Source organism: Antennarius striatus, chromosome 4 (genome assembly GCF_040054535.1).
Source record: "Antennarius striatus isolate MH-2024 chromosome 4, ASM4005453v1, whole genome shotgun sequence".
NCBI lineage: Eukaryota > Metazoa > Chordata > Actinopteri > Lophiiformes > Antennariidae > Antennarius > Antennarius striatus.
The window spans coordinates 6,019,761-6,163,939 of record NC_090779.1 but is presented as its reverse complement, the minus strand read 5'-3'; the positions used below and the strand labels follow the sequence as shown (position 1 = coordinate 6,163,939).

The 144,179-nt window shown below is 41.7% G+C and overlaps 5 protein-coding genes and 1 pseudogene across 12 annotated transcripts in view; 1 reads left to right on the top strand and 5 right to left on the bottom strand.

Moving 5' to 3' along the window:
• The window catches only part of LOC137594171 (transcriptional enhancer factor TEF-1-like), a 37,269-nt gene extending 20,749 nt beyond the window's left edge, over window positions 1-16,520 (bottom strand). The window contains exons 1-2 of one of the 2 annotated variants that reach the window (XM_068313476.1): window positions 16,284-16,520; window positions 2,074-2,557 (exon numbers count right to left, since the gene is read on the bottom strand). In XM_068313476.1, coding sequence (XP_068169577.1) covers window positions 2,074-2,278 — 205 coding nt within the window. In that variant the 5' untranslated portion in view covers window positions 2,279-2,557; window positions 16,284-16,520. Of the gene's footprint in view, window positions 1-2,073; window positions 2,558-16,062; window positions 16,251-16,283 lie in introns of those variants that run through there. The other variant, XM_068313477.1, reaches the window with a different exon arrangement.
• A 9,628-nt stretch (window positions 16,521-26,148) lies between these two features.
• parvaa (parvin, alpha a) lies at window positions 26,149-46,238 on the bottom strand. Its single transcript, XM_068313443.1, has 13 exons — window positions 45,975-46,238; window positions 40,871-40,960; window positions 39,366-39,436; window positions 38,999-39,101; window positions 38,716-38,856; window positions 34,398-34,513; window positions 34,192-34,250; window positions 32,930-32,949; window positions 32,761-32,822; window positions 30,208-30,276; window positions 29,930-30,031; window positions 27,590-27,662; window positions 26,149-27,007 (listed from the first exon to the last, which is right to left on the bottom strand). The coding sequence occupies exons 1-13, from the start codon at window positions 46,108-46,110 to the stop codon at window positions 26,931-26,933; spliced, it is 1,119 nt and encodes a 372-aa protein (XP_068169544.1). The 5' UTR covers window positions 46,111-46,238; the 3' UTR covers window positions 26,149-26,930.
• A 4,801-nt stretch (window positions 46,239-51,039) lies between these two features.
• On the bottom strand, window positions 51,040-99,292 carry LOC137594591 (F-actin-monooxygenase mical2b-like). 6 transcript variants are annotated; one of them, XM_068314188.1, is made up of 37 exons: window positions 99,116-99,292; window positions 85,671-86,057; window positions 83,975-84,182; window positions 83,263-83,379; window positions 82,676-82,777; window positions 82,180-82,335; window positions 81,918-82,018; window positions 77,768-78,025; window positions 77,564-77,679; window positions 77,290-77,416; window positions 76,525-76,615; window positions 74,092-74,239; window positions 73,595-73,794; window positions 72,289-72,383; window positions 72,038-72,106; window positions 71,795-71,923; window positions 71,107-71,292; window positions 70,734-70,976; window positions 70,543-70,659; window positions 68,994-69,371; window positions 68,265-68,366; window positions 68,073-68,165; window positions 66,663-66,849; window positions 66,497-66,570; window positions 65,591-65,666; window positions 60,813-60,974; window positions 60,270-60,320; window positions 59,311-59,426; window positions 58,515-58,733; window positions 58,134-58,309; window positions 57,591-57,967; window positions 56,155-56,237; window positions 55,959-56,048; window positions 53,836-53,935; window positions 53,261-53,369; window positions 52,213-52,286; window positions 51,040-52,120 (listed from the first exon to the last, which is right to left on the bottom strand). In XM_068314188.1, the coding sequence occupies exons 2-37, from the start codon at window positions 85,932-85,934 to the stop codon at window positions 51,921-51,923; spliced, it is 5,394 nt and encodes a 1,797-aa protein (XP_068170289.1). In that variant the 5' UTR covers window positions 85,935-86,057; window positions 99,116-99,292; the 3' UTR covers window positions 51,040-51,920. The 6 variants fall into 6 exon arrangements, with proteins under 6 accessions (XP_068170289.1, XP_068170288.1, XP_068170291.1 ...); XM_068314187.1 differs by having other exon boundaries at window positions 99,122-99,292; XM_068314190.1 differs by having other exon boundaries at window positions 56,167-56,237; window positions 99,122-99,292.
• Window positions 99,293-103,457: 4,165 nt separating this feature from the next.
• LOC137593875 (probable ATP-dependent RNA helicase DDX4) lies at window positions 103,458-110,361 on the bottom strand. Its single transcript, XM_068312950.1, has 21 exons — window positions 110,334-110,361; window positions 109,677-109,707; window positions 109,472-109,520; window positions 109,272-109,316; window positions 108,439-108,501; window positions 108,140-108,184; window positions 108,035-108,061; window positions 107,829-107,876; window positions 107,617-107,652; window positions 107,499-107,534; window positions 107,374-107,412; window positions 107,151-107,293; window positions 106,251-106,403; window positions 106,023-106,177; window positions 105,738-105,867; window positions 105,501-105,667; window positions 105,276-105,421; window positions 105,077-105,176; window positions 104,610-104,880; window positions 104,363-104,467; window positions 103,458-104,270 (listed from the first exon to the last, which is right to left on the bottom strand). The coding sequence occupies exons 2-21, from the start codon at window positions 109,695-109,697 to the stop codon at window positions 104,184-104,186; spliced, it is 1,866 nt and encodes a 621-aa protein (XP_068169051.1). The 5' UTR covers window positions 109,698-109,707; window positions 110,334-110,361; the 3' UTR covers window positions 103,458-104,183.
• A 14,764-nt stretch (window positions 110,362-125,125) lies between these two features.
• LOC137593397 (vacuolar protein sorting-associated protein 4A-like) lies at window positions 125,126-131,803 on the top strand (annotated as a pseudogene).
• Window positions 131,804-137,072: 5,269 nt separating this feature from the next.
• Window positions 137,073-144,179, bottom strand: part of cetp (cholesteryl ester transfer protein, plasma) — a 9,666-nt gene continuing 2,559 nt past the window's right edge. Inside the window, exons 5-17 of one of the 2 annotated variants that reach the window (XM_068314232.1) lie at window positions 144,152-144,179; window positions 143,974-144,043; window positions 143,778-143,838; window positions 142,702-142,793; window positions 142,354-142,453; window positions 141,101-141,180; window positions 140,807-140,857; window positions 140,559-140,711; window positions 139,793-139,860; window positions 139,639-139,679; window positions 139,262-139,336; window positions 138,699-138,784; window positions 137,073-138,611 (exon numbers count right to left, since the gene is read on the bottom strand). The exon at window positions 144,152-144,179 is cut by the window's right edge and continues 60 nt beyond it. In XM_068314232.1, the coding sequence (XP_068170333.1) occupies window positions 138,534-138,611; window positions 138,699-138,784; window positions 139,262-139,336; window positions 139,639-139,679; window positions 139,793-139,860; window positions 140,559-140,711; window positions 140,807-140,857; window positions 141,101-141,180; window positions 142,354-142,453; window positions 142,702-142,793; window positions 143,778-143,838; window positions 143,974-144,043; window positions 144,152-144,179 (983 nt within the window). In that variant the 3' untranslated portion in view covers window positions 137,073-138,533. Of the gene's footprint in view, window positions 138,612-138,698; window positions 138,785-139,261; window positions 139,337-139,636; window positions 139,680-139,792; window positions 139,861-140,558; window positions 140,712-140,806; window positions 140,858-141,100; window positions 141,181-142,353; window positions 142,454-142,701; window positions 142,794-143,777; window positions 143,839-143,973; window positions 144,044-144,151 lie in introns of both variants that reach the window. The other variant, XM_068314233.1, reaches the window with a different exon arrangement.

The following is a 144,179-nucleotide window of genomic DNA, read 5'->3' as shown; positions in this document are numbered from 1 at the left end:
AAGCATATTCACCTCACCCATTCATTTTGCCTCTAATTTTTTTTTTTTTTTTTTTGCTCAAGGAAACGGAAAAGTCACCATTAATGACACTTGGGTTTGGTTTGAATAGTGAAGAAAATGGACTTTGGTGTAACCTTAAGGTTGTGTGCACACAGCGCATCGCTTTTAATGAGAAAATCTGAATTCTGCTTTCTTCTTCTAAAAGCCTGAAAGGGTGTGCCATGAAAATACAGTAAATGTGTCGGTGTGTGCATCGAGACTAAATCAAACTCATAAAAAAGAAAACTAGGTATGTGTTTCATGATTCTGTTTGATACCGCCGTTTCAGCGATCTACCTCCTCGTCTCGACGACAAAACTGCTCATCCACCCTCGCCATTTTGCATTTTAGCAGTCAGTCTGACTCGATGAAGTCGCAGCGAAAACTGAGTCAACAACTTCAAAGTCAACAAGGTAAACAACACTGAACATGCAGAGAACAGAGTGAGACTGATTGATTGGAGACAGATCAATGATGGAGCTTTAACGCTGCTTTAATAGGGTTGTTAGTGCATTTATGTGGCTGCGCCTGTCTATTATTGTCGGCCTAAAATAACAGAAATCCATCCATCCATCCATCTTCTTGTATACAAGGTGACCATAACCATTTCATCTACAGACAATTTTTCATTTTGCGGGTCACGGGGGTTGCTATAGTCTATCCAGGTGACTATGGTGAGAAGCGGGGTACAATCCGGACCTTCATAGAGCTAACAGAAATGTATTTTCTATTTTCTAATCAACAGAACACAATGAGAAGGCCTTTTCATTTTAGGAGGTACTTAAAAAGGTGAATTAAGCGTTTTTTCTTTTCACAGATAGATCTTAAAATATTGCGTGGAACTGAGGAATATTTGTTCGAGTTGAGCGACAATCCGTGTGGTTTCGTTGCTACAAGCAAACCACAATATAATTTAAACCTCCACCAAAGGCTTCATGTTTTTTACTTAACTCCATTTTTAAAAAAATTTTCCGTCGGAATTAATATGAATCTATTTTTAACAAATGCTTCTGGAGCAGTGGGGTCTGGTTTAGGCACGTTAAAAAAAAAAGTAGGATTGTTCAGTTTTGATAAGGATGTGCACATGACTGATCGTAGTCCCCACTGTTATAAAAACATCGATTAGTGCGGCTTTAAATAGATTGATTTCTGTGTAAGAACTTCCCTGACATGCGCCGAGTCTTAACCTCAACCTAATCGAAAACCATTAGCATAAACTGGGGGCCTGAAAGAAAGGCCACCTGGTGTCGGCGCCTGACCTCCCCAACACTGTGGATTAGTGGAAGACGCTCGACGTCAACGGACGGATGGAATCTTCATCTGTCCACATACTTTTGGCCGTGTGGTGCACATTGAAATCCATCAAGGACAGGAGCCAAGACTTCATTACAAGTACACAAAAAAAAAAAAAAACACACAAAATAAAACAAAACCAATATCTTCAATTTCATGTTATGCCCGGAAGCCTAAACTCAAGTAGTTCCATAAAGAGTTCTCTCTGCATATGGAGGGGAAAAAAGAAAGAGAGTGAAAGAGGGAGGGAGGGGGGCACAGCTGGTGGCAGCCAGAGTACCATCTGTTCATCACTCTATTAGTTCACACACACACACACACACACACACACACACACACAAAGACACACACCTTCTCTCAACCATGCTCATTCTTAGACACACACACACACAACTCACACACACCTTTATTTCCTCTCTCTTACAGATCGTCTTCCTTTCCTGCGGTCCTGAGAGACGGCCCTCACACCGTCATCTATCCGGTCACTCAGTGTGAACGCTTCATAGATATGTACATAGATATGTAATGTGCTTTGTCGCATCTCTTGAGTCATCATATATAAGAAAATGCGGGTATGTGATGAAATGTAGTCAAACTGTTTCTGGTATTTAAGTCATATGTTGAGGGAGAATGTGACATTTTGATTAAGATTAAAGTAAAAAACATAAAAAACAAAAACAAAACACTTTTATATTCAGATTATTTTTGACGTCTAGGTACAGAGTTGACTTCTTCACTTACCGTACATCTTTCCCTCATCTGACAGTATGATCTTCCTCCTTCCACACGGCGGGTAGATGGCCAGGGCTTCCTGGAAGCTCTGCTCGATGTCCGGGCTCCAGACCCCCTCAGGGTCCCCATCCATGGTCTTATCTCCTCCTGAGTCACTCAGCCTGTCCATGTCCTCCCCTGCGCTCTCACTGCCGCTCCAGCTACTGCGCTCCATACTGGCAGCCGATGCAACCTAACCTGAAGTGTACTCAGTGCCAATTCCAATATTCTGATGCTTAACTAAGTGACGTGAGTCAAAGCTAAAGGCGAGTTTGAGTTGATACCCAGTGGAAATAATCAACCTTCCAGTGGGCACAGCCAGATGTACGCAGCTACTAATGCTATGTGCTGTTTTAACAATGGTTGTTCCAAATGACAATTACAATAAATGGAAGGTAGAATGTCGACAGCTCAGCAAACTGATCCCAAAATCCAATATGAGACAGCAGGGAGCCTAAAAAAAAAAGAAAACAGACACAAAAAGTACCGGATTAGTCGTTTTTAAAGTTCTGTAAATCGACCTTCAGCTCACATGAGTCTAGTTCATACACACGTTCATGATTGTGAGATTGCTTGAGCCGTCAGAGGATTTTACTGGGTCCGCTTTATGTCAGGCTGAGGCATATTTGGTTAGAAATACTGCGGCCCCCAAAGATCTTCATGTAAGGCCGTTTGAGCGGGGAGCAGACCTAATGTTGGTCAATCCAGTTTTCCCTTTACAGGTGCTGCTACCTGATGTTCAGGTTGAGTTTTACTCACCTGATCAACACAACACGGAATCTCATTACAGGAAACAAGGTGAATATAATGGAAATGAGACACTCTGTTCTGATTAGGACGGATGAAAAGTTTGTTTGTTTGTTTTTTTAATCAAGAAAATAGTTTTAGTGCAGTTTTAACTTCTGACAACCACATGCAGGCCCGAATTTACAGTTTTTGGATGGAATTATTGCTTCTTTTCATGTAGGAAATTGCCCGTTTTGTCAAACAATTGTGGTAACAAAATCCACATGCACGAGTGGAGCAAGTGAAGGGAGGACAGAATGGAAAGAGACTGCGACTACACACAGCTACTGCAGGTTTAGGAAGGAAAAATGAGAAACTGAAGGGGCTTTGCCAGCTGCCTACGATTCTTCTGAAATCCCCCACGGTAAACAGCAGGGTTGGCGCAGTGTACAGCACACTCACAGAACCAACATATGCACACACACACACACACACACACACACACACACACACACACACACACACACACACACACACACACACACAAATGCAGTGCCAGCTCCTTGGGCGAACACATGTCATTTTGTCGAGTCTTGTACTGTTCACACTTCCCATGCTCAGCCTGCACCAGCTTGTAAAAGTGCATGTCAGTGTGTGTGTGTGTGTGTGTGTGTGTGTGTGTGTGTGTGTGTGTGTGTGTGTGTGTGTGTGTGTGTGTGTGTGTGTGTGTGTGTGTGTGTGTGTGTGTGTGTGTGTGTTGTTTGCCTGGCTAATTTGAACACAATTACACTTCACATTGTGCATGCACACACACATGCAACAGAAGCATGCAAAATTTAAAAAAACAAAACAAAAACAGCAGGCAACATTCTGGACACCTATTAACCCCGCTCAGCACTTTTTTTTTAACACCTGAGGGAATTTGTGGTGAAACCTCCGCCGGGCTCAGAATGTCTGCTTTGTGTAATGAATAAGATCCGTTGGTTTTTATTCAAGTTTGTCGTCTGCTTTTCTCTTCAGGCTTATTCTATTCACCCTCATTTCCGTTTCCTCTCCAACCTCCCCGCCTTGCTTTCTTCCCCTCTTTCCTCCTGCCCTCCCCCCCCACCCTGACAGTTTTCCATCCAAACAAAGATTCATTCATCCAGTAGCCGCTACGGTTGAGTACCAGCAGCAAAATTAGTTTCCTCCTTTGTGTGTGTGTGTGTGTGTGTGTGTGTGTGTGTGTGTGTGTGTGTGTGTGTGTTACTAAAGGGAATTGTCACCTGTGAGGACAGGTAACACAAGTCACCTTTAGACTTTAGATCCCAGTTAAAACTTTTCATGAGACTTTTTACAGTGGAAATCTTTTTTTTTTAAAGCCACTCCTGCAAACAAATCTTTGCTGTGCACACACTCGGTGACTTTACCAATCAACATTTCAGTAAATCACGGTTAGACGTGCTGTTTCCCCCGGGCCATCCGTGGTTAAATGAAGGCGACATCAGAGGAGCGCTGAACTGCTGACTGTCTGTAAGTCCAACCTGGATGATTCCACCAAAAACTTCACACACACAGAGCTTTAAAGCTCAACTAATTAATATTTCATACACACAATGGATCAAATGGTTGACAAGTTTAGACCAATCTTGTGAGATACAGTTGAAGACAACTAGCACCTTTCAAATATCAGGTCTGAATAGAATCATCATGTTTTCACCCCTGGAAACGTCTCATTAATCTTATTTACGGTCAGGATAAAGGGCTCTGACTAAACCTACACAACGTCCAGCCAGCCCGACTGAATTCACAACTAGCTGCCAATGGAGTGGCTCACGAAGCTGGCAGACGACCAGAGTTTCTGTAGATGTTGGTGGAAAGCAAAACTTTTACCGGGAGAGAAACTTGGCCCACAAGACACTAGCATTCTGCTAAAGAGTTCTGATTGGTCTGTGGAGGATTTAACAGGACGCACTTCCTGGAAGTCTCCCAATATTTAAAGTGAATTTGTTTTTAGACCGCTTAATGTAAATGGTTAATATAATAACAGAGATATTCCATAAAGTAAAATGACTTGTGGAGCATGATGCCACAGCTATCAAAGCTGCAAAAAATAAAAATAAAAAAGGAAGTTTTTTCATACCTGGAAGTTTTGAGAGTGAGCGCTCTGTATGTTTGAACTTCTCTGGTATATTCTAAGCTTCAATGCGAGACAAGTGTTCAAAAAATTAATTAATGTGCACTTCTTACACTTCAAACTGTCACTTCATCACATTAATCGGAGTTCAGGTCGCTATATGGCGCTACATATACTCGCACCTTCACTCAGCTATAGTCAGAGAATCACAAAATGTCTTTCAGTACAAAAGCAGTCCAGCACAGTCGTACCCACAGAAACCCACACCAAAAAAGTAAGGTGATTAAAGTCTGAACTTACCGGCTTAAAGATGTGCTGTGACACAAATGAAGAAAATTTCTTCTTTATACGATAAGCATGAATGCGTTTTACCTCGGAGGCATTCACTAAAACGTTTGACCTTTCTAAAAACCTATGCTCATACAATGACAATGAGCCACCTACATTTAGATTGAATTGCTTTAAATTCTCACAGCCACATTTGATCTGTATTGTACCCACAACACTCAAAAGTGCTATTTTTCAACATCATGCAATGGCCTTCAAAAACCCCATTCAGTCAGAGTAGCTGATGGTACAATACTTTCCTGCTCTGCATGTGGGTGCTATGAAACATCAACCAAGTGTTGGATGTCATTGTGTTTATAATTGCATGTAGTTTAAAAAAAAAAAAAATTAAATAAAAAAAAATGGAGTTGAACTTTAAATACCGCTGCCATGTTAAAGCTCCATGAACCTCTGCATGGTATGAGGGGGGGGGGACTGACCCGGAGCTCTGATGGCTTCATTGTTCAGCCGTGCAGCCAACAGCTGAACAACATAAAGCATCAACACCCGGAACATTTAGCACAGAGCGTTTAGCAGACAGTCTGATGTTTCATCTGAACAGAACAGAATGAACATTTCTTTTAATGTTGGACTAGAAACACATCGCCAGCTGAACGCTAATGTTGGGTTCAAATAGGTTGAAATAAATACAGTAACTTGGAAACGAGAAAATGTAAGTGTGTGTTCACAAAGCCAGCACCGACAAACATGTTAGCAAGTCGATAATGTATTTATTGTGATATTCTGTAATATTCCAATTCGTTTAACATTTTTTTTACCTTTACAGTGTAGCTCAGCTTCTGAAATATTATCTGATATGGACAAAACTTCACGATGAGACAAGTGAGGTGGAGCAGAAACTAAAATTGGATTCACATCCTATACAGGTGGAGCTACAGGCACCACTATGACACCCTGTAAGTGATTGATCCGTTCAAAAATACTTTTTAGCAGTTTAGAGCCCGAGAAGAGAAGAGAAGAGAAGAGAAGAGAAGAGAAGAGAAGAGAAGAGAAGAGAAGAGAAGAGAAGAGAAGAGAAGAGAAGAGAAGAGAAGAGAAGAGAAGAGAAGAGAAGGGAACGGAACAGAACAGAACAGAACAGAACAGAACGTAAACACATTTCAGGGTTAACAGAATGACAGTGAGGCTCAGGATGGAATGAGGAGGGGGGGGGACGCAGTAGCAGATGGATGCTGGAGAGGGACATTAGTCACAGAACAATCACTCCTGACTGGGCGAGTCCTCTGCACCCCCGGTAGCCCTCTTCTCCTCTCTGTGGGACCGTGTCAGGCCCGGTCCACTCCAGCCAGGACAGCAGGCTTCGTGCAGTCAGCGCCAGCCCCCTGGAGAACACACGGGGCGTCCAGCCACAGGCCTGCAGCTGCCTTGGACCCTCATGCTCTCCCTCTGTGTCGCCTTTCTTCTCGCTCTTACAGCACTCGCTGGCTTCCACCACACGCCAGCTACATGCATGCGTTTACGATCAGGCAATGTGCACGGCCCTCCACTTCCTTCTTCTCACAGACAGACAGGGGGGGGGGGGCTGTCATGCAATGTAACGGAACTGATGTGTGAGTCCGTGCGTTACCAGAGTGACCAGTTTCTTTTAGTCTTTCTTCTACTGGACCTCTTAACAGCATCTGTTTTAACTACTTCCAATATGTGCCAACACACATGCCTGCCCGCATACACACACACACACACACACACACACACACAGACACACACACACACACACACACACACACACACACACACACACACACACACACTAGGTTTTACAGGATTTTCTCATAACCCTCAAAGCAAACATTGTTCTACTTTACAGTGTATGTCCATGTTTTAATGGTCCCTAAGGTCTCAGATAATATCATTCAGGTGATATTTCTTGTTTCATATTTTTAAGCCTGACGCTCATATTTTTACTCGGTTGCAAATGTGACTAAAACATTCGATATCCGAGCGGATTCAGGGATGCTTCATTTATCTTGCCACTTTAACAGCCTCTACAGCGGAGACATCATTTTCAAGGTGAGACCATTCAAGTCCGCCTCATGTATTCACTCAGAATGTATTTAAGAGTATGATTTGAGCCGAAGCTGATGTGTTCTCATCCCTCAGGTCACTGTGGGAACAAATAGGATATGCATACAATCAATCTCTCCTCTCTATTTTTGTACACAACGTTGGTGTAGTGGCATCATGATGAATAATTGTTTGGTTATGTTAATAATTTGGATTCTGACAACTAAATTAGTTATCATGTATTCCATTAGATGTAAAGGATAACAACTAATAGGATAAACTATGCAAAAAAACAACAACAGTAATCTTGTCATTTCAGTTTGTATCTCGGTCGTGTGACACGTGACAGACTCATAGATGGATGGATTGACAGATGGACATGCAGACAGATGTAACAGTAGTCCAATGAAGACAGACATCCAAATTATCCAAAACACTGGCCGGAAAAAAAAAAATCCATCAGGATGAGTTTAACCAGAGAATAGCCTCTATTCCTTTGAGGATATCTGCTATGAAGAAATGCATGATCATCATCATCATCAGATACCTTTAAGTCATCTTTCCTGATAAAGAATGTATCAAAAAACCGAAACGGTAAAGTAATATTTAAAGAAATAACTATTTATAATGGTTATTTTTTACGTAAAGGTTGGTGAAAAACAAAACTGACTACAGGGAGACAAATGGACAGATGGACGGACATCTAAATCCTGCCTTCATTTTTATGTAGGTGGGGTTAAAATGGTGCAACATACTTCTCCAACTTATTTGTACTGAATCTACATACAATAATAGTTATTAGGTAGGTTTTAAATGGTGTGTCCAGCAGTATCCACAAACGTACATGCATCTTTTGTGTTGGCATCAACGTGTCCACAAGAGGGCAGTGAGGAGTAAACACTCTTAAGAAACGACCCCGGGGAGATGGAAGCTGACATAATGTCGCTAGTAAATTAGTGCACTCAGCTATGATCTGTGAGGCTTCCGATTACATCGAAACATGACGACATGACCAACTCGTTCACTTTTCTTCTCTTCGATGTGTTGATGCAAAATTATTGCGCGTTACTTAAATTGTAACTACATTTCCCCCAAACACTTCCGTTGCTCCCGCTCCATCTCGTTCACCTTCTCTGCATCTCGAAAGGTGATACAGAGGACAGAAAAAACATGTGATTATTATCCATATTTAAATTAATAAAAAAAAAACATAATCTCTAGCACCGAGCTGGAGAACATCGTGTAACTCAATCGGAAAATCAGCGGCATCCACTTAGGATTTTTGATGGGCTTTAAACCAGGTCTAAATAGCAAGGACAGGACACTGGTCCACACATCCTGGACCACCTGCTCAGGTGTCACAGTGTTAGAGGTATCTACTGACGATCACTCAATACTCCCCAAGCGGCAACAGGAGTGCAAGGTCCGTCGTAAATATGAGTAAACAAGTAGAAGTGAAGAAAATGTTTTCTCATGATTTCACACAACCATGTGTTGGTTTTTACCAGCTGGCCTTCCTCTGAATTGGCCTCCAGTCGGTCCCGTACGTTAACCGAGAAGCTGGTGGATTTAACATGAAGAACCGCATCAGATACCGAGAAATGAAAAACAATCAACAGGAAGTGTGGATCTGCCTTCACTCGTAATGGACAGAAGGTGGGTTTTGTTCACTAGTTTGGGGATTAAGTGATCATCAATATGATCAATCAGATTACACAAATACATCTCATGCAGATCAAAGGCAGACATTCACGAGTTCATGACTCTGTTACTGCTGATCTTGTTTTTATCACAGATACACACTCGCTCTTTTTAGTTAATCTCTTCTTCTCCTTTCTGCTTTTCCCTTCAGGGGTCACCACAGCCAATCAGTTGCCTCCATCTAACCTTGTCTTCTGTATCCTCTTAACCACAATAAACCCATTACCAGTGAGTTAAAATGGCACGGAATTGAAAAAAACAACTAACTACTAACAAACCACCTCTGAAATGTGGAGTTTCTCTGATTTATTCTGGGTTGGATCAGAAGACTTCACTCTTCAAAGCAGCGAACGACATCCCCTGGAGGCATTTCCACACACATCCTTCACGTCAGTGACATACTGTACATGTCAAAACAGGGTCGTGACTTAGTGTGTGGAGGGAGCTGCAGTTGATCGGCTTTCCTTCATGATCTCCATTTTCAATATAGTAATTACGGTCATCAATAACGTTAATCAGCGTCGGTACCAGTAGTAGTTGCATCAGCCTTACTATTGTCGGCTTTCGGCCAAGAACAGGACACATGGTACAAGATCGGCCACGCGTTAACTTTGTTTATCTGTGGGTCCGCATGTAAACAATCAGCAAACTAGATGACAGTCAGAAATCCAACAGGCAAATCAAAAAAAAATCTCACGTACTCCTTCAACTATCAGTTGATCCCTCTCTGATCACTTCTCTAAATCCGTTATGTATCTCACGCAACACGTAACAGACTCTGCCTTGGCTCTAGCTACACTCACCTCCACAACAACAACAAGTCTTTTGTGACACGTAACCCTCTTGGCAGAGGTAAACAGCAAAGACAGCAAGCCTAACTGATTAAGCTGAGTGAAAAAGTGGAAAAGACCCTTTCATTACACACTTATGAAACAGAGGAGCTGAGAGAAAGAAAGACAGGCCTTATGAGTGGCAACGAGGCTGTGATTCACAGCATGTCCTCCTCATTATTTCCCCAATCTCTTGTCACAGGGGCATTGGCATTTATGCACACACACAGTAATTGGTCACAGATTGCACACTGATATAGTACGGCGCTTATTTCAGCCTGCAAATATGACGGTAAAAGGTTTAGCTAGCAGCTCGTCTCTCTGTTCTTATGCTGAGTCAGACCGGCCCATTATCTGGCCTCTTCCTGGGGGGGGTGAGTGTGTGTGGGGAGGGTGGGGCGGGTGTTCACTGTCACATGTAGACTGTCACATCAAAACACACACACACACATACACACACACACACACACACACACACACACACACACACACACACACACACACACACACACACACACACACACACACAGGAGGCAATATCCTCCACCAGTAGAGAGAGGACTGGGGAGGTTGCAGCAATACCAACACCATTTAATAAGTGTGAGCTCGGGAACATTGTGCCAAGAGAGAAACCACAAGTGTGTGCGTATGCTTGTGCGTGCATGTGTGTGTGCGTGTGTGTGTGTGTGTGTGTGTGTGTACGTATGAATCTCATTTCACACATAGTAAAGGAACAATGTATGGTATGGTTGTGAAAAGAGTACAGAGAACTTTATCAATATCTCCACCAAGATTACTTCCTCTACAGTTAACAGACATTCTGCTCTGGTCTCGTGCACAGCCTGCTCATGGTGAGGCTGTTGCACGTTCATTGTGCATCGCCCTTCTGTATGAAAGTCCCACTGCTGTTCCACCTCCAACCCAGTACAAGAGGCTGTACCAGTGAAGTACCGGTGTGTAGAAGACATGACAGGACTCGGTGTTTGGATACAAGATAAATGCTGTTAGCTTGGATGCAGACCCCACACCCCACCCACCCCTCTATAGGATGCACAGACAAGGGTCACTATAAATGCACTTGTTGGCGGGGGCGTAAAAACTGTTTAAAAAAAATAGCAGTAGAACAGATGGATAGATGACAATATTTTATCATTCCCAATCCCTTCTTCTGTCCCTTATTTCTTTCCTCTCTCCACGGTTGTCGTGGCAATGCTAGTATGAAATATCCCAACATACTAAATCACAGCCAAGCCCATCACCAGAAGGCACTCAGACCACAGCCTCTGAAGCCTGAATCAGAAAATAGTTTTCAGATTTGGATCCAAATGCAAGAATTTCCTAGTTTGAGCGTTCTCATTCCGAGTGAAGAACTATATTTTTTGACGATATAGCAGTGTCGTTCCACTGTTGATTGGTTGTTACAGTGTACACAAAGACTCTCAGACAGGTGTCTCTGTCGTGATGCTCGGTGTATGAAAGACCATAGATCCAAATGGAAGAGGAAGACACGGTTATTAATAGCAACTAAAGAACAAAACAAATTAGCTTTCGTAACGTTTGAATCAAAATCATAGGCTCGGACATTATATATCACACTCTTCACAGAGTGAGGGAGCGCTATCAGAAGACTAGTGAACAGAATATATGATATATCAGAAGACTAGTGAACAGACAGCAGTGAGTAATCCCTGTCAGGCCTGCTGAAGACTGCGACAGTGAGCTCAAAAGCAAAGAAACATCATCCCGCTGAGAGTCTCAGAGATCAGTCAGAGCTGTTGTCCCGCTTGGCAGCGTCTCGTCCCTTCAGCTGAAAAGCAAGCAACAAGTTGAGATCCATACTTCCAGCTCATTTCCTGCTGAGGTCAGGAAACACGAGGGTGATTCAGACTTCCTGTGAACGGTGAGCTGCTCTCATCCATTCATCTGCTCTGTTTGCTAAAATCCTGAATGACTGAGATCTTCCAGGATCAGATGAAATATTTCACTTTAATAGTGAATATAGAGAATCGTAGTTAATATACTGTACATTCAAGGCAGGGCTTTGATAGGAAAATGGAATAGTACGTGACACCTTCCTCACACACATTAATTCCAGGGTGGCTCAGCTGCCATCCATCGGTTCGGTGTCTCGTCCAAGGAGACTCTAGACTGCATGCTTGAGCCATAGGTGGGGCAAAAACATTTAAAATGTATTGTTATGAACTACATAATGATGATCCTGTTTATTGGATTTATTTATTTTTGTCTAGAGATTTTACAATAAATTCACTGGATTTTACCATTTCCTACGTTCTTATTAAAGATGTGATTTAACAATGACACCACACAGAACTTGTGCTAAATCAGATAATAATTATCACTGAAAACAAAAGAAGAGTTGTCATTTTCTCATTTTCAATGGTGATAAAATCTGGAATGATAACACCCCACTGAATGATCCGGAATTACCATGGTGATACAACTGTGATGTAATTCCAGATTAATTCACCACTGAACAATAGAATGTCATCATGGCGATATTACATCACCGTGGTGATGTAATGATATCTTAACTTCTATGAAAACACTTAAGTTAATGCTACTAAAAACAAACATTTTTATGTTTAAATTGTTAATACATTTTGAAAGTCCAAAATTGGAAAATTGAATTGAATTTAATTAAAAAACTTGAAAGATCTGAACACCAGCTTTGATTAGGAAATAAACCAAAATAAACAAACAAACAAAAACAACCCTCATCAGCCTCCTTTGCCTCTAATAACCCTAACTAGTAATAAATTCCTCGCCTGCCAAACCATTCTGATGCTAGTGGACTGTGAGGTGTGTGACGACCAGAGTGCTAATACATTATGAAACATGTAGAGATGTCCATGCATTGGTGTGAACATGAGAGACAGACGGACAGGCTGACAGACAGACAGACGGACAGGCAGACAGACAGGCTGGCAGACGGACGGACGAGGAGGAGCGACGTGGAGCCCAGACAAGCCGGCACAGGCTCCTCACCCCCCCCCCCCGCTCACCGACACACACCACCACCACCACCCCACCGCACCCAGGAGGACGCCTATTGTTCCCCCCATCCCCTAAACAAAGCCCACTCACCCCCCACCCACCAACACCTCACCGCCCCAAAACCCACCCTTCTTTCCCCCACCCCACCTACCCCCGTTTGCCCCCTGCCCACTCAGCATTGTTGCTCCAATAAACTGGCTCCACCACCTAAATTTCATTACACCCCAGCTCAGGCGCCCCCTTCTTTGACACTCTAAGCTTGTTTCCCATTGAAGAACACAGAGATCTGGTTCAGACTGAGTCGTATTGAGGTTTTCTGACAACCCGGTTCACAACCTGCAGGATGTATGTCTGAAGAAAATGGCCGATACAGTATGAGACGCGTGGAAAAGAAGGTGGATGGAAACGGGAGTGAATTCATTAGAACGGAATCCTTTTAAGAAACGCTCACATTCTCAAACTTTACACTTCAGCGAGTCCGACACACCGCATCATTTCTGGATTACATTTATCACCTGTTGATTCACAGAGAAACTGACAACTGGGACCCGGCAAAGCTCTGAATCTAATCTGCAAAAAAAAAAAAAAAAACAATCTTTGAATAAAAATAAAAAGTGGGTCTACATCTGGACGTGATAAGACATCATTTCATGCCAGGAAGATTATTCCTTTTAATCCTGACTCCAGAAAAAAAAAATCTGTGTGCCGGATTTTGTCCTCCCGTCTACAAATGAGAGGACAGCTGAACCGAGGAGGAGGAAGAGGAGGAGGATGGCTGTAAATGCTCCTTCGCTCGCGACTCCACCATATTGTTCCCGTATTGGTGAAGTGCATGAACACACACACAGACACACACACACACACACACACATACACACACAGACGTGTGCACGTACACAGCCGTTGTGACAAAAGCACACAGAGGCCATATGGTGCGTCCTCGTCCGCCGACGCCTGTTGCTGCTGCAACAATGGGCCTGGACAGCAAGAGGCAAACACACACATGTGTACACACACACACACTCACACGCACACACACACACACACACACAAGCACACACACACACACACACACACACACACACAAACACACACACACACCAAATGGTCGTTAGTCAGTCGGTCTGCGTTGCTTAGGCCCAGAACAAACGTCTGGATTTGCATTCTGCGCCTCCCTCCCTCCTTCCTTCCCTCCCTCCATCCTCCTCTTCCTCACCCCCCCCCCCCCCCACACACACACACACATGCAGACACAAACACGCAACACACACAATTCCCTGCTCTCTACAGGTGCATGAAGCTCTCAAAACAGATGTCAACGGACTGGAGAGGAGAGGCGGGGGGGGGGGTGAAGGGGGTGTGGGGGTGAGGTTGGGGGTGGGGGACTATGGGAGGCTGTTTGCCCAGGGAGTCCGACAAAGCTTTTGTACACTTGCAGGCCTAGACATAGCAAAGGACAAACACACACACACGCACGCACGCACGCACACACACACACACACACACACACACACACACACACACACACACACACATCTCAGATTTATTTTGAAATGATACCAATGAGTATAAAAGAATAATTACATTCCTACTAGCAAATAAAGATTCATCCTGGTTGAAGTTGGAATCAAAAAAATTTAAATAAATTCTAATTCATTTGTCAAAATCAATCATGTTTGATGCCATCACTGGCATAGAGCAGCTTTTACAACTCATTCATCAATACCTAGAGGTACAGCCACAAATAAATGATCACAAATTTACAAATTTAAAATAGAGAAGTCAGTTTTTAAATGAAAAATGAAATTGAATTTTTAAAAAAATTTAAGATTAAAACACTTTAAATTGCTTTAAGGAAGGTTCTTTTTTTTTGCTACATTGTTTTTGTGACGTCTCCGTTTCACACGCTGATTATTATCCAAGAGGTGAAATCAGTGAGTTCACCAATAGACAACTAATCAGTATCTATACTGATTATTGATTTGTTTCACTCACTGTACAGAAGTCCCTCAGTCTAAAAATAGCTCCTTGAATGATTGCAATAGAGACATTATAGATATATCAGATTAAAACAGTTTAAACTGAGTTTTGGACTATTTATCGAACAAATCCACACATTTATGACATTTAATAGAGAAAAAAAATAATATTATGATGATTATTTGCAGAAATAGTCTGTTGATTAAAATATTTCACGGTGAGTCATAAACTGGATATAACTGTAATTATTTTTGTGGGTGTTCAGCATCTTCCCAGTGACAAAATAAAAAGCTCCATTACAGGACTTCAATCAACCACATCCAGTCTGGGGTGGGCCAGAACCCCCTCCTCTCCCCTGACAGGTGGGTTACTGGAACAGAACTAATGCAGCTCCTGTGTTTGGTGCTGCAGGCTCTCATTTTCTCCAATAATTTCATTGTGGTTTGGCCTGCAGCACCACAGATCTTTGGCTATAAAGGAAAACAACAGCCCTTTAATCGATATATAAAAGGAAGCACCGACATAACTTTAAGCTCGTACATCTGGGCCTGATGATGCTGTGAAATAAAAAATTCTCACCCAACTGGTCAGAATTAATAATAAACCAAATGCTATTTAAATGATAATAATTACACTTTGGTAAAACAATAAATAAACATGACTCAGTCCTCACATCAAATGAGTCAACAAACTGAATGTAACATTTAGTAAATGATGACTCAGCCTGGAAAAGGTGAGGGGGGGGGGGGGGGCTGTAACCCTTCAGATCAGAGGTGTTCCTCCACGGAAGGGATGGAGGTGTGAACAGATCCAAAAAAAGCAGGTTGTGGGATGTTTTTTTGTTCCCCCCCCCCCTCTCTCTCATTGAACCTATGATCCACTGCGCTCACTGGGTCAGTGTGTGTTCCCAGTCTGTGGCCTGTTCCCGTGACTGGGGCCTGCCTGTGGAGGAAGAGAGAAAACCCCCCCGCCGATGCAACAAGTCCCCCCATTCACTCCCAGCTTTGTTAAGCGGAGTCTCTGCGCGCTCCGGCGGAAATATGTTCATCCTCTGCGCGTTCAGAGGAGGTCAGACACCGAACCGAACTCTACCGGGGGGACACACAACTGTGTGTGTGTGTTTTAGCATTAGAGAGGGAGAAATATCATAGAAGCGGGTTTGTGTTTTTAGTGTCGGGGGGGGGTGGAAAGGGAGATGGAAGTGTAATGAGAGCGACATCCCTTCGCGTTAAAGCTCACCCAGCAAAGCGCCACCCAGCTTGTTCGACTTGTTTCACCTCCAGACGGGTGTTGATTGTTCCTTTATCGGTCGTGTTGTTGCTGAAATCCATGTAATTTCAGCTTCACTGATCACTTCAGGGTCTCAGAAACAAGCGAAAACGTCCAGGGGGGGGGGGGGCATTGAGACGCTCAGGCTTACAGGCTGAAGGAGGGGGGGGAACCCCTCCTTGGGAACTTACCTCGATTCATGCGCTTCTTTATGGAATAATTCCTAACACTTTTCCCCGGATCGGAGTCGCTACAGCATCGGGAAGCACTCCGCCAAGTCCAGAGCCCCCCTCTCCGTTTCGGTTCTAATGAAGGATCGAAGCGCGCTGAGTGCGTAAAATGCGCAGCGTCTCTCCAAGGATGCGAAATATGCGCGGAATGGGAGCAGGAATGAAATGAACGCAGTGGACTGAGTTGAACGGGGCGGGGTGAGAGGGACTGGCGTCACCCTGGATGGAGGAGATAGAGTGAGTGAGAGATGGGAGGAAGGGTGGAAGAGAGAGAGGGAGAGAGAGGGAGAGAGAGAGGGAGAGAGAGGGGGGAAGGGGCCGGACTGTATGGGCTGCGTTCAACAACAAAAGAAAAGAGTGGAGCGGCCAAACTCTATTGAATGAAGGAGCAGAATGGGTCGAGATAAAAAAACAGTCTGCTCTGCATGGCCGAGCAGCTGGCAACAAATGTCCCCTGGAACACAATGACATCATTGGGCAGTTTAAAGTTTGAAAATGGGATTCAGAAGAAAGTGAAAGTAAACGGGAGACTACAAAGCAAAGCATTCAAATTTCTTTTGTAACAATTAATCTGTGGATTTTAAATGAGAAAAAGGGGAAATGACAGGTTGAGTTGTAGAGAAACTGAACAATAACTGCATTATAACCACCGACTGATTACGTACAACCTCCATCAGGAGCAGTACACCAATACTGTGGTTATAGGTAGATAAAATATATAAATACTGTGTAACCGATCAAGTCTTCTGATTTAATCAATAATAATTAATAACTTCAGCAGCGACACGAGAAGAATGTCTCAGGAGAGGGTTTGGTTTGGTTTGGTTTAGTTTAGTTTAGTTTAAGGAGAAAATGCAATTTAATAAAACACATGATTACACATGGTTAAAAAAGCCAGAATTAGCCAAAAGGCTAGTTTTCATCTCTAGTCCCCTGGCCATGATGTATAAAAAGCAGTAAAAGCAGTATAATAGAAGAATTAGTAAAATACATCTACAATATAGTAAAAATATACATATTCAAACACTTACTGTACTATTAAAAGAGAACCACACATATCACAACATAACATTTGATCACAATGGTCGCCCTGCGTCTCCAACAACACTGAACATTTTATTCCCAGGAAGCTGCCGATCCCGTCAGGGTGCAGCTGGAGGGCGGCCGGGCCCCGGAGCGTACCTGGTCCCCAGGTTGGTGCTGAGAGGACGACACCATCCAAACTTGTGGACATGTTGGATAATCCCTGTCACCCCTGTGAACAGCTGCAGAGGCCCCCCTCAGTGACAGACTCATTCCGCTCTGCTGTCCCACTGAAAGACATGAAATCCTTCCTGTCCACCTCCTTTAAGCTCCACAACGTGTCACCATCACAGATTTCATTCGCTGTTCCCTCCTTTTTGTCAGCTGGTGAATCCAAATACCAGCATCATGTCCAGGATGTCTGTTTTTGGTTGAGGTCGCATATCTGATGATTTTATTTCTGCTGCCGTTGCTGCAGTTACACAGAATCTCACACCCTATTATATCCAGTATTTAAGGGTGTGTACGGACGTAATGGTCTCTTTACCTTTTCAATGGTCCAATCACGTGTTGGTGAGCATTTTCCTCGAGGTATTGGTGTCCCAGCGAGTTTGAAACTTGTTGCTGAGATTTTAGAATAAACACATGTTTAAAAAAAAATTCAAATCTGATGAGATTAAATGAATAAATATTGTTGTTGTTGTTTTAAAAATATATCTATTTTCAGTTGAAATAAAGGATTAGCGAGTAATTCATGTTCTACTGCACATGTTTGGCATTAGACGAGCGCAGCGGTTTGGCAGCGTGTTGCGTGTCTGTAACGTTCTGTCCCTCCTGACATTAGCTAGTAGATCTCACAGTGACGATGTGACAGATTTATGGACTGAATTCATTCACAGCTCCAGTTGAAAATCAAGATGAAAAGCTGGAACAAAAATGCTGGAACAAAACAAGAAACTGACAGGACAACAAGCCCACTTTATTGAAACCAGGGGTATTCAAACAAAACTCCAACGGATCCTCTCGCTATGTTTGAGTATGAGTAAGGATCTTATTCGAGGATGCATTGGAAGTGTAGACTGGGGCTTGAACCAATCACCTCCAGTTCAGGCGACAGCACCCCCGCCTTCTATTGGTTATGAGAAGGAAAGTAGGCAGAAATAATGTCGCTTGTGAGCGATGTGATCACCCTCACTGTTGGCGACTGACGCTGGACGTTTCCTCTCCGGCTAATCCACCGTCCTAACTTTAAATAAAAGGCCCCCGTACGGCCCTGGAGGACCCCTGTGGCTCCTGGGGACCACACTTCCAGCAGCCGCTGTCCGAACCAGAACGTCTTTTGTCTCTCTCGCTGGTCTTTGAATGCAGCAGGCAGCCGCCTGGACTCATAAAGGAGTTGTTGTTTACTACTAAGCTCTGCCTATCTCAGGTTTCATCCCCTCAGGCTCTAGCTGGGCTGTCACCTCCCCAGAGGGAGGGGCTGTGACATAAAACAAACACAGATATGCCAGGGTCACAGACTGGAACACCTACCGCAACCCGACACCGCAGCCAAGAGCAGCCGGCCAGAGCACGCTAGCATTCCACGCTGCAGCGTGCCGCCGTCGGTGTTCGTTAGCAGAATTCTCACAGATGCGTACAAACATACTCACACACAGCTGACTCATGTGGACTGTACACGTCTGCGTCACGTCGTTGCAGAGGTGTGTGTGTGTGTGTGTGTGTGTCGGCGTCAAAGCCCAGCAAACACAGGACAGGATAGGAAAACATTCAGCTGGGCGACCTTAAGGTCAACAGTCGGACTTTAAATCTGACCTCACCTGGTTTCCTCATGTTTTATTAACGCGCTGAGACTGAACAAATGCTTCCCTCATAAGGAGTGGGGGGGGGTCACATTTATTATTTAGAAATGCATTAAATAGGTATGCGTTTGTGTGAGATTTGTGTACACACCGGCTCGGTTTGTGTTTTCACTGTTCCGATGTTATATGTCTGAAGGAACGCCAGAACATCCAAACAGAGCTGACTGTCGATCTTTCAGGCGCTAAAAATAATGTTTTGGAAAGTTGAGCTCCGCTTTGCTTGAGCTCAAACCTTTTGTGTAAAATTGACTTAATGTTTTTGATTATTTCATGTTAGAAATGAGTGAGTGGAGCGTCACAGCCTTGATGAATGTAAGAAAAAAACAAACCCGTCTCCTGTGGTAGAGTCATTTCAACAGTAACAGTCCGGAGTCTCCAAATGGGCTTGATCAGATGATAAATGACATTTAATCAGTCGCGTGTGGACATGGGACTTCATCCCAACAACATTCATAAAACTAGACTCGTGACCACCGAGCAAATTTGCGCTGCAGCAGGAAAAAAAAAATCATTACACGTTTTCAAAAATGTGCATTTTTAGGCCCTTAAAAAAAAAAATACTGCCACCAAAAGTTTAGCTTTTCACGGTACAGCAGTTACTTTGCAAATCAGATGTAGGCAGAGATGGAAATCGGTTGGAATGGTTTCACTCATTCAATGTCATACTGACGACGCTGGAGTATCAGATGGTTTAAATTTTATCAATCAAAAGTTCATTCAATCATCTTAGCTTTTCTACCTTAACTTATAAATTGCATACAAAAGTACAACAGCCTTAGTCGTTCTCTTTGTTTAACCTGTGGGTTAATTGAAATCCATGCAGCGGCACAAGCCAGCCGGACAGAGGGGGGGTGGGGTGGGGGGTTTAATCTGGAAAAAGCTCAACAAGTGGAAAGAAGACAGAATGAAAAGAGCATCAATAATAAACTAGTCCAGAGAGATCAGGACCGTCTGTTTGTGACTTCGGAGGATTTTCTTCTGCTCCTTCTTCTGCCTTTCTGTTGAGAACTCCACACAACAGATCAATACGTTTGAATTTATTTCCAAATGTCTCGGCTGTTGTTTGAGGGCATGCATCGAAGCCCCTAGTGGCCATCAGAAAAACACACACTTGTGGATGAAAAGAGGAAGATAATATGTGACTGCCAGCTGTTCATCTGCGTCATGAGGTTAGATATTAAAGTTAGTTTGATTGGAACCTCTGTTTTATACATCAAATGTCTTCAAGCTTTACGTTGAACCTCCATTCTTCCAGTGTGAAGCGAGAGCGGCTCCTCTGTGATGTGTTGAGGCTCTTCTTCTTAGGCTTTGAGAGCTCTTAGACAGCTGCTTTGTCAACTAGTGCCTCTTCTGAGAGATGCTCACAGAGGAAATCTTATTTTTTTGTTGACATGGAAACCATCGAATCAAATTAAATTATGTTGTCTGTCTTTTGTGTGTGGCACTGGCGTCGTGCCCGGAGTTTCCCCCGCCTCACACCCTATGCCAGCTGGGATAGGCTCCAGCTCCCTGTGACCCGCTACGGCGGATACTTTTTATTCACAATTTATCACCTTCCACTATCATAATGATTTGGACATAAGCTAGAAAGGAGTCAGAAAGTGTGGGTTCCCTAATCCGTTAAAACCTGATGTGTTTCACAAGCAGTCATCACATTGATATCACCAATTAGAAGGCTTTCCTCCAGCAAATTGATTACTTTATAGATTACTAAGGTGATACCACGGCTGCACTACTCTGTGTCTGGTTGACATGGCACGATGGTGGTGTGTGTTTCGCGGCCCTATCTGAAAAATCTTTGGCATCATAATACCAGGCATATCAGAGGCAGAGTAAGTCAGGTCATGGAGCGCCTCACCGTCTTAGAACTCATAATCTAATTACTTTCCCTCTCTCCAGAGCGCAACTCTTCAAAAAAATGTTATTGAGACTCATTCTAAATCCTATGAGTCATCCTGTGAACACACACACACGCACACACACACCCAAACAAGTGACCTAACATAACAAATGAGGATCACCTCTGTAGGAACTATTACTGTAATGGAAAGCAGGAGCAGGTGATGAAGCTCAGATTCAGGGATTTAAAAAACATAAAGGAATCCATACCAGAATAATGTTTAAAGCTTTACATTCCTCCACGTGATCGAGAGGGGGTTAAAAGTAGACTTCAACCAAGAATCCACCGTGTCTCCTCTGGTGCAGAAGAAAACGTTGTGGAAATGTGATTCATTAATACAGCTCAACAAAGTTATTCAAATGAGAACTGAACTTTGACCTTTATGCTTTGGTAATTCTGCAACTCATCAATGAATGGATCTCCGTTTGAAAGAAAATAAGTAATTAAAGTAATACTTGAGTGCATAAATTAATCAAACCTTCACCAGATGGAATTTATTCTATTGTGAGATGAACCTCAGCAAAAAGCAGCCTGAAGCGTTCAATAGTGTCGTGGTTAATGTTTTCACGCACTTCACAGAAACCTTGGGCTTTGTGTCTGCCGCTCACATACTGTAGCCTCACACTGCAGCTTGTTTGCTTAGGGTTTAATTAAACTTTCTGTACAGTATGTGTGTGGTTTGGGGTTTTTTTTTTTTGTGTTTTTTTTTTTTCTGAACAAGATATCTAATATAAAGAACAGAATGAGTGCATTTAACGCATGAAGATCCAAGTTTCAGATGTTAATGTCTGGGTTATATGTGGTTTAAATATGATTTCAGTGGCAAAGCAGCTCCATTTTTTTTTCTTATTCACGTTTTGTCATTTTCTTATTCCGTTAGTCCCAGGGATGAAATTATGTGACAGTATAAAATATCAATTTGAACCCTGAAAGTACTGGATTTCAATCTGGACCTGTTTCTACCCAGATTTTTCTTAACCCTACCTGGTTACTGGTTGGTTTCACTTTGCAAGGCCAATGGAAAACAGTGTTTATAGCATCACGATGGTGAGTGTTCTGCTGAGGTGTGAACAGAGTGACCCATGGGTGTTTTTTTGATGAAATCCTGAAGCCAGTTCTCACGTCATTCATCCGTCACCATCATCTCATGTTGCTTCAGGATCGGCTCTAAGTCAACAAGATCTCTGTTTGATTCCTGGAAGATGAAGACATCCCAGCGCTGACGAGGGCTGCATACTGTCAGTGTCACTGCAGAACGTGTCTGGGACGGTCTGTGTCAGGCAACCATTACCAACCCCATCATCTCAACGCAAAAATGCCTCATGTGAAATATATAATTAAACAATTTTGTGAAGAAAATTTAAATTCTTCACAAAATTGATCAATTCTATTTATCAATGAATTGGTTAATTCGTTTGTTCACCTCCTGAAATACCTGTCTCTGGAGCCTATATCAGCTGGCTGCAGGCAGGAGGCGGGGAACACCCTGGACAAGTAGCCAGTTCATCCCAGGGTCACACACAGGTCACGCACAGGGTCATTCACACACACATTAACACCTATGGACAATTCAGCACATCTAATTCCCCTCAGTTATATGTTTTGGGGGTGGTGGTGTTGGAGCCTGAGGACATTCAGAAAACCCAGGTGCAAACCCAACAAAACTCTACTTATACAAATATATTTAATATGACATTCATTTATTTATAAGTACATTTATAATTTTTCTATTTTTCTACTTTTTTTTTAAAATCATTTCCATTTTGTGTGCTAGTTTCCAGGTGCCCTCCTCCCTGCTCTCTTCTGTGTATCTTTGTGCTCCACAGAGCAGCTTTAAGGACAATGAACGGATACAAGCAAAATAATATTGGATGCTCAATTTCTGCCAGGATGGGCTCCATTCTAGATATGACCCTGCAAAAGGACAAGTAGCTACAGAAAACGGATAAAGATCTCTTGTCTGCTCTCTAAACAGTATGCAAACACAGACTGGCAACACGATTTTGCAGCACATTGCTGTGGCAACATTGCAGTCACATCAGCCTGTTAATTTCTGCAGGGTTCATCTTTGATCGTAGCTTCTTTCTAACACCTTACTGGCCTTGTACAGTGGTTTTTTTTTTGTTTTTTTTACTTGAATACAATACATTAACAATGCAGCTTTGACACACGCCAATAAAAAAGCGGCAGACGGAGTGCTCCGATGGAACACCGGGCTTCAGGTACGCCGAGCGTCCTCTCCTTTTGTGTTTTTAAATGCTCCCTTTAATAGATGGGGTGAGCAGACCGGCACTCCTTTTGAATTTTTGACATTTATTTCACACTTACATAGAGAGCGCCATTGCAGACATGAAAGATAGTGGTTACAAGATGGAAGTTTAAGGGCTCAATTTCCATGATCGGCATTGATCACGCTTCTCGAAAGAATGAATGAAGCAGTCAAGGAGGTCAGCAGCACCTTCCCTCCTCTGCTGCCTCTCAGGGTGGTGTGGATCTGAGTCTGCTTCATCTTTCGAGTCTTTATGCGCATCATGATCAGGCGTCTGAAACGGAGATCAGAGTAAATTATCCTGAAGGACTACAGCTGAAGGACATGGAATATAAACCTGAAGTTGACATAACCATCTTTCACACAGTTGAGTTATTGACTGATTTGGTTTGGACTCGTATCTCTGATATTGTCCTTTGTTTGGTTGTACGGTATGTTTCCATTCGTTAGATTACATGATGTGGTCTCTGGAACATGGGTAAGTCTCCATCTCTGATTTGAGAACTTGAAAATGCTAAGAGAAGAATGTCTTTGCTGGAGGGAGTGAGGACACCAGTGCTTAAGTCTTCCTTTAACAAGCTTCCTTTCAGGCCTGTAAAGAAAGGAATAAAAACACAATACATGCGCCCGGGCGATAGCATATTCTACGTGATGTATCCATGATGATGTGACTTTATTAAAATCTGTGTCACGTTATAACCAAAGATGGACTCTGAACGCGTGTTATCTCAGCTCCATATGGGTATCAGTGCCACGTCTCCGTCCCTCTTTTATAGTTTTGACAGTTTTTGATCACTCGGATCTGTCTAAATGCAAGTAAATAAACAAATAATGATATAAAAATATTAACTCTGATGACTTAAGCAGTAAATTAAGTAGCAGGAATTAGGTTCACGAAGTATTATCAGGTGATCCATATATCCGTCACCAGTACTCTGTCTCAGACCAGCTTTGATAATATAGATAATTTTCACGTGAAGCCACAGTCTATTGGTTGGACCCTTATGACACAGTGTGTTCCCACTGCTTCACATTAACGCTAAGGAGACCACAAACACACATGAATTTATAATGTGATGTGCAGTAAGAGTCGAAATCCTCCTCAGTTCAAGAGATGTTCTCTTTCGGTTTCAAACATGTAGTCAGGAAATGGAGACATGTCAGCGTTTAAACGCGTACCACTGATACACCTCTGAACGATGGAGCGATCCGGCTTCACTTTACAACATTTACCTAAATGGCAGGCCAGCAAAGCCTCACCGGGCTCTATGGCCTTCTCTCTGATGACACCTTATACAATAGCATCACATTATATTGATCCTCGCCAGGAAAAACAGGACTCCGGATAGCCTTGATTCATGAACCCGAACTGATTAGCGATTTAGAGTTTAAAATAAGATTTAAAATAAGACGTGAGTGTTTGTCACACTTGTTGCTTTACATGTAAATTCCTTACTACCAAGAAAACATCTTTTATCTGTGAATTAATGAAATGATGTTGGATGGCGGGTCATCAGCACGTCTGTCTGGATTGATTTATTCAGGTGTTTGTGAGGATTTGAATATCCACTCACCAAAGGAAAGGAGGATAATGTCTGATATGGTGAGTTAGTGTTCTGTGGTTGGGCGTCGTCTTTAAAACTAACACAACATCCTGTCTGACTAACAATAACCAGTTCCAACTTGATGTCATGTGTTAAAAATACATGAACACAGAAAGCGACGATCATCACGTGCATTACGTGTGTTAACATTAGAGCTGTGGTGGATGTGCTGCATTTAACTCTATATGTTAAGATGTTGCTGCCTCCAGCTGCACATTTCCTCCACAGATAAGAGAGCGGTATCATCTTCTCATCCATCTCCAGACCATAAAGTCTGAGTGTATTTACCTAAACTGTAGTCTGTTGCTAAAAGGTACATTCATCTCTGAATCTCGGTGTGTTCAGCTAAAACATGACATAATGATACTCTGTAATCACATTTACTCTCTCACTCTTATTACAGTGAAACTTTTTAGACATCCATAACGCATGAACGCTCCGTTTCTCCATTACTGTGGTGTCTTCAATCAGAGGAATGCGACCGTGTCCTCATGCGCCCCACGCATTCGGCGACAATGTAACAGTAATGCAATAACAAAAATGTAACGAGGTAATAACTAAAGCAGCTCAATCGTTCCCCGAGCGAGCGGAGAGGAAATGATCGTAACATGGTTTCACATCCCTCAGGATCTGCTGCAGCTGACGTGAAGTCATCTGAGAGGGCCATCATCGGCCGATCCTGTTACTCGTACCGAATGTTACGCAGCGCTTCAAGCATCCAGCCGATAAAACACATACTGTAAATGAAGCCATGGATCTTTTCTTTCTTCACGTGTCAAAACGCGGTTTTGAGCATATTGTGTTTATGAATTATCTACAGGAGACTCAATCCGAAGCTTATACAACGTCCTTTCCTTGAAAGGTGTCAGCCGAGGAAACTAATATACTGTATATTTAATAACACATATACAATATACTGTATAATTAACAACGTATCCGCATCGACACTTCTAACTACCCTTTGTTTTCAAAAACCAGTGCAGAAAGCGTAACAGAAGCAGCTTTTCCAGGACTTTTCGATTTCCTCCAACCTGTGCTAGATCACTGCCAAAACCTCTTACAGTCACCTTTGTAAAGCTTCAACAAAACACTTTGGTTCGTGGTGCGTCGTTCTAAGTGGAAACAATTTCTTTTTTGGCTTCCTTCGAGAGAAACAAATACAGCCACATTCTTAGATCGAAGGATTTATTAAGTGTAACACATCTGAAACATAAATAAATGCATTGGAGTGAATGCGTTTGCTTCTGGAAGCAGAGACGATAACTGCACGTGTAATTTTGAAAGGAGAATAAAATAACAGAAGGTCAAAGTTTCGTCACACAGAAGGCAAACGTGACACAAATGACAAAACGCAGAGCAATTGTATCATGTAGATGTACCTCAATCAACAATAAAAACCAAAACATAAGACATCAGAGAGCCAATGGCTTCAGCCGAAAACTTTTACTTTGGTCAAATAGTTCCAACCTTCCTCCAAACATGCAAAGGGAAGCACATGCTTCCCAGCATGAGCATTGGGAGCTGATAGTATTTTAAATACAGGCACTTATGAATGAGAGGATAATGCAAGAGCGGAAAGCGTATCAAAATGTACAATAAATACATTGTTTTCTTCTCTGAATAAAAAGATAAGAAATGTTCATCTAAAATTCTCACCTCATGATCTTGATGCAGGGTAACGAAAACATTACAGATATGCTGCTGTGGCTTAACTAAACCATAATGTTGGTTATCTTTTTTTTTTAAATTCAATAGACAGTAATAATAAAAAAAACAAGAATTTTTTTGCACATAAGCAGACTGTATACATAGGAATTTAAAAAAAACTATTGTTTTGTGTGGTTTATGTTATCCATCAGGGACAGGCTGCGACATGAAACAGAAGCAAAGCATGCTGTGAAGCTCCAACGTGTGGTCCGTGGTGTGAAGGGATCCGTCTTCCGGTGCTTCTCAGTCTACGTTCCGGTAGCGGGTGAAGAGGTTGTAGAGGACGCGGAGAGTCGACTTAAGGTCACAGTTCACAATGTCTGGAAAACAGTAATTATTACATGAAGTATCATGTTATGTGAGCCATGTTCACGCATCTCTACAGTGTTCAGCAGACGAACAAAAGACAGGTTTTGAGTGGATCAATTCAATGAAACGTTGTTGAACGGTAGCCCTTGGAACAGGGAGGATTGATTTTTCCTAGATTTGATGATTAGACTGTGAGACAGATTCTGATCAAGGCCCAGATTAGGAAATCTTCTTTCCAGCGCTCCGTTTGTGATTATTAGGCTGAAGACAGATCTTGATCTGATCGCTGTTTCAACACTGACTTTGGCAGGAAGGAAGCTTTGATCATTCTGCCGTTTTCCTTCAGTGAACAAATAAAAGCAGCTTGAATTTGTTCAAATGTTAATCATAGGACCGGAGAAACGGTAGGAGGCAGGTTATGTCAGTGATCGTAATCAACTAACTAAAACTAAAACCTGGAGCGACTTGGTGAGAACCTGGAATGACGGCGTTGTGTTTGTGCATCTCTTTGTAACACTGTACTTGGAAAATAAAGTTTTATGAGTTTAGAACAATGCAGTCTTTATTTATGGGCTACAAAGTGTGTGTCCTACCCTCCGGTCGGGGCTTTGGTCGCTCCAGTCCTCCATCTTGCATCAGCTCAAAGGAGAAGGACACGTTGTGAACCTGCAGAGAAAGTGACGAGGACTTGACAAGGCAGCACAGGGAAGCATACTGTACATGTTCACCACTGTGTGCACAATCGCACGCCACACACAGCCCAATCTAAACTTTACACATTCAGACAGAGGTTGGCAAAGTCACACAAATCATGCAACTCCACACACACAGCTCCTCTCTGATAGGAAACCGGTCTGTTAAATCCCTCAAAACCCTCCGGGTGGATTCAATCGTGCTACCGCAGCTTCCTGTGTCGGCCAGCACAACAAGGCTCGTTTCTGTAAGACCATAAGCTTTCAGCAGCTGCACAAACACTCTGATCCCTCATTTATTAATGGACACATCAGCAGCGTCGCTCTAACAACTCCACCTCGAAGAACATCACACCACCTCTGATGTTTAACTGAGGCGCCTGAGTAAAACCTGGACGCGGCGACTACGAGTAGAAAGAGAGTAGAAGGAAGACGGTAATTATTACATTATTTTGTGCGGCTGGAAGAGGAACAAGCATGGAGATGGAGGTTATCAGGTTTTCCTGGGAACTGACAATTATAGTGGACATGATGAATGGTGTCAAAATGCAGGCCTGACGTTTATTCAAAACATGGTCTCTGGGTCTTTGTGGGCCGGCATTAAAAAAGAACCCAGCTGTGTTTGGATGAGCAGACACACGGGTCTGTGGACAGACGTCCAAACTAGGCTGACCTGTGAGCAACAAACCTGCAACAGACCAAGACCGATCAAAGGAGAGACGGAAAGATCTGAGACATTCTCTATAATGTGTCCGTTATATACAAATACAGTATTTTCCGCACTATAAGGCGCACCTAAAAGCCTTTAGTTTCCTCAAAAACCGACGGTGCGCCTTATAATCCAGTGCACCTTATATATGAAAAAGGTTTAAAACAGGCCATTTGTTGAAGGTGCGTCTTATAGTCCAGTGAGCCTTATAGTGCAGAAAATACTGTACATGTGAGTGTGTGTTGGACCTGAGTGTGTACCGAATTGATGTGACATTGTTATAGTTACTAGGGTTTTTGTCCGTAACAGTAAAAAAAAAAGGGTTGTTATATCTGCTTTGTGTCCCGATGCCGCCTGATCTTTTTCTTCATGTTGTGATGTCATGAATACGTGAACACACCTGACACCCGCTGCCCTCTCACAGCTCGGTGGTCTATCCTAGCAGGCTGCTTCAGATTAGGAAAATTTATCACTGGATTATTTGAACAACCATGGAGGTATCATTGTCGACGGTTCGTGTCACACTCCACCCCCCACTCCCCACCCCCCCTCGCTGACGCTGTGGTGATGAACTCCAACTTTTATGTGTTAAGTGTGACCGTAGGCATGTATGAATAAGCCTCAAGTACAGATCTACTGAGCAGGAGTGCTTTCCTCATGCCTTGTGCTACTTTTCACAACCCATCCTTCAATAGGCCCCTAGGCCCTACAAACACACACACCCACACGCATAAAGACACCCCCTTCACACACACACACACACACCCACACTCAGTAATAGAGCTGAGCCCCTAAGCCACTCCAGTGTTTCCCTGTGCAAAAGGAGATTACAGATGCTCTGGGGCTGGTGCCTGTTCTCTGGGCCAGGAGCTTGGCAGGGCTCACTGGCCTGGACCCAAACAAAAGGCTACTGTGGTGTCTCTGCAGATTGCCTGTTCGGAATACCGTAGTACTCAGAAGCCAAAGACAAGGAGGGATGGCTCTGCGCTGGTGGGGCTCTGGGGAAAAGTGTGGCATTTATCGAGCTATTGAGGAGTCCTGGCTCCGACTGCATGAGGTTCCTCAGAATCAGAGCGTCGATTTATGAGTATTACTTGCAAAAGTCCAGATGACTGCTTGTCTAGCTGCCCTTGACAATTGTGGATAATTCTTGCTGGTTCCATCAATCAGACCAGGAGCATTCAGATACCTGCCACTCACATCTTCATCAGAATAAAACTGCAGTTTAGAACCAGAAGGATTACTTGTTAACTTGTAATCCTTGTCCACGCTCCAAAGAGCAGGAGTCACTCTGGGAAACAATACACAAGTAAACATGAGCCGCAAATGCTTGTTTGCCTATTTTTAATAAGACGGTGCAGATGCTTTTGGGATATATTTTGTTAAATTTGAGAAAGACCACAGTTGTTGTCCACCATGAAGATGCAACCACGCTGTTAAGACAACTGTAAGAGTAAAAATACATGACAACGACCTAAATAGGTCAGATCAGATAGATGGATATATAGAATATGGAAAAACAAATACTCTACCTTCTGGTCAAAATTATCTGGTGTGAGGAAAAAGTTGTAGAGAGGGACAAAGTATCCCTCCAGTAGTCCCATCAGCAATACCAGATAGACGCCGTCTGCAAACTGAGACAGCAGAACCGTCAGTTAACACCTGAAAATCAGGGACTAAAGATATTAAAGTTCCTTTACTTTGATGATTTGGGATTATCGGTGAACAAAAAAAACTAAAGTACACCCTTTAAGTTTAAGTTGAAATACAGGATAGTATAAATAACAGTAAATGTGTAGGTGTGACTTACCTGTGTGTCCAATTCCGACACTTCCAGGTTGAGCTTGTTCAAGTGTTTGTTGACAAATGTGATCAAAGTCTGAGAGAACAGAACGGACAACGTCATAAACGTTCAGCCCCTTACATAAGAAACAGACTTCCACTCAGACGCTCAAACGCCTAAAACAAGTAAGCAAAGGATTAAATAGGACTTGAATTAAGTTGCTTGTTTTTTTCGATCCATTTCAAGTTTCCAATTTTACGATGACAACAAAGGCACTCAGTGTATTTCTACTCTATTATAATCAAGGCTTTCTGGCAAAAGTAGGCAGTTCACACCCAAAACACAAAGCGATCATTTTTGTATTTGTATAGGTTAATCTCAATGAATTAGAATGTTGTGGAAAAGTTCATTTAGATCAGTATCTCCATTGTTAAAGTAAAACACTTTATATAAAAACATTACACACGGAGGGAAATAATTCCAACCTTGATTTCTTTTTACGTGGATCATTATGGTTTACAATAATGGAAAACAAAATTCCGTATCTGAAATTGCTCAAAATTGAAAACATTCCTATCAACTAATTTACTCTGAACACCTGTAAAGGCGAGTTTTCACGAGGTCTTGTTCAGTTAGTTACACAATCACGGAGATGTCTGACCTGACAGTTGCCCAGGTAGAGCCTGCATGAAACTGCATGATGTCTGAATAAAGTTCAGCAAACTGGTCTGTGTCTGGAGAGAAAAGATTTCAAACCCAATTCAAGATGTTGGAAGAGCTTCAAAAGGAGTGAAGCTGGAGTCACCAAACACAGACGTGTCCAGGAGACGGACTACAAGTGTCTCATTCCTGGTGTCAGGTCACTCCTGAACCAGAGGCGACATCGGGAGAGTCTCACTCAGGAGAAGACTGGACCATTGCTCAGAGGTCTGAAGTCCTCTTTCCAGATGGAAGTACATTTTCATTTCCTATGGAGGTCCAGGTTCCAGAGTCTGGTAGAGGAGGGTAGAGACAGAGAGCCCAGTCTGCGTGAAGTCCAGTGTGACGTGATGGTTTGGCTCCAAAGTTAGCACAGCATACAGCATATACGCTCCTGTGTGCTGACCAGCTTTAACACGACGCTGATTTCCTTTTCCAGCAGGACTTGGTATCTGCCCTCCCTCCCAAAACTACCCCTGAACTGTTTTTTTGACCTGGGTGTTAGTGTGATTTATCAGCTACCTCAGCTGACTTGAACCCTGATGAGAATCTGTGAGGTGTCGTCAAGAAGAAGATGAGAGATCTAACAACACAGGTGAGATGGAGCAGCCTGGGCTTCCATGACACCTCAGCAGAGCCACAGCAGGATCGCCTCCAGGCCACGTCCACACAATAACTCATGCTGCAGGAGACCAGACCAGGTACTGAGAACGTAAATGAAAATCATCTTCAGATGTCTGACATTTGGGGCGACAGTAGGGCAGACCAATAAGTCTTGTGCTGGGGACCGGGGGGTCGTCAGTTCAAAACCCGTGTCGGACAAAAATTTCAAGAGTGTGAACGGGAAGTGGGAGGTGTCAGTTCACCTCCCGTTGTGTGGGTTCATAAATGTTCAAATTACCATTAGTAATAAAATAAATTGTTTGTCACTCTATCGCAGAATTTGTTATTTGCATGTCGCTCCTGGAACGCATTAACCGCGAGTAACAAGGGCGCACTGTATACGCATGTGACTGACCATCAGCGCGTGCTAGGGTGGATTAACAATTTCCTGCGGAATTAATTAAGTTGATTACGTTAAATTACATTTTTGGGTTAAAAATTTTCTGAGAAACTGAATTTAGGGTTCAATCTTTGTACAGTATAAGATTCACATTTAGAATAAAATTAATGAAATAAATGAACTTTTCCATGGTACTGTAATTTAAAAAGACACATCTGCACATTTAGCTTCTTAGATTTCAAATGTAGAACTATGTTAAATATAAAAAAAACTAGACGAGTCTTCTTGTGATTATGAATCTGTGAAATGTGGAGTTGTGAGTTTTGCGTATCCTTGCTTTGAACCAAACATAAGTTGCCAATTTAATTCGATTACATTTGAATTTAGCTCCAACACTCACAGGAACTCAATCGAAGCCACCTCGATGTACGACCACTTTAAACTTTTGTTTCAGGTGACAACTATTTTATCACATCAGACGACTTCTTGACCCTTCAAAATGATCATTCCATACAAAATTTTAGAGGATTTCTTTCTATCAAGTCCCAGATTTGTTCTGGGGAAGAGATGAACAAACATTCTGGGGACAAGACTGACCGTGACTCAAAGCAATGTTTACTCAAACTACTGTTGCATTATATAAAGCTAAAGTTTTGGGGTTTTTATTTATAAAGCTATTTTTCCTCAACGTTGGAGTAACTGCACTGCAAAATTATGCAAAACAAAATTTATAATACGGACTGGAGTAAAAAGCCCTCTGGGGTTCTGAATACACAAAGCCTGGATTTGCATGTATTTGGATATTATCATCCATTTCCCAGTCGAACCTCCATGATGGCAGCTGATTGGTTGAGATGCTGCTGCAAAAACTTCCATACCTTTTTGACCACATTCAGTTTATCTGGAGCGTGGTCGAACAGGGTGTCGAAAGCATCGCGCTCTGGGAAGAAAAAAAAAAAATCTAAATTAAATGACAGTCAAAAAAAAAAAAAAAAAAAAAGAGTAGGATTTTTAAGGAAGAAAATATTTCTGTGAGCAGGAGCATACCATGTCTGCCAGAGAACGCCCTAGAAGAGGTTGGGGATAAAGGGAACATGTTAAAACCAAGACAATGATGTTTCCGCTTATTGACAATTTCACACTTTGAGTATTAATAAAACACAAGAGAAAATTAGAGACAAGCGAATCCGGTTCAATCACAGAGGAATGTAGAGAATAGAGGGATTAAAATGATAATGCAATGCTCCTTGCTTGGGGTATCATCATTTGATTAACAATAAACACACATACACCTCGGGTATTCAAATAACCTGGGCATCACACACTGCAGCACAATGCAATCACGTCGACAGCACATCACCACTGCTGGGTATTGATACAATGAATGAAGATGTGCTTCTCTCTACATGCAGCTATTCTATGGGAATGGAGGGCCTCTGCTCTGTTATTACAATGTTAACACTTTGGAGGATGTTGCTGTTGGACAGGGTCAGGTGCTGCTGGGTAGGTAGAGCTGCAGTGAGCGTCTCGGAGGAGGAGATATCTCAGTGGGCACACACACACACACACACACACTCACACAGCAGTGCTCTCACACATGTTCACGGTCTAATCTGTGATGGCAAAAGGAAGCGGGTCTGGGCATTGGTCCTGGTGGTGTGGTAATAACCGTATTTCCAATGAGACCGCACGAGTGTTTGTGAACCTGATTGTGTGCTTGTGTGCTGGCGTGCTGTTATCTCCCTAACCGCCGCCGTCAGGCTGCAGGAGAGCCTCACAGGAGGAGAAAAAGATAGTGTGTGTGTGTGTCTAATATTTCAAGGTGCCATCGCATATCTTGTTAAAGTACGATAGTTGTCTCCTCACCATAGCACAATTTTTAGAACACAGTGTGCCACACAGGTGTGTTAGAACTGAAAGAGGAGATATGGAGTTGTTGGATTCAGGCTCCAGAGCAGTTGTGGGCTTTAAGCACAAGTCGTGTAAAAAAGATCCCAAACACCTCTATAGTATTGATCCAATAGCGTCAGATGCATCGAATGTCAAAATTATTCAAATCCAAAAGGGAATTCTTTAAGATTTGCAAAGATTTGTACTGTTTTATCTGCTTTTAAGTGCAATTCTGTTGTCTTTTTAAGGCTACGTGACATGCTTTTGAGTGTAAAGAAGAATTTCCCATTGACTCATAAAGGAACTTCTTTCATTCTTTATTTCTTCCCCAACTTCACTGAATTCTGTGTATTTTATTCCGTGTAACTTGATTTCTACACTATGATCGCTGCAGACTTACGGTACTAGAACACACTTACTCTGTGTTACCAGTGATTTCCTCCTGGATCTGTCTGGACTGAAGGATGCCCTCTCTTTTCTGAAAGACAAATAGAAGACAGTCTGGAAAACTGGAAATACAACAGAGAAAAGAATGTCTGCTGCAAGACGAAGTAGGAAAAGTCTACGATGAACTGAGAGCAGCGGAGACGCCACCCTACATGCATTAGCACAATGCTACACCTACCTGGACAACCACCACCTGAATCGAAACGTGGTCTGGCAATCTGATTGGCGCTCTGAAGTGTTGTGATAGCGCCACCAGCAGGTGCAGGATGGCAACAATACTCTTAGCATGAACCGCTAGTGTGAGGGGGGGGGGGGACAAAAACAAAAACAAAAATTATGGAACATATAACATACATGATAACTTGTATGTGGCCTGAACATGACAATCAGCATTGGTACAATCAACATGAACCTTTTGACTTACATTAGGGTTAGAAATCAATTTATCATAAAATAATAATGATAAATACGGTCTTATTCCCCTAAACTGTGCTTCTTTATGTTCTGGATATTTCTCTACACTTTCATATGAGGTATATATTTTAAACAGTATTTGCATTAATTTTACTCATTAATCAAAAACTTAATGCAATGACATTTGATTATCTTTGATGTACGAGTTTCTTAGAGTTAAGGACAACAATGGCATGATCTTTAGTTTATGTTTAAACATTTAAAACTTAAAGGAAAAAAATGACACAATTCATTATTTATTCAACCTGAAAATCAAAGCACCGGCTGATTTTCCTGTGACAGATATAAGACCTTTCTCATGAAAACCATAGTTATAACTTTGGATCAAACTACTGATAAAAATTTCTTTAAAAAAATTCTAAAAGAGAAATTCTTTCATTTTATGGTTTTGTTCACAGAAATCTTTTTTTTTAAACAAAAAAGACAAATATGATGAAGCAGTATTTAATGGCAAATATTAATGACGTATGTTGTCTGACTTGCTTAGAATTCAGTAAAAGTCAACATGTGTAGTTTTACATAAATTGTTATGGCTTTATTCTCTAAACCCCAAATGTAGTGAATCCACCAGATAGATAGATAGATAGATAGCTTTGAAGCAAGACTTTGTCCTGAGAAACTTTTCTGTTGAACCGTCACACTAACGTTGTGCTGTGATACTGATACTGTGCCGCATCTTTAATCTAGCAAACAAATAGAATTTACCTTTGGATACACAAAACAATTCAGATGAATTAAGCGACTAAAAAAAGCCATGGCCCAAAACCCCATGGCGATGGCAAATGACAGACAGCAAGCTAAAAGCATTCATAAACCTATTAGCTCCTCATTACGCAAGGAGGTCCACGCTTGTAGGGATTCAGGAGATGTGATGAAAAGACAGGCAAAGAAAAGAGAACTGATCAAAAACAGAAAAAACAAAAAACAGAGTCCTAGTCATTTACATTCCATGTTATTCATCATGCTCTTTAGCATGTAAGAAGTAATCTACTGGGAAACAGCTCTCAAGGCCAAACTTTTACCAGAAGTCAACTTAAAAATGTTACACGATGAATTTAAAATGTATTTATTCGTTCGATGCATTCATCGAGAGGTCCTTCGTATTCTTTATCCTCCGACTGTTTTCTCTCAGCTCCATCCTCACCAAATCGCTCTTAAGACATTTTTCTGCTCTCAACCTCAATTAAATCTCAAATAAATTGTATCTAACAATAATAAATGAGTTTTTAATACTAAGGGTGGTCTATATCTAATCATTCACAATATTCCCGGTGCAATTATCAATGTCATATAAAAAGATCATATTGTGGTACCCTGACTTGACTTTTTGGCGTTTTATGTACGCTTATTCTTATGCTTACGCTTCAGCACTGCATATGATTCTGGGGACAACGCAACACTAAGAAAATAACGGTGGTGGAGAACAAGCATGGCTGAAGGACGCTCAGAGGATACTGAACAAAACACAGGACTATGCAAACAATGCAAAAAGACTGTATTGGCAAAAAGATGAACTACATCGAATTTTCCTTTCACCACTTCAGACAGAACCATCGGATCCAGTACGAGGTGTGTTAGAGAGGAGTGTTCAGCAGTTAACGCTACCCACAGCCAACACAACGCATGCTGGTTCAAAACAACATCGGACATACTCTAGAAGCAAACGCTGGAAAGACATCGCTGAAGCGGTCACTACTTGTTTGGCAAAAAAAAATGATGCCATTGCAAGCAGTGAAGAAATCTATCTTCAGACAGTAACAGTATTTTCCGCACGATAAGACACACCTAAAAGCCTGTAATTTTCTCATAAACCTACAAGTGTGCCTTATAATCCGATGCGCCTTATATACAGTATAATGAAATATATTACAAAATAATCGATTCATTAAAGGTTTAAAGGTGCGCCTTATAATCCAGTGCGCCTTATAGTGTGGAAAATACTGTAGTTAAAAAGGCTGAACCCCAAATATGACATCCCATCAAGGATTTTTTTTTTCCAGACAACATTTCCGCAGTTTTTTTTTGTGTGTTTTTTTTTTGCAATGTACAGTATTTGATAGGTATAGATCGTTTCCGAAATCTGGAGAAAATTTCATGTCAGTATCATCTTTAGAAATATATTTTCTGAGAAAACTGGTGACGTGTTCAGTATCCGCTGTAAGCACAAAGCAGTGTGCTTGGAGCCTGGTAGTAATTACCATTACTCCATGTGTCAGATAAACGAGCGCCATCAAAGGAGACTCTATTGACATGCATGGCTACATGCGCTGTTGTCTTCTATATGAAAGCCTTCAGCTCAATAGAGCACTAATCAGTCTAATGGCAGCACAAGTGTGTTCAGGCATAATCCTCCAGGTTGAGGCTTGAAACAGCCCGGCTGTACCTGGTATTCTTAATCCATGGGAGAAAGATGAAAGTCATCCAGCTGTAGCTGCTGGATTCCTCATGAGAAGACACTAAAAGTTACTTCATGAAAACATCTTTTACCTTTTTCATTTGCACGTGTGTCTGTCAGTGTGTTTACTTCATAAGGTTGTAAGCAGGATTCTATTCAAAAGCACCTAAAGGGTTTTCCACAAAACCTGATGGAGTGTGGGCACAGAAAGAAAAAAAAAAAAACCTTTAACAGTTTTGTGCAGGTCCAGGTAAAGAAACAGATGGGACACAACCCGGTTAGGCTCAATAGACACAAAGGTTCCAGTTACATATTCTACTGGCTAAATAACAGAATGTATTCATCACAGAACATCGCAAAAATGTCATGAACTCAGAGAAATTCAACTCCTGCATATCAAGTGAGCCCTCATGTAGTACTAGATAGAAGTTATAGTAGAAACTAGATACATACTGTAGCACTAGGAGTTCTAGTTTGGAGATTGAAGTCTGAAACGAAGCATCATGTAATATAATAGAACTGAACTGAATGTGAATCATCTTCAAGGAACTTTATAACATCCCAGTGAATTGATTTACAAAAAAACTTTGGATCATGAAATATAGTTGCGACAAAAAAAACAAAAAAAACCCCACATTTTTTATTAAAATATCCTCAAAATACCGTAACTTACAGACGTATACGTGCAATTTGCAGCAGAAAAATCAACTAGCTGTTGCTCTCTGGTGGACAAACTATGTACTGGTGACTTTTTAAATATCCTAGGATGTACACATTTGGTATCTATCTACAAATATTGTATCAATCAATTGACAAATGCCTTCCACTGAATGTTAACCCGCTCTGATGACGACTCTGTTTGAAGGGAATTTTAAGACTTTCACGTGCTCGAGGACACAAAGGAGGCATTGAGCTGATGCTCTGTCACAGATCCATGATGTGGGTGTAAAACTCCACTGATACCTACGACTCAGCTGCTGTAGTGATGGTTGTTCTGGTGTTTGTAGTCCTTGTGCATGATCAAATAATTAGATTTAATGTGCACTACATGTAGACGTCAAATCGTCACGGCCACCTAGTGTAGCGGATGTGCAATTACACTTTAGTACTGCAATAAAGGAAATGGTAGTTTGGCTCTCCAGGTTCCACAAGTTGATCGTCTCCAGGCAACATCCATACAGCAATTCATGCTAAAGGAAACCAGACCATGTATTGAGTGCATACATGACATTTCTGTATTTTTTTTTCTGCTTGGTCTTATGAAATATTCTAAAATATATTGTGATGCTAGATTTTTGATTTTCTACAAATTGTGATTCATAGTTATTAAAATTAAAGCCAAAAACTCTCGCAGGCGTGGAATCAGGATCCATATGTTTAACTAATGACTGAATCGGTTATGTAGAAGTGCCTTGTTTTGTGGTCAACGAACAATCGCGCCCACTCTACTCTGTGTACTGTAATCTGAAAGACATTCAAACTTTCAGCAGACTGAGGGGTCACTGGGGGTGAAAACAACGAAACAACACATAACCGAAGCTCAGAGCGTCTTCTGAGGACAGAAGTAAGAAGAGATCATCAAAAAACAAAAAAAAACAAAAACGGAAATATGACACACTATCCTTACAGTCAACATTCCAGCGAATGCTCCTGGTGGAGAGTTTGAGCGAATCGTTGATGCGTTCCAAAACCGTCTGCAGCTTCTGCTTCTGGGCGATCTCTGACTGGGTCACCTCGGCCACGTTGAGCTTCTCACCCTCTAGTTTCTCTGAAGACAAAGACAGAGACACAGATTAATACTCCAAAAGATGTACAATGTTACAGTCAGAAATGAAACTGACCCCACTTATTAGAGGAAGAGTACAACTTTAGTTTCCAGAGGCATTCACTTCACATGTTCGGATTTTTACCAAATAGTTTCTGCAAGACTTGGCCATCATACAGATCTTCAGCCAGGTCCTTCACAATGATCCTCTCTCCCACCAGAACATCATTTATCCAGTCGATCAGCACCTACACAGGCAGGATAAAAATATTTCTACATTATTTATCTCTACATGTCCTTTATGTGACGTTTTTAACAAAGTTAATAGTCTGCATGTTAGACTTCAGTGATTGCTCCTGCAGCCGATGCAGATGCTCCCCAGCACTACCAGGTTAGCTAAATGGTGTCGCATATCTGATGTGTGATTCTTATTTATGGCTTCTGTCACTAGTTATGAACAGATACATACCAAAGTTGTAATTTGATCAAGGAGTGAATAATTTAAACGTTACCTTCATGAGCTCCTGCAGTTTGCGGTCATTCTTGGAGTTGGGGTCCACCATGGTGCGCACTTCATTCTCCTCTAACAGAGCAGAAACATACCAGGGAACATTTTATTTTATTGTGAAGTAAAACAGGAACACCAACCCAAACAAGGCAGTCAGAGACTGCAACATCCCGCGACACCCCTGAATTTAAAATTTCCCCCTGACCACACATTTTTGTCCCTCTGGCTTCCTGAAAATGTTGCTTTTTGTTTTGTGATTACTTCTCATCAGGTTTCAGAAATGTCAACCTAAAAAGGCATAAAAGTGGAAAATTTGACCTTGACCTAGTTTTTCAAGGTCAAAGTTGTGATCTTATTTTTTTTTTATCCCCTTGCCTCCCTGAATATAACGCCTTTTGTTTCGTCTTTCTATCTTATCTGGTTCCTGAGATATGTGCAAAAAAAATAAATGTACAAAAGTTGAAATCTGACCTTGACCTAGTTTTCTCAAGGTCAAGGTCACCAAGGTCATTCTTATCCCCTTTGCTGCCAAGGGATTTAATCGGACAGGGTTTGTTTGGTTTTTTATCATCATGTTTGTTTGTCTGTTAATACATCATATTTTTAAACAGTTTTAAATAATTCGAATTTGTATTCCATTCAACACAGAACGCAGCTTTTAATGAATGCAGCCACAATAAATCATTCACAACCCTCCCAAAAATAAATAAATAAATAAACACATCATACAAAACTCCCAGGATGCCAACTTTGACAGACTTACTCCAGTCCCAAAAGTTTTTTTTCTGTGGGGGTGTATGTTTATGTAAAGGCTCCATGTCTGACCTCCAGACGATCACCAGTGTTCACCCAAAAGCAAAAAAAGTTGGTTTTGGTCGCTCCAAACCATCCAGATGAGACACACATGTTGTTCTCTGGACCCATGAAACCAAACCAGCAGTTTGTCTGGAGGAGGAAGAATGGAGCTGAAGCTGTAAAGAACATTCTACCTACAGTAAAGCACGCCGGTCTCTGTGATGCTCTGGAGCTGCTATGTTTCCTTAGACATTAGAGACAGTGCTGGGTGTAGAGGATCGAACGGATTTCATCAAGTATCAGGAAAATCTAGAAAAGAGTGTCTCTCCATCTGTGAGGAAGATCAAGCTTTGACATCACTGGACATTCCTATAATAGACGATGATTGCAAAAAATGTCTAAAATCCATCAAACTTCGGTTTCAGGATAAGTCCGGGATCGTTCTAGAAGCCAGTCAGTTGGTTGCCTTGAATCCAAAGAAAATCCCTAGTATGACTTCAAGAAGATGGTTGCAGCACGTAAACCATGAACATTCTAGAACTGGGGTTGTTCGTCTTTCAGGAATGGGATAAGAGTCCCCAGCAGTGATGCAAGAATCTGACATCAGGCTAATATATGTTAGCAGCAGGTTAACAACAGTTCTGTGTGTGTGTGTGTGTGTGTATGTGTGTGTGTGTGATTCTAACAGGGATTGTGTGAGAACCAGCTATTTACCCAGCATGGTGTCCTCAGGGTCCAGCTCATAGTGGGACGGGCTGAGAGGAAGGTTGATGGCATTGATCCCTTCTTCCTGAAGCTCAGACACTACAAGAACGAGAAACATGACGTCACAGGAAGTTAAGACAGACTGTTAGGGCTGGACATGGAATGAGAAACATTCAGGAACGCATCAACGCGTGAGCACTGGGCCAACAAACGACTAATAACGACTAAAAACGACTAAATACTAAATTAGTAATCTGAAAACATGTTTCAAAAATACGTGTAAGTTCTACATTTTATAGTACTATTATTTTATTTTTAAAAACATTGGGTGATTTTTTTTTTAAACCAGCTAGGCATTTTAAGCTTTTTGGGGACAACTTGTGATGACTGAAGATTTACTGCAGCAGAACAGTAATAAAATAAAGAAAGATTTTTAGAACGGCCCAAAAAAATACAAAAAACAAATTATTCAACAAAATTTGACTTCATTTATTTGTCAGCTACTCACAAGCAGCTAGATGTACCTGTAAAAACTCTTCCTTTGCGTTACATTAATGACGATCAATCGGAAAACTGACGCCCGAAAAGCAGGTGAGCCGAGGTGAAGCCAGAATAACCACTTGTTGTTTTCTTTGGGAGTTTGGACGGCTCCCTAAATGTTCCCTGATTTGACAAACAGCCATTAGCAGACCCTCCGGCGAGAGCGGCGTGACGTCAGGCAAACACAGACTGGTTCGCTTCCTGCTTCTCAGCGGGCTTTAGAGAAACCCAGCATGCCTTTCTTCTCAGTGTGTCAGATACCTGAGGAGTCCAGATCACTGCTAATCTGGGTGTGTGTGTGTGTGTGTGTGTGTGTGTGTGTGTGTGTGTGTGTGTGTACTGAAAGCATGGAGTGAACATCCTGTGCATTTCTCTGCCTCCACTGGAACAACATCCCTCCAATCAACACTACATAAAGTGCTTGCATGTTGTTATAGTACATCTGCACACACACACACACACACACACACACACACACACACACACACACACACACACACACACACACGCACACGGAAGTGTGACAATATTCTTATGTAGTGATGCACGCCTCACCTTTTTTGTTTCTGTAAATTACCACCCACTCCCCCATCATACCCACTGTGTTCACTACACTTGGGGTGTTGGGAAGGAATCTTGTGTGTAACAATCAAACAAAAACACATTAAATATACATGACCATTGAAGATTCCCCTCTATCCACGATAAAGAACAAACTGAAGACACTACTTGATGTTAACTTAATGATGTGACTTAATGTGAAGAGTTGGTGGTCAAACAAAGAAGACATTGGTGTGAATTAGTGTGTGACCTGCGGCACCTGAAACTCCCTTTTGCACAAGTTAACTGATGCGAAAAGTGACGGCCCTGAATTATATCTATGACTCTAATAATCTTCAGTTTTATTGAATTGTAACCACATGGTCTTCCTCAGTTGTCTGAAGGTGTGCTTTAAAGATCCTTTCACTGCCTTCTCTGAGAACCTCTTCAGCCACCTGTGCCACAGAAATCAGGTTGGGGAGGAAACAGCCGTCCCACGCCGGGGACACCCAACAAGACCAATCGCGTTTGCTCTGATCCAGTCGAACATCACAGTTCTCTCTCCATGCTCTTGTCAAAGATGCTCCAATCCTTCCACTTGAACACTTCCTGATTCCAACACATTAACTTTGAGGACAGAATGTTTCACTCGCTGCCTGATTTATCCAACCTGCTGACAGGTAGCATTGTCACAAGATAATCACCGTTATTCACTTCGGCTCGTCAGTGGCGACGATATCCGGTTGGTGGACTGAGCAGCCCCAACAGATATCAGCAAATTTTAAAGGACGAATGGCATGTGGTTGAAAGAACCACAGATACAGGTGAGTCACAGTTGTAGAGCATGAGTCTTGACGGACCAATCATGAATAGACACACTGGACTCGGCTCTAAGGCAAAGATGGTTGTTGGACAAGAGAAACGTGTCCAGCTGTTCATGAGCTGCCCACTCGTGTCGCACTGACATCAACAAAACACACACCCCACATAAGAGAGTGACTCAAATCATATCAAGTTATACTGAGACACTTCAGGACAGCTGCTTGGATACCGTTACTGGGATGGATTTTTATTTTATTTTATTTTTTTGCAGTAGAATATATGAGCAAAGAGAGAGTTGAGAAAACTTTTAAATACTATCAGCGGCAGGCAAAATAGCTGCTATTACAAATACCAATTAACACAGTCTGATGCAATTATCACATGTGCTATTTAAGGATGAGCAACGAGAGCAGAAGCCGCGTGTTGCTCGCTAGTGGAAGCAATAAAGTGTGTAGATCAAAACGCAACGAGAAGAAGAGCTTGAACACCGATGTGTCAAACCAGTCAGCTCGGTTTGTGGTTTGTTTTTTTTGTTGCATGAGCGGTAAAAACCATTTGCCCCCCTCTTTTACCACCACCGACATGCTGTATATGTTCAGCACAGATTTGATTTGTTGTCAGGTCTAAGAGAGGCGTCTTGGGCTTCCTCACCTCCTCCCCTCCTCCCCACCTGGGCCAGCGTCATAAAACCAGAATACGTTTCTCTCCATTCGGTTCAATGAGGACAACGATAAAAAAAAAAGAAAAAAAAAGACCAAGTGGACAGCGACGCGTCTCCTGATGATGCTACGCGTCGAATAATCATGCTGATGTTTTTTTGTCCTACCTGGAGGGCAGAGCGCTCCACAGCCCATGTCTGTCTGTCTCCGTGCCCCAGTCTTGAGCATCCTCTCCTGGCTAGCAGGACCAGCTCTCTCCCCTGCGGCTCAGCCTCTCTAATAAAACTCCCCACCACAATATATATATATATATTTTTATATATATTGTATTTTAGGGATAAAACCACGCTAACCTTGCTTTACGCGTTCTGTTACATACACTTGGTGTCCGTCTATAAGCACTCCACACGCTAATACTCTCAAACCTTCTGACCTTCTCATTTCAGAGCATCTCATCCACATCTTACAGCTCTTATTCTCCTCGTCCCCCCCCCCGTTCTCCTTCTCCTCTTCTTCATCCTGTCGTTACTCTTGCTCAAAACCCCTCTCCCCGGCACACGCAGTGACTCCCATAAACGTCACAAGGACTTAAATTTAATCAATGATCCACACAAGAACGACCTGCCCACATTTTCCATTAAATCATGGAACACACTGCACCCGGTGTGTGTCTGCAGTGAATGCCAGCCAGCATGAATATAATGTGATTGCATGCATGTCCTGTGGACAAAGGCAACATAAAATTGGGCTCAGCTGTGCAACGCTATCCCGACTGACACAAACTAATCATCCAATTGAGGGAGACCTTTTTCATTCAATAATAAAAGCTGGCCTTCAACGATCAATGTCGCGCTCTCTGAAGCCTGGTGTGTTTCCAGAGCAACCCTTCATCAATACACGTCAAGTACTTGACAAGAACTTTTAGGGTACTTTTGTAGACAGAATTGTGTTTACAAGTCTTTAGAAGGCTGCTGTCCCTTATCCAGAGGAGAGAAGTAGCAAAATACACAGATTCTAGATGCAGTATCTGCATTTCACTCCAGTATTAACTTCTTACTTTTAACATTTTAAAATAATCTCCTTACTTTGTACTCCTTCCATTTTTTTCCAAACAGGCTCATCTCTTGAGCAGATTATTTTTATTTTGCTTCATTGCATGTTTTACGTCAAGCAGCTCACTGAACGTTTCAAAAGAAAGTTAAAAACTCATCCCTTCACTTTAAAATGTAATATTTGTACCCTTTAAAGCAGGTGTGGGAAAACTACGGCCCCAGGGCCACATACGGCTGACTTGTTTAAACTATATAAATAATTTTATGAAATAAATGCAGTTGTAAAATAAGTTTCACAGTAAGCCTTGCATATATATGTTTTGTTACCTGTTAATGGTCAAAATCTTTTACATTAGTACATCATTTGCATTACAAATAAACACTCAATCCTTCTGCTCCTCGGCTGACCTGCCTGTCAAATTTAAGAACTTGGCGTGGCCCACCAGTCAAAAACTATACATGTAGTAGTACCTTGAGATACTAGTTTAATTCATTCTGAGACTGAGCTCTTAACTCAAACACCTCCTATCTCCAAAAAATTTTCCCCATTTAAAATAAAATAATTTTAATCTGTTACAGCCTTGTAAAACAATGTCCCATGATTTAAGGAAGGTAGACATACTGTGTGTCCTAAATTATGAAGCATATTTTTTATCAACCAATAGACATGCAGACTCTTCCTGTGAATAATTACAGTATTTTCCGCACTATAAGGCGCACCTAAAAGCCTCTAATCTCAAAAACCGACAGTGTGCCTTATAATCCAGTGCGCCTTATATATGAAAGGTTTTAGAATATATGACTTTCACTGAAGGTGCGCCTTATAGTCCAGTGCGTCTTACAGTGCGGAAAACACTGACATCATGTATGCTACATAAGCAATGACAAAGTATGAAAAGAAAGGCAAAAAATCAAGAGAACATACGAGAGGCATCTTTACTCCGCAGACAACATGTGGGAAAGTACGAGATACAGTCTCAGCGGATGTCTCCATAAGGGCCAGACCAACACAGTAACTGTACTTGAGTACAGAGTGTGTTCCCTTTGACCACCCGTGCCTGACCTCTGACCCCGCTGTGGGACTCCACCTCAGTGGTGAGGGCCAGTCTGGGCTGAGTGTGGCTGGGGGGGGGGGGGGGGGGCTGTGTTTACTCGCCTCATTCCTCACTCGTTACAGTAGAAGCGGATTGAACTCCTTACATGGAAGCGGACGCAGCCCGCGGCCATGAAAACACACACACACACACACACACACACACACACACACACACACACGCACACACACACACACACACACACACACACACACACACACACACACACACACACACACACACACAGTACGTGTGTGTGAAAGCTGCGGTCAGGTCTTCAAACATGACTTTAGAACAGTGTTACTGTTGGGATCCATCACTCAACTGACTGTCTGTCGGTAATCCGGTTACGCACCGCTATAATCCAATCAACCGATCATCCAGACCTCAACCAGCCGCTGTTTACCTTCTTTAGCCTTTTTCCTTCTCGCCAAAGTTCCACCAAGTTTTCCCAGGAAAGAGTCATCTTTCTTCCTGGAGGACGGGGATTTGGGAGTCGGAGATTTGGGAGAGGACGGAGACTTCTGAGGCGAAGAGGCCATCGTTTAATCCGGGACAGACTACCAATCCGACCGAGTTGACGCGGAGATAAAATTCTGTTGGGAACTAAAATAAAAAAAAATAAAAAAATCACCGTCCCCTCCCTAAAGCGGAAGCGGAATTCCAGACATTCCCCCCCCACCGAATCTGGCTGGATTGAGTGGCCCCTCCTCCTGGGAGGAGGGCCGGAGAGGCAGCGGGAAGCCGGAGCTCCACACGCCGGGTTCAAGCAGCTGACCGCCGGGCGGCAGAGCGGAGAGGCTCCGGTACAGACTGGGACCAAAGGCTCGGTTACTCCACCGGCTGTGTCTGGATTTGAATAGCAGAATCATGATATAACCATTAAATATTACCAATAAAACATGTTCTTTTTGTTATGTCCTCCATAAAACACATTATTAATATGTTGTAAATAAATGACCTTTATATTCAAATGTAGATAATGTAGCCGCAAGAGGACACAAGCCAGTGTCTTATTGTGCCGGTCCCAAGCCCAGATGAATACAGAGGGTTGCGTCAGGAAGGGCATCCGGCGTAAAACTTTTGCCAAATCAAAGATGCGAATCAAACCTATGACTTCCATACCGGATCGGTCGAGGCCCGGGTTAACAACGACCGCCATCGGCGCTGTTGACCTACAGGGTGCCAGTGAAAATTGGACTACTGTTGGTCGAAGAAGGAGAGGAGGAAAGTGTGTTCATAGGAAGAAAAGAGGAACACCAAGAGTATAGGACTGAGAGTAGGGACATTGAATATTGGAACTATGACAGGAAAAGGTAGAGAGTTGGTTGACATGATGCAGAGGAGGAAGGTAGACATACTGTGTGTCCAGGAGACCAGATGGAAAGGTAGCAAGGCTAGAAGTTTAGGAGCAGGGTTCAAGTTGTTCTATTATGGTGTAGATAGGAAGAGAAATGGAGTAGGAGTTATCTTGAAGGAGGAGTTTGTTAGGAATGTCCTGGAGGTAAAAAGAGTGTCAGATAGATTGATGAGTCTGAAGTTAGACACAGGTAGACTACATCTTGTGTAGGCGGTGTAACCTGAAGGAGATCAGTGACTGCAAAGTAGTGTTAGGTGAGAGTGTAGCCAAACAGCATAGGATGGCGGTGTGTAGGATGACTCTGGTGGTGAGGAAGATGAAGAGGACAAAGACAGAGCAGAGGACGAAAGGGTGGAAGCTAAAAAAGGAAGAGTGTTGCATGACTTTTAGGAAGGAGTTAAGACAGGCTCTGGGTGGTCAGGAGGTGCTTCCAGATGACTAGAAAACTACAGCTAATGTGATCAGGGAGACAGGTAGGAGAGTACTTGGTGTGTCATCTGGAAGGGATGTAGATAAGGAGACTTGGTGGTGGAATGAGGAGGTACAGGAGTGTATACAGAGAAAGAGGTTAGCGAAGAAGAAGTGGGACACTGAGAGGACTGAGGAGAGTAGACAGGAGTACAGGGAGATGCAGCGTAAGGTGAAGGTAGAGGTGGCAAAAGCCAAGCAAGGGGCTTATGATGACTTGTATGCTAGGTTGGACAGTAAGGAGGGAGAGACTGTCTCTCTGTCTGGCAAGACAGAGAGACAGAGATGGGAAGGACGTGCAGCAGGTTAGGGTGATTAAGGGTAGAGATGGAAGTCTATTAACAGGTACCAGTAGTCTGATGGGAAGATGGGAAGGGTACTTTGAAGAGTTGATGAATGAGGAAAATGAGAGAGACCAAAGACTAGAAGAGGTGACTGTTGTGGACCAGGATGTAGCAAAGATTAGTCAGGATGAAGTGAGGAGGGCACTGAAGAGGATGAAGAGTAGAAAGGCAGTCGGTACTGATGATATACCTGTGGAGGTTTGGAAGTGTCTAGGAGAGGTGGCAGTAGAGTTTCTGACTGGGTTGTTCAACAGGATCTTAGATAGTGAGAAGATGCCTGAGGAATGGAGGAGAAGTGTGCTGGTGCCCATTTTTAAGAACTAGGGAGATGTGCAGAGTTGTGGCAACTACAGAGGAATAAAGCTGATGAGCCATACAATGAAGTTATGGGAGAGAGTAGTGGAAGCTAGACTAAGGGCAGAAGTGAGCATTTGTGAGCAGCAGTATGGTTTCATGCCAAAAAAGAGTACTACAGATGCAGTATTTGCTTTGAGGATGTTGATAGAGAAGTACAGAGAAGGCCAGAGGGAGCTGCATTGTGTTTTTGTAGATCTGGAGAAAGCTTATGACAGGGTGCCCAGAGAGGAACTGTGGTATTGTATGAGGAAGTCTGGAGTGGCAGAGAAGTATGTTAGAGTGGTGCAGGACATGTATGAGGACTGTAAGACAGTGGTGAGGTGTGCTGTAGGTGTGACAGAGGAGTTCAAGGTGGAGGTGGGACTGCATCAGGGATCAGCTCTGAGCCCCTTCTTGTTGCTATGGTGATGGACAGGCTGACAGACGAGGTTAGACAGGAATCTCCATGGACTATGATGTTTGCAGATGACATTGTGATCTGTAGTGAGAGCAGGGAACAGGTGGAGGAGAAGCTAGAGAGGTGGAGGTTTGTCCTGGAAAGGAGAGGAATGAAGGTTAGCCGCAGTAAGACAGAGTACATGTGTGTGAATGAGAGGGACCCAAGTGGAAGAGTGAGGTTACAGGGAGAAGAGATCAAGAAGGTGGAGGATTTTAAGTACTTAGGGTCAACAGTCCGGAGCAATTGAGAGTGTGGAAAAGAGGTGAAGAAGCGTGTACAGGCAGGATGGAACGGGTGGAGGAAAGTGTCAGGTGTGATGTGTGATAGAAGAGTTTCAGCTAAAATGAAAGGAAAGGTGTACAAAACTGTGGTGAGCCCAGCGATGTTGTTTGGTCTAGAGACAGTGTCACTGAGGAAAAGACAGGAGACAGAGCTGGAGGTAGCAGAGATGAAGATGCTGAGGTTCTGTCTGTCCTGGTCTAGAGTGACCAGGATGGATAGGATCAGGAATGAGTACATCAGAGGGACAGCACATGTTAGAGGTTTTGGAGATAAAGTCTGAGAGGCCAGACTGAGATGGTTTGGACATGTCCAGAGGAGAGATAGTGAATATATTGGTAGAAGGAAGCTACCAGGTAGGAGGCCTAGAGGAAGACCAAAGAGGAGGTTTATGGATGTAGTGAAAGAGGACATGAAGGTAGTTGGTGTGAGAGAAGAGGATACAGAGGACAGGGTTAGATGGAGGCAACTGATTCGCTGTGGCGACCCCTGAAGGGAAAAGCCGAAAGGAAAAGAAGATCACCATAAAACACAAAGCAGCAGCACAGATAGAATTCAAGTCACAAACATTACAACTGTACAGAAAAAATGTTTGATTGTTGCTCTGTTATAATATAAATTCTTTTAATTTGTCAGGTTATGAAACCCATAAAACTCCATCAATCAAGGATCAAATTATCCAAGCGAATAAAGAAAAATAACATAACATTGTCAGAGTTATAATGGGCTTAACTACTACATTGTGGGAAATGTAGTTTCTAGTGAAAACACACTTTTGACATTTATTTTTAGACTCTGTGAACATTTATGCTCTCGAGGGCCACATTTGGCCTCCGGGCCTTGAGTTTGACACATGTGAGTTAGTGTGTTATTTATAACATAATTATATGAATTCTATGTTGATAAATTTTCATTTGACCTCATTTTGAAGTGCTGTTTAACCACGTCAGCAAAAATGTCAGCTTGATATTTAATGTTCATCAAACCTGCTGCACTTAAACCATAAGCAAAGGCTATAAAAAAATGTCATGGTGGCAGGGTTAGAAGGTTGTCAGGGTTTTTCTTGACTCAATAACAAAACACTTAAGAAAGGATCCCATCACAATGTATTTTGGCTGAATGAAGGAACACGGAAACCACAATACAGATTTAGCCTACTGGTGTATAGCTGTCAGTATCTGTGCAGGTCCTCAATACTGTCCTGAGTTTGCACAGTAAAGGACACACACACACACACACACACACACACACACACACACACACACACACACACACACACATATATATATATATATATATAAAACATTTTATTTATTTTTTGAGAAATGGATTCTTTCCTCATATGGGTAATAGTTCTGGAGCATCCGGACAATGTGGCTCACACATTTCACACATTATTATTGAAGCCACTAATTGCTGCTGGCCTCAGATCGATCCCAGTTTGCCTTTAGTCCAGGTGCATCACTGAAACGACTTGATTCCATTGTGTTGGAATTGGTGCTGTCTCTATAGTGTTTATATTGTCTACAGTGTAACAGTATAGCGGCCAGTCCTCATGGTTAAGACACTGAAATTGTCTTTAACTTTCCAACCACTCTGTTGGTTTGCTTGTGAAGCCAGGTTAATGAGGTTAGCATGCAGACTAATGATCTAAAGAAGTTGAAACAAAATCATTCTTGACTTAATAGACTACTGGAAAGTAACATTAGGGGTGACAGATGCCGTAGGCTCTGGGTCTGGCCCCCCTACAGGCTACACTTGAAACTAGGAAGATGTTTGAAAGGTAAAAACGTCAATACCAATAGGTATTGATTTATTCATATGAGATCTGAATGCAGAATGGTATTTTTTTGTATTGTTTTACTGAAGAGTTTTCTATTATAATAATAGACAAAGTTTTAAATGAGCTTTTATTGAATATCTTTTTTCTATTTAAGAACATGAAGCGTCTTAAAAACTAGAACACAAACAGGTTTATAACTTTTTTTTTTCATGAAGACATAACTTATTCTGAATTTACTCTATTAACTCACAACATAGGCAAACAATTACATATAAAGTCCAGACAATTCTGGTTTTCCTATCCTGGGATAAATTTTTTAAAAAATCATGTAAACACTTTACTCATCTTCTCATGAGGAATGAAAAACCACCAAAACAAAACAATCACAGTTCATCTGACAGTAGTGGAAAATCCACTCTCAGTTAAAGCAGCAGAAAACAGTTTTCTTTGCATCAAACCTTTCAGGCATGTCAGATCTCTGACCCCAGTGAGTGATGGCACGGCAAACGTTGTGACATCACCATCGCAGATTGAGTCTTGATTTATATTACATGCAGAGGTACATCTTTAGAGCTGATGATGGCACTTGGAATTCTCTCTGTCCTGTCTGTGTTTTTTATGTTACAAGTACAAGTAGAACAATAACAGTATTAAAATACGCACAAGAGAGGTAACACACACACACACACAGACACACAGTTGTACAGTGAATTCAATAAAGAATGTTTTCGGATTTATGACGCAAAACAAATCACACTGCGCAAAATATTAAAACTGCATGCTGAATGGTTCCATGTGCTCTCCAGTGTTACAACGATCAGAAGTCTATCACAACAGGTCCACCTACAAGGCAAGCACCCACATAAAGAGGATGCTGATCGGGCAGTTACATTATCTGAGTGGTCGAACATAAAGAACATTCAGTTTGAGGTCGGTGTCAGCCTGGACCATGACAGATTACACGTCTGACAGGGAGGTCAAATAACCTTAATGGCAGAGATGTTAATGGCTGTGAAGGAAATAATTAGCTCAGGCTCCATTTCCATTCCTCCTGACTCTCTGAGCTCAGCATACCAGCAGTGAGACGCGAGGCCTCGCTTAAGAGAGAAGACACGCAGTACGCATCCCTCACATACAAATCTTAGTACATTTGCAGTTTTATTAGTCGACACCAGACACAAGCTGTTCTGTAAAATCTCACCGTGGTTAAATAAGTCAGTGTCAGGCAGAGCCTTTCAGTGCTTTTCTACTCTTTATTATCCATCCCACTCTACAACTCCGAGGTGCTCAGTATTTTGTCGCGTCTCCAGCTGCTTCTGCTGTTAGCTGTCCTGCATCTGGGCCCAGTGAAACGCGTAACCCCCTGAAAGCGCAAGACTCTCCAGATCTCGGTCCTCAGCTCGCTCCCTCAGCCTCTGCTCCTCCAGCACCGACACCAAGGTGTCCCGTTTCTCCACCGTCCTCATGAGCTGTGCCAGGATCTCCTGTTCCCTCTGCAGCTCAGAGGCACTCTTCTTTGTGTCTGGAGTGAGACGGAGGAGAGAAAAGTCTGAGGAGATTATGTACTCTTATGTACTCTTATATAAGATTTTTTTTTTTGTATTGTACCTTTACCTTCTATTGCCATTCTGCGCCGTAGCTCTTGCTGCAGTCGGCTTTGGGTGTCCTCCAGTTCAAGTTCCTGAGCGCTAAGAGGAAGGACAAATTTCAACAACAGTCATTGGTGGGAACTAGGAAGTACAACAATGTGTTTCCTGTCCAGAGGAAACATCGGTTTGAGTGGCGAACGCTGCTTGATGACGTACAACGTCGATGCAAAGCCGACTCAGTTTGTGTTTTCTCCTGACATCTGATGAATCTACACACTCATTCCCGTTGTAGACACAAATCTTTGTTCCTTCTATTGTAAAGGTCAGAGTAAAATTGTATTGCACTGAACAGATGGCACGATCAACTATGTAGTCATGTTGTGTAAAAATTCGTACCATAAATGGAGTAAAGTAAATTTCCTTATCTCAAACATGACTCTTGTTATTCTTAAGTTTAAAGAGACATTGTCAGCTCACACTTTGGAGATGGTTCTCTCCAAGCACAAGAAAACCTATAGCATAAAGTGATGAGTCGACTGCATGGAAGACAAATGTACCGTACCCACCAGGTGGGCCTCCTGCTAACTATCACTTTATTTTATTTTATACTCTTTGTACTTTAGTATATGTCCTGTTAGTGTTGTATATGTCTGTTAATGTCTTGTGGTATGTCCTGTCCTGTGTTGTCAGTGTTTCTTTTTTCTCCTGGTGTTTATCTAGTATTTATTTATTACGTATGTCTGAGCAGTGGATATGTGCAATTTCTTCCGGGATTAATGAAGTATGTATCTATGTATCTATGATCAAATACAGCACGGTGTCTTCAAAAACTGGTTATGTTAACAACAGCTTGTAACAGAAGCCTTACAAATATGGCAAAACATAAATCCTTGTTTAATGTCACACTTGAACATAATGGTGTGATTGCAAACAAACAAACAAACAAAAAAATAAAAGCAACTGTAGGCATTTTGCTCTCAGAGGGAAACAACATGGGCTGTCTGGTGCAAAGAAGCCTGATGTTAAATGATCTCTTTTGTTTCATCAATATCTCATCTCATGCAGTCACTTACAAGATCATGAGCTCAGACTCATAACGGGCCAATTTGTTCTTCTCTAGAACGAGTTTAAACCAGGACTGGTAGAGCTGGGCCTCGTCGCTGTCATCCGTCAGAGACGATTCTGGTGGGAGGAAAAGTGAGAAAGTAAAGAGAAGCAAATGTAAAGGTAGGAGAGACATGAGGATGAATGTGAGAAGAAATGAGAATTTGATGAAAAGCAGTTATAAGAAGACAAACATCAGCACACACGGACCATGTGCTTTACTTTAACACTACAAAACCTAGCTATTCACTGGAATACAAACACGGCACTGAAGATGAACAATGAAGTCTCGCTGTCCATTGAGAGTACAGCCATTAACACTATGCAGAGGCTTTTAACCAAAGCAGGCATGCGAGGCAATTCTTTTTCTGCATGTTCTGAGAAGCATGCGAGCAGCAATACAAAAGAAAGAAGGTCTTTTAATAGAGGAATTCCTCTGAGCTGTCTTACACTGAAGCATGTGGTTGCAGTAATGACATCACACTTAAGGACCTAAGGTATGTATGCTGTACAATATGTGTCTCATTGTTGTTCAATACTGTACCTGTCTCGGTTTCTCCTCTAATGATCTTTTCTATGGCCACCCCTCTCTCTTCAACATCTTTCTGTTTCTCTGCAACCTCTTCCAGTTGTCTCTGGATGGCCTGGTGAGAGACATCACATAACACAAGATCAAATTAGATAATCCGTCCATTTTATTTATAAATTTATAGCATTCATAATAATTCTGCATGTGTTTGCTAATCGAAGGTTCCGCTGAAAAATCTACATTTCCAGAAAGTCCTTCTAGATAATCCGCAGGAAAGAACGTCAATAGGTTTTTGTTGGCAATGATTTCCACAAAAAGTAGTTCCACATAGTCACGGTAACAAAGACTTTAGCTTTGGAAAATGTTTTTGGATGTTATTGTGCAAAACTGAGTCCTTCAAACAATATTCTATTCACTGGTAAGTGTGCTGGTGTCAAAAAGATGAACCATAAATATTTCAAATCCCAGACAACTAAAACTATTCATATTTTTATACTCTGCTATTCTATTATATTCAATAAATATTTGGGAATTGTAGTCTAGAGACAAATGTCACTTATCTTAACTATGCTTATTTTAGTATTACAGTATTACCAAAACCAGCTAACCTGGCTCTCACTCTCTAACTTTGCTGAATACTTTTCTTTTACTTCCCGATTTCCTGTCCCTCTAAAAATTCCTTACTTCATTGAGTTCATTTAAGTCCAGAAAAAACATTTTTTTTGTTTATTTGTGGTATAATCTGTACAAAACCAAAGTAAAATGGACATTTTAACACTAAGGATTGAAAGCAGCTCAGTCCGAGATGGTTGAAAAACAGATGGTTCACTGAAAATCTTGCTTCTTAGGCCCCGTTAACATAACACCATTCTTACTGTGTTTTATGAAATTGTATTGTCCCCTTTCAAATAAACTAAACTGAAACCTGACAATTCTTTTCTGTACATTTTGTAAATTACAGATCGGCAGAAACGACTGAAAATGCTGTAGTATTCACATTGGGGCATTAGTTGGTGTACTGATGGAAAAATTACAGACTTTATCGTTTCTTCTTTATTAACCACTCACATATAACAAAACGTTTATATAAGCCTACTTCACTGTTCAACAAAAGACTGCAAGCAACAGAGAGCCGAGCACACCGCGCTGGTTTGCCGGTGTCTCCCCTGCAGTAGAACGTTAACTTGTGTCTGCCTGTGTCTTTGTGTGTGTCTGACTGTTTCTTACAGGATGTTTGGAGAATAACTCATGTTATTACACTCTCAAAATAAACATCACAGATTACGATCACAACGGTGGCGCAGCGAATCTACATTGGAAGAGCGTAAATGAGTTTAAAGAGTATTCACTGGAAAGATTCTTCTGATTTTTGCTATTGCCTTATCCATTTAGGAGACGCAACCTCAGCAGACAGGAAGTGAACCATCCGAACGGCGGCTGCTCTCAAGACGTCTTTATCAAAAAAGAATCTTTGTTACTGTTTGCTCTGTCATGTCTGTGCAGATATGAGACTGACATCAATCTTTTTTTTTGTTTTAGAATTTTGATTGTACATTGTTCATTTTACAACCTGATATCTCTGAAAAGATTATTTTTTTTACGGAGCTTGTGTTGCTTAAATAAAGTAATAGATCATCCTCAAAAGAGCCCAGTTTAAACTGTGTCTTTCCTTTTTGATAGGATGATATCCATCTTTTTGTCTCACCACAGACACTACAAAGAAGATATATCTGCAGATTGTAATTTTTATATGCAGTAAAGTGGATGAATTTATTTATGTTCTTTGAATGAGCGTCACTAAGAATAAACTGTTTAAAGACTAAACCTAAATTTATCAAAAACAAAGAATTATAACTTTCCTTTTAAACCCATGATTCAAACACTGGATTTCACAGTTTCAGCAGCACTTTGTTGTTAGTTAAATATTATTATTAGTGTTATATTATTAATGTTATATTATTAAAAGTGTTAAAATATGTCATTACCACCTGTAGCACTGCTCTCAGATGGATTGTGGGCATTTTATGTTTTCTTTGAGGCTAAACTGAGGCATGCTTTCAAACAAGACCTTGGAAAACTGTGCCTCACAAAATGTTTGATTTAAAATAAATAGTGAAGGCCACCTGAGAAAAGATTACCTGAGCTCTGTGGAGCCTCCTCAGCAGCTCTCGTTTAGCTTGCTGAGCCACCATCTTCTCCTGTTTCCTCCTCTCTCTCTCCGGATGACGCTACGACAGGAAGTATGACTCATTTTAAAAAAAACCCATAATAAACACATGCAAGAACCATAGAGCTATCATTTCCCTGCATTCTTCTGGGGGGTTTTTTCTGCACCTCTGTATGAACCTTCTGATTGAATGTAAGGTCTTCATCGTCGTCACCAGAAGAGGACTCTTCCAGATTCTGTTGAGATGATGCTGAAATAAAAAAAGCAAAAACAAGTTACAAGTGCTTTTGAAAAAAAGCTGATTATGACAGGACTGCAAGTCGGTAAGTACATTAAACAAATACTATTATTATCCACACAGTACGAATTCAGAACTGGTAAAAAAAAAACTGAAATGATGTCAGATCTGACACTTTAATGATTCATAAACTAAAGGTTAGAAGGTTCGCAGGTTTTGTTGGGTGGAAGAACAAACCATTTTCAGAAGCAGCAGACAACAGCTTTCTAGCATGATAAACTGACCTTATTGGTCTTCATCTCACTTGAATATAGAAATAAATTAACGTGGTTCCAGCTTGTTGCACTACCCTGAATGGCTGGAGTGTAAAAAGATGCAAGTCAAAAGCCTGAACATGGAGGGAGGAGAAGAAGAGGACATTATAGTGGTTTGCACAATAAGTGGGTCTTGATTTCTGGCAGCAGGCAGTTGATTCCAGCAGAAAAAGATGGTAAACCATCTGCCCACTGTTCATAGTGCCAGGCTTCAGAAAAACACATAGGGAGTGCTTGTTAGTGCGTGTGAGCATGTGTTAGTCATAGACTGTACAGAATATAATAGACACCCATTGTGACATTACCCACTGGTTCATTGGCATGTTTTGTGCAATATTTAAACATAACGAGACAATAAACTAACTAAAACCTGTCTACTACAGAAGCAAGAACTTCTGAAAAAAGCTGGTATTTCGTCCAGGTTTGTTAAATACTCTTATGTACAAACTTATATGTTTCAGGGTGTTAACGCTTTCTAAAAAAGAAACTGATTAAGACAAGACTGCACGCCAGTCAGAACACTGAACTGTTATGCAGTCGTTAACCAGCCATAGGCAGTGCATTCGATTTTCATTCACATCTACAACTTTACAAGTATTTCATTACTGCATTTCCAGTTTGTTGCTCTGTCTCCAAGTAGCCACTTAATGAAAGCTGTACACACAAACACAGAAAGGTCTGCCGCAAATGGTCGATCCATCAAATCCTCCTTACTTCCATCCGTCCATAATATGGGATGTTTAATGTTAGAATTCATACAGCCATAACTGAGGACTCATGGCAGAGTCAATAGATTCAACAACAAGGACGGTGATGTATCTCATAAAGACGACGTAGAGGTGGTCTGTCTATTTTTGCTGTCATGACAACCAAACATTCCCAGTGGTATGGCTCATTTAATCTTTTTCTTTTTTTATATATCTGAAAGCTCTCCAACAATGAGCATAAATAGAAATCAAACAGATTATTGACAAGAGACTATTTACCATAGAGTGTAAATGGACTTAAGGATGATCACAAGCCCAAAAAGGTTGGGAAACATTGCACTAACCTTTGTTTCTGAGGTTGGTGAGCATCGTCCTGATTTCCTTCTGCAGCTCCTGGTCCTTCACTGCGATCTCTGGATCTTCCTTCTTTCTCAGCCTCAGGGATGAGAACAAGTTGACCTTCCTTCGGGGTAACGAAGCCATGTCATCAGAGAACACCCCTCCAGAGTCTCTGTGGCTCTTTAGGGAGACCTCTTGCAACAAAGAAGGCAGGTCTCGCCCGGCCCCCCACGGATCAGGCCCTCCAGCTGCCCATCGATCTTGATGCTTGCTGACCTTTCTCACATCTCTGGATTGCTCTTGACCCACTGTGGCGAAGTTGGAGTTAAAACTGAACCCTGACAAGGGCCTCGGTTTGTTGGGACCGTCACATGCTGTCCTCCTGGCGATTACAAATCATGGTGTCAAAAAATGTGAGTTCACTCAATTTGAATACATTTCAGAAAAGCTAAACAACAGTAGCAGTTTAAGAAAAGACTTTTAGAGAAAAATCTTTGCTTAAAGCAGCTTTAATGTGGTGTTTAAAATAAAAAGTAATTCATGCAAACATTGTGACTGGAGCGCTGGAGCGGCTGGACGGATCGGTCACACTAAACGTCCTCCTGAAAGCGTTGACTATAAGCTGGAAGGCTGAGGGGGCTGAGGCCGAGGGTTGGCTCTGGGATGGTTCCTCATCTTGGCGCGAGTCTGTCTGAGGCTTATCTGCTTCTGTCTCTGCTTGTACCTGATAAAACATCAGAGGACAGGAAATATGTAGTCAACATAATGTGGAATTAACGCCTCTTATCTTGCTCACATCACTCTCATTGGACTATTGCATTATACTGCAGAAAGCACGAGAATTGAGAGATAAAGAGCAGGGAAAAAAAATGTTCATGCGCAGGCTTATTCTCCTCCAGAACAACTGGTATTAAGGTTCTAACAAACACCTGGTCTTCCTGTTGATGTGTGTTGTTGGCGTTACTTGGAGTTTCCTCTGTGACAAGCATGTCCCAGTTTAGAAGCTTCTCTTTATCAGGTAGAGATATCATCAAGCGTTTCTTCGGGTTAGAAGACTTGCACGTTGTTTTCAAGAACGTTTCACTCTTTTCACATTCCCCTGAGGGATTCTGGGTATCTGCTGATGTATTGGCATTGCATTCTGAGGTCTGTGACAACAAGAATCACGTCAGTGAACAAAGTTGGGTTATCAAAAATGCCTTTGCTCTTTCAGCTAGAGAATGTAGCTCTTCCTGTCATTATATAACTGCAAGTAAAAAAAATAACAGTCTAGGTGCACTGCAGTATACAGTATATACATGAACAAAGTTGTTGGTACCCGTCTTTCAATAAGAGAAAACCCCACAATGGTCACTGAAACAACTTGAAACTCATAAAAGTAATAAAAATGTACTGAACATTAACCAGATTGCAGACCCGGACAAAACCAATAGTACCTTTAAGTTTATATTTTCTTGCACAATCTTTTCAGACATCGGTTTCTGTAACTGTCCGTGAGGCTTCTGCACCTGTCAACAAGTATTTTGGCCCCCTCCTCAAGAAGAAACCACCTCAGGAAGTGCTAAATTTTTCTCTAAACCATTCTTGAATGTTTTTATCTGTGTATTTAAGGTTAATATCAAGTTGGTACCAACCATTCTGTCCATGTGTGATCGTGGTGTGTGTGTGTGTGTGTGTGCGTGTGTGTGTGTGGCATAAATCTAAATTAAACTTCATTTAACACACGTTTGGTGTTTCTCCTGAGGAGTTCTCCTCCGAGTCTCCTTCAGGGACAGTCTCTGGTCTGTCTTTGTCCAGCGGTATGCTCTTCTGGAATTTTTTGACGAAGAGAAGAGGGAAAGCTGTTCAAGGGCAGAAAACACATCGTTAGCTGCTTGTTTGACAGGAACAGGCTCCTGTGGAATCAGATGTCTGTTTGTTCATTAGTTATTCACAACCTTAAGGACAGATTAAAGACAGATCCCATAAAACGTTGTGGGTGGTCTTCTTGGTCTCCCGACACAAATTTAAATTATGTCTGTGAGCAAAGACAGAGTTTCATCTGTGAATCACTGGAACTCGACAAAAACTAACAGCAACCCGTTCAATCAAGTTCGTCTCGAGCGTTGTGTGTTTCCAGAGAACAATACTGACCTCTAGGCTTCTACTGGCTGCATTACAGCCATGTGGGTATCTGTGCTCGCAATGGACAATTCTAATTACCCCCCCCCCAGGGGTTAATTGACTTACAATATAACATGACTTTATTTATTTTAATGTTAACAAATACAACCATATGTTAATTTTTTTAAGTAAACTGATTAAAGAATAAATGCAAATGTAAATCTGAGGCATCCAAAGTGAATTAAATATGATTTTTGAAACATTTGAGGACAGGACCGGTCTGTCTAAAATAAAGCAATTTGTAGAGACCGTGAAAGTCATCAGGGAGTGACTGAAGTCAATTTCAGTTTCACCACAACAGTAAATGAATTGGCAATTAATCCTGTAGGATGGTGCATCATGAAGGGAAGAGCTTCATTGACATTTGAAGATGTTATGTAACCGACAACAGTGGAAAATAGTTTTTTTAGACTTAACATCAATGTGAATAGTGGCAAATTTAAATTTCATCTTCACTTTAACCTGCATTTACGTAATTACGAGTGAAACCAACAGCAAACCGACAAATCTGAGGTACTCACTCGCTCTGATCTTGCGTTTCCACCGATGGTTCGGTTTGGTGCTGCAGTGATCTGCAGAGATTAGAGACAAAGACCAAAAACAACATGAGACAAGGAGGACAAAATGACCAGTCTGGTAGACATGAGGGCAACTCAAGTTTCTTCATTCAAGAAAAATGTTTGTGAAACAACACCACACTCTGCAAAATAGTACATAAAAATACAAGAAATAGACACAGGACATCAGTAGGACATGCAAATATTAGCTCACGTGCTAAGACGCTCAAAATGTTTGACAAGCGTAATACTTACTTTGTACTTAGGAAAGAAGCAACTGAGCAGAAATAAAAATTCAGGCAAGTATGAGAGAAAACTATGTATTAGTAAAATATCTGTAGGGTTGAAGAATTAGAGTTTAGCTACTTTAAAATTCTCCCTCAGGGAATACCAAATAAAAAGTGGACATTTGTTCTGCACAGCAAAGAATAACTTCCTCTAGGTCACTCATGTTAAAGCTGTGCTCCATTGGACCCGTGCACACAGAACCGTGGGAGCCACACTGACCTTTGGTGCTGTCCAGACTTTGGCCATTGACCCCAATCGTTTCTTGTGCTGTAGGACGGACTACACAGGAAGCACCGTGAGCCTCAGCAGTCATCTCAGTGTCCTCATGAACTCGTTTTTGACCTTTATCCAGCTGCTCTGACATCAAGCTGGACTCCCTGCCTGCAAACAGAAACAGTATGAGGGCATTAAGTTTTAACTGGAATTAACACAGAGCCACACGGCAGCAAAAACATGACTAGCATGTAAATTGTTTCATGCATAACGCCTCACGGAGAGTTTACAACAGTTTAGCACTTCTTACGTTGGTTATCTAAAAAAAAAAATCCAAAAAAAAATCAGTGTAACATGACAACGAATGCTGTCAGGTAGAAACATATATATTAGGGAGCAAACGATCGCTAATAAAACGTTCATAAATCTGATGATAAGTTTCTCTGATTGCGCCTAAGGTGTTAACAAGTTTTAACTTCACAGAAGAATTAGTTGCAACACAAGCATGGATAAAAAAAAAACATGAATGTTGGTAACAGTACTCACAGAGTAATGAAGTCAACATAGTACAGAGTGTTTCCAGAGGGGATTCCACTTGGTCACAGCAAAGATATGAAAGCCTCGCAATACAACCTTTATTTGCAATGACAGCAGTTGGCTAATCCTTTTTTTTTTTTTTTTTTTAATTTCATATGTGTTCATTTGTACCATTTAATACACTCAGTTTGATTTGGCTAAATAAGAGACGACTTGACCAAATGATAGACAGATATCACAGTGAGAGGAAAGGACAGAGGGAAAAACCCACAGACAGAACCCACAAGGAGGCTGAGGAGGGATTCACTTCACTTCTGTTCAGGTTGATTTCCATGTTGTTCAATCAGGTTCAGTTTCAATATATATATATATATGTATTTTTTTCTTTTTTGGATTACATCTAAGATTTGCATGTAGCCTGATTTTTATCAAGTCTTTCCTTTTGTAGTACAGGCTTCTATAGAGGTGCTGTTTGATCCCACTGCCGCGCGGCTCCTTCACCTCTGAAGCAAACCTGAATACTAGTTCAGCTGCTCATCCACTGTTACAGAGCACATGTTATTTGATGAGTTAACAAAGCTGTGAACAGTATCTGTGTTGGTGACGTGATTCAACATGGGGGGGGGGGTGGGGTGGTAAAAAGATTTGACTTCACAGGCTGTTTGATGATGTTATTTTTCTATGGAAGTGCTGTGGGATTAGTTTGGATCAATTGATTGGAATTATTCGACTGATTGTCAACAAACCACAAAGCAAATTATTTATGTAATCAAACTGATTTATTTTCCAACATATTTACAGCTTATAAATATAATAAATTAAGCAGTTTTACAGTAATCAATATGGAAAACAAATAAAGCTTGAAGGCTGCTTTTTTTTTTTGGCAGTGTGCAAAAAGCTGCTACAGGGCTGCTGATCTCCTGAGCAAAGTCTAGGGACATGAGAGAGAAGTGGAGAGGGGCTCTGAGGGGGGGGGGCCTCCTTCTGAAACAGAGGGAACCAGACAGAGCAGACACATGGATATGTTTGTTTCTGACATATAAAGAAGGGAGGATGCTGCTGCTGACGATACACGAGAGAGAAAAGGCATTCAGGTGGATGTTAGAGAGTTTAGGGAGCACAGCATGACGGTTAGTCTGAATTATGGACTGTAGCACCAAACTGAGAAACAGAAGAACCATTTAAAAGGTGCTAAGTGTGATCAATGTAGCATTTCCTCTGTGTCATTATGTTTTTGGTTCGCCACTACATGTCTGATCCAGAAAAATGTTTGCCTAAAAATAAAAAAAATAAAAAATTAAAAGTATGTCCTACCACATCTGTCCACATCTGCTATCAGAAGCCAAAGACGAATACAATTTATCGTAACTTCAGTATGCATGAGAAAACTGTTTTGGTAATAATCTGGCAATGATACCTGATGAAATACACCATTATATTTCAGTGCACTACATCATGACATAGGCCTCTGATGTTTGTGTTTACATGTACCTGTGCTCACTTTTTTTTTTTTTTTGTGTCTTTGATTTTGTTATTTTTGGACGATGATGTGTCAAAACAGAAGAACATGATTTACAACACTGCCACCTAGCAGTGGGGGGGTTTAAACGCAGCACACAGTGAATCACTGCCAAAAGTCTTTATTCAACTATTAATTAAAAATCGACAGCATTTTTATGTTATGATGTCACAACACAGAACGTAAAAGTCAAGTATGTCAATAATTTATTCTAGCATTTGTGCAAATATTGCACCATAGCCGTCTTGTCATGGACTTGCAAACAAAAGAATGAAAAACACGAGCAGTACGTGTTAATATGAAGGAACTGGTTGTAGTCTTGTATTTAATGTGAAATTCTACACAATGTATCTTGATGCTACACGTAACACCTTTACCAACTCCAACAATGGAACTCATGCAGGCTTCTTGTTGTTGATTGGTTAATATGAGTTAGAATCAAGGGGCGGGGCTACAGAGGCAGCCAATGCAAAAGCAACACTGCAAGACCTAATGACCGAAGTCGGCCTTTTGTCACCTTCCCTGGTGGCAGGAATCAGCCAATCAGAGGATGCAGCATTGGAAACTTGAAACAGACTGAACAAAATGAAGTGAACAAATTGGGGAAAAAATGGGTTTGGGAAAATAAAATGAATGAGATGTGGAGGGGAAAAAATGGAAAGAAAAAGTGCTCAGAATTAGAAGTCAGCATACTGATGGCAAGAAAATAGTTCAAGAAGACCTTCCTAAAAACAAGTCGGTGCTCCAACAAAACTACACACCTCTAATTCTGCTCAATGAAAGAAAATGATTACAACTTAAATCTACTGTGTGGATCATTTAGAAGCTGGAATACATAACAATAACAGTTATCAAAAATTACAAAAAAATTTTTAGCAAAAATGCATATTGAAAATAAATTTAAATATTGACAATGAACCATGAATAGAATTTTGTCAATCCTATTGTATCAAATATGTGCATCACTGATAAATAAAATAAAAAAACAGTCTGAAATGGTTATAAATAAGGCCCATTGTTTTTGGTTTTTCTAATTTTTAATAATAAAATAGTTTGTAAATACTAAGTACAGTAAATAAATAATTCAGTCTCAACGGAATTTAAAATCCATTTCGCAGTCCAATACAATCAAGTGAGAAAAACTTCAGTTTGACTTGGTAATTACATTTAGTTTGGTATTACAATTTTTCCACTTGAATTTCATTGATTAGTAAACCTTCAAATGAAATAAAGACAGCTGCTGTTTAATAGCATGATGACGTTGGTTACGACCAGAAATAATGAGCCCTACGTGTATAAAGTGAAATCAGTGAATCATATTATCCAAAATAAATATCCAAGTGACAGTACGTAACATAAAATAAAATGTGTGGAATAATGCTAAAAAAAACCCAATACTGTTTTGGCATTTCCATTGCATATCTCTGTGGTGCAGATTGTGCTATAAAGAATCAGTGCAACATCAAAAACCATGAGAATTACAGTGACGTGATTCATTTTGCTCATTGACAAGAAACAACAGTTCACAGGTAACTCTCAGGGTTAGAGTAGACGTGCATGTTCCAGGCTGCTCTCCTCTGAACGTCCTCTAGTCTCACCACCACTGTCAGACACTTGATGACGTGTCTGCAGGGGGGAGTAACTGTCTCATGATGTGACGATGTGATTGGCTGTTCTGAAACAGACAGTTTCAGCAGCCTGGAACAAGCCAGTGTGAGTCACAGATGCTTATAACAGGGTTCATAACACTGACAGTCAACACCAGTACCTCTTATAAAACAGCATTCATTCATGCATCGTCCTTTCACTCAGTGCAGCAGGTACTGCATAATACTTCAATACACAGTAAATACACTTCAAAGAACAGTTTGACCCAAAATTAATATTCAGTCATTTTCTACAAAATCCTATGATGATGGGGAAAAAAATGGGTGAAATGTCAGATTGGGTGAGATTAGCTTCAAGATTGCAGCTTAAAACAATTTAAAAAATTGTCTTTACTGACACCATATGAACTGTATGGAGTCATTGCTCTGATTTCATTTTTTAAAAGTTTTTAAAAAAACACTTCCTCGTGTTCTTTAGTTGAAGATGCTGCAAGCTTCTTTTTCTGTGAAGCTCTAGAAATGTTTTATGGACTAAGAAAATCCATGTGATTGTCCATCAGCATGATGGTGAGTAGATTATGACTGAAGTTTAGTTTCTGATAACCTGTTGTTTTAAGGTGGCCTTTTATTTTTCTGTGTTCATATAAAATAAAAATAAAAAACAACAAGTATCAAAACTAATCAAGCTAATCAAAGAATGCATATTTACAACAATGGTTTATCTTGTTTCTTGAAACACCTTCCACTGGATGTATTGAAATACTAAATAAAATTTGGCTTCAAACCCTGATTCAAATATTTTGTGCAGTAAAGTAGCAAAAAAATCCAAACCATCAGGTCAACTGGGCCTTCCAAACCCTTTTCCTACAGCTGCTGCTGGCCCAGTGGGGGCTCCTGGTAGATCTGTCCCAGCACCTCATACATCATGCAGAGCAGAGGTAAGCTCAGACTCAGCAGCTCATACAGGAACACATAGTCGTGTGAGTGGTTCCTGACGTGGGACCCCACAGCTGTGAAAGACTCACACACACTGTCAAACAGTCGTCCAGGCAACACACACACAGCCCTGCTGGCATGCCTCGGCCAGCTCAGGCCTCGTCTAATCAAGGAAACCAGAGTACCTGGGTGTTGAGTCGGGGCGCTGCCCATTGCTGAGTAGCTTCCACTGTCCGCCGACGAGGGTGGGACACAGTCCTCCTGCACGTGAGAAAAACAATGAAATACAGCGAGTGTCAATCGATTAGAAGTATTTAATAGAGTTACACACAACCAGTGTGACAAACAAACAAAAAAGTTATTAAAGTTGATTATGTTCGTTACATACCAAAGGAAAAGTTACATTTTCTAAATTAAAATGAATAAGTTAACTCCTTAAATGTCAAATGACTACAGAAGAAGAAAAAAAACCATAAGTACCAAAAGCCACCACTTGAGTGATTGATTTTGTTTAGAAAGTATCACGAGGAAATGAAAAGTGATGCGATGGATGGGAGAGAATTCATTCCTCCATTTGTTTCCACTCTGCACTTTTCTAGGAAGAATTTGTTTTGTGGGATTAGCCTATGACAAATGTTTTACTGCTGGATTTCTTTGATAAATATTCAGATTTGGGTATAAATCCATTCAGTAAAATGTTCTTTCTTTCAAGGACAACTGACCGTAAAGCCCAGAGGGACGCTAAAGGTTCAGTATGTGACAGTATGTTATTACTGTGCCGGTTTAGCACCTGGCTCTGCTGGGAGCGATATCCTGTCACTGTACATCAGATGGTCCATTAATATAATCCAGTGTGTTAGTCCATGACGGACATATGGCTCCAATCACAAACCCTCTGGGACATCACACTATATGGTGATTAGAGAAGCTCCAACATGTGGTCAGCTATACCAGATAAGTCATGGACTTGTGCATTGGGCAGGGAGTCATTTATGTGGATCTTGTTTCTGGGATGCACTGATTTTTTTTTTTTTTCATTGAAATTCCACTTTCTTTATCTACGTGTGTGTTGTAGCTGCAGTTTCCCTCACCATTCTCCTTTTGAACCTCCCCGTGTGAGAGCTGGACTGGCGCTGGGCAGAATGCATCTTACAGTAGAACTTGGCTGTAAAAGAAGCAAACAAATCCAGGATAAAGAAGAGAGTAAGTCAGATTTCAGGGCATGTTATGAACACACTCGGGGTGAATGTAACGTACCCTCCTGTGAGTCGAAGGTGTGCCCCCCCAGACGGAGGGTGCAGTTACAGACGTCACAGCGGAAACACTCGCGGTGGAAGAAGTAGCCCTCGGTGCTCAGTCTCTCCATCACGTACACCCGTTTACCACAGAAGTGGCAGATGTCACTGCCCCCCAGACCGGGAGGGAAGTTCTTACGTGTCACACACTGAAAGAAAAGGGGAGCAGGACAAAGTTACGCAGATATCACCAGCTGCATTTGAGCTACTGCTGTCAGATATCCCTTCAAAAAAAACAAAAAAAAAACACTACAAGGATTTTATCGTGACCTCCAGTTTGACCCGAGTCCCTGAAATGTGAATAAAAGTCACGTCACCTGGAGACTCAAAAAAAACAAAAAAAAAACATGACCAAGACCAAAAAAAATGTTTAAAAAGCATCATTAAACGCACAATCACGACTTGTTTTGTACATGGCTCAGCAAGTTTTCCCCCCACGTCCTGTCTCTATGCTAAGCTATGCTAACTGAGTCTACGTTAACTTTACAAACACGAGTCGAGTTCCTCGAGATGAAGCACAAGCACAGCTCCCATCATGCCTCGCTAGTGGTGTGTTTAGTTATCTGGGCTGAAAATAGCTGTGACGTTTTTAAAAAAACGAAGTTTTGATATTGTGCTAAAAAAACAAACAAGTAACAACAGTAACAACAAGAACAAGAACCAATGCAGTCACAGACTGCAACATCCCGCGACACCCCTGACTTGAAAATTTTACCCTGACCTACTTGCATTATGTCAAAGATCAAAGATAGTGCTTTTCATGGGTCAAAGCAGTAGCTTTGATCTATGGTCTTACTCACACTGGCCTTCTCCCTAGTCTTTCTATCTTATCCAGTTCCTGAGTGTACAAAAGTTGAAATTTTGCCTTGAACTAGTATTCTCAAGGTCAAGGTCATCATCTCATTTTCATCCCCTTTGCCGCCCGAGTAATCTGCTTTTAGTTTCGTCTTTCTATCTGCAACGGTTGCTAAGATATTTGGTGGACTAACTAATGGGCAGACGGACGAACACATGAACACCGACAATTACATCACCGCTTTGAAGCAGGATGTAATAATAACAACAAATATCCATAAATATGTCAGTTTAGAATAGTTATAATTACAGGTTATGTCCACACATTCCCACTCTTGTAATTCATTATAACTCAAGTCCGTTAAATCCACACGTTAAAGTAAGACACTCAGGCTTTGACTATGTCAGCAGGTGTGGCGATGCTTCACAAAGTTCTGCACCTCAAAGCCTGCAGCTGATCTACACGCAGTTATGACGCCTCTTTGGTGCTGCTAATGTCGCATTATAAGACGTGCAAGAGGAAGAGCATCCAGTTCAGCGTTAAGAGCAGTCTCTGTAGCATCCACATGCACCTTACCTTCGTGGCATTGGGTCTGTGGTCTGTCTCATACATGATGGCCAGTACCTGAGCTTTAGCGTCTATGGCTGATGATACTTTACCAACTGTTCGCTAATGTTACAACCAAAGGAGAGCAGGAGCAGATGGAGTGGAAAATCAGGAAAAGATCAGTTTAAGGACGTGTATTCACGCTGAGGTCTCAACTTGTACCTCTTTACTGTAACTGGAAACTCCAGTTGGACAACTCTCAGAGCCATCACGTGACTTTACAGTGATTCTTCTGGGGGTGTCAAGAGAGCAGCTCCCATTGCACTAAATGACACCAAAATGGACATGACTTGTAAAATGAGGCACATTTGAATGAAAAACATTTTTCCTATGACTTGTAAAGGTCAAACGGAGTCATAGTCACAGTCTGCCGACAGAACAGAATTTGATCATAATTTTACCTTCAAATGAAGTTTAAAATTTTTTTAAAAAAATTAATTCAAACATGACTTCTTCAAGTTTTAGGGTGAAGATTAGTTTCTTAAAACTTGTTCTGGGTTTTTGTTCTTTAAAAAGTTGATTTTAATGAAGCCAATTCTCCAAGCTGTCTGGCTCTTAAGTAGTACTTCTTCACCAGGTAAATTCAGACTTCTTATGCTAAAATACATGGCTGATCATCAGTCATTAGAATGTTTTATAGGATTATGCAAAAACAACCGATTAGAGTTCCACACACTCTGTGGAAGGTCGACGCCTGGGCCAGGAAACCACCCAGTTTAGAAAATGTGAATTTCTCCACATTGACAAACCTGCCTTTCAGACAGCCCTGATGTGTGACAGGAGGTAACAGAGGACTGGAGGGTGGTCTTTAGGTAGGAATGAGGAAACTCTTCCCTTTATCATCTAATTTCTCATCATCAAAAGTCTCCTGTGCTGCTTGTGGCCCCTCACCTCTTTTTCTTGCATCTTTTCAGAGTTTTTCTTGTGCGGTAAAGATGTTGGATGAGAAAATGAACTGTTGTATCCATTTGTACGACTGGTTTCAGAGAGGGACGAGGGGCTCTCGACATAACAGGTTGAAGAGAGGTCAGAAGATGTTTTCTTGTTACATGTGGAGGAATCAGCCTGACGAGATGAGCTCTGATGTGTTTGTTCAGAGTCGGCGTGAGAGGAGGGAGAGGAGGAGTCCTTGTCCTTGTGACCGGGAGAGAAACCAGCCTGGGCGGTGGGGTCAGGGACAGGGTGGACCGCAGGGTAGATGGGGGAGCTCTTAGATACAGAGACAGGAGGAGGAGGAGGGGATGAAGAAGAGGAGGTTGGCAGCTTCAGCTACAGAAGGAAAGGGAAACAGAAATGAAATGCTGGATGGAAGGAGGAAAGTAAAAGTCCAGCTTTAGTGAAAGTCAACAGAAACGGAAGGAGGGAGAAATGAGGAAACAAACCCAAAAGAGAACTTATTCTGGGATGCGTGGGAGGCCTTTTCATTAGGTTACAGTACCGTATATGTGACTTTAGTCTGTACCTCCTAAGCAAGCATTATAAAGACATTATAAAAAAGAAACGTTGTTGAATTCCTTAGAATAGATCAATAACAGTTTCATTATATTTATTTGGATGATCTAGTTGGTTTATTCTATTTCCATGCTGTTAAGGGAGGGATCGACTGCTGGGTAGACTACACTGACGTTAACAAGACAGAGAGTGGAGTTTATTTCTATTAATGTAAATGACATGAAAAAACCATTCTATGAGAGGGTTTGGTTAACAGGCAGCATTATTATTATTTTAAAACACTTATTTCATAAAATCTATTATGTAGATTAAACAAGTTTGTCAGGCCGGATTACAAAGCCCAACGGGCCATACATGGCCCGCGGGCCATAGTTTTTCTATTCTTGATCTGGTGTCAATATGAAATAAATCAGCAGCTCTGACTTCATCTGATTCTAACCTCTGTCACATTGAACTGTTTTGAAAAATTAAAATAATGTATGCTGACCTGTAACAAATAATTAAACCTTTTCAGAGTTTATAAGTTTATTGGAAGTGTTTTCTCCTAACTTTAACGGTTGCTTATCCAGTGACGTGCAGTAGTAGGCTTTCACATAAATTGGACATTCACACAGGATTCAGACGACACACAGTGATGAGTTTTGAACGCACTTCATAGAACAAAAATCTCCAAATGATAACAAGCTGACGATGAAAACAACTTCCACTTCCTGTGAAATGTAACTACTGATTTAACTTTTAAATTTGGTAGTGCTAAAATCAGAAAACTAATTTCAAATATATTATTTTTTGGTATCATAATTTTTAAAGGTTCACAAATTCATTAAAGTGACAAAAACAATATTTCAAATTGCTCAAATTTTAAAAAAAAGAGAGAGAAGCCTGCGCAACGTTAAGCTCCAGAATTAAATAGTCATAAAAAATAAATATTAAAGGACTAATAATTCCGAACATGCAGAAATCTAACATGACTGGTGCCACACACAACCTGAGACTGAGGAGGAGAAAGAGGAGCAGGAGGTTTGTTGGACCCAGGAAACATGGAGGAGAGGAGGACGGCTCTGTCCTTAATGCTCTTGTGAGAAAACTCCCTAGCAGACATTCTCTGCACGGACAGAGAGCATTGGTCAACAAACGAGTTGAGAAAAAGATGTGATGAAAGACAGACGTGACATTCACCTGCTGCGTGGACTCCCCCGACCTCTGAGAGGAGCGATCAACCTCAGCAGCAGAGAACAGAGAGGTGGATTCTGGGTAGTAACGGTCAGTAGCTGGAGGGCTCGGCGAACGACTCGTCGAGAGCGAGGGTGAAGGAGAGCGACTGTAACGGCTCGGAGGGAGAGAGGATTTGTGGGAATCGGGGACGCTGGTTTGCTGGGTGAGAGCACTGGGATTCTCCAGCAGGCGAAGATAGATGGAAGGCTGGGGGCAGGAAGTACCAGCAGCAGGAAGAAGGCATTCACACTTTTATTCACACAGATGGAGGGACAAACATACAGGAAGATCGAAAAAAATCAAGAGCTGAGAAACGTTCAGAGGGAGGAAACCATACCTGCCACTTTGGGCGAGGGGGAGGAAGGGGAGGAGAAGGGGGGACATCCTTGGGTTTGGCAAAACGGGGGTTTTCTTTCTCATTCTCCTCCTCTTCCTCCTCTTCCTCCTCCTCTGAGAAAGGAAGTGGTGTGGTGGAGGAAGATGGAGGTGAGGAGGAGAAGGGGTCTGGAGGTTCCTGATCAGACTGATGGAAGGAGGAGAGGAAACGGGACAGGACAGAAGGATGGGAAACGATCAGCGGGTAGTTTTCACAAAGGCTCCTTTTTTTTTCTGACTCAAACCTTTAATCCCAAACAAATTCAACATTATTCGACAGTTCCCTGTTCTTATAAAACATTATTATTATTCCAGGTGCTCCACAGATCTGCAGAAGTTTTCTTTCACGCCAAACAGGAAACAAGCTGCAGCTTGACGTGCTGAGCTGGTGTGACGTTGAAACTACATCTAGAGCAGCCTTAACCAACTAACTTCATTATAGAATTTTTGTTTTTTTTTAAACATATATTTCTATAAATAAAGAGAGTGGTTTTCAACAAATTCCTAAAGTTTAAATGTTAATTTCCATTTGTATCGCTTCCACGATAAAGCCAGCAGGTAATCAGGCCTAACAGAAGAAACTTGCATGATTCCACATTAAAAATACATTTCAGACGTGTGTCTGTCCTCAACCCCCCCCCCCCTCTCACCTTGCTGTGCGACCCCCCCGTTGAAGAGTTCTCCTCAAACTTAGCCAGCAGCTGAGTCGCCATGGAGCGCACCTTGCTCTCCTGCAGCTCCCCGTCATCACCAACAGGAGGCGCACTGTGACAAGACAACTGATGCCGAGTCAGGGGGAGGAGAGAGGGAGAGCAGCAAATCAAGAGTTAAATTCACATTCAAATCGGGTCTTTGTTGAGCATCTCACACGTTACGCATCCGGGTGAACCGACCTCTGTGAGGTAGTGGTTGCCCTTTCGCCGTCGCTTGTTGACTGAATCCTCCTCCAGTTTTTTGTCATCCTGCAACAGCAGATGCTGTAATTAAAAACTATCCCGTTGAATTAAATGTGTGTCGGTGCTGAAAGATTTATGATTCAATGCCTGTAAATGAATACTGTAGTGTTGCTGGTGGGGACTGAATGAGTCCTTGTGGAGCGTGGGGGTACAGAGTGTAAAATAAAAGCATCTGATGCACAGTTTACCCTGGGGATCCTCTTTCTGGGCTGTGGAACAGTCACAGGTTTGAGGCTGGTTTTAACTGAATAATCCTCACTGTTCTCATCTGCTTCTCTTGAGCCTGTCAAACAAAACAGCCCAGTTAAATGTACATTGAACCGGTTTGTGTTCATTCACAGTAAAGGCAGTTGAATGGGATCCAGACTGACTGAAATGACAGTTACCCCGGGGTAGGGTGGCAGAAAAAGACGCTGCTACAACACCGACTGAAGCCCTGATCATAGATCCCGACCTGCACACCCCGTTAGATATTAGGTGTTTAGTGGCAACATATTCTGTTTCTCTGCTGTTCACTAAAACCGAATCACCTCTCGCCATCTGTGAGGAAGAGGAAGCTTGGATGTCAGTGGCTGTTTCAAAAAGGAGAGTGATCAGAGGAGCGGGCACACAGAGGCCATCAGTCGCCTGACGTGAAACCGTTAGAACGTCTGGTGGGATTCGTAGAAGGTGGTGAAAACAGGTAAACTAGGAATATTCCAGAAATTGAGACCTTTTTCCAACAAGAATGGGCCAAGATTCCTCAGGAAAGCTGCCAAAGGAGGTTGTATATTTGGCAAAAAACTTGATATTTAGTGGGGGTTTAATACATTTGCTTCCAACAGCATCTGTATGGTATATGTAGTATACGTAGTAGTTTCCTTATATCTGGGACACTAGATATTAAAAACAAACAAAAAAACCCAGATTCCCTCTATTTCGGAACATTTTCCAGAAATTACTTTTGTGATGTTGAACTAAACACACAGACAAGGTCTCTTTACTTAATTTTCTACCCTTAGTGAGCATCTTGTGTTGTTGCTGCTCAGGAAGCCTTCAGAGCATAAGATTCATATCTGTAGTCGTATTAACGGAACCTATTTCTGCAGGATTTTCTCATTTCTACTAACAAAAGCTTTATCTAAAATTTAAAAATGCATGATTTGTTCCCACGTAAAAGCCGGTGCAAAGGCAGATCACTTGTCAAACTTTATCTCGGGCATGCGAGAGTCATAACTTAAGTTACGCAACCGGGAGCGTTCACTCCTGGATGTTAAATATGAAATGACCCTGTGAGATCAGCCAAACGCCATTCGTGCAACTGTAGATTTCAAATCACATTCGAAATTGAGTTAGTCTCATCCGTCCAGTTTGTGCTCCCCCACCTCTGACTGGGTGGATTCTAACAATCTGGACATCTTGATAGGAACTCCCTTCGGCATGCTTCACAGCAGCTGATGAAAAAAGTTGATAAAACTTCCCCCCCCCCCACACACAAACAGGAAGTAGCCTAACCGTTGTTGCTCTGTGGGGAGTTCCTGAAGGCCTCATAGAATTTGGAGAGGTAAAGAACCATCAGGAGCTTGTCCGGTTCAGCCTCTGCTGCCATCTCCTTCCCCCGGATCACCGGCTGGATGCGAAACTCTCGCTCCGCCACGTCGAACGCCAACTGGTTGTTTCCTGCAACGTCGTCCTCGTTGAGCGAGTCGAAGTCGCTGAGGGAGGACAGAGAGACGAAGGCGGCGCATGAGTTTACAGCTTGGTTTCCAGAAGAAGGGAAAGACAAGATATTGATTTATTGGTAAAAGAAAAAGGAGCACCAAGGATTCCTGTTCTCAGGTCTCTTTTCTTTACTAGTCAAAAGCTTTAAGGAGACTGTTGACACAGGCCTTCAATAAAAGTACCAAGTACTTCCTGTGACAGTTTTGGGCAGCTGACTGTTCAACAAGCAGGCCTGAAAAAACTGTCACGACCAGAATAACCAGAGCATGAATGAATGCGTCTGTTCTCACATGAGATCCGCCCTCTGGCGGTGTATGAGGGCGCAGAGCGCCAGGCCGTTCTTCCAGGAAGACGTGAGGTTGGTGACGTTGACGCCTCGGTAGCCCCGAGTCTGTTTCTGACACCAGGTCAGCAGCCGGCCGGGATGCACCTCAGACTCTGCAGGGGAGACGGAAAGCATCAGCAGCGTCGACACGTTTCAGCCACTTCTAACTTTTTCAGATAACGCCGCTTGAATTTTCTCTCACAGCGTCACCTGTTGTGCAACAAAATACCCGAGCAAATTCCTTGGCGTGAGAATATCGTTTATGGCCGTAAACTTGATTCTTGAGTCTCAACTTGAAAGACTTGAATCTCCTCCCAAGCCTTCATGAGGTCGAACTTTGGCAGAAAACACAACCCAGACAACATTCAGTCGACTGCACAAACCGCAGCTTTCATTTTAACGTGATTTCAAATGTGAAAGTGTTTCTTCATGGCAGGAGTTCTATATTTCACATTTTTATGGCATTTTAAGAGAAGTTGTTTGCATTATTTTTACTGGTATTTACTGATCTGGTATTAATTCAGACCATTTAGCTTATTTAAAGGTTTATCATAAACTTTGTGCCAAATACCTGAATGTAGGATGTTTAAGATTGGAATGTGTAGTAGACTCACACATGAGCATAGCACTCTGTCTGGAAAAATAAACGCAAGAAAAAAAAAAGACATGCTTAAAATTCCCAAATATCTCTACGGTTCACAATGTTTAAAATTAAGATTATTGAGAACATTCTGTGATTGGAAAGAAATGCGAAGAGTGTGAGCTCATAACAACGGATTTGAAGAAAATACTATAAAAAGAACTATAAAATCCCTAAAATAGAAAAAGGCCCTGATTCAGTCCTTGGATGGTGCGTGTAGAATGTTTAAACGGAAAGCGTGAAATTGAAATATATCCTTTATTTTGTGTGAAGGTGCTGAAGTCCATGTCTTTCTTTTTTCAAGCCGAGTCAGGTCAGAATATGTGACTCCAGTCCACATTTGTACTGATTCTCTCATCAATGGGTCAAATGACCATGTACGTCATGCAGAGCGAAGTCAGTCGTTGTAACAAGCCTACAGAGAGATACTGCAAACTGCACTTCCCCTAAATTCTATACTTAATGGTCTTTTTAGCTCACTGTGACGAGCTGCACTCTTTTCACACCGTTCTCACTGACCTCACTGCTAGCAGGGGGAAATAGCTGCTTACAATCTGATACACACACAGGACACCACCTGCCACACAATAAACAAGAACTGTCGGGTAGCAGCTGAAGATACATATTGGGATTTATTTTTTATGTTTGTTGGCAGAGAAAACAAGAGTAAGTTTCACAGTCATTCATCAAAATCTAGATTCAGGGTTTAGAATTTTGTTCTGATGGTTCAAAATATTCCACAATGAGCTTCAACTGGTGACTCAAGATTGACCTCTCCTCTATCAGTTTATAAATTCTGTTCATCAGTAGAACACTGCTGTACAACAGGTCAGCACAAGCCTGAGCGGCATCGCGTTTGACCCTGGTGTGGTTGTAACGCTATCCTGCTGTATTGTGTTGGAAGAGGCGTGTCAGCCTCTGACTGAGATAAGGCTAAAGTTTCCACCAGTAGGGGCTGGGGAGGCATCTTTATCTCTATAAAGGTTCGTTCTGATACACTGCTGAGACCGCTTTAAAAGCTGAGCCTCTACTTTAACTCCAATAAGTATGAGAGCTGCCAGTCGGTGATAATGGGGCTGTGGATTCATCTAATCTCAGCAGTGACTCATTGGATGATCCGGTGACTGTTACTTCATGACAGGGAGCTGACAGGCAGAATACAGTCCCATCTGAGTATTAGAGATTAATTATCGCTGTCATTCTGTTTGAGGTCTGAATATATTTATGACGATGGGATAAACACCATTGTTATAAACCAAAAGACACAACATACTATCTGTATTATCACTTTACACATGTGACGCTGCTCAAAACTGTACTTAATACCTTCATAGACGTCACGCTATATCAGCTTATTGGGGATTGTTTGGTTAAATTGTGGAGGAACGCCGTGGAGGTTTAAGATGTTCCTAGAAGCAAATTATATGTTTCAAGTTCCCACACCAGTCGCCTGTCATGTATACAGGTAGTTTCCGAAAAAATTCTCTGAATTGTTTTTGAGTTACTGATCTCAGACAGTGAACGTGTCTAAATTAACCTTGTACCCACTGAAGAAGATTCAAAAGATGAAGGTTTCTAGGTAGGAAAGGGCTTCATCCTCCTTACCTTGTTGATGGTTTAAAGATTTTTAAAAAACCCAGCAGGAACAAACTCAAGAGGTGCAGAAACTTTTAATATATTCTGTCATCTAAGTGAAGCATTGAGTGATTGACCTGGACATCCCAAAGTCTTCCCAAAGTGAATCATTGTGTTTCTCACCTCTTCTGCACAGATCCACTGATCTACGTGTCGATCCACCTCTTTCCAGGTGACACGAATTCTTTTGGCCATCAATGAAGAGGTGACGCACCTGACACAAGATGCACTAACATCAAATTTACAAATTTAAAAAGCATTAATCCCCAGGGGTCCGCTTGTATAAAGATGATTAAACAAAGGGGCTTTCTCCGGACCAGATGAAAACAATGGTGATCAGGAGTGCAGAGGAGTTGGTGAAATATGAGCAATAAAGACGGACAAGAATTGTTACTACACCAAAGATCAGTACAACAGAGTCACTTCAATATTGGGAGCTCTATAATTTTGGACACGTCAACGTTAACAAACCTTGTGTTCCTAGGAAGAATGTAAACATGGTTATATTCCAGGGTAAAAGGCTAACATCTGGAAGTGGATAAGGGTATGAACGTCTGTCAGAAGTCAATGTATGAGCTGGTTGAAGACTTTTAATGTCCGAGTTTGTTGATTACACATTCTAATGAGAGATGTTTTGTTGATTCTGGGGGACGGAATTTCACAAGCCTATTGGCTTCTACCCGTCAGCCCCTTTTTTTCGGATGTTGTTGATGATGTTGTAAATGTGACGAAGGTGTGATGTCAGTTACATTAACATGTCGGGAAAAAATAAAATAAAATAAATAAAAGTCCACCTTGATCACTCGGATGAGCCAATGGGTTAAATGTCAACAGTATAAATAGAGTTTATAAATAGATTTTATTGTATGAATCAAGGGTTGGGCTGACCTGGTGTGGGCGCACGCAGCTGGAGTTGAGGTTTGGGTAACGTGTGGCCGGGTCGATGGAATACTGGTCAAAGTTTTTACTGATGTTCTCCGGCGTGGTCTGAGGAAGAAGCCTGTAGATGCTCTCCCTGAGGAACGACAGGGAAGATACGTAACGTGACGTCACTAACATGGATTTATCCTCCCACACTGAGGAGTTTCCACTGATGTTTTCTTGAGGAGGTCAGGACTTTGCTTAAATATTTTATATCAATTTGCCAATCAAACCCACACACCTCTCAGCCAGTAACTCCAGGGGACTCTTGCCCTGCGACCAGCCCCGTATCATCCATGCAGTATCGAAGGCCGCCAGAAAACCCCGAGCGCAGCCTGTCCCCATTGGCCAGAAGGGCTGCAAACACAAAACGTGACATTCAGGTGAACGTGCAGAAGCTGACCCCAGCGGGGTCAAAGCGCCTGCTGTAGCGTTTGCATCTCACCTCTAGGAGACTATCGCCCACCAGCGCCACCACCAGCTGGTGTCCGTGCTTCTCTCTGATCAAGGTGGCGTTCTCTGAGGCGTGCATGCTGGTGAAGTCAAACATGGCGACATCTGGTTGTCCGTAGTGGTTGATGGCGTAGTCCAGGGATGGCAGCTGGTAGTTTGTGCCGAAGTCAGCGGCTTCGCGGGCGTAGGAGCGCAATTCCTCCTGGTTGACGTTGTCTGTGCTCAGCAGCCGCTCCGTTTCTATGTAGTCCTGCATTGAGGAGGTGGAAAATGTAAGGGAAGAACTGCTATGATCATAAATGTGTGATTGGTGTTCAGCCAATCAGCATCCATTAGGTTGAGTCAGCGATCACTCGAAATCTGTTGCCGAGTGAATGTGAAGTATTTCATGGGTTAAGGTACGAAACTCAATGAGGAGATTACCAGAGAAAGAGTGAGTTTGTTGCTGCAAATCCAAGTATTTGTCCCACAGCTTTCACCAACAGGTTGTTCTTAATGACGCTTTTGACGGTTCTACATGTTACCTACTGCAGTCCACAGTGCTGTGCTGCTACTCTACATTTTACTCCAGTTACCCATTCCTAATAAACAATGGAGAGTAAAGACAGTTCCTCTGGCTGCAGACCTGTCTTTGAACAACATCCTCTTTCTGTCAGTGTTACAGAGGATTGTTGTTAGAGCACGAGGACACAGATCAAGGTACTGGTTCATAAGGTCCCAATCACACAAATATATAGTACAGTGGTACCTCTACTTACGAATGTCTCTACTTACGAAATTTTCTACTTACGAAATTTCTCAGCAGGAAAATATTACCTCTACTTACGAAAGAAATTTCAACTTGCGTAATGTAAAAACACAGTATCGGCTGATAATCGAATCTCCCACAGGTTCCTGAACGCAACATTCTCATAGCTTCTCTGCCATTGGCTATTACCTATTATGTATCTTACTGGCATCCCATTGGCTAAGAGGGATGCCACTCCACCTCTGCGTGGAGCGAGAGCGGTGCTTAGTGTCTTCGGCATTCGGCACTCGACCCGTGAGGTAGTCTGATAGTTTTGCGCAGACATAATAACTTTTTGGGTAACGTATTCACTATGGATCCCAAGAAAGTGACGGAGAAACGAGGAAAAGAAAAGACGAAGAAACATTTTTTTGTACATATAAACAGAGCAAGAGATCATAGACAAGCATGAGAAAAGGATGCATTTGTATGGAAAACACGTCTCTACTTACGTAATTTCTTCCGGAACCAATTAATTTCACAAGTAGAGGTACCACTGTATATTGTTTTTCTCCATTATCCTAGATTTTGATGAAATAAATATATAAACAATCAATTCAGATGTAGCATGTGGTGCTCAGTGAAGCAGTAAGAATGGGACTGATACAGAAAACCCATTGCAAAGCAAATTTTAAAAAATGCAGCCTGTTTCACTTCAAAAACAACAAAATGATAAAACCTGGTTAAACACCCCCTGATGAATCAGGGGGTGTTTAACCAGATCAAGGTCAATGTCAAATTTCAACTGTTGTACATTTTTGGTACATATTTCAGGACTGGATAAGATAGAAAGACGAAACAAAAAGCGTTATATTCAGGGAGGCAAGGGGATGAAAATTAGATCACAACCCTGACCTTGAAAAAGTAGGTCAAGGTCAATTTTTCACTTTTATGCCTTTTTAGGTAGACGTTTCTGAAACCTAATCAGATATAATCAGAAAACAAAAAACAACATTTTCAGGAAGCCAGAGGCACAAAAACGACCTTCGCCAACATCAGAAAGAAGGAACATGAAACTGAGAAGTATCAAGGGTTGAAAGAACAGCTGGAACAGATGTGGAAGATCAAGGTTAATATTATCCCCATGGTAGAAGGAGCACTTGGAGCAGTGACCCCCAAACTGGAAGAGTGGCTCCAGCAGATTCCTGGAACAACATCTGAAGCCTCAGTCCAGAAGAGTGCAGTCCTAGGAACAGCTAAGATACTGCACAGAACCCTCAGACTCCCAGGCCTCTGGTAGAGGACCACCCTACAAGGGTGAGAGGGACATATATATATATATATACACACACGTATATACTACTGTATATATAACATAACATATATGTACATATATATACATAAATTGTGCCATGTTTCTACGGTACAAATCTAGAAACAGGCCAGTAAAATTTCATATATTATGGCCTTGCCTGTTCTTGAAATGTTTTCCCGCACCTGAAATGTGTCACTACCGTAACACAGCAACACATGGTAATAAAAACTATATTAATTTGTTAAATTAGTGTTTCCATAGAACCTCTAAAGAACATTTTTAGAAATCTATTTTACAATTAAATCACTTGGAATCAATCTTTAAACAAATTTCAAAGTTTATTTTCCATGACTCATCCAAATTGAAATTCCTTTTTTTTTGTAAAATGAATTACAGTGATCTTAAAGATCGGAGTTAATTTGGTTATTACATTGAATCCACATTTAACTAATAGTTGTCATATAATTTAATTACTTTGTAAAATGTTATTTGACGGTAGTGACAGCGCTGTTACTGTAGTGACTGTACTGCTTGGTCATGACATGATTATGTTTGTAAAGTTGTACTGTATCTCCTCAACCATATTGTTTAACATTAACTCTTAATCTGCCTAACGATTTGAATTTTACAAACACAAATGTTCATAATCAATAAAATGAGGTCATATAATTTTACAAACTTCAATATAGCAGCACATTTACTGCAACACGACATTAGAACACCTAACGTGTTTTGTACTTGAAAGTGCATTAAAGAACAAAAATATAGAACATTAATAAATCAAGTTATCCATATGCTGAAAACCTATAACAGCTCCTTCATGCTGCACCTTAAATGAGCAACTTAAAAAAGGGAATGGCGCCTTGCTCAAGGGTGCCTTGGCAGTGATCGGGAGTGAACTGACACCTCCCACTGTCAGTTCACACACCAGGGTCTTGAACCAGTGACCCTCCGGTCCCCAGTCCAAGACTTAGTGGACTGAGCTACAACCGTCTCCAATCATTATATTCATGTTTTACATATCATACATTATTTAGCACTCTGAGATTCTTAAGAATGAAATGTGATTTACAAATCATTATTATTATTATTATTATTATTATTATTATTATTATTATTATACTGAGATGGTTTTTTATATTGGGATTTTTGAACTGCCAGGTAGGAGGCCTAGAGGAAGACCAAATAGGAGGTTTATGGATGTAGTGAAAGAGGACATGAAGGTAGTTGGTGTGAGAGAAGAGGATGCAGAAGACAGGGTTAGATGGAGGACACTGATTCGCTGTGGTGACCCCTGAAGGGAAAAGCCCAAATTCAAATTCATTAAAAAAAACTTACCGTAAATAGTCCCCAAGGGGCAATTGGAGACACATAAAGCAGAATTGGTGCACAAAAATTGAAAAATAGAGTGCAATAAAGCAAAAAAAAAAAAAAAATCCAGACTAAATAAACAGAAAATAAACACTAACACTAAAACATACAATGAACAGATACAGTACGTACAAAAAAAGGTATGTGCAATGGTGTAATAAGACATCAAGACCCTTCATATTGTGACAGCATTATGTGTGTTAGTATGAAAGGTGTAAAAGTGCAAACATACGGTGTAAACATTAATAGTGTAAAAATAAATAAACAATGTTAACTAATATTAAATAATTAATATTAAATAATTATTAAATAATAACTTAAATACACTGTTTATGTCAAAACCAGCTTTGCCCGTGTTGATCTTCCTCAGTACTGCTTCATCATCAGCTCATTGAGATCCATCACTCGGCAAAACGCAGGCTTACACTCCTGTTGGCCCACCGCTGCTCTCTGATCACAACTGACTTTAAAATGCAGAATTTCAAATACATAAATGTCTGTGTGTGTGTGTGTGTTCTGATGAAATAAATGGTAAGTGTAACTCAACAGCCTGGAAGCATCTATTTTTGGCATCATACAGTGAATCCTCTCCTGTATGTTTTACCTGCTTTGACCCGCTGACCCTTGGTGTGACGTCACTAATCAGGAACGAGATCCAGTTACTCACATTTAATGTAGCAGCTGAATGTAACTGTTGGATGTACAGTACGAGAGTTTTGGGACACTCACGTTTATGATGACGCCTTTCTCCAGGAGACTCTGCTTCTTTGCAGTCATGACAAAATAGTGAGTGTTGTCTCTGTAGTAAACTATGTTCTCCAGGTCAATACCTGAAAACACAAATATATTTGAAAGGGACTTCAAGAGAAGGAGTCAATGGTATGAGAGGTAAACAGACACATCAGTGTGGTTCATTAATGAAAATGAAGGTATTCTGAATTTTTGAAAAAAAAAAGAAGGCTTCGGCTGACGGTGCCGTTTCCCCACTGACCCGTCTCCTCCTTGAGTTCCAGAAAGAACTTCTGATTAAATATGAAGGCCACGCCGCTGATCTCCTCCACCTTAGCCTCTGCTGTGGTGTTCCTGTTTACAAAGTTAGCTGTGATAGCGATGGCCAACTTCCCTCGAAATTCTTTGCGAACGAACCCTATGGAGAGCAAAAAAGAGGGAATAGAAGAAAAAATAGGAAACCGAGAACAGCGGTTCAAAAGTCATGGATGCACCAGAGCTTCTGGTGCACACACAAACACACACACACACACACACACACACACACACACACACACACACACACACACACACAGTTTGAACTACATAAACAGGAAATGCTCTACCCAGTGACTGCAAGCAGCTCTGTGACATCCCAGCTGCAATTTCCCCCCAAAAAACAAATAGAACTTTATTCCATGATGCGAACCGTGTGGGTCACCTGACAGACAGCTCATCTTAAATCACACACACCAAACCAACGTCTTTTCGCTTCTCACCTTCTAAAGTGCTTTTGCGTCCATCGGCTCCGATCACCACATTGAAGTCGAAGTCTGAGACGGGATGATTGGACGGCTGGACCTCGGCTCGCCACCCTGGACCTGAGGAACAGCGTAAGGAGCCGGGGGTAACATGTAACAACCCTCTGGTGCTAGCGTGGGGTAATACATGCTGGGGACTGAGTGTGACAACATGAGGTTCATGCTGCTGATTATTAACGGCCTCAGAGCAGCGACCACACGAGGTCCAGTCTTCCGCGTCAGCGGATGGTTGTCTCATGTTTCCTCGAGTTTTAAATTCAGAGAGTCCCCCCGGTGCCGTATTTAGGACACCTAGCATATGTTGGAAAAAGCCAACTCACCGGAGACTAAAATGTGACCAACAGCAGACTATCAATAGACTTCCCTCACTGCGTGCTATAATTGTTGCTGCGCCGTCTTTCTCATCATTATAACACCTGTATTCTGTGACGGACAGCTTTCCAAGTAAAGTTGAGACATGCAAGATAGTCTGTGTGTCACCGTCAGTCATGACACTGACACACAGACGACAGCACACACACACACACACACACACACAAACTGACTGTCATCGGTCTGCTCCGGAGGCGGCTCCACGAGCTTGATGAACTCCACGTTGACGTGGATTTCCACTCCCAGAATCAGACTCACTTTCAGCAGCATCAGCTGGAGCTGGCGGATACCTTGGACACACACACACACACACACACACACACACACACACACACACACAAAGAGATAGTAACGTATCACATCCTTGCTAAAGGTGTGATGTGTTTCTGTCACAGAGAAAGTTACACAAAAGCTGGACAGACAGAAGCTTGGGTACTATTATTATTATTATTATTATTACTATTATTATTGTGTTAATATTGTTAATATTTTTATTGTTATTCCCTTTCTACAATGTATATTTTCCCTGTTTCTGTCTGTTCTTATATTTAGTGTGTCTGAATAACATTTAAATTTCCCAGTTTGGGATAAATGAAGTATATATATTTATCTATTTATCTAATTCTAGAAAAACATTCTGTAACATTTAGTTTTTAAGGTCAAGAAATAAGAAATGAAGTGACGTAAAAGATTACGCAAAAGGATGTGTTGTCCATATGATAATAACACGATCAAGTATTGGATTATATTATTGATATTAATATTCTCATACAATATTCAAGATATCCAGTAAGTGTTGATTACATCTCTTTTGTCCCTTCTTTCCTCTCTCTTCCTGACAGACGTCTTAATGAAGCACCTTGATGGGAGCAGGTTTACACTCACTGATGTGGTCCAGGGCACCGGCGCAGAACTTGCCGTAGAACTTCTTGGCCCCGAGGCCCCTGAGGTCATGGATGGTGAAGGGCCACAGATGGAGCACATTGTTCCTGGAGAAGGTGTCTCTCTTCTCGATCACCACGACCTTACAGCCCAACAGGGCCAGCTCGATGGCGGTCCGGAGACCACAGGGGCCGCCGCCGATGATCAGACACTGACGGGAAACAGAAGGAGGCAGCGCTGAGATCGCACGCAGCGAGTCGTACGAGTCTAACGGAAAACATCTCTGCATACTGTTGGTGTGTTCTCACACCTCTTACCAGGTGTTTCATTCTCACAGAGATGTTGTGTGTATTGCTTTGTTTTGTTTTTGCTCAGCGTACTATTTTAGAGTAAAAGCAAAGACTAACTGCTAAAACCTTCAGCTCGGCCATCTGGGAAAGGTTACTGTAATCACTTATGGGAGTATGATTGGTGACATGTTCCCTGTAATGGAATAAAATTTGGATACTAGATTCAGAGCTCCAAAAAATAGAATGCAGACCCAGCTGCTTGCCATCATTACTCTTTTCTCCCCCCCAAAAATGTCTGGGATAATAATTTAGCTGTTATTTTTGGCCAACCCTCAGCCCAACCCAACCCCTTTCTAATCTCCCCTCTGTGAGGCTCCGCCCCTCTTTCCTGTATGAACGTCTTATCTGTTCCTTCTGAAGGGAAGTCATTCTGACACAATGCTAAACATGCTGCTAAATGTTCACTTAGGTATTTATGGTAAGGTAATAAAATATTAATGATCATCCATCATAATAAATCGACCTTCTTCTAGGCCTCAGTGTCAGCCGTATGCCAGCAAACGCGTTGGTCCAGTTCCATGGTCAAGCCTTTGAATAGCTTACATTTCATCAACCATGAAATTAAACTGAATTTAATCAAAGTGGTTGCTCTAAATCGGATGAATTCAAGCTCAAAGTTCGACTCTCCTGACGACAGCAGGCAGGGTGAAGGCGGAGGCTTTTCAGAGTTATTAGATCTTTACTGGTGCGGATCACACCGACAACTGGAAACCATGTTGAACAACTGATTCTTCACGTCAAAAGTTGCTTCGTTCATACGGAAGAACTGGAGGAGCTGAAGGCTCGCTGTAACCGTCACTGGATTCACGTGTGATTTTTCCGATTACAGTAAAATTTTATATGAATAGGAATTCAATTTTTCAGGAGGGCAAATGAACAGGAGAATAAAAACTAGTGGACACTGTCATATGTTGGCGTTGCTTAACTCTTCTCTGTGAACTAAAGAAATGGAACAATAACAGACAGTCAGAGGTGGATGAAACAATGACATTTTGCTGTTATTAACCAAACACAGAAGGTCAGAACTGCTTGCTAGGTGTTCCTCTACAATAATGCCGTTTAAATAAATGATTTATCCTGAGAACAAAAGGACAGGAACATATTTTACATCACTGAGAAATTTTTATTCGTGCAAACCTAACCCTCACCTCGAGCTCTCAAACCAAACCACACCTCTAAGTCACAGTAACCATTCATGTTGAGCATAGCTTAAATGATTATGACTGACTCAGACAATACAGTACTTTCCCACTAAAGGAGTTTAGCACTTGACTACAATAATAATGAACCAAACTAGCTGAACAACTCTATAAATAGCCGGCGCAGGTCATTTCCAGTTGGTCTCTTACCCTGGTGCCCTGGCAGGCTTTATTCTGCTTGTACACCTTGTGCTGCGCTCTTTTGTCCAGTTTGGTCCACAGGGCTTTGACCTTCCAGGTACTGACCGCCGCCTTCAGTGAAGTGTAGAAGTTGCTGTAGTCCAGAGGATCCAGCTCCAGCTGCCTGCAGAGGATGCTGAACGCCTGCAGAGTCCCTTTGCAGGTGGAGGCCTGGACGAAGTTGTCGAAGAGCCCGCTGGCCTGTGCCACACGCTCGTCATCCGTCTCACCCATCTCCTCTGGCAGCAAATGCCGATCACTCTCTCGTCTTTATCTCCCTCTTCCTTTTCCTGTTTACTCTATCCAAACCGTACCGGATCTCTACTTAGCGGTGTGCGCCGCCATGGTTGGCTCGCTCTGAAAGAAGCAAAAGGAAAGAAACTTTACTTGACAAAAGGCAGAAACATAATTCTGAACCAGGTGATCAATTCTGTGCTGAGAAATAAAAAACAAATGATTTCTGTGAACAAATCCTTGATGTACGGCAGATGTGCATGTATGTGCAATATATTCTCATGTAAATCTGCGATAAACGCTGCAGGTCTGAAGCTTATTAGATTACTTAAGGCTGCTGAAGCTTGTTTTGTTCAGTAAAAAAAAACCTTAAACCCTTTCACTTGATCTGACTGCATTACAGTTCAGGGTGATGTTTGTCCTTTTGTGTCTATAGAGTCTCGATAGACATCGAATTAAGGACTCTTCAATTTGTGCATTTGAAATATTTTTGAACTACATCAAAACTGTTATTATATCACAGGGATCAACTTCTGCAGAGTTCACCGAGTGTGATTCAGGATACACACCAGACTAGAAGCCCTGAAAAGAAACATCTACATAAATGTGTCTGGAAATCCATTTTAAGATAAAGTTCAAGTTCAGTTTTTAGCCTCACCACGATTTATCTCCGTTTGTCATTCGTATAGGAGTCAGCCTTGTGGGTTGTTCTTGTCATTTGTGGAGAGGTGCCTTTGAGCAAGGCACCTTTCCACAAATTGCTCAATTGGGATGCACCAAGAAGGAGTTACCCGTGACTCTGCCTCCTACTGCATATACTTTGCATGCCTACATGCCCCTGGTGTGTGTGTATTTGTTTCAGGGGCCTGTACACACACATATACATGTTTAAAAATATATATACTAACCGTGAGTAAAACAACAATTTCCCCAAGGGGAAAAATAAAGTATTTTTCTTCATCTAGAGGAGACTCCTCAGGTGTTATCCCTCCACCCACAATTTAATTCTAATCAAGGTTATTATAACAAGAAGAAAAGTTTTTTCTCTGGTATGTTTTTGACATGGTGGAGCCAACACACCTCTGCTCCGATGACAGCAGTCACATTAAGCCTGAAAGGTTGGTTGCATTACAGGTCAGCAGAAATCATTTCATTAAACTTTTAAAAAAAGAAAAGAAAAGCAGGTTTATACACTATGCGGTGGAAAACTCTGATTTCATATCAAGGAAAGGTCACATTCCACATTGTGAGGAATGTCTGCATGTGGCACTGAAAATAAACTGCAGAGGTCAATGTGCTGCCTCATATAGCCCGAGTGTCACGGCCTGCATTCTTTATGAGGTGCACAGGCACTCACACTGTTTGGAACATGCACCCCTGTACAACACCACAACTCAGGCCAACAACAACAACAACAGGTCCGCGCAGATTAAACAGTCGTTGATTAAACTGCTCACATTTTTTCTCCCCCCTACAACAAAGACATTTTCCAGCTCCGCTTGAACACCTGATGGGATTAGGGAGCGCGCTCGGAGAGGTTCAGCTGAGCAGTCTTGAGAGAAGCTCAAACACTGTTACTGCAGGAATACTGATGAGACACAAACACCGAATGCCTGAAACAACTTGGTCAAGAAAGAGATGAAGAAGAAGAAAAAAAAAAAAATCCTGAAAGACTTTCCCTCTAGCAAACGTCACATGAGGACGTTTAGCCGCTATCAAGAATGCATCACTTTCCTGTTCCACCTCCCAGACTTGGGAGGTATAAAGACATTTCCATGGTTCTGGTAGGTCGTCTTATCAGACTCCACATTCCGTTTGAACCCTTGGGCCTCACCCTCAGAAGTGCACACGAGATGACGCTCGCACAGCATCAACGTAAAGCATTACTTCCTTCTAGATGATGGCAGAAAGACTGGACTGTCGAGGATTCTAATTTTAGACGAGGGGTGTTAATTGCTAAGAAACACACACCGGGTCTATCAAGACAACGGGAACGGCTTCTCAGACACGAATGGATTGACTGACTGGATCACTGGTGGACTTAAAGGCTTGCTGACCCCGGTGATGCTGACAAATGTGTGAAAACAAAATGTCTTTCCTGGAGCTTGCTTTGGTGCACCAAGCACATTACTTTAGTCTTTTTTTTTTTCTTTTTTTTTACCGTAGGCCGAGTTTTAAATGCTTTTATCAATCACATCTTTGGCTCTTTAACAGACCGCTGCTTTAAACCTGTAAACGCCACTGCCAGTCATTTGTTCCACACAATTGGTAACACAGACAGACTCACTGCTATAAATACCCATTAACTAGACGTATTCAGTAAGTTCTCAGGTGGTTACAGGTCAGAAGGTCAGTATGATGTCAAAAGAAGTAGCGCTGGAGAGAAATAGTCCACTATTTAACTGTTTATCAACCAGTAGATTCCTTTTATATCCCCAGTCTACCCAACAACGTGCTCAGGTTACCTGGAGCCAATGCCACGCATTTCGCGGATGACATCTGTGAAAGTAAGTATCAGATACCGATCGCTGGAACCCTCGGGGCATCATTCTCACTGTTACAGCACTGCAATCAGCTGTCCTGGAGGAGCTGGGAGAAGGTTCGTGTTTCAAATGCACACACACACACACACACACACACACACACACACACACACACACACACACACACACACACACACACACACACACACACACACACACACACACACATAGCAAATTTAACACATACATTACGTTCCAAAAAGTGTAGTTTACTAAAAAGACGGCACCGGAGGGTAGCTGGTTCAAGACCCATGTGGACCAAAAAGTTGAGTGTGACCTGGTAGAAGAGTGGTGCCAGTTTAAATTCTGAGCACTTCCGAGGTGCCCGTGAGCAAGACACCGTCCCCTTAAAAGTGAATAGACTAAGAGTGGACAAATTATTTTCCCAAAGTGATCATTAAAGGTTGTTCCTTCTTCTTCTAAAATACCATTCAAAAACATCTCATCTCCTTAAACAATTTATATCAATTTCATCAGAAGACAGCGATCAACAACTTTTATAATAGAAAGCTGCAATGCAAAATAAATATTTTATAGACACGCTTTTGGAAATACAAAATATCATCTAATAGTGTTACCAATAAAATCCCTAAATACAGTATAGTGATAATCACCCGGCTGTTCCTTTCAGTTTCAGTGACATATAACACACACACACACACACACACACACACACACACACACACACACACACACACACACACACACACACACACACACACACACACACACTCTGACTCCAGTCCCTAAGAAACACACACTTTCCCTTTAAGTCCTTGAGTGGCCCAGAGGGGGTTTCAGATCTCTACTTTCAATTAGTATTACTGCTTTTACACACACACACACACACACACACGCACGCACGCACGCACACACACAGGAACTATAACTATGGTACAGAATGAGCAGAATAAACAGGGAATTCAAGTGATTTGATTGGAAATAACATCCTGGTATCAGCTGATAACCAGCTTGTGTCTGGCTCTAATGACACTATGGGATATATTGCTATTTCCTTTAACCCCAGAAGAAAAATGTAGTTACTTGTGTGGTAATACACGCAAATAAACATTATGAGAAAGATCATGGCCTATGGAAGCTGTGCTGCCTGTACCCATTTCTGGTTACTGGAGGTCTTGGGACAGGAAGTGGTTTTAACTCACTGTCTCTTTCCACAGTCGTGTAGGTCTATACGTATATGAGCGATGTTTCCATTCAGTTTAGATTTTTGTGAATAGTTCTGCTCCAAGATGAAAACATTTTGTGGTGGATGGACTCTGCCGCTGAATGGAGACCTAGTTCATAACATCAGCTATTAAAGTGGTGTACATGACGTACAATTTAACCTGGCTACAGGATGCTAACAGCACTTCACAATATATTTGTACATCATGTAAAAAATGTAGGAACCATCCAACATACTGGTAAAAACTGTAACTGGATCTGTATTTTCTTCATAAGCTTATTATTTTTGCAGTACTTCCAAGAAATAGAAGTGAAAGGAAAGCATATCCGACAGAGCAGCATGTTTGTCATTAATAAACACTAAGGAATTTAAATCTGCGGGTTAAGTGCACTGGGTTAAGACACTGCAACTATAACTTTAACCTTTCTTTATTTGCATCAATGAACCTCTATATATAATGTCAAAAAAACACAAGTATTGATTAAATTAAAATAGAATCATAATAATAAGCATCCATTATCATTTATCTATTAAGTCTCTTATACAAATAGTAATTCATCAAGTCGATGCAAATGGCGTATTCAGTCCTTCAACCTTAGAAACTACAGCTCCCATGATGCTCGGCGGCAAACCAGGAAGTACATCACACAATTCAAACCCAGCAAACATTTTGTAAAACTAAAGAAACTAAAGAATGGCAGATATGAACAAAACAGCAAAGACACAGAGAGAGACACTGGATCAGTCACTAAACTGTCAGAAATGCACCAAAGTCATCGCATTATCATTCCCAGATAGGTGTAACATAAAGCAGACAAAGAAATGAACTGAAGGACTCACAGACTGGCTGCATACAGGGTTAAAACTGAGTTTAGTGAATCCACTCAATTATAACAAGGTCAAAGTGGTCACATGACTCACACCTCTCTCTTAAAGAGACAGCACTTACCAGACCGTTGAATTACCTTTAGCAATGTGTCATATAGCAACATGTAAAGAATGAATAAAACCACCCAAAATAACAATGATCACAGACAACACAAAAGTACGCCTGACCACTGCACCACAACACTATAATAGAGCTACATAGACGAGCCTCATATAAAGAACAGTCGGAGCAGTTTGTCAGGCGGAAAATGCGCTTCAGAAACACAGCAGGCCAAACAGTCCACCATCGTCCAACACCTCCAGTGGACATCAGTGGTGCTATATTTGCACACCATTGGCATTCGAGGACCTTTTGGGTATCTTTTCAACAGAATGACCACGTTGAATTGATAATTTGATTGGTTAATTAATGAAAGGCAAATCAGTACATGAGAAAACAAACAAGGAAAGCAACTACACTCCAGACATACATGGAGGAGTCGTCTCAGCTTTCATCGTTCCTTAGAACAAATGCTTTCTTAATGATATGACCCTCTGAAATGAGTTCCAACAGGAACCAACTGAGCTGCGTTGACATCAGGATGGTTTGTTTATCCTCAGTCGGTCCAGTTTCCATTTTTGAATAACAAATACGAACCAAACGCAACTTCTTTGCCTCGTCTAAGGTAACGTAATAAAACCAAGAGTGGGTCTTCCTCTCAGATACACAACTTCCTTTCTGGTGGTTTAGTGTGTCTGGGACTTTAAAAATTATCCAAAAGGAAATTTTGATGAGAAAAAGACACAGCCTGGTCCACAGCTGAAAGAAACGCACTCCTTAACCCACAGATAAGAGAGGAGGGAGCAAACTGCCCTCCAGCTGAATAACTTATTTCCTGAGAGACCACAGCCCAACGGAATAAATCATGAACTTGAAAGTACAGGAAAAAAAGTGATTTAATTTGAAAGATTTGACACAGAAATGAAACTAGAATTGAAATGTGAAAATAACTCAACTCCTCAACTACGAGAGTTTTATGGCTCCTGCAACAACTGTGCAAAACTGGCAAGAAATTTCCATTCTCATTAGTAGAAACCTGCTTCACACTAGATTCCTGTTTACACATGTCATTTTTCTACTTTTCCACTTTCAGCTCTATTACTGGCTTCCAGGTCAATTAAACATTTTTTACAAATATTCTTTAAATAAAACTACTTTGTGTCTCAATATTTCAGTTGCATTTGTAACCTGATCAACATAGTTGATAAGTAAACATTAAATGTGAAAAGATGACAGTAAACTGCAGCGATCCGTCTGTAACATTTGTATGAGAAACGTTTAATGTGAATAAAACATCACAGAAGTCCAGACTTTTTAACACGGACATGAAACACAGACATAAAGTGTACACAGTGTGTTTCTTGCATGTAAATTTTTCTTCATGATACTGAATTCAAAATGTATGCAATTTTTCATCTAAACAGTTCAAATTATAAATAAATAAAAACGACATGACTATGACGCTATGATGACCATATTTCATAAATAACCTACAAAACAACCAGCAACAGGAGAGGTCAGTGAATGGCTCACTGTCTCCCCAGTTCAAGACTCCCATAGTTTCCAGCTACACTAAACTAGCATGTTTGAAGTCCTATCAGTCCTGCTTGCCTACAGGGGACAGCAGACTTTTATGACCGTGGTCACTGACTCACATTCAAAATGACACACATGCCACCTCAAATGACAGTTGTACCGCATGATTCCACTTGGTAATGGGTTTACATTAGGTAATGGTAAAAAGAATTATAATCCCCGTGACAGCAAGTCAAAAAGATCTCGCCTGTGAAAATGTATATATTTAGTGGATTTTAAATGCACACATCTACCTCAGAAAAGACAAAACGCTGAATTATATATCACATATTATATACAATTATATTTACATACATATAAATTACTAAAATTTTACTAATATTTTCATACTATTAAAACTGATTTTTTTATTTGTTTTATAACACATAATAAAATCATAATAAAGCATATTATATTTATTATAATCATATTTATTATATATTATATATATATTTATTATAATCCTAATAAATAAAATATAATGTGAGAATAAAATGCAACAATTTTAGTTTTTTTTTAATCAACGTATCAAACTCCTGTTCTGGGTTGTTGTTTTTCTTTTTGTTGGTTTGTTTTTTACTCTAAACTGTTTTGAATTCAGTGCAAATGTAGAAATTCTTGGCAGACTAGCTTGTGAAAAATAACATAGTCATTGAAAAAAAAATAAAATAATAACAATCAGACGAACAAAAATATGGTTCTGCAAAAGTGTTCACTGGAGTCGGTAGTAGTGACCGTTAAGGCAGCATGAAACAAAGCCAGAGGGGAACAGCTGAGTTTTATCACATAACTTCCCATGAGGTAGAGTACTGTTGTATCCTATTTCTATTTTCACACAGTCCCTTGAACTGCAGTTAGCAGCATGGTGATAACTGACTGCATCAAAGAAAGCGCAGCAAATAAATCAGCTGATACTTCAACATACTTTATGAAGCGTTCATGTACGAACAGGTTCAGGCAGCTGTGATGGGAATTCCAATACAACCTGAAAAAGCTACATCTATTACGTGTACCATAAAATAGCATTTTAATGTTTTATACAAATATTTGCTGGGCAAATTTTATGATAAGAAACACATTAAATTGATAATAATCTTTATTTACTGAGTGTTTCACACAACATACACAGCAGAGGAGATAACTGCAAGGATGGTTAATACCCACAGTTTTATTTGTGTAATTGTGTTCTGACTAAGATCAATAAGTTATTAAGTCAATATCAGAAGTGATTAAATCACTTTTGTTTTGATGGAATACATCCTACAGGCTCCCTAGAAGGAAATGCCACTCACTGGGGTGTGTTTTTGACAGTTATGTTTCCGACAGTGTTCACGTGTTATCTGACTGGGGTGTAATTGGGTTTTTTTTAACACCAGGCTCTCCAGATGTAGTGGTTATGTTTTGCAGAGCACAATTAAACATCATTTCAATTTGCTATCGTGCAGGAGGTTGTAAGGCATTCTGAATGTCCATCTGACTGACCAAACGAACAAACAATTCAGAGAAGGAATACGGAAGGGAAGAGATGTTTGCAACTCTTTTCTGCCTCTTCAGATGTAAATATCGTGGAGTAAGAGAAACCTACAAGCCAAATTCAAATGTATGGAAATCACTCCAGATTGACACAGGAGGTGGAGTCTCAACACTAAAAAGGCACCACATGTAAACTCACTACTACAAACAGTACTCATGTCACCATTATTAATGAACTAGAACACAACTTCAAGTCAAAGGACCTGCAGTACTGGGTTTAAGCAGCGAAGTCACTGCAATAAACCAGCACCAGCCTTCTCTTTATAGCTTTAACACACAATCAAGGTCTAGACTTAGTCAACTCCAGACAGGAAAACAAATAAGCAGAGGTTCCAAATATTTTAAACCTAACAAAAATTATACTAATAATAATTTGATCAACCAATGACATCTCATCCCATCTTTGTAGACTACTCGTGACGTTGAAGTATGTGAATGTCTCCTTTATTTACCATGGCCAAAGGCAGTGGGGGAAATTTTCCAAGGACAGACCTGTTCTTGTATGAATAAGAAACACAAACAAATTCATGACAGTAACCGTGACAAGAAAAAAAAAAAAACCATGAAGTACTCAGGTTCCACCGCCGCAGGTGTATTTCATCCACAAAGACAGAAGGAAGTCACTTGAGTCGTCTCATGCAACTACGTTGACTCAGAAAATAATAAAATGCAAAAAGATAAGTCTCTAGTATGAGTTAGAGACATAATGAAAGAATAATACAGTATAGTTTTTAAGTCATCTGAGACAAATCCCATTGAAAGAATGAGCTGAACCTCAACTCATAACTGTGGAAACCTAGATGGAAACACACGTGAAAGAGGAGAGTTCCTCAACAACAAATGACACACATTTTGTACCGAGCTCATGTTTGTAGGGGGTTTGGTGAAAAAATATTTCCCAGATTTTTAGTTATCCAGAAAACTGACAGAATAATAAAAACTTTCAACCTTACAAATTTTACACATTTAATAAACACTTTTAATAAATACGGACTAAAGATGGAAGAGTCTTTTTATTTTTACCTTCATCATATATTGGTACGCTTATATCAAATTTCTGTTGATGTGTTAAACACACCATCTCTAGGATCTTTTTCCAAGCATTTCATACCAACACCTGCAAACGTGCAGCAGAAATAATTACCTCATATGTTAAAAGAAAAGTGACTTCCACATCCACTGAAACGACACAGCGTCATCGTGACAGTCTATAAATGCTCCATCAAACATTAATTTCTCACTGTAAGAGCAGGGTTTTCTACGCACCATTCAGGTCAGAGCTGGAGTTTCCTACTGTAGATAGACGTAAAGAGAGAACGCTCAACAGCTCGAGGGTCAAAGGTTCCTTTATTGGATTTACTCTGACACACTTGTTCTGTTTCTATCATGCCATTCTTGTAATAAGGCATTGTACCGGTTCTTTGCACGTTATTTAAAATTGTGTTTAATTATCCTGCCCACACGGTAAAACCGGTTGATTACTCATTTGTTTGGTTTGCCCTCAAACAAAATCAAAATAACGAAAATTTGAGGTACTTACGTCAAAAAGAAATTTCATGTGTATGATTCTTCTTTTTCACAATTCAAAGTCTTCCTGTCTTGTTATTTGTCTTTTTTAGTCTTATTTGTCAGTCACATAAGGAGGAGGGTTACCTTTACTGTATAATACATATTCTATTGGTTTACTCGCGTTCTTTCAATATCTTTTTTATTATTGTTTAATGTCTTCAAATCTCAGGAAATGAGATTTAGTTGATTAACTTGCCCATCCCCTTAAACTAGTTCAATGAGTCAAGTGAAGAACTTTAATTTTAAGGACCAAATATAACCTCATGTGTAAATCCACACCTCAAGTAAGAAATCAGAACAGCTTCCGGAGTGTAATATACAACATGTGTTTGCCTGTAATGAGGACTTCATGGAAGAGCACTGAATCTAAAAACCTCATGCTCACACTGTAAATGTCACACGCTGCACAGGTTTATGACCTACAACCTTTTTAACAGTTTACTCGATATTGTGCTACAGTTAAGGTGTGTTTAATGTGTCCTTGAACTTTTGCAGCCAACCACACGTTTGCTTGAGCCCGTCACCTTCAGATATGACAACTCTGCACCCTAACTTCCGTTTTTGTTGTTTTTTTTGGTGATGTTAAGCAGGAAAATCTGGAAAATCTTAACTGGAAGTATGTTTCCTTTGTCCAGCAGCATTCAGACACAGGCACTTTATCCTGGCCCTAACTGGTTACACTTTAGATCAGACTTAGATTAAATGGAACACTTCCAGGCTAAATTCTTAAGATTTCATGGGAAAAGATGGAATTATAAACATAAATCAAAATCTACACAACAAATGGCTGGTCAGATAATGTAAGTGGAGCATAACTCCAATTTGTGCTGACGCAGACATTAACCACTACAACCACTACAACCTAAATTCAAATATTTACCTTTTCATGTTTAATTCAGTAAAACTCTACTTAAATAAACCCACTTACCCATGAATTTGAAATGTTACAGTTCTTGCACACTATAAGATGTCAACTCTTCTGATCACAAGACTGCAAGTCCTGTGATTTCAAGGTTTCATTTGGTTCTGCTCTCTACCAACATTTGACTGACATCCAGCTCTTTTGCTAATAAAGTATTGAGTAGTTGCAAACTGTGATTGATGTATGGGGCTGGATGTAAAACTGAAACAGAACCAAAGGTGGCAAAAATGCTGCAAGAATGAAGACTGTGAGAACTTATAAGTGCCAGTTTTCCTTACATTTTATCATATCTAAGGATTTTTTTAAGTTAAAGAGCAAAATTTATAAACTAACTGAAGATGAGACTTAACTTAAAGCCTCCTTTGAGATACCAAGTAAATACTGCAACTAAAATTCTGTTGCCAACCCAACCTTAGACATTTCTGGAGATCAACTTGACCTGTCTCATCTGACAGCAGCCCATCTGGTGACACTCAGCTCTCCAGTGTATTTTTGTCTTGCGGTTCTCCTCCCCTGGACTGATATGAGCAGTGACACCCCCTTATAAGTCAACCACTCAGTCATTCCAGGATATGCCAAGTTCAACTTGCTGTATTTTTTTATTTGATGATTATTTTTTGTAACCCACAAAGCAACATGGAACGTATGGGCAGCAACCAGCAACGCTAAATGGTGGGAGACTAACATCTCAATGGTTAAAGATTGAAAAATTGAAACCTCAAATTAAAGTATTTCCAAACTTCCCAAGTTCAAAGGAATTTCTCAGTAGGTCCCACTTCTACTAGTATTAATGTTTTCCATGACATGCACATATAGCATGTTTATAGATGATGTAAACTCATCATGCTTTTGCTTGGTCCAGCTAACACATGCAATCGAAAAGATGAAAAAGCCATGGATGACAGGGACAGAGCCGACTGATAGGCCTCATCAGGAGGAGCTCCCACCTAAGTAACGCCGTGTTTAGTAAAAACTGAAAAAGTCGATTTACTGCTTACTACTAAACGAACCATCAGGTAAAGTGAAGAGGAGAGGGGTGCTGCAGTGATACAACATACTTATGGAATTGTTTAAAACGTTTTATGCAATAAACATGTCAGAATTAGGGGCATTCATTTTTATTTGCTCACAAGAAACCCCCAAAGGGCAGCTTTAGTCAGCAACATCCTTTAGGAGAACTTAAATGGCTTTGCCCCAGGAATGAAAATGTGTGTCGACACTCAAGGTTTGGCTTTGGACATGCTGAATCATGAAGTACCATGCTGAGACCCCGATCTGATCTTCACACGGTGATGTACTCTCTACTTTGAATGTTTTGTCTGGAGAAATCATGATTAAAGCAGGAGAAAATCTGATATGCTTTAGTCCTGTGACTGAATACGAGGAAAGTCTCAAGAGTAAACATGGTTTAATCTGCAGCGGTGGTGCAGAAAACACTTTCCTCTGCGAGTACCTTCATTGAAAAGCCATATTTAGCGAGGATTTATTCGATCCTGAACCTCTGACCCTTTAAACTTTCATGCTGAATAAGCTGCTTCTCATCAACACATACGGTAACTACATGGAACCCATAAAACAATACACCACTTTTAAAATCTATTCACATCTCTGGACAGCATTCCACAATAATAATTGGAAATCTAGTGTTAAAGCTGTGTCAAACATCCTTAGAAGTTAGCCCTAGAATCTCAATATTCATTCTGTGACTGCCTAAACGTCCATCAGGATTCATGTCTGAACTCCAAGACGTGCACCACCCAAAAACCCAAAAACACAGTAAAAGTCAGCTCCAGTAGATCAGAACCATCCAGATGAGACACACAGGTTCTAGGACTCTGTTCTCTTGGGCCATGAAACCAAACCGGACCTTCTCAAGTCTGTGGATTAGCTGTTTGTCTGGAGGATGAAAAATGGAGCAGATGCTCTAAGAACACTCACCAGCATTCTGGTTCTGTGATGCTCTGGAGCTCCTTTGCTTCTTCAGATAATATAAATTGACAAAAGACCTGAATGACTTTAGGAACATTTGGTGTTACAAAAATGTCCTATGCACTTTAGTTGATGACCACCTCACTTTTGCAAACTTCCTGTTATAATGTACTAATTTTTATATTGTATTTCCCTTTGTTTATTGGTGTTTAGTGTTTTTGAGTGTTTGGTGTTTTTGAAGTTTCATCTAATGAAAAATTGTAAAATGTTCTAAATATTTTAAATGTGATTGCAGTTTTTTTTTGCAAAAAATCTTCTTCTGAAGCACTTCAGTGCATCATCTAATGTAAAATTTCAAAATGTTTGAATGTGATTAAAGTGTTTTTGCAAAAACCAAAAAAAAAATCTTCAGATAATAATAGAATGGGCTAAGATTCCACAGGATTATGGTCAGATTATGGTCTGTATCTAAATATGGACCATAGATGCAGCAAAATGATCTCTACAAAGGCACCAACGATGCTTATCATTAATAATTGAATCTTTTCCATGCTGCTATACTCAATCAAGTTGTTTTGTGTTACATTTGGGGTGAAAACTTTTTTTTACAATGAGTTATATAAACAGCTCTTCTGTCATTTAGGTTGTTGCAAAGTTAAATTATACATTTGGACTGTAAATCAAATACCTATAAATGGGTGTAATAAATCTGCTTCCAGCTCGCAGTGGGTTACAGTTCATATAAAACCTGAACTTATTTTAGAGACCACTTCACCCTAGTTTGGCGTTGTCTACCTCACCTGTTGCACCTGGAGTCACATTACTGAAAAAAATAGTTTATCAACCGCGTTACCCCAAAAACACAAGGATAAAAGTGTTTCCCAGCCAGTGTGAGATCAGTGTCACGTATAAACGATCTCAAAAGTTTCATTCCCGATACCCGCTGGAGTCGTGCGCCCTCGCTCCAGGAGCGGAGCGCGTCTGTCAGCCACTCACTCATACCGGAGAATCCACGGGGACCCAAACCCAGTCCCGTCGGTGTCTTCCGGCTTATATCCGCAATATGTCCCCACCGAACTTCACAGATAAAATGTGGATGCCGCGGCAGGCTCTGTGGACCTTGTTCCTCACATGATATCAGCCGTGTGCTTCTACTCCTGGCTTGTAGGTGGAATCAATCCACCAAACTGAACACACAGGGAACTTCCTGTTACGCGCTTTTCACAATAAATTCTCACCAACCACGAGTTCGACGTCGAGGCGCCAGAAATCCGTCTTATTAATTTATTAATACTGTAATGACTAACCCTAAACCCTACCCACAAAATTAAATTTGACTGAGGATAAGTCAGTTCACTTTTTTTTTCTCCAATCAAACTTACATTCAAACCAAAATTTTATACATGTTGCAATACTTAATATAAAGATGCACTTCTTTTTTTTTTAAATCTCTAGAATTTATTTTGATCCCAGGAAATTGATTTTTTTTTTTAAGTTAGTCTGAAGGGTCGTCCTCTTGGCGATCCAAGACTTTGGGGGCCCAATCTAATAAATCAATCACCCATCTTACTAAATGTGGAAGTGAAATCCGAAGTTTTGCCAGTGTTAATAGTCATGATAATAACAAGCAACAAACATAAAGTAAATAAAGGTTAAGTTTCTTACCTCAAGAATACGCCCGACCCATTTAGAGTTCGCTTTTACTTGTTTATTTTGAAATAAGTAGATCCGTTTCTTGTCTGCTGCTGCCCAGGTCTGCCTTCAGCTGTGGGTAGCTGTGATGTTTTTCTGTCAAGTGGAATTTTTCTATCAGCATTCATTTAACAGACCACTGTAACAGCGGAACTAGCAACACCTAATCTACCATGAATAATGAATAAAATGATAAAGTTACAGACTTATGGATGAGATGAATTTGGAGTTATGAATAAGATATGAAATATTATCTTGAAACATCACTAATGTAGCCGCAAGAAGGTACAAGCCAGTACCTTATTGTGCCAGTCCCAAGCCCAGATAAATACAGTGGGTTGTGTCAGGAGGGGCATCCAATGTAAAACTTTTGCCAAATTAAACATTCAAATAAAATGTATGACTTCCATACCGGATCGGTCGAGGCCCGGGTTAACAACAACCGCCATTGGCGCTGTTCACCTACAGGGTGCCGGTAGAAATTGGACTACTGTTGGTCGAAGAAGGAGAGGAGGAAAGTTTGTTCATAGGAAGAGAGAGAAGAATGCCAAGAGTATAGCACTGAGAGTAGGGGCGTTGAATGTTGGAACTATGGCAGGAAAAGGGAGAGAGTTGGTTGACTTGACTGGTTGCAGAGGAGGAAGGTAGACATACTGTGTGTCCACAGTATGTCTACCTTCCTTCCTTCCCAGGTGGAAAGGTAGCAAGTCTAGAAGTTTAAGATCAGGGTTCCAGTTGTTCGATCGTGGTGTAGATAGGAAGAGAAATTGAGTAGGAGTTTTCTTGAAGGAGGAGTTTGTTAGGAATGTCCTGGAGGTAAAAAGAGTGTCGGATAGAGTGATGAGTCTGAAGCTGGAAATAGAAGGCATGATGTTCAATGTTGTTAGTGGGTATGCTCCACAGGTAGGATGTGAGCTGGAGGAGAAGGAGAAATTCTGGTTGGACTTTGATGAAGTGATGCAGAGCATGCCTAGAAGTGAGAGAGTTGTCATTGGTGCAGACTTCAATGGACATGTTGGTGCAGGAAACAGAGGTGATGAGGAGGTGATGGGCAGGTTTGGTATCCAGGAGAGGAACGCAGAAGGACAGATGGTAGTTGACTTTGCAAAAAGGATGGAAATGGCTGTAGTGAATACTTTCTTCCAGAAGAGGCAGGAACATAGGGTGACCTATAAGAGTGGAGGTAGGAGCACACAGGTAGACTACATCTGGTGTAGACGGTGTACTCTGAAGGAGATCAGTGACTGCAAAGTAGTGGTAGGTGAAAGTGTAGCCAAACAGCATAGGATGTTGGTGTGTAGGATGACTCTGGTGGTGAGGAAGATCAAGAGGACAAAGGCAGAGCAGAAGAAGAAATGGTGGAAGCTAAAAAAGAAAGAGTGTTGCATGACTTTTAGGAAGGAGTTAAGACAGCTTCTGGGTGGTCAGGAGGTGCTTGCAGATGATTGGACAACTACAGCTAATGTGATCAGGGAGATGGGTAGGAGAGTACTTGGTGTGTCATCTGGAAGGAAAGTAGATAAGGAGACTTGGTGGTGGAATGAGGAGGTACAGGAGTGTATACAGAGAAAGAGGTTAGCTAAGAGGAAGTGGGACACTGAGAGGACTGAGGACAGTAGACAGGAGTACAGGGAGATGCAGCGTAAGGTGAAGGTAGAGGTAGCAAAGGCCAAACGAGGGGTTTATGATGACTTGTATGCTAGGTTAGACAGTAAGGAGGGAGTGACTGATCTATACAGGTTGGCAAGACAGAGAGACAGAGATTAGAAGAGGTGGCCGTTGTGGACCAGGAAATATCAACAATTAGTCAGGATGAAGTGAGGAGGGCATTGAAGAGGATAAAAAGTGGAAAGACACTCGGTCCTGATGATATACCTGTAGAGGTTTGGAAGTGTCTAGGAGAGGTGGCAGTAGAGTTTCTGACTGGGTTGTTCAACAGGATCTTAGATAGTGAGAAGATGCCAGAGGAATGGAGGAGAAGTGTGCTGTTGCCCATTTTTAAGAACGAGGGAGATGTGCAGAGTTGTGGCAACTACAGAGGAATAAACAACAACAGCAACAGCCTGCAGCTCAACACCTCGAAAACTAAAAAGTTGGCCATTGACTTCAGGAGGGGCAGACCCCAACCTAGACCAGTTCTAATAGGAACGGAGGAGGTGGAGGTCATGCAGACCTATAAGTATCTTGGGGCTGTGGCTGGACAACAAGCTGGACTGGACAAGCAACACGAGGTGGCTGTACAAGAAAGCACAAAGCAGGATGTACAGTACTTTCTAAGGAGGCTGAGGGCATTCAACATCTGCAGAAAGCTCTCCAGGCTGGAGCTGATCAGGCAGGGCGGCTCAGTGGTCTGGATGAAGCTGGACCCTCTGGCAATGGTGGCAGAGAAGAGAACTTTGGAGAAACTACTGGACATCATGAACAATGTCAACCACCCTCTGCACACTTTAGCAAACAACCAGAGAAGCCTAAGAAGCCTGACCAGCCAGAGGCTGCGCCTCCCAACATGCAGGACCAACACACTTAAGAACTCCTTCATCCCCCGAGCCATTAAACTGTTCAACTCCTCTCTGGGGGAGAGGAAGAAGAGAGTCCACAAGAGAGCTGAGGGATGACACATATAACACACCAAAAACAATGCAAACACTAGACACTTCACTCTACCCATGCCTGACTAGGCCTGTTTATTTATGCCTTTTTATTCCTATGCATATTTACAGTGCCTTGCGAAAGTATTGCCCCCCCCCAAGAACTTTTGACATTTTGCCACATTTCAGGCTTCAAACTTAAAGATAGCAAACTGAAAATATTTTCATGAATCAACAACATGTGAGACACAATCGTGAAGTGAAACCAAATTTATTCAACGTTTTATATTGTGTTTACGAACAAAAAACTGAAAAGTAGGATGTACAGAAGTATTGGCCCCCTGTTCTCTCAGCTCAGCCAACCGACTCCAGAAGTTCTCTGATGACTTCTGAATGATCCAATGTTGACCTAAATGACAACTTTGACAGACAAGAGTGCACCTGTGTGTCATTTTTCCTACTTTTCAGTTTTTTTATTTGTAAATGCGATAGAAAATGTTGAATACATTTGGTTACACTTCAAGATTGTGTCTCACATGTTGATTCTTTTCTGTTGTCATTAGAACTTCAGTAACATTTTGTATTTTAGACTTCATCTGTTTCTACTTTAATGCAAACTGAAATTTGAAACAGGAAGTGCTTCGACCAATTAATTTGAAGACAGGAAATACTTCGACCAATCAATATAAAATAGGAAATTCAGTGACAACGAATCCTAACAAGGACATACTCTACCTCTGATTGGCTCAACAAAGCGATGACTTCTTTAGTTATACAGAATAGTGTTTATCGAATGAATGAAAGTGACTGGACTTGGAATATGTGATGTTTCTCCTTTCGTATTAAAGTTCTTCAGTTTAGACTGGCAGAGATGTATTTAAACTCTGCTGAAGTTGACACAATGAAAGTCATCAAAGTCAGAACCTTAAATAAAATAGCGAAGTTACTCCACTGTTTTAGAATGAATGCAGGCTTGCTTTGAACAAATATTTATTGATCTTTGTAGGAAATGTAATGATTCTTAGATCTTGACATTCAGATGTTTCACTTCCCCATATCACCTTGGTAACAAAATGCAAACATATATTTGTATATATGTGGGACACATGTTAAACACAAAGCACCCCCTATGCTTTTGTAATTTAGTTTATTTTGTGGGTTGATATTATTTCATATGCAATTTCAAAGTTAGTATTTTAGTAAAGAATGCATGGGTACAACGGGCAGAGCTCACACAGGCACTCTAGGTGGCCAGGTGGTCTTAGGGGTCCTAAAGGTGTGCGTGTTTTTCAGGTAAGTAAAAGTACATAAAAGGATGTGCATGTATCGTGCGTATGAGAGTGTTGCCTTCTGACTGAAATACAAGTGTTGCATGTACAGAATACAGGGAGTGTTTTGAGCATTTTGCAGGGTGATTAGTGAATATTATATTGAGTATATGGACAGCCTGCACCACACATAGAAGGGGCTGATGTGCCTGTTTCAGAATTCTGAAGTAAAAGAACCTAAATACTCATGCACGCCTGGAAGTCTGTTTATTACATCCAAGTGTGCAACATATATAAAACAATTTTGAAAATGTGGACATTAAACATGTCCTTTCGTCAAACTTGACCAGGAGTACTCAGTTTCCCATTTAACATCTCAACACTGGTGTGAGACAATACCAACAAAAATACAAATAAAACAACAACCTGAACATTTTATAAAACAACGACCTGAACATTTGGAAAAAGAAAAACAACTCCGGTCAGACGGTACAAGAACGTTGCCAACAATCTAATCTATTCCCATGATTCCTCTTCGGCTGCAGTCTGAGCCGTCGGCTCGCTCTTCACACCGTCAACCTGGAATGATCCTCCATGGCGACCCTGAAGATGAAGGAAACAGACAAAGTGATTAAAGGCAACTTCACCAACGTCTCAAAGAAATAAAAGTGACTTTTTGATAGGGCCCAAGTTACATTTCTGGAGTCTGAGGAGGCAAAGGTTTTCCCTGGGTTGAAGCCCATGGTACCAGCACCGCAGAACGCAGACTCCTCTAACCATGAGGGCACTTCCTGCTGGGCCTGCCGATAAAAGAACAGAAAGATTTCTGTGAAAAGTCACATCTTTATTTGATTAAAGTTATCTTCACTATATAAAACATTGCTTTTCTTTCAAAAACGAGGAACTTTTGAGCGTTAGTGTCGGCACCAAGAGAAAGCTCACCTTGGACAGGATTGTGACCAGGGAGCGAGCCAGCTGGGCATCAGCATCTGGGTCGAAGAAAGACACAGCTCTCCCAACGTTACCACAGCGGCCAGTTCTCCCGATACGGTGAACGTACTCATCAATGTTGTTCGGGAGGTCAAAGTTCACCACATGTTGCACATCTGGAATATCCAGACCGCGAGCAGCGACAGACGTCGCCACCAGGACCGGACATTTGCCAGAGCGGAAGTCAGCGAGAGCCAGCTCTCTCTCTCGCTGCTCCCGGTCCCTGTTAGAGAAAACATCCATAATTACAGACCAACTATTTGAGGACATACTATTTAATTGGGCCTTTTTAGTCTTAATGAGAAGAATTCAGAGACAACATTGAGATTTCATTTAATCCTAATCCTTGTGAATTTATCCTGAAGCTTCCTAGAAAAGACCTCTGACACACTTTGCAGGACATACAACACATCACTGACCCATGAATACTGGTGGTTGGAAGCTTCTCTTGGCACAAGTAGGTAGCAACAAAATCGGCCTGTCTCTTGGTCCCCACAAACACCATGGTGCGCTCCGTTCCTGCAAGCAACACCAACCAGACGTGTCCGACACGGCTCATGACGTGTGAAGCCACTAAACTAAATAATCAAGTTTGCTTCGGCACCAGTTTCTGCTCACCAGTTGTTTTGAGGAGGTCGAGGAGCTGCTGCCTCTTTGAGAACTTGGGGACTTGGACGAACGTCTGCTCCACGTCACTGCAAGCCCCGCCCACCACGCCAACAGCCAGGAACAGATAGTCGCTCTTGAGGAAGTCTGCTGCCAGCCTGCATTCACACATGAAGCTCACTGGTGAGATGGTTGATGGTTCCACCGACATGAACAGCTGTCAGGTGAGGAGCAGACCTCTGGATGTCCTCAGGGAACGTGGCGCTGAACATCAGAGTCTGACGAGACTCCTTCGGGGGCATTCCAGGGGAGCCCACCAGGCGGCGCATTTCTGCTTCAAAACCCATATCCAGCATCCTGTCAGCCTCGTCCAGCACAAAATACCGCAGCTTACTCAAGCCCACCTAGAGCAGATAACAGTTAGTCACAGGTTTAGGCTCCAGACTAGCACAGAGCCAGCGGATTAAACACTACCTTCCCTCTCTGAATCACATCCAGCAGTCGTCCTGGTGTTCCACACAGAACACTGCATCCTCTTGAGATCTCTCTCATTTGGTACATGACGCTGACGCCTCCGTAAACCACCGCCGGACGCACACACGTCCTACGATAGTCAGAGGAGCACAAATATTACAAGTCAGGAGAAGTACAATTTTGTTTCTTTGTCAAATTGTAGCGCTAACATACCCAATCAATATAAAATATTGATTGGGTATGTTAGGGCTTTGTTTCTTTGTCAAAATTGTAGCGCTAAAATACCCAAAGGCAAACTTCCTGGCCTCCAGGTAGATCTGGTTGATGAGCTCTCTGGTGGGGGCAACAATCAGCGCTTCAGGTTCTTGCAGCTCGCTGAAGGAGCTGGACGCCACGCCGTCCATCATCAGCTTCTGCAGAATTGGGAGCAGGAAGGCGGCCTGGAGGTGGAAGATCCATTCAAACTCTGTCCAGAATTCGACCTGTCGGTTGTGAAGTTCCTTCAGGTCTCACCGTTTTTCCGGATCCCGTCTGGGCACAGGCCATCAGGTCTCTGCCAGAGGAGATGATCGGGATGCCGTGCTTCTGGACGGGCGTCGGTTTCACATAACCAGACTTTATGACGCTTTTTCTTAGGGACTCGCACAAACCTGCATCGTCAAAAGTCTGAGAAAAACAGACAATCACCAACACGATGTTATTAGTTGTTAGATTTGATTACATTGACATTTTGAAAGAACATTTGAGTTTCAAATCAAAGCTCCCAATTCAAACCAGGACGGTTTATGAAATAATTTGAGAAAAGTCCACTTTTTTTGGTTGACAGCTTGACAAAACTTAACACTAAAATGATAGACTATTACAATTTTTATCCATGCATTCACCAAAAAGTAGTTCATTCATATAAAACAGTACATATACTGTTAGTGTATATGTACTGTTAGCGCATATACACTAACAAACACTCCATACAAATTTCATTCACCCATCTACAACAGTTAAAAGGCAGAGTTCTGGGGACATGATCACAAATCTTTAATTCAGATGTGCGCAAACTAGAATCACATAACTATGATAAAATAAATCCTTGGCTTTCTTTCTCATCAAAAACCATTTTTTTTGTCCACCTGGGTTTGATTAATGGCCAGCACACCAGGCCAACCAAAGCGCACTTCATATTCTTGCAAAAAATGTAAAACTGTATGCTATGACCAAAATAAAAAACCCAGAATAAAAACGGAGGGAAATATGAAAAAATAGGCAATCAACAGGCCCTATTCTTTTTAAGGTAGCCTCTATTAAAGTTTTTAATTGCTCATCTTATGAACCAGCGGCTCCAAATAAAAACTTAAGCACCGTACGTCTCTACACCAGCTATCAATGCAGGAATCAGTCCCTTTCATAGCTTCTTACCAAAATCGCCTGAGGCGGATTGATTCCACTGACATCAACCATGATGTCATCATACTTGTCAAAGTTGATTCCACTCTTATACTGGGCAAAAATTGAATCTTCATCCTCAGGGAGCGTCGGAGGAATGTATGTAACCTTTGGTCCTGCAGAGATGAACAGAATTCAAGCAAAAGTGAAACAAGTTTGATCTGAATGCTTGACATTCAAAAGATCATCCACTTACGCTCATCCTTCTTTGCATCCATATTTTCTTTATCTTCACCTGCATCGAACATTTTCCAACCAAATCAATGACGTTTAAAGTCATGGCTGAAAGGTTAAAATGTCTTAATTATATAATATACAGACGCTGAGTGAAGATATCTTCATCTTTTCCTCGGTAACCTGCAACAGAGGAGAAACTCCATTGAAACTACAGTAACATGAAATAATGACTTTCTATGATGTAAAGTAGTCACTCCATTACCTCCTCCGAAGCCTCCTCTCACAGCCTCGCCGCCACCTTCAGCAAATTAAAACCCACAGATAAGTTCTTCAAAGCATACATCAGTTTTTTCCCTTGAATGTTTTTCACCGTTACCGTTGTTGTGTCTGTGTGCACGCTCCAGTGTTCGATCAATTTGTAAAAATCAATTTCAAATGAACACATTTAAACCTCGAGGACTTCACTAGAAATACCTTGCCTGGAACCACTTCGTCCCCTGCTGGTTCTTTCTCCTGAAAACCCTGTTCAGAATGTACAGAACTGTTGGTGATGCCCCCATACAATAGATTTAAAAGAAAAACAAATTGATTCTGGTAACATTATATCCTAAAATCTATAAAACTGTCAAGCTTACAAATGAAATGTTTTTATAGTTGGTGTGTAAAGAAGAAATACCTACCATGTTGAAAATTTTCTTTGTTCGTGTCTGTGAAATCAAGACGTTCTCATGAAGTAAACCAATATTTCCATGACAAGAACACAGAATGATCTATCAAAGTGTTACCGTTGACATCACAGTGATCCGTTCTGGCAAATCCTCTGCCACGCCCTGATAAACATTAAAAATGTCATTAACTCCAGTCAGAGTTGAATCTTAAACGGCTCTGAACTAATCTACTGATACTTTACTTGCATTGGCTTTATAATGGCTGAAAAGCTTTATCCATTACCAAAAACACAAATCATTGACAGTTAAAGAGGGAAAATTACATGGCATGTGTGTTAAAAATTTCCTCCGGGATTAATAAAGTATCTATCTATCTATCTATCTAAAAGGTGAGTTGCAATGTGCGATTAGCTCACCTCTGCCTCCTCTTCCTCTGAATCCACCTCTGCTTCCTTGTCCCTTCTCATAGCCATCCACATCTATAAAGCAACACCAAAACTAAGGACTACGCAATTCAGTCAGTGCTTCCCATTTCCTGCCAACTTTACCCACAAAACAAAGGTTGCAACCCAAAGGTAAATAACTAATTGATAGAATTCAATTTCTTCTAATCTATTATTCTGATGCCCTAATCTCACACTACAACAGTGTGAAAACCCAGAGATTTCACGCTGTTAGCACAGTGGGGACGGGAGAGGGGAAATGGAGGGGGTGTTGAAGAGTCATTCAAAAAACACATTGGCCTGCATCCATCTGTCTTTTACACTATTATGTTAACAAGCTCTATTTGTCTAATAAATATGATCATTTCTTGACAAATTTGTCATGATTTAAATCATTTTCCTCATCTTCTGTAGTAACATGTCCATCTTCTGCCCACTGAACAAGCTCCATCTCAAGTTAATAATAATAATAATAGACCTTTATTGTCCCACAGTGGGGAAATTTATGCGATCGTGGCAGCGGGGGGGTCAAACATAAATAGTTAAATAATATACATACATATTAACATCTGCAACATGAAATTTACATATTTACATATTCACATTTCACATTCACAAGTTAACATTTTTTCTACATCAATCATATTTTCTAAACATTGCATTCCTTTTCATGTCCTGCATTTCGTATTTAACAGGGAATAACCTACCATTGTAACCTTAGCACATGATATGTGATGGATCACAGATAAAATCTTTGGTGCAAAAGAGTTCAATAATAATAATAATAATAGGAAATAAACGAGCACCTGTAGAGCGCATGTTAAATCCTCCTCCGTCTCTCCCACCAAAACCTGATTGTGATTGGAAAAAGAATTTAAAAAGTCAAATTATGATGTGATCACAATAAATAAAAAAAAAACAGGGAAACTGATGTGAGACATGTTTTAAATGTGATATTTTAGAGTACAATCTAGTGCCAAATTTAAAATGAATCATCATACAGTACCTGTTCCTGAGCTGAAGCTGGTTGGGGCTGAAGTAGTGAATGTAGTTTCCTGTAAATCACGAAAATAAGAGTAGAGAATAACTTTATCCCTTAAGGTTAAATAAAGAGCATAAATAAGGGCATCAAAAGAGATAAATAAGAGTATCAAAACAGAATTTCACATGTGACTCATCTGATTAAATATTGATATTGTTAAATATTTTACCACTTCGTTCCAGTCATCCATTTCTGCCGACCTGAAAAAATTCCAAAGCAATCGTTCAGTAATAGAAAAACAAATGTAGCGTTAGCACCGCATGCTAACGCCAGGTGCGCCTAATTGGTGTCAATTAGCTACAGATCGAGCACATGCGTGGGTGGAAAACGTCACGACGCTCAAATCGAGTTTACGGCAAATAGTTTTAGGACCTCAGCTAAACGTCGGAATTATGAAATAAGGATATCAGTTTGCACGAAAGTGTTTGTTCCTAATTTACCCGAATAAACCTTAGCGGATGCTAGCTGCGGATGCTAGCTGCGGATGCGTCGCGGCACAGCTTTGAAATGCGCGGCCCGTTTCCACCACTTCGGCGCCACTTCACTCAGACTCTCCCGTGGGAAAACCCCCAAAACGGAAAAGCCTAATATTCACCTTTTTCAGAAAACAACCAACCACAATTAAATATTTGCGTTAAATTAGGATTCAGTGACACGATATAAACTATATTTTTAAGGCCAAATACGACAATGATGCTAGCAAATCCTAGCAATTCAGGATTAATGACGCACGAAAACATCTCTTATATTACCTTATTCATATCCGCTAAAGTACATTTCAAATTAGTTTAAAAAACAACAGTATTTTATCGAACCAACAACTTACTCCCTAAAGCTCTTCGGACTGTCCTCCTTTCCTCACCGCATCCAAGACAAGTAATGCTGGACGCTCACCTCAGGACAGACGCAGAGATGCGATCACAGGTTGCCAGATCCGCTGATTTTCCCCTTCACACGGCAGATTTTGAAAAGAATATATAAGTTAATAGCGACAATAAACCTTTAGGATTCGATCTGGGAATGTCTTTGAATATGTTGAATTTTGCGTTAACTTCTTTTAGAGGTTAATAATTGGTTGTTGGCTGTTTTATTTCGTCACATTGCCGAGAGGGTGGAGTTGGTCAAGGTAGGATACGTAAACCAGACGAGCCACCCCGCCCCGTGTTCTGGCATCCGTAACGCATTTTAATTTGACATTTTTAATAACAATTTAAAAACTACCGAACCACTTTAATTACATGAATGTGTAACCCAGTGTTACTTTTACTGTCAGTGTTATTTGTTTTAATTACCGTATTTCTGTTCAAACAATTTTTTTGGTTGAGTTGTGGTGTTTCCCATGCGCCCTGAACGCACCTCTGTGCGACTCACGGCATCTCCCTGCTCAGTAACTTTCTTTTTCTTTCCTTCACTGGTTCCTAGGAGGGTGGTAGGACAAAAAAAGGTGGTAGGACAAAAAAAGGATTCCAAGTCCTTTTAGACTTTTTTTTTTATTTACTGAGAAGAAGGAGAGGAGGGAAGTGTGTTCGTAGGTATGGATGTAGTGAAGGAGAATATGAAGGTAGTTGATGTGAGAGAGGAGGATGCAGAAGACAGAGTTGATTTATTTATTTATTTTTGCAAAAACACTTTAATCACATTCAAACATTTTACAATTTTACATTAGATGAAAGCACTAAAGTGCTTCAGAAGAATTTTTTTCAAAAAAAACTTCAATCACATTTAACATTTAGAACATTTAGAACATTTTACAATTTTTCATTAGATGAAATTTCAAAAACACTAAACACTCAAAAACACCAAGAAACAAAGGGAAATACAATATAAAAATTAGTACATTATAACAGGAAGTTTGCAAAAGTGAGGTGGTCATCAACTAAAGTGCATAGGACATTTTTGTGACACCAGATTTTCCTAAAGTTATTCAGGTCTTTTGTCAATTTATAGAAACCAAATTCTAGTTTTAAGCGACATCTGATGTTACAGCAAAAAACAGTAGCTGCTTCTTGAACGGTATTGTTTTCAGTTCTCCTCTTCCTGGTCACATAAATTGCAAGTTTTGCCTCCCAAGAAATAAAATTTAAAAGCTGCCACTTTCTCTGATTCGATCTATTGTACCCAGCACTGTAGATGAATTTCCTGATAGTAAAATTTTCACTGAACAAATTAAAAACATTCGTTAGAAGAGTGAAGAGCACTGCAGGTCTCCCACACTCACTGAAAGCATGAAAGACTGTTTCACGAAGGGGACAGAAGGGACACTGGCTGGACACCGCAGGGGTGAAAACAGAGACAAAAGCGTTAGAACCGACGGCACGATGCAAAATCCTCCATTGGAGGTCGGCTGTTTTTTTCTTGAGGGGAGGTTTGTACAGAAGTCTCCACTGTGGGTCAGGTCCACTTCCCGTCATCCTGATGGCCCAGGTAGTGGGTGCTCTGTTAGATGGCGGCAATTGATTCGCTGTGGCAACCCTTGAAGGGAAAGCCGAAAGGAAAAGAAGAAAGGAGACCTTGAAACATCACTGATGTAAATCCACAAGGAAACCGCCTTTATTGAGGTCTAATTCTTGAATAACTCTCTAAATAACAATGACACCAAAGAGATTATTGGGGTAGGTCAAATGTCAAATTATTAGGGTCACACGCTGGACTCTGGACTTTTGCATTGTGATACCATAGTATATTTAGAAAACTGAGATGTTTAAGTGAAGGTTTGCCCTCTCTGAGTGGTTTAATTTTGTATTAAATAAAACTTTCCAATAATCTTCACAGAGAATGGCTCCAGATACGAATCTTTGGAAATAAGGAAACAGAACAAACCATTTGCCCACAAGAGACATTTCTTTTAGACTCATTCAAGGCGAGTGAGTGATGCCACAGAACCTCATCACTCCAGCTAAAATGTAGTTGATAGCTGTGTGCTGTTGTGCTTTCTGAATTACAAAGAAAATTACTTTATATTAATATTTAAAAGGATCGGTGCACTGGTGTCGTGCCCGGAGTGTCCCCCGCCTCACGCCCTGAGACTGCCGGGATAGGCGCCGGCTTAAGCGGGTTAGAAGATGAATGAATGAATGAATAATATTTAAAAGTTAAATTGAGGAAATCTGTCATTTGTAATGTAAGGGAAAGAACCGTTAGGAAAAATACAATAATGCAGAACTCCAAGCACATTGTTAGCATCAGTTACTGCAGTACACTTCATAATTTTTCTTCTAAAACGTGTAGTTTTAGTCACAGAATACACCGGTATACTGTAGCTTACCTGACTTTAGAAGTCCACATGTTTTCACACATCAGATGCCTTCATTGGTTCCACTGCCTTTGCTTGAGCGACTCTGTCATTCAGATGTCCCGCTGTGCCCTCAACTGGTGGAGGTCTGTCAGTGACGTGCGGTGAGGTTCATGGCTGGTGAGGCACTGATCTCATCATAATTAGATTTACGAACATATGAACCTACAGTTTAGCTCACTCACCATTTAATTATCAACAGTGAGTGGGTTATTTTTAAAGTCTCGTAGCAGAATTAATGATACGCACAAACTGTAACACACAAATAAGCACATTTGATTAAAAAATAAGTTATTTTCTTACCTAAATGTTTGTTTATATGTTACGTTTACTTATAAATGAAGTCCATGCGCCACTCCTTCAGAATAAAAGCATCGAAAAGAATATATATAGTAAGGCAAGGCGAGCGACTGTAGTTTGATGTCACTTCTTCTACGGCCGAGGAAGAGGAATCCTCGGCTGAATCCATAGGGTCACCAGTGCCCCCCCAATGAGGCACGACAGCATAGATAGATAGATAGATAGATAGATAGATAGATAGATAGATAGATAGATAGATAGATAGATAGATAGATAGATAGATAGATAGATACTTTATTAATCCCGGAGGAAATTGTGCCTCACCTAGTGCCTTTTCCAAGCGGTTTCAGGACCGCTCAAGAAAAACGTTACGTACATGTTGACAAAAAAAACACATTATATACATTTATCTAAATTATGGAAATTTACTTCAGAGAGCAACCATTTTATTAGCAACATATAGAGAGATAGCATTACAGTCTCACTGTATAGCATGCCAGCACAGCGAGTCGAGCTATTGATCAATCCAGGGTGAGGCTCGGCTGTCTGGTGCCTCACCGCAGGTCTCTGCTCCATATTTCAGCGGTAAATGTGAAAATTCAGCAATTTTGAGTAAAAATAACAAAATTGGTGATGTTGAATAGAAAATAAATTTATAATACACATCACTGAATAAATATAACCATTTTATTTATTTCTTCCATTTTTCTTTTTTTTTTTCTCTCATTATGGCAGGTGGGGCACGGCCTCACCTGCCTCCCCTGACCGCACGTCACTGAGGTCTGTCATGGCATCACTTAAAGACGATAATGGCCTTGAATATAGGAGTGACGGCTGTTGCAGCCAGATTGCTCAGCTGGGACATGAAGGCATTCTCATTGTCCACCCACTCCAGTTCCTTCTGCAGCCGTGGTCTTCAGCACATCCATCTCCTGGAGGAGAAATGACTTCTAACACCACAAACCTCCTGTGTTCCTTGTGAAAGTTTGTTGTTGCTTGTGCTAACCATATACTGTATTAACCATGTGCTAATCCGTACAGCTGGTTGAGACAATTTATGAATCCCTGTACATTCTTTACTTTCACTGAAATCAGACGCTCTCATATACTTGTCACCAATGATTTGCTCCTGATTATTTGTAATTTACCAGATGTTTCACTGTCTTTTCAAACGTAGCAAATCATTTGTCCTGAGCCAGGTTCACATCGGGTTTGAACTCACCAATTTTGCATAGGTTTCAGAGGTCACAATGCAACAATCCCTCAAAGCAGGGGTCTCCAAACATTTTCCGGTAAGGGCCACATAACTTTTCCCTTCCCTGATTGGGGGGGCCAGGGTCAGTTTGTAACAGAAAAACTGTCAATCGCATGGGTGCCTAAATGTAAACATTTATTGCCTACCAGAACCAAATATCAAAAATCCTTTCTGGTTATCATGTTGTTTCAGCCTATCCTTCTTTTGCATTAGCATGTACAGTAGTTCACAGAATCTCACACCAAAATTGGCCTTCAACATTTCCAGTCCTTCCACACACCTTTCAGCCTGTGAACGGGACCGCTGGGGTCTCTGCAGCGAGGAAGTTATGCTTTTTCAATTTGTCCAAAAGCAGCGCTAGTTTCACCTTAAATGCTTTTATGTGGGAATGCATGTCGAAAATGAGTTTTCCCTGGCCTCTTAGCTGTGAGTTATGGTTCTTCAGCATTTCTGTCACGTCTGTTAAGAATGTAAGGTGCCATTTCCATCCTGGATCGATCAACCCTGATCCCTGATCGGACCGTTTTGTTGGGGGCGGTGGCATTTTTCTGGTGCTGTTCAGGGGGCCGTGCCAAGCGTGGAGGCGGTGGTCCCCAAAAAGTTTGGGGACCACTGCCTTAAAGGATACACAAACATGACACTTTTTACCCACTTTCCTCAACCAGCCTGCTGTCTGTGTGAACTGAACCCAAAGCTTTGAATAAAATTACAAAATCAAATCTTGATTTTCCGAGTCTTTCTTTATTCTTGCTTCGGTAGTCGTGATTGCCTCCTTATTTAGTAGAAAGAATTTTTCCACAATAGATACCCCAAACTGTGCTTATTCTGACATCCTCACATATTATCCCTTCCTTATATGTTCCAAATATGGAGCATAAAAGTCCTCATGTTTTTTAATGAATATAGTGTAAAAAGGGAAACGGGAACACCCAGAGTAAACCAGGGTAAACGTTTTGAATTCTGCTACATAAAATTATTAATTTTCTTTATCATCCATCTTCTTGAAGTCGCATGTCCGAGTCCAAATCATGCGTTCTGCTCAAGGTTATCTCAGCTCATTACTGGTGACAGATGCTGAAAGCCAAATTCATCCGAGGTGGCATATATGGGACATGCTATAATAAACAATATCCTCCATCCATCCATCCATCCATCCGTCCGTCCGTCCGTCCGTCCATTAATCCATCATTCAAATTTTTGTCCGTTACAAATACTATTTTTCGTTATTGTGACAAATGGGTCACATCGATTTTCATTCTTTATTTAAGGCTAACAGTCCGATGTGACATATACTGTATGTTACAGCGATATTTCTGTAACTTTTTTGATATCATTTTCTTCAACAAATATGGTCAGACCAGTTGAAGAGTAAAATAGAACATTACAGAAGCAAAGCATTGAGCCTGTTAAATGTGTTATCTGTAGTAATTTTTTAAAAAAGCCTCTTGAAATTAGCTGCTTCCTTGAAATTTGCAAACTGGTCACACCACCATTTTGGAGATGTCACTTCCTGTCACAGTCACATGGCTGTCACATGGTCATCATACCAGGATGTTTAGTATATATCACTTAGGGGCTTTACGCGTTAAGAGCAGTCATAAAGCTTCGATTTATGTTGAAGCTTTATGTCTGGTGTTTATGTTGGGATGGACGTTAGAACTAGTAATGTGATATGTGAAATGTCATTAAGTATTAGAGAGCAGTGGGTTGTTTTTTCTTCTCATGAGTATTAGGTTAGGGTTGAAAAGGTTAACCAGAGCACCTGGAGTAAACCTTGTCTTTAACACACAGATGTGAGTGTGTGTGTGAGTGGTTGTTTTTCACGTGGCTCCACGATGAACTGGCCATGCGTCTAGCTTACACACTGTCAGCTGGGATAGGCAACCCCCATGTTCCTGAAAGTGGAAGAATCGGTTGTAGACGAGACAATTACTATTCTCCCATCTACAAGAAGATAGATGGGTACGTTCTTCTTCCTTTTCAAAGGTTACCCAGAGCACCTGGAGAAAACGTTTACATATCGTTATGAGTGTGTGCGCAGGTGGTTGTTTGTTTTTCATGTGGCTCTGCGATGCACTGGTAATGCGTCTGGAGCAATGCTTACGCAAGTAGGTATGGCTGTGTTTGTCTTTCATTTTCATGTACTGCTGTCTTTATTTCCTTTGGGGCTGCCTGATTTCTTTGACTTTGGATCTACCGGTTTCTTTTTGGTCAGTATTCGGTCATGTATAGGGCATTTAATCCCTTTCACAAAAAGGCCAGCAGCTGTCTCCTGTGGAGGATTTTTAGTTCTAGGCTCAAAGCTGCATGACAGTTTGGGTTTTATTTCCTTGTTCTGTCGCTGGTTGTCCAGAACATTAACACTAGATGGCTGGAGGAGTTCAGTAATGTTTCCGTACTTCACTGTTTGGTCATGGGAATGTTGAACAGTAGGTTTGTCAGAGGAAGCCACATGTGACAAGCTGGAAGACTTTATCGATCCATCAGTCTTATTAACAGCGACATTTGTAACCTGTGGATCAATGTCCTCCAGGGCTTCTTTCATCCAGTCAGGTAATCCTTGACTTTTCTCAGATAGATCTGGTTTCTTGTCACAACCACCCTCAGTTGTCATTTATGTTTCCACAAATGTATGATTTCTTAAACCGCTGTCTTAAATAGGTCCATTTGTTATCTTAATCTTTGAAGATCAAAGCTGGCTTTCATGTTTGCAAGCGCTGAGATGACAGACCACTGAGCCCGCTCTGCGGATAAGTCTGTTAAGACGTTCCATGTCCCTATTCCTGACCACCCCAACAAACAATAGCATAAGACAGCATGCTGGACACGATGGACTGAGCTCGGAGCAGATGTTGAAGGAGGCCAGCCTCCTCAGGAAGTACATCATACTCTGTCCCTTCTTGTACACACAGTTCATGTTGGTAGACCAGTCTGTTATCCAGCTGCAGTTCCTAGTATTTGTATATCTGTACCACCTCCACCTGTGTGCCATCAATGACCACCAGCTGTGCCAGAATAGGTGTCAGCCAGAAATCCAGGATCATCTCCTTTGCCTTGGAGATGTTCAGCTGTAGCTTGTTTGGCTGACACCCCTCCACAAAGTCTGTCATCACCCTCCTGTGCTCCCCCTCCCACCCTATCTGTATATACACATATACAATATAATACGACATAGGCCAACACTGGGTCAGTGTTCTATTTTTAGGTTGGAGAGGTTTTATCCAATTAGAATTCACCTAGCTTGTGTTGACAGGTTCAACCTGGCAGGTTGAATGAAACCTGTCCAGGGCCTTCAGAATCTACTTTGCAGGCCTCCCTGCACTTTGAGCACATATAGTTAATAGACAGATGCAATTGCAAATAAAATCATGAGTTGGTCTTCTAAGGCATACTACATGGCCTCATGTTCGCCTGACATGTACTGTGATTGTATATTCACCTCTGAGAATGCGGCACTATGCAGATCACAAGAGTCGGGTTACGGTTAGAACGTCCAGCTTTAGCGGAGAAATGAATACAGTACTCGTTTTGAATCTGAAAAACGTACTTGCTTTTTGCCGCCACAATGGCTGAAGTAGGAGAAAACAAATATTTGGTTGCCAATATACTCACAACACCATTTTCAAGACAGCACATAAGAGAAGCTAGCTCTTGTGAGACAAAAGAGACAGGACAGACGCTCTTTCCGCATTGGCCTCCATGTCAACAGAAAAAGATTTGTTGCTGGAATTAAAACGCAAAGATAAACTGTACAACCGAGTTGAAGTGTTCTTCAGGAAAGAAAAGTGAATGGATTTCTGTTTAAATAAGCCGTTTGAACAGCTGTTTTTGGTGAGTACAAGTATATTACGTATTTATTTATTTATATTTAATTTAGGAGGCACAATGGCACAGTGGGTAGCGTTGTTGCCGCACAACAAGGCAGTTCCGGGTTCGAGTCCCGCTCTGTGTGGAGTTTACATGCTCTCCCCGTGTCTGCGTGGGTTCTCTCGGGGTTCTCCGGCTTCCTCCCACCTCCACAAACATGCACTTCAGGTTAATTAGCCTGTCCCAAATTGCCCGTCGGAGTGTGTTTGCGTGGTTGTCTGTCTTTGTGTGTGGGTCCGTTGGCCATTTCCTCTCACATTCCTGCTTTACTTCTTTTTCCAGATGACACCCACAGCAACAAGGCAAAGGAGAGCATACGAGCAAAGTGTAAGCAGTACCTGGAAAGAGCAGAGAAGCTGAAGGATTATTTGAAAAATAAAGACAAACAAGAGAAAAAACCTGTCAAGGAGGCACAGAGCAATGACAAGTATGCTATTTAGCTTTTCCCTCTGCCAACAACTTGTTCAGGCCTGTGTACATCACTGCATGGGTGTTGACTTCTTTAAATTTGTGCCCTTTTAGGAGTGATAGTGATAGCGAGGGTGAAAATTCTGGGAAGAAACTACAGGAACAACTTATGGGTAAAGATGTTTGCAGTTGATTAAAGATCAGTAAAGATCTAAATTAGAATGGATACACTACAGTTTACCTGTTGATTCTACATAACTGCCTAGCAATGGGCGCATTTTGATCTTTAGAAACTGATGAGATTTTTGTAATGTAACTTTAATATTTTGGGGTTCAGTGGAGCTATGACATTATTCATGCTTCAAGATGAAACATGTACAATCAATCCTCTGTGTTTCTTCTGTAGCCATTTGAAGGGTGATATTGTCTGTATTTTTTCCCCTATCATTTATTTTTGTAAATTACATTTTTGTAACGGGTGTTGTTTGGACCCAAATGCAGTACTCTTTTGTAGAGGAGATAAGATGAAGCTTACTTCAGCAGAGGCAGGACGCCCTGAGTTCTGGAGAGCTGGCAGCACGAACTGTGAGACCGACGAGGAGTGAGCCGAAGAGAGGTCGGGGCAGGCAGGGAGGTCGAAGCCAGGTGAACAGTCCGTGAAGGCAGAGGTACCGTTGAGGAACAGGCAGGAGAAGAGACGAGGCCAGGCAGAGGAGTCGAAACCAAACGAGCAGGCAGATACCAGAGGTGCTGAGGCGAAGCACGAGGTCAGGGACAGAAGGCAGGTGAGTTTACCGGGAGGCAGACGAGGATGGCAGGTCAGGGACAGGCAGAGTCGACACCGGGAGATCAGACAGGGAATGAACGCTGGAAAGTCTCGCATGACGCTGAAGAACAATCTGGCATGGAGTGAAGGTGCTGGAGAGACTAAATGCAGGCTTGATTGCAGTGATCAGAAGCAGGTGAGCAGCATGGGCTGAAGCAGTAGGCGTGGCCGGCAGGTAGAGTGGAGCAGAGTGAGGGAGAGTGGAAAAATACTGCAGGGGTGTGACAGGAGGGGAATGAGAGTCGGAGACTGTGACAGAACCCCCCCCTCAAGGGACGGCTCCTGACGTCCCAAAACTGCCGCAGAGGAACCGGGTGGGTGGAGGGGGCCAGGTGGAGGGCTAGAATTCTTCAGAGGCCTCTGTCCTAGTCTCGTCGTCCGCCGAGAGAGAACTGTCCCCCTCCGAGGCTGAGCTGACGTCATCCCCTGTAGATGCCCCAGATGCAGGAGGAGACCGAGTGTTGCCGATGGGACCCCCTCGTTGGACAGTGTTGGAAGGCTGGTCGGGGTGTAGGCGATGAAACTCCTTAATGAGTCTAGCATCCAGGATCTGACGGGCCGGGACCCATGACCGTTCTTCCGGACCGTACCCCTCCCAGTCGACGAGGTATTGTAGGCCCCTCCCACGGCGACGAGAGCGTAGCAGGCGGTGCACTGTGTAAGCAGGGGCCCCGTCAATGAAGCGAGGCGGCGGAGGTGGCTGGGAGGCAGGTTGCAGGGGACTTTCCTGGAACGGTTTGACCCTGGAAACATGGAAGGTGGGGTGAATCCGCATGGTGCGGGGCAACTTGAGCCGAACAGCCACAGGGTTTACCACCTTCTCGATGGAGAATGGCCCAATAAACTTGGGGGCCAATTTCTTGGACTCCACCCTCAGCGGAAGGTCTCGGGTCGACAGCCACACCTTCTGTCCCACCTGGTAGGGGGGAGCCTGGGATCGACGGCGGTTGGCGGCTGTCGTGTACCGGTCAATGGCTCGCAGGAGAGCTGTCCGAGCCTGCGTCCAGGTCCGACGGCAACGGCGAATGAAGGCCTCCACGGAGGGGCAGACAGTCTCTTTCTCCTGTGCAGGAAAGAGGGGTGGTTGGTAGCCATAGGCGCACTGAAATGGGGATAGGCCGGTGGTAGAGCTGATGAGGGTGTTATGGGCGTATTCCACCCACAGCAGTTGAGTGGACCAGGAGGCAGGATTCTTTGAAGCCATGCAGCGGAGCGCTGTCTCCATCTCCTGGTTCATCCTCTCGGACTGGCCGTTGGATTGAGGATGAAACCCGGAGGACAGGCTGGTGGAGGCTCCCAGGAGGCGGCAGAATTCTTTCCAGAAAGCAGAGGTGAACTGGGGTCCTCGGTCTGAGACCACGTCGGATGGGAGGCCGTGGAGCCGGAACACGTGCTGCAGGACCAGTTCAGCGGTTTCTTTGGCCGAGGGGAGCTTGGCCAGGGGCACGAAATGGGCCATCTTGGTGAACCGGTCCACTACCGTCAGGATGGTGGTGTAAACTCCTGACAGTGGCAGCCCGGTGACAAAGTCTAAAGAGATATGGGACCAGGGTCGGTGGGGCACAGGCAGAGGATGCAGGTGCCCGGCGGGAGCCCGGCGAGGAGCCTTGTTCTGACTGCAGACTGGGCATGCGTTTACAAAGTCTTTGATGTCATCATCCATGGAGGTCCACCAGAACCGCCGCTGCAGAACCTCCTTGGTGCGGTGTATTCCGGGATGACAGGTGAGTCGAGAAGCGTGGGCCCACTGTAGAACCTCAGACCTTAGCTGCTGGGGAACGAATAGGCGGTTTTGGGGGCAGGAGCTGGGCCCAGGCTGGTCCTCCAAAGCAGCTCTCACGCGCTCCTCCACCTCCCAGGTGAGAGCAGCCACCAGATGAGAAGCAGGAAGGATGTTGTCAGGACTAGAGGGGGCCTCTTCCCCGCCCATGAATTGTCGGGATAGGGCGTCAGGTTTTACATTGCGGGAGCCTGGCCGGTAGGAGAGGGTAAAACGGAATCTGGCGAAGAATAGAGCCCACCGGGCCTGACGGGAGTTCAGTCTCTTGGCTGAGCGGATGTACTCCAGATTCTTGTGGTCAGTCCAGACGAGGAAGGGGGTCTTGGTTCCCTCCAACCAGTGGCGCCACTCCTCCAAAGCCAGCTTCACCGCCAATAGTTCTCGGTTCCCAATGTCATAATTAATCTCTGCTGGGGACAGACGCCTGGAGAAGAAAGCACAAGGGTGTAGTCTTTGATCCTTGGCAGAACGCTGAGAGAGAACGGCCCCTACCCCCACATCAGAGGCGTCGACTTCCACAACGAATTGTCTCTCAGGGTCAGGGATCAGGAGAATGGGGGCCGAGGTGAAACGCCCTTTCAGGAGCTGGAATGCCTCCTCGGTGGCCGAAGTCCAGTGGAAAGGGACCTTGGAGGAGGTGAGGGCGGTGAGAGGTGCTGCCACCGTGCTGTAGCCCCGGATAAACCTCCTGTAGAAGTTGGCGAACCCCAAAAAGCGTTGCAGCTGCTTGCGAGAGTCAGGGACAGGCCAGGAGGCGACAGCTGAGACCTTTGCGGGGTCCATCTCCATGCGGTCCCGGCCAATGATGTAACCTAAGAAGGACACGGAGGAGGCATGGAACTCACACTTTTCGGCCTTGACAAACAGGGAGTTCTCTAGCAGGCGATGCAGCACCGTCTGGACATGGAGGATATGTTCCTGCTTGGACCGGGAGAAGATCAGGATATCATCTAGATAGACAAACACAAACTTGTTTAGCATGTCTCTCAGCACATCATTGATGAGGTTTTGGAACACAGCCGGGGCATTGGTGAGCCCAAACGGCATCACCAGATATTCGTAGTGTCCTGTAGGGGTGTTAAAGGCCGTCTTCCACTCATCTCCCTCTCGGATCCGCACCAGATGGTAGGCGTTGCGGAGATCCAGCTTGGTGTACACGGTGGCCCCTTGGAGCAGCTCAAAAGCTGAGGCGATGAGGGGGAGAGGATAGCGGTTCTTCACAGTGATGTCATTCAGACCTCGGTAGTCGATGCACGGCCTCAGAGACCCATCCTTCTTGTCGACGAAGAAAAACCCCGCTCCAGCAGGTGACGAGGAGGGTCGAATGATTCCGGCGGCCAGGGCATCGCTGATGTAGGTCTCCATGGCCTCCCTTTCAGGTGCGGACAGCGAGTAGAGACGGCCCTTGGGGGGTACAGAGCCGGGAAGGAGGTCGATGGCGGAGTCGTAGGGCCGATGAGGAGGTAGAGAGGTGGCCCTCGCCTTACTGAACACCTCCCGGAAGTCGTGATAGTCAGAAGGCACCATGGAGAGATCAGGAATGGAACAGGGGCTGGCAGACGGCGTGGGGGCCCCCACAGGTCTGAGGCAGATCTGCTGACAGGAGGGACTCCATCCCAGGATGGACCCCGTGGACCAGTCTATATGGGGGTTGTGGCGTCGAAGCCAGGGGTAGCCGAGGATGAGGGGAAGATTGGGAGACCTCAGGATATGAAACCGGATGGTTTCACGGTGTGTGCCAGACAGGAGCATAGAGATGGGGGCAGTCTGATGGGTGACAGTTCCCAGGAGATGACCGTCCAGAGCGCTGGCTGGCATGGGGCGAGGGAGAGGATCTCGACTGATGTCCAGTTGACGGGCGAGGTCCTCATCCATCAGGTTGACGTCTGCCCCCGAGTCGATGAAGGTGGCGAGGGTGTGGGACCCCCCTACCAACAGGAGCTGGGCATGAAACAGAGGTCGTGGGCTAGGGGCAGAGTTCTGGGACCGGCTCAGCAAAATGCCCCCTTCTACTGCTGAGCCCTCCCTTTTACTGGACACCGGGAGACAAAGTGGCCGGCTTGGCCACAGTAGAGGCAGAGATTTTCCCGGCGTCGTCGTTCTCGTTCCTCTGGTGTAAGGCTGGTTCGCCCCACCTGCATGGGTTCCACCCCCCCGTGCATAGGTTCAGAAGAGGGAACAGGAATGACTGGGACCCTATGTGAACGAGCAGAACGCCGGGGATCACCTCTCTCACAGCGTTGTTCCTTCCTCCTCGTCTGTATCCGCCTGTCCAGCCTCGTAGTCAGCTCAATGAGACCGTCCAGGGAATTGGGAAGGTCGAACGGAACCAGCTCATCCTTTACGTAAGGAGCCAGCCCATTTAGGAAGGCGTCACATTGGGCAGCAGCATTCCAATCGCTGAGACGAGCCCGAGTTCTGAAGTCTATGGCATAGTCCGAAACTGTCCGATCTCCCTGCCTCTGACTCATGAGTCCCCCTGCTGCATCAGGACCCAGGGAAACGGGTCCGAACACCTTGCGAAGCTCCTCACCGAAGGCTTGGAATGTGGCGCAGGCAGGCGTGCCTCTCTCCCACTCCGCCGTCCCCCACAGACGTGCTCTACCAGTGAGGTGATTGATGGCGAAGGCGACTCTGGCCCCCTCTGTGGCGAAGGTATGGGGTTGCAGGGCAAACAGGATTGAGCAGTTCGTCAAAAAGGGATTGCAACCCTCAGGATCCCCATCGTAGCGCTCTGGTGCCCCCACACGGGGCTCAGATGTGGAACTTGATGCTGGCACAGGGGTGGGAGCAGGAGGGGCCGGAACGGGGACCGAAGCAGCGTGTTGCGCCATGGAAGCTGCCATCTGCTGTACCTGGGCAGCTAGCGAGGTTAGCGCTCGTTCCAGGGATGATGCAGACTGACGAGCCTCTGCCGCGTTGGAGACTAACAGAGACTCATGCTGCTGAAGCATTGCCTCCACGAGGGCTAGGCGAGACTGGGGGGATGTGGGGTCTGCTGGGTCCATTTCTGGCCAGATTGTACTGTAACGGGTGTTGTTTGGACCCAAATGCAGTACTCTTTTGTAGAGGAGATAAGATGAAGCTTACTTCAGCAGAGGCAGGACGCCCTGAGTTCTGGAGAGCTGGCAGCACGAACTGTGAGACCGACGAGGAGTGAGCCGAAGAGAGGTCGGGGCAGGCAGGGAGGTCGAAGCCAGGTGAACAGTCCGTGAAGGCAGAGGTACCGTTGAGGAACAGGCAGGAGAAGAGACGAGGCCAGGCAGAGGAGTCGAAACCAAACGAGCAGGCAGATACCAGAGGTGCTGAGGCGAAGCACGAGGTCAGGGACAGAAGGCAGGTGAGTTTACCGGGAGGCAGACGAGGATGGCAGGTCAGGGACAGGCAGAGTCGACACCGGGAGATCAGACAGGGAATGAACGCTGGAAAGTCTCGCATGACGCTGAAGAACAATCTGGCATGGAGTGAAGGTGCTGGAGAGACTAAATGCAGGCTTGATTGCAGTGATCAGAAGCAGGTGAGCAGCATGGGCTGAAGCAGTAGGCGTGGCCGGCAGGTAGAGTGGAGCAGAGTGAGGGAGAGTGGAAAAATACTGCAGGGGTGTGACAGGAGGGGAATGAGAGTCGGAGACTGTGACACATTTTGGGACATTCAGTTAGCCAGAGAGATATATAACAGGAAATGGGAATGATAGTCAGCAACAGACATGCAGCTAAGGGCTAGGAGTCATACATACATACATACATACATACATACATACATACATACATACATACATACATACATACATACATACATACATACATACATACATACATACATACATACATACACCAACAGGATGTATTGAAATCACTGCTCATCTGCAGTTGTGTTCAGGCGTTATCGTAATGGAGAAGTCCAATGGGAGGTGGAATGATGTGGGTGGACTGGAAGGAGCTAAAGAAGCCCTGAAGGAAGCTGTTATTCTGCCCATTAAATTCCCGAACCTCTTCACAGGTAAAATTTGTCTTGGCTGTTTCAGATTCCGCTTACCCTATTCTTTATTAAATTGACTTCAAAGCAGTGAAGCAGAGATAAAAGAGTTTAAATGTGTACCTAAAGTGAAAAAGTCTCTTTTCAGTGTTCTCGTTTGCGTGTGTCCTGGTGTCTTTGACGCACATTATTTGTTAGGGACGCATGATCGTCAGTCCCTTATGCTTGGAGAGTCCTGTTGGGTTTCTAGGTCTGTTAAAGCATTTTGAAATGTCTGCTGATGTGATTAAGCGCTGTACAAATAAAGGCTGATTGTTTGCCCCAAGTGGAGGAGTTCACGTATCTCGGGGTCGATGGAATGGGCGGATCGGTGCATCGTCTGCAGTGATGCGGACTCTGTATCGGTCCGTTGCTGTGAAGAAGGAGCACCACACCCTCCCACACTTAACAAAAGTTTTTTTTTTCACACCTGTTGCTGCAAAATAGTTTTTTCTTGAACAACTGCCATGTTAACCGGTATCACTCAGTGCTGTGAAAGAACCTATTTATACCATATTCAAGTAAACACATTTAACTCATTAGTAGTTAGCAAACACACTGCTCCACTGATACAAAATATCAATTACTGTACACAATCACCCCTTTCCCAGTCTTATAACACTCATCTTACAGTCACTGAACACAACTATCGGGCAGCATTCTACTTCAGTCTATTGTTACGTCAGCGATTTCTTACTCCCTGTCTAGCAAATTGTATATACTTCTGTGGGAACCCACGGTCTCCACAGGGTCTGGTAGCAAGGTGTTGGTGCACCCCTCTTCTTCTTCTTTTCCTTTCGGCTTTTCCCTTCAGGGGTCGCCACAGCGAATCAATTTCCTCCATCTAGCCCTGTCCTTTGAATCCTCTTCTCTCACACCAACTACCTTCATGTCCTCCCTCATTACATCCATAAACCTCCTCTTTGGTCTTCCTCTAGGCCTCCTGCCTGGCGGTTCAAAACTCAGCATCCTTCTACCAATATATTCACTATCTCTCCTCTGGACATGTCCAAACCACCTCAGTCTGGCCTCTCTGACTTTATCTCCAAAACCTCTAACATGTACTGTCCCTCTGATGTACTCATTCCTGATCCTATCCGTCCTGGTCACTCCTAAAGAGAACTTCAGCATCTTCATCTCTGATACCTCCAGCTCTGTCTCCTGCCTTTTCTTCAGTGACACAGTCTGTAGACCAAACAACATCGCTGGTCTCACCACAGTTTTGTACACCTTTCCTTTCATTTTAGCTGAAACTCTTCTATCACACATCACACCTGACACTTTCCTCCACCCGTTCCATCCTGCCTGTACACGCTTCTTCACCTCTTTTCCACACTCTCCATTGCTCTGGACTGTTGACCCTAAGTACTTAAAATCCTCCACCTTCTTGATCTCTTCTCCCTGTAGCCTCACTCTTCCACTTGGGTCCCTCTCATTCACACACATGCACTCTGTCTTACTGCGGCTAACCTTCATTCCTCTCCTTTCCAGGACAAACCTCTACCTCTCTAGCTTCTCCTCCACCTGTTCTCTGCTTTCACTACAGATCACAATGTCATCTGCAAACATCATAGTCCATGGTGATTCCTGTCTAACCTCGTCTGTCAGCCTGTCCATCACCATAGCGAACAAGAAGGGGCTCAGAGCTGATCCCTGATGCAGTCCCACCTCCACCTTGAACTCCTCTGTCACACCTACAGCACACCTCACCACTGTCTTACAGTCCTCATACATGTCCTGCACCGCTCTAACATACTTCTCTGCCACTCCAGACTTCCTCATACAATACCACAGTTCCTCTCTGGGCACCCTGTCATCAGCTTTCTCCAGATCTACAAAAAAACAATGCAGCTCCCTCTGGCCTTCTCTGTACTTCTCTATCAACATCCTCAAAGCAAATACTGCATCTGTAGTACTCTTTTTTGGCATGAAACCATACTGCTGCTCACAAATGTTCACTTCTGCCCTTAGTCTAGCTTCCACCACTGCCAATATCAACTTGTCTGACAGTAGGTTGTCCCAGCATCTCATACGTCAACATATTCGGTCGCCGTCGCTCTCTTGGAGGGTGGATGCGCTGTGCCAGAGGTGACGGCCCTGGATCTGTGTCAGAATCTCTTTCTTGCTGGTGTTGTTCTCCCTCATCAGATAATCAACCTATTAGTTTCTCCTGCAAATCCTGATGACCCTGGGATATCTGCCGCTCATGTTCCTCCTTATCATCCACAGCTGGTCGCTCTGGCTCACTGAACCTTGTCCGCCTTCTTCCCACTTGCTCTACAGATGCCTCAGTCTCAAGAGTTGGAGCATCATTTCTGTTTTCCAAGTTATGTTGGTGTGGAAACCTCAGTTCAGTTCAGTTCAGTTCATTTTATTACAAATATACTGTATATTAACGTCCACACCAGTTCACCTTCATCCTCACTTTCCTCCCGTTGTGCCTGTTGCTGAGTTCCACCTCTGTTTTGTCTCAGTCCTCTCTTTCATTTGTCCTGCTTTTTTTTTAATCCCTGGCTTCTCTACTGGTAAGCTATCACATGGGAGCAACACGTTTCTGTGTACTGTGCGACTTCTGCCTCCTCTTTCTGGTTTGATCTCAGAAACTGGAATGTCAGGGTTTTTCTGACTCACCACCACATACACGGCATCTTCCCAGTGTGAACGAAGCTTGCCAGGTCCTCCTCTTTCTGTGAGGTTGCGGAGTAGAACTCTGCTGCCAAGACGTCTAACAATCTAACAATCAACTTTTGAAGTGTATTAACCCTTGGATACACAAGTTACCAATACATCCTCTCTACCACAGGTGAGGTCAAACATGACCCCAGGTATTGTTTTTCTTTAACAGCTTCAAAATGAAAAGTTGTAATACATTCATATACCAGGTATTTCTAATAAAACATGTTTGTGACATGAAACCATTTGCATTATTTATTTATTTATTTATTTCATTAACTGTAGGAATTTGCAGTTTTTGTACACACAACCATAATCACACAAAAACAGATCTCCTCTCACTCTGTGCATCTGTCACAAGCTTCTGGCTCTGACCGTTACACACTGGGGTACTGCATTTGACACAACAATCAGCAGTTTTGAGACCTTCCTTTCTGGGACACAACCAGATCTCTTCCTCTTTCGCTGGCGACATGTGTCCATTCCCTGTGGCCGGATCGCAGCAGTCTTTGTCACTCCAACCCTTTCCATTGCTGCTGTGGCACATCCCAGTTCTCATTTCCTACAAGAATGGTCAATCCAATGAAGGCCACAAGCTTGTTTTCGGTTACATTTTTCCACTCTTTCCCCGTGTCTGAGGCTACTCTTTCTCCTTCCTTGTTTGTGCATGTCAGCACTACCTCTCATGTCATCAGACATAAACCCCTTCCATGCAACTTTTGGGGAGACAGTCCTAAACCCAGGTGCAGGTCCTGGTCGAATACGTATCAAACTGTGACTTGGTGTTGCAGCATCTCTGGGGGGTACTTCTGCCCCGTATGAGCCCTTGTGGCTCCGTCGGTATGGCACAACATGTGTGTCTGACTGTCCTTGTTCAGTAGGGGGGACAATAGTCTTGGTCTTCCATATCTGAGATGTCAGAATCTGTGTCAACGACCCTGACCGGTTCTTCATCCCATCCATCCTGAGTAATGTGCGGGACATGGTTTAAAGGGATCCTAGCTATCCACCTATCAGCCATTTTACTATGGATAAAATAAAAACACACATTTAAGCAGTAATGTGATCACACGTTAGAATATATCATTAAAAAAAAATAGTGATACAACAACTGCAATTTTTGGAAAAGAATTTATCAGGTTTAAAAATGAAAATGGCCTCATGTTACAAACATATTTTATGAGGAATACCTGGAATATGAATATATGACAAGCTTTCATTTAGAAAATGTTGAATAAAAACAACCCATGGTGTCATACCTGACCCCACATGTGCATCTAAGGGTTAAATAGTTATGCTGTTATTAATAAAAGCATTAAAATTAACAATTTGTTTAGTTTTTATATTGTACTATGGCAAAAGTTTTATGTCGGATGCCCTTCCTGACACAACCCTCTGTGTTTATCCAGACTTGTGTCCTCTTGTGGCTACATTAGAAGAAGATTGGCAAAACTCAGTCCCTGCGCACGCTTCTGCTGTATATTCTATTATTTTGGGATGCACAAACGTCATGTTGGGATGCACATATTTTTCTTGAAGCGCATCACAGGGAGGTAAAATGAACTCTTCTCTATTATATATAATACTATACTAGAGTGCCAAGACACAAAAATAGAGCATTCACAGTTGTCTGACCAATCAGGCAAACACAAAGGTCCAGTTGTAAATCATGCTGTACATGTATGACAAAGATTATCTCAAAATTATGATATTTTAATACCAAATCAACAGATTATTATTTGTCAATCATTAACTTTTCAGTTGATTGTTTGTTAAGCAAAGACATCAAACGTTTTCTGTTGACAGTTTCCTTTGTTTCTGTATTTTGATTGCAATTGTCAACATTGCAATTGTCAGCTTGATCTTTGGTAAAATTGATTAAATATGGTTTATTTTTATTATTATTATTATTATTATTATTATTATTATTATTATTATTATTATTATTGTTGTTGTTGTTGTTATTGTTATTGTTTGTATTATGTGATTTTTCTTCCTTATGTCTTCGGTAATGTATTCCTTAACACAGAATACATTACCACTAAACAAAAACTCACAAGCTACCAAAACGAACAATAAACAGACGTTGTAGCAATGTTACGAGGACGCTACTAATTAAGTTATACATATACACATGATATTCACATTTATTATTATACAGTAATCCCTTATTACTCGCGGTTAATGCGTTCCAGGACCACCCGCGAAAACGAATTTCCGCAATATAGCGACAAACTATTTTATTATTACATTTTTACGAACCCTCCTCATACTGATAATAAAAATACTGATCTGTATTACCTTTTCCCACACTCTCATGGACTGTTTAAAACACTTTTGTATTAAAGAAAAGTGTTTCTTTAATACACAGAAGTGCGCTGCGTTCCGCTACGTTCCGCGAATGCGGCAACAATTGCATGTGCGTACCGTATCACATGACTAACTACTAAAAAATCCATGTTGTAGTGAAGCCGTGCATCTTGAAGTGTGAGTAAGGAAGGGATTAAGGAAGTAAGGAAGGGATTACCGTATTTAGAAAAAACACAACAACAGTTTTTATGCTGGTCATATCATTTTATGTTGTTGTGCTTATTCACCACACCTTAACGGCCGGTCTGTCTGACGTTAAACCGGTCCGCGACACAAAAAAGATTGAGGGCTGGTGCTCTGGAAGATTTATGTTTAAATAATTGCCTGTTAAAAAAGGGTAACTTACAATATTTAATATCATTGTGTATTTGTGAGTTCTTGGTCCAGATGCAGGCTGAGCGTCTGTGATGAGGAATGAACCCGAATGTGGACAGTCACAGCGTAATCCTGAGATCACATGTTTTTTTTAGGTGTGGGAAACAACAATGATGGCATCTTGGTGCTGGGAGCCACAAACATCCCCCTGGGTGCTGGATGCTGCCATCCGCAGAAGGTCAGAGGTCACCGGCCACCTCGGTGTCGTACACTTGAACCTGTTTAGGGGTTTTCTCTTTACCTTGGAGAAGCAAATGCATCTTGTCCAGTCAGGAGTGATGATGATTTTTTCATTGACCTTCCTCCAGTACTACTCTCTGATGACTGCCCATCATAGATGAACGGTACGACAACTAACAGACTGAGGCTTTTCTTTATACAAGTGTCTTCAGATCCGAACATGTCTGAAGATAACTGAAATTTATGACCTTAAAATTTCAATCGCCCACAAAACAGACGGCTACTCCGGTGCAGACATTAGCATCATCGTTCGGGATGCGCTCATGCAGCCTGTCAGGAAGGTCCAGTCAGCTACGCATTTCAAAAAGGTAGAATCAGACCGAAGAAAATAACCTCATACTCAATCTTCAGAAGCTTTTATCTGTGTAATCTCATCCTGCTAAATAATTCACCTCCTATTTCCTTCTTGCTCCTGCAGGTTCGCGGCCCGTCTCGAAGTATCAACCAGGTAATAGTGGATGACCTTTTGACCCCGTGTTCTCCTGGAGACCCTGCAGCCATAGAGATGACCTGGATGGATGTGCCTAGTGATAAGCTGCTGGAGCCGATCGTCTGCATGGTGAGCTGCCAGAGTGAATGAATACAGAACAGGACTGCACTCCGTCATGTTCTTCATCACAGCACCACCATCTGTGAAAACACACTTAGCTGCTTCAGATGGAACCGTTTCTGTTCACGACACAATCCATAGCGACGGTATTCTGACTGGGGATCGGGCAGCTTGAGATTTTGATGAAGAGCTGGAATATTCAAACGTTTTGTGAAGCCTAAGGGTTATTTTTGCTTCCTTTGCAGTCGGACATGCTTCGATCTCTGTCCACCACTCGGCCCACGGTCAACACTGAAGATCTGCTGAGATCAAGAAGTTCACAGAAGACTTTGGGATGGAGGGCTGACCCACTGCCTCACCCCACTTTTCCAGAAGAGTCAAACAGCTCCCTACGACACCAGCCCTTCTCTCAACTGCTGTGTCATCCTGTAGGCTTCTTCCTCTAATCAGCACATGGTCCAGTAGTTCGGAACCCTTGGAGGAAGTTGACCAAATGCTACCTAAAAAATAATTCAATCATTTTTTTCTCTAAGGACATTTAATCTTCGTCGGTATAACATCTGAGGTTGAAAGGTCACACTAGACTGCTGTTGGTCCTATTAGTAGCGGTTCTGGAGCTTTCCATTACATCCCATGCTTTATACCACTGCAGCTTTATACCACTGCAACTGATCTGAGTATGATCTGTACTGTCTTGGCTTTAGCTTTTCTTTATCTCTGTTCAGCTGAATGTAAATACTCCAGTTTGATCTCCTTTAGAATCTGTCAAGCACATCTCCCTTTAATTTTGGATTGATCATGTTCCAAAGCCCCGTGCCCCTGTGCTCACTCGGCTCTACCCTGAGGTAAACACGACCGTGGAGTTTTCAAATATGTGTTGATAGCAAAATGCTTTTTGATTGGATGTTCTTTGCAAATTCACTATTAATTCTCTCAAAGGAATCAGCTGATATTCAAAATGAGACAGTCAGTCGTAACGAGGTCAAAGGTCGTAGGAGGTTCACAAAAAGACGGCAGCACGGATGAGAGGAAAGGCCCCAGCACTGCAAGAAGGCACAACATCCTGATACTGCCATTTGATTTGTGTTTTTATTTTGAATTCTTTCTGATTTCTCCATTCAAAGCTGAGGTTAGGCCTGAGCCGGAGCTGCTGGGGAGATTTAACCCTTCAGAGTGTCGATTGTCTCAAAAATGTGCCTTCTGTTCCAGCTGCCCCACAACCTCTTGGGGTTCTTTGAATTACAAGTATTTGGAAAAGGGAGCAGCACTTTGCTTGATGTCATGAGTTATTAAGACACCGTTCAATATTCCAGGAGGAAGTGTATTCAGTTCCTTTCTAATTATGTAAACAAGAAGCAAACAGCTGAGATGTTATACTTGCAGTTCACCACCAGGTGTCGCTGTTCTGTGTGGTTTCAAATGCTTAGAAAATTTGGTTCATTTTCAACCACAATCAAATGAAACCTGTGAAGGCTTCATGAGGCTTCAGCTGCCCATCCCTAGCTTCTGGTGCTTTCTTTGGCTCAGAATTGAAGGTGACAGGAATGAGCTGATTGGGGGGGGGGGGGTGAATTCAGAATACTGAGGACAGGAGGGAAAACTGGACCTGGGTAGAGGCACTGAAAATAGTAATTACTCCAATTAAACCTGCTTTGGCAGTATCAGGGCCAAACATTACACAGCATTAGCTAAAGGTGTTGTTTTGCTGATGATTTTATAAAAATATAATATCTATAAAGGCAAACATCACCTTTTTAACCTCTAAGTGGGCAAAAAATTTGATGGTATCGCTACGCAATTGACTGTCGTAGCAGATCGAGATCTAGGTGCAAGTCAGACAGGTTGACATTGTTTCAGTAGTGGAACACAATGTGCTCATCTGTCGTCTGAATTATTTCTGCAACAAAAACAGTTTTGACCTTGTACTGTTATGCGTTGTCGACAAATGTAGACACTTATATCAGTGTCCAGTAAAGTATGTGCTCTTAAATGAAAGGAGACAATATTCACCTTATTTCGTGCCTGTTGGAGACATTTTCTCTGTGAAGATGAATGAATATAAAAGCTAAATTTGGACAATGATTATCATCCGCTGTACAGGACATTGATGGGATACACTAATGAGCACCTTAAGAAATTTTTCCTGCCTTTGACCATCAAACTGTGTAACTCCTTGCTCTGACAGTCAGACGATGCGATGGAGGAATGGAAGTGGACACTAAAAACTGTGCACACCTGTACATACTGTACCTTTTATATTGACTTACTTATTCTGATTGCTTTTTTTGGCTATTTATTCAGTCTTTTTTTTCTTATTCTGATATTTTGTATAGCTGTTTCTAGAGCAATGCAATTGTAACAGAAGAAAAATAAATTGGGATCAATAAAGTATAGTACTCTGATTCTGAGTCTTTTCTGTCTATGAGCAAACTTCACCCTACTTGTTGTGACCTCCTGGCACCTTAGAGAGAGACATTTCTGCTCAACGTCTGCAACACTCCTGTCTGTTTAGCACCATTGAGCTGAATGTGACAACATCCAGTTGCTAGCAGACTGAGATTGCATTTCAGTTGTAACCATCAGTAATACCCCTAGTTACCCCCTTTTTTTAAAAGAAAAAAAAAAGGAAAAAAAAGGGGGTAACATTTTCCTCTTTTTCCTGTCCTTTTCCTACCTATAAACTAATCTAAGTGGTTATCAAGTACAGGATTAAGTTTAACATTAGTTCTGAATGACAGACAGAAAAACTCATTTTAATATTAGTCACTTTTTAATTTTTATTTTTTTTACCAATAAACACACAAATAGAACAGCACATTTTATAAATTAAACATGAAATGAAAAAAAAAAAAGAGGATAGTGTTATCAATTGACAAAACCAACACAACACAATATGAATTGTGAATTAGGTAATGAGAAAACAGTTCAAATTGACGACCCAAGATTCTTTTGAATCTTTAGTCTTTTTTCCATGGTTATTGATTATAGATGAGCAAATAACATTCTAGCCAACCTTCAAGTCCGTGTGGCTCCACAAAGTGATGTTATATTGTTGTTTGCTGGTAAAGTGCATGTTGTTTTTTAGATATTGATCATTCACACGTAGGTCTAACCTGCTCTGCTAACAAAATATAAAATGTAATATGCACTTAAACAAAAAAAACAAAAAAAACCCAAAAAACCCAAAACAAAGATATGATGTTTACAAGCTGTAAGTAAGTGGTAATAAAATAAAAACATCATACCTTAAATTCCCTCAAGAATTCTGTGATTACAAGAAAAACAAAATATTTTTTTTGATTTTGCTGTTCGGGACCAAATACACATAGATAACAATGAAGTCTCTCTTGTCTCCTTAACAACCATTGAGAAATGAGTTGTAATTTGGTGAACACATAAAGAGATGTCATTAAATAAATAGAATTATTCAGTTAAAAAAAGAGTAAAGGTTGTAAAGATGCTTAATATGTGGTGAATATTCTAACAACTAGGAATGTGAAAAGGAATTTAAGTGAGAGAGAAGAAGACAGGACTTCAGGTTAATGCATAAACACTGGATTTGAGAATATGTAAATGTATTTCATTTCACAACTTTGACACAATTTTTACACTGTTTTAAAAAAAAAAAAAAAAAAGTTTTTCTTGAAAACTTCTGTCAAAGTTGTGAAAGTGTTAGCGTAGTAGAGGATTCAAATCTTTCTCCACTATGCTGAATACTGGAACAAGACTCCACATGGCTTTCAGTCTCACAAATCATTTTTGCAGGTCAGCCTCTTAAAATCTGATTTTCAGTGTGCACACGGAATGCTGAAAACAGTCAACTTTAGGAACAAGAAGAAAAAACATTTTTGAAAGCAGGGGGACACTAAATGTTCACATTTAGCAGCAGACAACAAATATGAAAAAAGAAGTCTTTTCACATCTGTGTGCATTTGGTTAATGTCACTATAATGGAAAAATCTTTATACAGGATTATTGTTAGGTATATGGTCTGGAATACTTTCAATGAGAGAATCAGCAAGACAAGCCACTTCTTGCCAGTCCACATTTAAGTTTAAAAGTACTTCTTCCTTTTCTTCAGTTTTTTCCACACTGTTTGGATCATTTTTGGAATTGGAAGGTGTTTGACCGGCTGCCTTTGCGGACAGAGAAGACAGTGCTTTGGTCACAGAGTCTGCAGCTGCTTTCTCCATCTCCTTCCATAAAATGTTTTCAGTTTGCTCCAAAACGGTCTCTTCAAAGATTGCCCTGAAGTAATTTCTCCTTGTGCACCACCTGCTCCATGGTAGCATCAAAAGAAATGTGGAGATTCCAATAAGGAGGAGACAGACTAATCCAATAACCTGTCAAATGCACAAGAGTGTATGAAGTGTTACAATTAGTTTCACAAGTTGTTTTTTCACTACCTACTCCTTGGAGTATTGGTTGCAAAAAACTCAGCAGATGGAGACAGGATTCACTCACCATGGATTCATTCTTCAGGTGAACTTTTCTTGCCTTTTCAGCTGGACCTATCTCATCGTCCTTCAAACAGGACAAGACACTCAACTCAGAATGTCCAGCCCCACAGCAAACATACCAGTCTCCATCAACCAGCACCGATCCACACCAAAGAAATCCAGAAGCAGTTGCTTGGAGAACATATATTATGAACTCGAAGCAGAATTTCATACTACATCTTCCATTTTTAATAGATGAATGGTAGCAGGCAAATCTGAAGATCCTTCCGACTCGTCTATCGTTCCACAGAATGAGGCTGATTATGACGAGAGATGGCAACACCATATAACTGTAGCAGTGAATTATATTCCTTTTTGACGTGCACGGACATGCAAAGTCAACCTGAAACCAAAGGTGATAACCTAAAAGTAGCATTAAAAGTGCAATCTGACGCCCTGCATTCTTTGCAAGGTACTCCGCACTGGGGATGTAGCCAAAAATAAACAGATTACTTTCCCAGGGCATGGTGCCGTTTAAAGTGGAGACATCTGAATCAGAGGCATGTGTTCTGAGCGTTTATCTCTTTGCAACCTGAAAGAGGCATTCCTCCTTTGTTTCACTTCCTCCTATTACATAAACACTCACCATACAGCGCGGGTTGGGAAGAGCTTGTCAGAGAGGTATGTTGTTGCATCTTCACTGAGACAAAATACAAAATACAGTATATGTGTGTATGTATACACATATATATATATATACAGTATATACAAGTGATGTACGGTCAGATGAGGCACGGCTTCACCTGCTGTCGTGAAAGAAAAAAATGGAAAAAAAGGAAGAAATAAATGGCATGGTTGTATTTATCCAGTGATGTGTAATATAAAGTTATTTTCCATTTAACGTCACCAATTTTAGGTTATTTTTACTCAAAATGGCTAAATTTTCACATTTACTGCTGAAATAGTGAGCAGAGACCTGCGGTGAGGCAGCAGCCAGCAGAGCCTCACCATGGATTGCACATTGACTTGACTTATTGTGCTAGAATGCTATTGTGAGCCCATAATGCTACAGTGCCTTGCAAAAGTATTGGCCTCCCCAAAATACTTTCAGGCTTCAAACTTAAAGATAACAAACTGAAAATATTTTTTCAAGAATCAACAACATGTCAGACACAATTGTGAAGTGGAACCAATTTTATTCAACATTTTATATTGTGTTTAGAAATAATAAACTGAAAAGTAGGACGCGCGAATGTGAGACCCAAATGACACACAGGGGCACTCTGTTTGTCATTGTTAGTCATTTAGGTCAACATTGGATCATTCAGGAGTCATCAGGGAACTTCTGGAGTCATTTAGCTGAGCTGAGAGAACAGTGGGCCAATACTTTTACAGTGATGCTTTTCATGCCAATTTTGATTTGACCCAATTTCTACAAGGTTAAAAACAGCTTCCAGTCAGAAACGTCTCACATTAAACGTTGGTAATTTGTGAACAGACGCTGGCTTTAACAATTGTTCTGGGGCCTAAGCAGTGTAGGATACTGTCTGATTTTAATTGTATCTATTGTCTAAACTAATTACATAGATTCAATTCACTGTAACAAATTAAATTTGTTGCGCGTGAACCAGCTTACAAAATTACTAATTATAGAACTTACTGAGAACTCCTAGAACCAATGATCATATCACAATTTCCTCCCAATACAGAACACATTTGTCCTTTGACTACATGTCACATAGATTTGTTGTGAACAGTACAAATATAAATACAGTATATAAATTATAAATATACATTGGATATTTTAAAAATTCTGATTTGATCTATTTTGAAATGGGATCCCAAATCAGAGTGATCTGATACTGAAGGTTCACTGAAGGTTCAGAATTCATGTAGCTACTCCATCCAGTCAAATGTGGAGAATCAGAGCAACGACAACTCAGAGATACAAGGATACAACATAGATCGTAATCCAGATCTGTGAGAATAATTCTTCTCATTATTATTTTTTTTCACAATTTTTTATGTATTTGCTACATCAGAAACAAAAAGAAGAAGAAGAAAAAACCTCTCCATCATTTCTGCCTCTGCCTTTGTAATCAAGCGTATTATACCAATGATATTTTCCTTTATTTTCTCACAGGTCTTCTCTCCACTTGGACATCTGTGGTTACCAGATTTCTGTGTTACTATCATAACCCCAATCATAATTCAAAGGGCCTAACCTACAATCAATGTTTAAAATGGAAACAGCTTTGTGATTAACGTAAATATTCTCTGCTCACCCACAAATACTGTTGATCTGACAATTAGGGAAACGCGTTCAGTAAAACGACCTACTGTACCTTGTGCTGTCTACACATATGCATTGGTAACTACACAGAGTGTGACATTCTAATATTTAACACGATAAGTTAAAAGCTACAAACGTTTTGTCATTTTCCACATCCTACCATACACATATTATGGCTAATCTCCAACCTTGACAATTATGATTTTACATTTTAATTACAAATTGAGAAATATTGTTTATTCATTTCCATTAACATTTTACAAATCATAAATTCAAATGGTAAAATTTCAACAGTTTCGGTCACTGAGACAAAATCTGGCACAAGAATTGTAAGCGTTGCCTGTTTATTGTAGAGTCTTCTTGAGGAATTCAACCAGAAGGTGATGAGGGAAACCGAAATCTAACTCGATCGACACGAAGCCCTGTGAGATGGAGAGGGAAAGAGAAAAGCAATGTGACCGAGAAGAAGAAGAGGCAGGGAACACAATGAAATAAAGCAGCACACTCACGTCTCGAGGAAGAATATCTGGGTTGAGTATGTCAAATAGGTTCGCTCCTTGTTTGTCCAACAGCCGGGTTAGCTCCACCTCCAGAACTGAAACAGACACCAGTGTTACACAAAACCTGGAACAAAACCTGGACTCAATACAGTCCATCCATCCATCCATCCATCCATCCATCCATCCAGCCAGCGACCATTCCGAGGACTAACAGGCATCAATATACTGTAATTTTAAAAAAAGTGCACGTCACTGTTGAAGCTGAGCTACTTAATTGTCTTATTTGCTTGAATATTCATTTATTTGTTTTTCTTTATTAGAGATCTAAAGTTTACATATTGTATATATTGCTTAATTGCATGTCTATACTTTATTACTGTTTTCTTATGTTACAAATGCACCTAGGGGGATAATCCTCATCTCAAATGAAATTCATTCGATTAATTAATTAATTTATTCATTATTTCATTCATTTATTAATTCATTCATTCATTCATTCATTCATCCATTCATTCATTCATTAGTATTACTGTTGTTGTTATTTTTAATATGTTTATATATTTTTTTCATACCAGACAGGACTTTGGGAATGCCGATCTTTTCCACGGCTTCTCTTATGAACTCCAGTTGTGTCTCATGCAGCAGCAGGAAGTGGACAGTTATTAATGATTACCAATGAAGGGGTATCTAACATTCCAAATATTAAATCATTACTATTTTTAACAATTTTAAAATACTGTAATTCAAGTTAATATTGCCAAAATAAAACTAAAGAAAATTATGTTTGTAGCTGGAAATCTTTTGAATTAATCATTTGTATTTCTTTTTTATATAGTTGACTTTTAAAAATGTAGCTTTTATTAATAGTAAAGCTTCATCTTTTTTATTTCCTGCAATTGAAAACTTGTCAGTGAGAAAAAAAATAAATATACAAACTAAAATCTCACCAACTGATTTCGTAATGGCAGCTCAGCTTTTTCTACAGAGATCCTAGAGAGGAAGGAGAATCCATATTATACATCCAGCTCAACACAAAGTGTGAATTGACCTCCACGTAATGCTGAAGACAGTCCATCTAATGAACATAACGTGGACGCTCTTACTGTGATGATATACCATGCAAGAACAGCTTCTTGTCAGCATAGGACGCAGTGACGGTCACAACCACAACCTAGACATTGAAAACAAACCAAGAATCGTTAGAGGCATAACAATACAGACAAACACGAGGCTGGAACCACAACACATGGGATGATGAACCAGGGCACATGCTAACTGATGTATCTGAGGTCACCAGGGATGTTTCATATATCGAACACCGTCACACAGGTAAACCAGCTCAATGCATTCCTAATACACTCCTCACATGGTCCACCACTTAGATTTTGCCCTTAGCTACTCTCCACCTTGGGGGAAGCTAATGTTTTACCTAAAGGACTTCGACCTTCTACGACTAGTGGTGACACTGCCAGGGACCTTTGAAATTGTTTCATCTCTCTGTCCCACCAACGATGCTGCCCTCCTTTTGGAAAAATGTCAGCATATTCCATTTCTCTAGCAAATGGGGAATGGGAGTCCCATCGGTGGACTTTGGACAGTCGGTATGGACATACCAGAGAAAGAACCTGATATGGTGGAGCTCTGACCATCAAAGATTTGTCCATGAGGTACGCCACTTCACAACCAGGAACCTTGGGTGTCTCATTCCTTGTGCTTTACTGGACCTGCTACCCCTACCTCTTGTACAGAATCACTCATCATCATCATCATCATCATTTGTAAACTGCTTGCATCACTACTTTTTAACTTTTTATTCCTAAGTTTTTTAACACATGGTGGAAAATATCTCCAAATAAAAAGGCAAAGTACCGTTTCAAAGAAGAGTATTGGTATGCTTTGACTCTCACAGTAGAGATTCCCAGAAGCCTTTGTCCAGACAGTTGTACCCGAGGTGGATGTATTTAGGTGAGGAACACTGGAACTCCACACTCTTAACTCTGGGGAACCTGATTCCAGCAGACACTGAACACACAAGCAAATGAAAAATAATAATATTACGTGACAAACATGTATATGTTTATATTTTGGGAGGTGCAGGATGAGCGTTTCCATGATACCTTTCTGATAAATTCAGGCGGAGCGCTGGATAATTTTTTCTTTAAAGGTTCCTGAAATCACAATGCCAGAATGACAATTAAATATTTTTAAATTAACCTTAAAGATCCATGTTCAAATGTTGTTTTCAGAGAAAAAGAAATAAAATGCATGAAGTTTTGTGGTTGCATAATCAAAAGATTATTAGTCAGGTTACTGTGATCTTTAAGCAGAAAGTGCCTTTAAAAACATTATAAACAACAGTTTGCATCCAATCTAGATACTATACAAGTAATGTGAGGCTGTAACATACTCACACTTAGTTCTGCTCCAGATATGTTTAGCTGGAAACGGCCATCATGGTGGGCAGCAGCAAGCATTGGGTTAAATAACTCATCTGGATTTAATGCAAATGACAGCTTTTAGCACAATGGAGTACCAACGCAATCCCAATGTTAAGCACCAGTGCAACTTTCACAATCCTCCATGTGGAAGAGCTGCTGCACTTTGACTGGTGCAGTGGAGAAAGTTGAAGTTATAGCTCAAAGAATTTATTATTATGGTCCTAGGGTATTGACTTGGACTGTTTTCTTTTTGATCTTGTTGCTGTTTTTGATCTCCTGTTATTTCTTGTCTTTTCTGTGGTCCTTGTTGCTTCTGTATATCATTTATTTTCACAGTTCCGATCATTCTCTTTCTCTTCACTGTTCATTGTCCATCTGTTCTCCACAGTTTTTCCTTTATGTGACCTCCTCCTTTAATTTTACGTTACGTTATTTCACCTAATAGCAGTAATCTTACAACACAGGAGTCATATACTGTTTAACCTATGCCATGGAAACACAACCTTAGGAATTACAGTAAGTAATTACAGATAATTGACGTCTCACAGTGATGAATTTTCTATGAATCCCATAAATTGTGACTTTCTACATCATAAAATATGGAATATTTGTGTATGTGGGCATTCTATTCTGTTATTATCAATTTATTAATTTATTCTTAGAATTATTATTTCCTTGAATAGGGTGTGTTGTCTGAAAATATAATGTTCTGTTATGCTGCTTATAACTAACTGAATTGCCCATTTGGGGGAGGAATAAAGTCTGTTCTATTCTATTCTATTCTATTCTATTCTATTCTATTCTATTCTATTCTATTCTATTCTATTCTATTCTATTCCATTCCATTCTATTCTATTCTATTCATTTTTGAATTGTAAGCATTATTGAAAAGAAAGATCAGTCCATATGATGATCCAGATCCATGTTAGAATAAAGTTAAATTCTTAGCCTATTGTTGACCTTATTTCATCATTAGACAATGTTTCAAAACCTGGATTTCAACTAATCGACCAGATTTATAGAATTGATTGTTTGATATATTTATGCACCTCATGTAAAAGGGTTGTATAAGTATTCAATAATAAACTTCAATAATGAAGATCAACAGCAGAATTGGAAAATCCCACACTGGGTACCATAGTGGTTTGCCTACTATGGTACCAAAATTAGTTTCTTTTCAAAAGAATGTTTTATCTCAAAAAGATAACATGATACAAAATACTGACCTGACAACCAAAAGTACAGCATCCTGTTTTCACTCAGCTGACTGGGGTGAAAAACAGATTTACTGATGACAGCAGTGGTATTTTTGTACCTGGTCAGCCCCTAGTACATGTTTGAAAAGGAAACATTGATTGATTAACAGAAAAAAATAATAATCCTGATTTGTACTGCAAATTTGCAGTACAAATGAGTTTTCATTTTTCATTTCATTTCATAATGAAATTAGGCGTGTTCATGTGCAAAATGAATGATTTTATCAGATAATCACATTCTATTTTATTAATGCTCTGTAGTGTCCCAACTCCATTATTGTGTCGCTTGTCCTGCCATTGTCTGTAGCTATTATTTACCTTGTGGTATGATTCTATGTAATTGGCGGTGATGACAGGGGGGGCAGTCAAGCCGATATCCACACTGATGTCTCCATCCGTCAGGAATTGCTCTGTGGACACAAACTAATGTTTAGAGGCATCCCAAATGAAATATGAACACCAACACATGTCAAACGACTATACTGTCTGTAGTGTGCCTATAGTGAAAATTGTTCTTCTGACCTACTTCACCAGCGGAAATGGTGGTGGCAGTGTACCGGTACAGTAATTACAGTTCATTAAGGCATGACAAATATGTACGGAAACAGTGAAGAAGAAAACAAATGAGATGATTTAAGCAAATGCTGGAAGAAGTACTCTGTGATCACATCCTCAGATGAGTATATCATCACATCTGGATTTACTAGATATATCATTGCAACCTTTTCTGCAGTTTGTTGCTAATGAAACTTTAGACATTAGTATGATGCATGAAAGAAAGATAAATACTATATAATATATAATATAACCTTTATTTTACCAGGTAAGATCAATTCAGAACAACTTCATGTTTACTGTACATTGATGACCTGACAAGAGGCCCCAGCAGAAGAAAAAAAAAATGTAACCAAAGACAAAACAAAACAAAACAAAACAAAAAAAAATCAGATAAGGAGAAACAGTTCACATCAATCATGCTAAGCTATATGGAGTTAGAGCAGAAGGCGAGTCGACACGTAGACCAGTCAGCTGTTGTATACATGTTAAGTGTTTTACTGTACTTTCTTTTTAAACATGAGGGATGGAAGAAGTGAATGAACAAGGGAGTCTTGAAGGGATTTCCAGTTATTTGCTGCAGCAAAACAAAAGAAATGCTGGCGAAGGACAGTGCAAACCTTTGGAACAGGGTAATGAAATTATTAGTGCTTAGGTGGTGAATACATACTATTGGAAAGGTTTAAGAGTTTAGAGAGGTACTGAGGTGTTTTCCCTAGAGAAATACAAACCAAGCCTCTGTTTTGTTTATTGTATATAGACACACACACACACACACACATGCATATATACTTATACATACAGTATATACACACATACTGAGTCTTTCACATACACACCTGCTGTGTCTTGTATGAAATCAGCCAATATATTTGCCACCTTGTTTATCTCTTTACAAATCTGCATTTGAAAACAGAATCAACAGACATTGACTTGTTGTTATTCATAACTTTTTTTTTTTTTTGGGTTAACATGTACTCTCAATGACAAACTGAAAAGTGATGAGTTACAGATGACCCCCCCCCCCGTCCCTACCTGTGCTTTTACTGCCATTTTGACAGTGAAGGTGATAAAATCTGTGAAGACCTTTTTGAGCCAGTTTGGTCTGTCCCGAAACAGAAAACATATTTCTTCAAGGTTACAGTACTTTCAAAGGGCAAATACTTCTACCATTGCACTGCTGAGTCTATAAGGGCAGTGAACTGCAACTTACTCTTTGTCACCTTGCAAATGCAGATGAA

What these genes read in the sequence shown, in the direction of transcription:
- parvaa (XM_068313443.1), bottom strand. Translation starts at nt 46,110, where the DNA reads ATGGCCTCTTCGCCTCAGAAGTCTCCGTCCTCTCCCAAATCTCCGACT. An exon ending in AACTGAATGTGGTCAAAAAG is followed by an intron (nt 30,277 to 32,760) that starts GTATGGAAGTTT and finishes CTGTTCTCTCAG; the next exon opens with ACTTTGATCACATTTGTCAA. An exon ending in CAGATAATTTTGACCAGAAG is followed by an intron (nt 27,663 to 29,929) that starts GTAGAGTATTTG and finishes CTTTCTCTGCAG; the next exon opens with GTTCACAACGTGTCCTTCTC.
- LOC137594591 (XM_068314188.1), bottom strand. Translation starts at nt 85,934, where the DNA reads ATGGGTGAGACGGATGACGAGCGTGTGGCACAGGCCAGCGGGCTCTTC. An exon ending in TCCGGAGCAGACCGATGACA is followed by an intron (nt 82,778 to 83,262) that starts GTCAGTTTGTGT and finishes GCTGTTCCTCAG; the next exon opens with GTCCAGGGTGGCGAGCCGAG. An exon ending in GGAACTCAAGGAGGAGACGG is followed by an intron (nt 82,019 to 82,179) that starts GTCAGTGGGGAA and finishes TTGTGTTTTCAG; the next exon opens with GTATTGACCTGGAGAACATA.
- LOC137593875 (XM_068312950.1), bottom strand. Translation starts at nt 109,697, where the DNA reads ATGGATGACTGGAACGAAGTG. An exon ending in CAGAGGAAGAGGAGGCAGAG is followed by an intron (nt 108,185 to 108,438) that starts GTGAGCTAATCG and finishes AATGTTTATCAG; the next exon opens with GGCGTGGCAGAGGATTTGCC. An exon ending in ATCCGCCTCAGGCGATTTTG is followed by an intron (nt 106,404 to 107,150) that starts GTAAGAAGCTAT and finishes TGTTTTTCTCAG; the next exon opens with ACTTTTGACGATGCAGGTTT.